Genomic DNA, 144,179 nt, shown 5'->3' with positions numbered 1-144,179 from the left:
TCCTGGAAGTTCATGTACGCTATGCTACAAAAGATGGGGTTTGGAAACGGCTTTCTCCGTAGTATAGGGGTGCTATACTGTCAGCCTACCGCTAGGGTGAAGACCAACAAGATGCTATCTCCAAGCTTCAACCTACAAAGGGGCATCAGACAAGGTTGCCCTCTCTCCCCACTAATCTTTGCACTAACAATTGAAGGAATGGCAGCATACCTACGGTTCAGACATGCATGGAGAGGGATCCGCATCATGGGGGACCCCCAGTTCATATCTCTTTATCCGGATGAAACAATGCTATACCTTAGAAACCTGACATCCATCTGCCACCCATTATGAAAGACATTGAGATCTTCACAAAACACTCTGGATACAAGATAAACCAAGCAAAGTCAGAAATAATACCACTATCTAGTTCTACAACCAGAACCGCAAATATGGAGGGTTTCTGCTGGTCCCCCACCGAAGCACGATATCTGGGCATTATAATGGCGACCAACAAGTGCACCCTGTACAACAATAACTATGCCCCGTTCCTGGTGCAACTCGAAATCAAATTAAAAATATGGGTGAAACTGCCGCTATCCCTCTATTCCTCTACGAACGCATACCTCTCGTCAAAATAGTTATAGTGTTGAAACTGCTATACCTCTTCAGTAGTATCCCAATATGGCCAAGAGGTAAATTTTTTGATATACTACAGAAAATGGCCTCCAACTTTGCCTGGAGAGGGGGCGCGACCAGACTCAGCCGGCAAAAGATGTGTGAAAACTATGACACGGGAGGGCTTGCTGCTCCCGACTTTCTCCTATACTATCACTCTGCACAGGCATACTTTGCCAAATACTGGAATAATACGGCAGAGCAATTTGCAATATACGTGCTGAGGAGTTTGCGGCATCCCCCCTAAACCTGAAGAGTATGATATTTGCCAAGGTACCGGAAGAGAGAGTACTGGCAGACCCCCTAGCCTCAACAGTATGGGCATGGTCATGGATGCTCAAAAGAGTGGGATGTGACATACCATACTGGCCACATCTACCACTATGGCATTATCCTGCACTAGAACCCACAGCCAACCACACCATCCAGAGAAGATGGGACCTAGAAAAGAAAGCAAAAATTGGAGATCTCTTACCTGAAGGAAGATTCCTTACTGCTGCTGAAATCCAAAACAGAACGGGCCTAGGCCTATTCTCAATACTACAATACCACCACCTAAAAGCAATGGACATCTTTCCCAATGGCTCCTCCTACACATAAATTCATATCTGACATCCTGACGGAAGACAGTTTTACCAGCAACGTTTCCACATTATACCAAATGGTACAACGCAATACCCCATCTAAGAATAAGATGAAAGAAAAATGGGAGAGGGACCTGAACATGGTGATTGACAAGCAAAAATGGGTAAATTACTGTAGATTTAACAAGGACATCTCTTTAGACACGAACTTCAGACTCATACAGCAAAAAATACTAAATCACCTGCACATTACCCCAAGTAAGGTCATCAAATTTGATTGCTCTAAACAAACCACAATTCCCAAGTGTGGAGAGGTAGAAGCCAATTCAATTCACATGTACTGGGAATGTCCCCCGATCAAATGATTCTGGGAAGAGATAGCAGTAACCATGAGCGACATACTGAACATGCACGTCCCAGCCATGCCGCAGAAGTATCTACTGGGGGATATTGGGAATGCCTCTATAACAACTTGCAGACTGTTTGCAGTGCGAGGAGCGGTGGCCAAACGCAACATCCTCAGGAAATGGTAATCCAAATTCCCTCCCACACAGGGAAACTTGCTCCGAGACCTTATCAACGTACAAGAAGACAAATAAACATACACACGAGGCATTCAAATGACCTCCAGACCAAAGGATATTTGGGGCCCACTCAGGGAGTACTTACGAACCGAAGACGACCTCTCCGACGAATGAAACGCATAGACTGTATAAGGAACATATGCTTGACCCTTGTCCCCTTCTCCCCCCTCCTGTTCTTCTTTTTTGAAAGCAAGCAAAACAAATGTAGAGTATGATGATTTATTGCTAACTGACCTAGATGAGATATGAATGCCTAATGCCACATATGTTGATCCCTGTACTGTAAGATGCCAGTAATAAAGAACATTTATGAAAATAAAACAAAAAAACAAGATAGGCTGTTTTGGCATAGGCATAGGCAGGTGCAAATCAACAGGATAGGCTAGTTTGGCATATGCATAGGCATGTGCAAATCAACAGGATAGGCTAGTCAACAGTATAGGCTAGTCCAGCATAGGCATAGGCATGTGCAAGTCAGCAAGATAGGCTAGTCAGGCATAGGCATGTGCAAATCAACAGGATAGGCTAGGCAGGCAAAGGCATTTGCAGTTCAACAGGATAGGATTGTTAGGCATAGGCATGTGCAAATCAACAGGATAGGCTAGTCCGGCATAGGCATGTGCAAGTCAGCAAGATAGGCTTGTCAGGCAAAGGCATGTGCAAATCAACAGGATAGGCTAGTCTGGCATAGGCATAGGCATGTGCAAATCAACAGGATAGGCTAGTCAACAGGATAGGCTAGTCCGGCATAGGAATAGGCATGTGCAAGTCAGCAAGATAGGCTAGTCAGGCATAGGCATGTGCAAATCAACAGATTGGCTAGTCAGGCATATGCATTTGCATGTCAACAGGATAGACTTGTCAGGCATAGGCATGTGCAAGTCAACAAGATAGGCTAGTCCGGCATAGGCATGTGCAAATCAACAGGATAGGCTAATCTGGCATAGGCATAGGCATGTGCAAGTCAACAGGGTAGGCTAGTCTGGCATAGGCATAGGCTGGTGTTCAGCAATATGATGCGGGGCAGCCTGAACCAGGGAAAATACTCCTTTAACATGGATTTCTCTGTTGACATAGCTGAACAATCTTTCAGGGGTAGGCCTCCACCCATTTACTAAATGCACAGACCACTACAAGGACATATTTAGTTATGGCATCTTTCCATTTCTATGAAGTCGAAATGAATGACCTCAAATGGCATAGAGGGAGGACCAAAACTTCCTACTGGTGTCACTGTCCCTTTTCCAATGTTATGTTGTAAGCATGTCATACAATTCTGAACCAATCTCTCTGCAGTTTTCTTAAAGTTGTTGTACCATACAGAATCAAGGTGCTGAGACATCTTTCTCGTACATATATGTGTTGGACTATGGGCCATAGTAAACATTGCCATAACATATGCATTTGGCAACATCCATCTATTATTTTCTTTGTCCACCCAACAACCATCGGGATCTAATTCTGCTGGACCCTCCGGACCATTGTTTTATTTCCTCAGGAGTGGCTTCTGCTTGTGTCTCTTTAACTGTCTCAATTCCATCATCTATCATGCAGGACACTCTCTCTGTCATTTCGACATACATTATGTGTGCAAATCAGTGGCAGTTTGTTTCACAACCTGGTCTGCAAATGCTTTTCCCTTTCCTACATTACATATTATTTTGTTTATGTGCGTCGCATTTCATTATTGCTAACCGCTTGGGAAGAGCAAGTGCTGACAACAGTCTCACTATCAAAGTACCATGTTGAATCTTATTTCCATTTGACATCCGAAAGCCCCTTTCAGCCCATAATCGACCAAAATTGTGCACCACCCCAAAGGCATATTGGCTATCAGTGTATATGTTCACACTAAGGTTTTCATAAATTTCACATGCTCTGTTTAACGCTATTATTTCCGCAGCTTGTGCTGAGTTATATGGGATTTGTTTGCTCTCTACAATTGTTTTTAGTGTGGTAATGTAATGGCGTAAGCAGCAGATGATGTGCCATTTGGCAATTTAAAACAAGAGCCATCACAAAACAGTTCTCCATCTGGCTCTTTCAGGGGTGTATCGGTTAAATCAATTCTTCCTTTTGTCTCTTGCTCAGTAATAATTAAGCAATCATGTGATATTCGTTTCTCACTTCCTTTTTCACTGGGAAGGGCAATAACTCAGCCAGATTTAAAGCGCAACATCTCTTAATTTGAATATGCAGTACATATAGAACTATTTCATACCTAGTTAATTTTGCGTATGTGAAATGTTGCATCTGCGTTCTATTTAGAAGAATGTCTACTGAATGGGGTACCATCACGGTTAAAGAGTGACCTAAAACCATCCCTCGGTTTGTTTTACTGACGCGCCAGCTGCAGCAACAGCTCACAAGCAACGTGGAAAAGCACATGCAACAGAATCCAACGTGGAAGAAAAATAACCGCATGGTCTATTTCTGCCCCCGTGTTCCTGAGTCAAAACAGCCAAAGCACATCCATAATTTTCATGTGCAAACAACATAAAACACTTCTCATAATTTAGTGTGCCCAAAACCAGAGCTGAGCATAACACAGCTCGGAGCAGATCAAAAGCTTTTTGACACTCCATGTTCCATGTCAAAAGTAAAGTAACATCCTTCTTTGTCAATGCCACTATGGGTTTCACAATCATAGAAACATTTGCAATCCACTGCCTACAATATGAAGCCATGCCAATTAAAGCCCTGACTTCCTTTTGCGTGTTTGGAATAGGCATATCAGAGATGCTTTCTATGCGTTCTGGTGTCAATCTTCTTTCCTCCTTCGATAGGAGGTAGCCCAAATAGGCCACCTCCTTTCGACAATACTGGAATTTCTTCAATGACGCTTTATAACCGCATGCCACTAAAAGTGTCAATAGTGTGACAGTGCTTTCTTTGCAAATGTCCTCTGAATCTGCTGCTATAAGCAGGTCATCAATATACTGCAATAATATGCACCCTGTTAGTAAATCAAGCATATCTACTTGTTCCTTCAATGCTCTATTGTAAATACTTGGACTTTCAGTGTAACCTTGTGGGATACGCATAAATGTGAATGAGCGCTCTCCTAATGTAAATGCAAACAAATATCTGCTGTCTGGATGGACACATTTTTCAAGTCAATGACGCTGAAGTGTGATGCAGAAGCTGGAATCAGAGTTAAAATCGAGGTCACATCGGGGACTAATGGGAATTGGGGATCTACTACTTTGTTCACCGCACGCAAATCAATTATAAAATCAACAGTAAGAAAATGGCAGTAAAGGTCAAGGGTTTCCACAGCACTTGTACAGTCACTTATGATTAGCAAAGAGGCAGCGGGTGTCAAGGAGGTGTGGGTGTACTGCCAGTACTGCACGTTAATTAAGTACAGACAAAGAGGTCCCTGTCATGATGCCCGCTCCCGGGGAGCCGGTTCAAGCCCTGCGTCCCCGAAAGCGGACATCCAGTCCCCAAGGAAGGACCCAGCAACCCCATCCTGTGGTTTCCAGTAACCCTGTGCAGATTAATCTACCTGGAAACATGCCGCTGGCCCCACCCGAACGCTTTGCTGGGTACCCCAAACGATTCGCCGTATTCATGAATCAGTGTCGTTTGCACTTCCTATGCAGACCTGGGCCTTCCCTAATGATCAGACCAAGGTAGCCTTTGTATTGTCATATCTCAGCGGCTGCGCTGCCGATTGGTCAGTTCCACTGGTTACTCAAGATGACCCGATTCTCCGTGATTTTCAAAGGTTTCAAGCAAGCATGGAAAGGTTATTTGCTCAACACTCTCAGGGGCAGGCTCTGGATGACGAACTTCTATCCCTGCGACAGGGCAATCAGGACTTCCTATCCTATATTGCAACCTTTAATAGACTAATTGTGGAAATGGGATGGCCAGAGGATAAAAGAGTCACGTTGTTTTATCGAGGCCTACGCGGAGAACTTAAAGATGTCTTGGCCCAAGTTGTAAATCCGCCCGAAGAATGCACAGAGTATATAGACTTAGTGGTCCAATTGGATCACAGACTTCAAAACAAAAAAAGCAGATCGGTCCAGGTTTGAGACCCGGGTGTAATCCCAAGGGGGTTGATGTCTCTGAGCCTATGCAAATTGGAGAGGTTAAAGGACCCTTAACTCAAAAGGAACGTGAAAGGAGGTGGCAGTTAAAATTATGTCTTTATTGTGGGAATTCTGGACACTTTCTACGAGATTGCCCGGCAAAACCGCCCCGAAAGCCGGTAGGAGCCGCTGATAAAAACCATGAAGACTCTTTTCGGGAAACGGCTCCGCCCGACAAGTGTAGGGGTCCACTTGCCGAGCTTGAAAACTAACTCTCAGACCTCGCATTTCATTGTGCCAATGGTTCTCGTAGATCCAGAACAGCCTAAGCGGTTGCATGCAATAAAGGCATACATCGATAGTGGGGCTATTGGAAACTATGTAGATCATGAATTGGTCTCTAGGATTAACCTCCCTCTCCGTCCTAAAACCAGCAAAGATGTCATCACCACAGTCGATGGAACTGAAATTGCCTCTGGACCGGTAACACATTCCACTACTGAGGTGACTCTTATTGGTCCCGACGGCCATCGGGAGGGTGTTGTGTTTGATGTAATCAAGGCTCCACAGTTTCAGGTTATTCTTGGAATCCCTTGGTTAGAGACACATAATCCTCGAATTGATTGGTGAGCTAAGAGAATAACCTTCCCGGATTGTACACAAACCTGCTACCCAGAAAACCTGAAGATTAATCTAGCATCTGTAACCTCTGCCTCCAACTACCTCCGGAATACCAAGACTTTCAGGACGTCTTCCAAAAGGAACAGGCCAACACGTTACCTCCTCACAGATCGTACGATTGCCAAATCGATCTGGTGCCCGGTGCACAACCCCCTTGTAGCAGGATTTATGCCCTTACCGAACCTGAGAATCTGCATTTGAGACAATATTTGGATCAATACCTAGCTAATGGTTTTATTCGCCCGTCAAAGTCCCCGGCATCCTCGGCTTTGTTCTTCGTGCCCAAAAAAGAAGGCAACCTTAGAACTTGTATCGATTACCGTGCATTGAACCAGATAACGGTTAAAAACCGTTATCCTCTGCCTCTGATCCCTGAACTCCTTGACCAGGTGAGGGACGCTTGCATATACACCAAGTTAGATCTCCGGGGGGCTTATCATCTGGTACGAGTTAAAGAAGGCGACGAATGTAAAACTGCCTTCCGTACTAAATACGGATTATTCGAGTACCAGGTGATGCCTTTCGGATTGTGTAACGCGCCGGCTGCCTTCCAATACTTCATGAATGATGTCTTCGGGAACTCATCGATGTTTGTGTTGTCATATATATCGATGACATTCTGGTGTACTCCTCTTCGGAATCTGATCACAGAAAATACGTCAGGGCAGTACTTGAAAAACTGCGCCAACACAAACTATTTGCTAAATTGGAGAAATGTGTTTTCCATACCACAGAAGTCGAGTTTCTAGGTTTCATCCTGACACCCAAAGGAGTCCGAATGGACTCAAGAAAAGTGGATGCCATCCTCAAATGGCCATCACCTAGCTCTGTAAAAGGGGTTCAAAGCATGCTCGGCTTTGCCAATTTCTATCGCAGGTTTATCCCGGAATTTTCACGCGTGGTACAACCCATTACTGCACTCTTGAGGAACAATAAACGTTTTGAATGGTCTGAAGAAGCCGAGCAGGCCTTTCAGGATTTAAAAGCTAAGTTTACCTCCGCACCTATATTGAAAGACCCGCGTCCAGATCTCCCTTATGTCGTCGAGACTGACGCATCCAGCCTAGCCATGGGAGCTGTCCTGTCCCAAAGAGATCCCGAAACCAACCAACTGCATCCCGTAGCATTTTGGTCCAGAAAATTCTCGGCACCCGAGGTTAATTATGCAATCACGGACAAAGAACTGTTAGCCATTAAGTCCGCTTTTAAAGCCTGGCGGCATTATCTGCTTGGCGCTCGACATACCATCACAGTGATCACTGATCACCGGAATTTACAGTATTTGAAAACCGCCAAGGCTCAGTCATCACGGCAGCTCCGATGGGCTTTGTTTTTCGCTGAAATTGATTTCGTGATTACCTATCGACCTGGCTGCAAGAATGGCAAAGCAGACGCCTTATCCCGAATTGGAATGGGAGAATCTGATACAAACTCAGAACCAGTACCAATAATTCCCGAACAGAGGATTCTAGGCATGACTTCGTTACAGACGCTTGAAGACATTCAAGCCAGAGTGAAACAACTCCTGGACCCTAAAACCTTACAGGATTGGATACAAAAGGGATCAGACTTTACCATAGATAATGGTTTACCTTATTTTCAAGGACGCTTATTCCTGCCACATAAGGAATTACACGAACTAGTTATTTCCGGTTATCATGATGCATTAATAGAGGAACACCCCGGTATTGCCAAGACAGAGGAAAAGGTGAAACGACAATTTTGGTGGCCCTATTGGCGAAAAGATGTTAAATCTTTTGTAATGTCCTGTGGTGTTTGCGCCCAAAATAAAAGTCAAAAGAAAAGACCAGCCGGTCTCCTTCAACTTCTAGACATACCTCCAGCACCCTGGCACACCCTATCAATGGATTTTATTACGGACCTGCCTCCTTGTTCGGGGTAAAATACTATTCTGGTAATTGTGGATTTGTTTTCCAAAATGGCCCACTTTATTCTATACTAATCTCTGACCGGGGAAGCCAATTAATTTCCCACTTCTGGCGCAAATGTTGTCAAATGGCGCAGATCGACGTAAGATTATCGACCAGTCACCACCAGGACAAATCAGACCCTTGAGCAATACTTACGGTGTATGTTACAGCAATCTGAAAGCAACTGGAAAGACATTCTTTGGATAGCCGAATACGCATATAATAATTCGGTACACTCTGGAACTGGCCACAGTCCTTTTTATACTTTGTTTGGGCATCACCCTCGAACCTCAAACCTTGACTCACCTCAGAACCTCGGAATGCCTGCAGTAGAACATCTGCATTCTACAATTACCCAAGCCTTCAAAGAGGCAACTACGCATTTACAACAAGCCAAGAGAAAATACAAGGAGAATGCTGATCTACATCGGAGTGAAGCACCTCCGTATCAGATTGGGGATCAAGTGTGGTTAGCTACCAGACATTTACCACTCAAAGGGCCTCGAACTTTTAACCCAAAATATCTGGGACCTTATTCTATTACGGCAAAAATTAACCCAGTGGCTGTTAAACTTGATTTACCAGCTAGTATGCGAATTCACCCTGTTTTTCATGTGTCACTTCTGAAACCATTGGTACCCGGAACCCGACTACTCAAACCTCCAGAACCTATTCTAATAGATGGGGAGCCCGAATTCGAAGTGAAGAACATTTTAGACTCAAAAATGTTTAGGTCAAAACTGTTCTACCTAATTGATTGGAAGGGGTACGGACCTCAGGAGAGGTCGTGGGAACCCAGCGACCATGTGCATGCACCTCGATTAGTCAGGAAATTCCACCGACTCTTCCCAGACAAACCAAAACCCCCGGAGGGAACAACCTTGGGAGGGGCCTTGGGGGGGAGTGCTGTCATGATGCCCACTCCCGGGGAGCCGGTTTAAGCCCTGCGTCCCCGAAAGCGGACATCCAGTCCCCAAGGAAGGACCCAGCAACCCCATATAGGGACCCTTTGGACAGTGTCCTGGCGCCTATGGCGCCAGGCTCATAAAAGACATCAGTCCTGGTGCCATAGGCGCCAGGCTCATTATGGATGTGCTTGGGTGCACTTACCTGATGCAGACCATGCTGCAGGATCCCGGCCTCCTTGAGGCCTGAAAGGAACTACTTTACCTGTGGGACTAATTTACCATCCGGGCGTGGTCGGGGAAGGATACATACCTGATTGGAGGAAGGATACATACCTGGAACTTCTTCCAAGGCTATTTAAACCCCACCCGAACAGCCACACGTGCTTTCCGTTGTTCTGCATCTAGCAGCTGGATGCTCACCGTGTTTGCTCCTGCATCCTGACTTCTGCCACGCCTGCCAGCATCCTGGATCACCTGCAAAGGAAGAGAAGAAGAGAACAGAAGAAGGAAAAGTCCTTACCTGCTAAATCCGCATCCCGGAGACATCTCGCTGACAATCCTGAAAAGGAAGACTTTTATTTTAAAGCTCATCGCGTCGATCGCTGCAGCGCCGCATTCCACTCACCTTTACTGGGCGCCTCCATGTTCAGCAGCGATCATCCGGATTCGCAGTCACGCCCCAGCGCCTAGGGAGAAAAAGACCAGAACAAAAGGTGAGAGAGAGAAGGGAATAAGGAAAGCTAAATCTCCATGGTAAGACTTACCTGTTGATTCATTCCCTCTTCATTTCGGGTCCGCGCCGCATCCTGGCATTTCCGGACCCCGGCCCCTAAGGGGAAAAAGAGGCATCAGCGTTAATGAGCGAATGAAAAGACATTACCAAAAAAACGCTCATTAAAGACTTACCTGATTTCTACAAGGATTTCACCTCTCATCTCGGGTCGGTGTCTGTTCCCCGGCATGCCGTACCCCGGCCCCTATGGGGAAAAAGACACTAGCATTAGTGAGTAAAAGCATGGACACAAGGGGAACCTCTTATCAAAAAACTTACCTGGAAGCCAAGCAAGTTTGGTTCTCACCAATCCGAAAATCCAGTGAAGTAACTGGATACCAACGCGCCCCTGCATCAGAAGCAGGATGGAGAGCTCGTCCTTCCAGACCCTAAGGTGAGACCCTACGAGGAATCACAGAAGGGTTTCGAGGAGGGTGAGAGGGGAAAGTGGGAGGCTGATTGCATTACCCCGCAGACAGTTAATCCCCTATTTTCGCCTACAGAAGGATACTTGTGCGAGCCAGACAAGCCAGATTTGGGGGCCCGGTCCAGTCCGTCTTCCAAACCCTGCGCATCACCTTAGAGGAGGTCACAGCAGCGCGAACCAGGCCAGCGCCTCCATGGGAGTCAGGTGAGCGTTACAGTCCCATTCTAGTTGCTTTTCTCTCATTTTCCAGCCTCTGCTGCAATTGCGAAGCTTGAGAGTTTGTACAGGCAGTTTATGCCCCTACCGTTTGCAACTCCAATACCATAAAACAAGCCTCAGATGAAGAGCTGGGTTTGGCTCGAAACACGTGTCAGGCTGACCAATCAACATAAATAAATACATTACTGTATTTAAATTCATGCATTTCTTGGCGCAGTGTGTCTTGGGACCTCTTTGTCTGCAATTATAAAATGATAAGGGATTTCATTAGCACCTTTCTTGTAAACTGGAAGAATTGAGCTATTGCAAGTACTACCATAGTTCTCTTCAAATCTGACACAATGTATTTCAGCGCACTTTCACCATCACTCGAAATTTTGTATTGCAGAATATGCCGTAAAGTAATTCCTGTCTTCAAGATCATTTTTACTGGTTCGACTTTCAAACATCCTACATCATTATCGTTAACTGCCCATATACAAGTTGGCACTTCACTCAATTCAGTCGGTAAGGGCATAGATACAAATTGTGATACGGGAGTTTGTTGTGGAGAAATCCTCAAGTATATCCCATCAGGAGAACAATATATTACAGCATTACATTTCTTCAATAGATTCAATCCCAAAAAAATGTTGCTGCAATTTGTCGTCAAAAGAAACAGACAAGATTCAGTAAATGGACCCAGTGTGATTGGCACTGTTTGTGAAACTGGACTAATTACTGGCGTACCTGAGAACCCTACTGAGACATTTCTATGCCCTGACAGTGATATATTTGGAACCAGGTGATTAACCTGATTATGCTGAAATTGTGGCTGCATCTGGTTTCTATTCTGGCCCGCTATTCCTGGCCGACCTCTAAACCATCTTCTTGACATAGTCGATTCCTATTCTGTAATTGTGGGCATTGTGCTTGCCAATGGCCTTCTTGTCTACAAGAGCCACATTGGTTTGTACCTATTGGACCCCTTGCATGTTGGATGATAATGCAAATTGGACTCTAGGCAGTGTATTTCCACCATCTCTATGATTTTTGGCTACCTGCTGCAGTAACACTCTGGTTTTCAAGTCTCCTTTCTTTCTTATTTCCTTATCCTTTTCTGAATTTACTCAGTTATCATAATATCGGGCCATATGTAATACTTTGCGTTGTGATTTTTCTTGCCATGCACTTTCAGATGTCATTATCAATGTCTGAATTTCTGGTAACAATCCTCGCACAAACCTATCAACAAATAATCTCCTACCAGGTTTGGTACTTAGATCTTGACCACTAAAATCGGCAAATACAGCTTCAAACTGGTTAAAAAAATCTGTTGCGCCTTCTGATTTGCCTGGTAGACAAGAAGTCAATTTGTCCCAAACTATACTCTTCTCAGGCACTAAAGTTTTCAATTTCTCTACTATTCGTGAAGGCAAAATTAGGATGACTTGTGGAGGTTTCTCCCCAGCCTTTCTCTGACTATGAACTCTGATCAAAGTTTCCCAAGTATCACCTAACATCGGTGCATCATTTATCCATATGTCCGCAGGAAGTATCACAGGGAACAATAAACCAATATCACTCAGTGTAAAAACAGATGAATACAAAACAGATTCTATTTCCTTATAGAAACCCGCAGGATTTTTTCTAATGTCAGGGACCGTCTGCTGTATAGTGTTCACTTCTTGCCTAGAAAAGGGAACATGTACAAACTGTGCAATATAATGGGCTTCTATCATTTGCGCTGGAATTGCTCCATCAGCAGCAACCTCTACTTTCGGGACAAACGTGGGAGGCACCTACCTCATAGGTAATTGCAACATAGGGGATTCTACATCTGTTCGTTAATTAAGCAACAAAGCCAAATCAAGGGAAAAATCTGTCATTCCGGTGTCAGAAGAAAATGCTCTTTCATATATTCGTCATCATATCAGCAGGACAACAAACTTTCTTTTTCATGCATTCATCCTGTAAATACTCAATCATAACCTATAGCACCTTTCTTTGCATTTCTGGTGTATATTGACTAAACTTATCATGCACTTCAATCGCGGGAATGGCGGCATCTGTAATCCATCTACGTGCATCTCGCGTACAAATTCGCATCTCTTCACTAACAGGTTTCAATGGCAGAAGAAATAGTTTCTGGACATATGACATATGTGGTTCACGCTTACTCATTATATCTTTATGCAATCAATGAAGTTCTCACTTAAACACAAATATTCGCCCTACATGTTCTCGTATTTTTGCCGCATTATCTTGCAAATTGGAAAGGACAATCAAATCACGCAACTCTTGCGGTACCATTGTATCAGTCAAATCACTCCATATGTTAACAAGATAATCTCCCATAAATTCTAATAATACCTGCTGTTCACCAAGGCCTCTATGATCGGATATGGAACTTTGCACAGCCACTTCATTGCCATCATCAATATACGTCTCAGGCCACTGTTTCAGTTTGTCTTTCTGTGCCTTACTAATTGTACTTTGAGTCAGTCTAATACTTCCTCTTTCGGGCCCCATTGATGCAGAACTGCCAGCTAAAGCGTATAATTCATGCTCTGTAGGTGGTGGAGGGAATGATGTCATGGGCGCAGGTGGAACGACTACTGCAAGCGCAGATGGAATTGTTGGAATAGCAACAGGAGGAGGTACATAAGGAGGCGGTGCAACTGTATCAGTACTTGGATGATAATGTCTTCGATCATTTAGTATCTAATTTATCAGTTCGTCTGATGTATGCAAATCTTGTGAAGGATATATTTTCTGTATGTCTAACTGGAAGGCCCTATCCATGTTCCTAATGGCTTCTGCCTTCTTCTGTTGATCAAGCTCTAGCGCTTTCTCTGCAGTTTATTTATGTCTGCATGAATGTGTCTCTCTACTTTTCAAGCATTGATTTGCTTCCTTTCTCCAGTCCCTTACAAAGTCGAACGCTGCAAGTCTGGCAATTTTTTGAAGCAAAACTGATTCTAAATGTTCTATACGCACTAGTTCGAATCTCCCATCATTTGTCCACTGAAGGTCTGATACACGTCTGGTCTACCTATGCCAAACCGCATTAAACACTATTGCCCCTATTCCGTATTTAATGTATATATCATGTGCCGACGGCCCCTCGGGTGGCGCGGCCTGGCCAGTTACCAAAGACTGTCTACTGCAGTGAAAAAAACTCACTAGACAGGAAGACAATTTCCCAGGAATGGTTAACTCTTACCTCTTCTTACCCTGGGCATTTGTACTTGCAAGTGCAACACTCAACCAATATCAGGATGTTTAAGAATCGGGGCACGTCTCACCTGATCAATCAATTCGTCTCTCAGGACGCAATTCGCCCGGATACAGGCGCAACCAAGAATCGTCACAACCACGTGTCTGGCACAATTTGCCTCGCTTCCAAGACCCTCGCCTCAATGCCCTCTAGCCACTGTTCGTCCATCAGGGATTGGCTGTGTACAGATTTGCAGAGAAGTCTCTAATCACTTCTGCGGGGGCGCCCCAAACACCTTCCCGGTCCGACAGCCTCGTCCTCAAGTCGTCCTTGCCTTCAACGTATGTGATGGAGCATCACAGGGAGGGTCCCTATTTGGGTGCCATCTTTGTTAGACCATATATGGAATAAAGGCACAATAACCATATACTAAATGACACGCCAGTCGTGAGGTTAGAATTCCAAACAAGTCTGGTTTATCCATAACGTATCTCAGTCCACCGACCGGGTCTCAACGCCTCACGACATTTGTTCCCAGACACCGTGAGATGAGAGAGAGCGAGCAGCGCAAAAGCAGTAATATATATACATAATGCATCATCCTTTACAATATCATTCGGCCCGCCCTTATACATGACAAACAAGCTAGGGTTCCATAATTGACAGCTATGCATGTAACTTCAATCAGTCTAAACATTAGTATTCTAGCAAAGGCTGCAGAGACAGTTTTCTGTTATGGGGAACACTGAGCACTGGCGTAGGGGAGGATACCATGTTCTAGCAGGGAGACATTACAACCAACGTTATCTGGTCACTGCGACTCATGAGCTAAGGATCAGACAGTTCTGAGGCAGAGAAAATACCATCCTCCGTGAAGGAGCACCATTAGTTGCATATAATTCACATTTAACTGCCTTTTACAACCGCGTTTGCAAGACAAACCGGCACCTGGGCTACTGATTTTGCGCGGGTCTTTGCACAGCTTCAAGGACTCCATGAGAGGAAAACAATGTATTTCTGTACGGCTCTACATTCCTGTCTACGTTAGCATTTCAGAGTTCAAGCTGTGGCCTCGCACTGTGTGTGGATTTGAAGCATAGAATATATTTGAAAAGCATTACAAAAATGAAAATGGCCGGCATTAACAAAATGGACTCCCAATGGTAAAATTCATGTTTCACGGTTTGCAATGTTTGTCACATGATGCGATTTGTTTCTGGCCAACATACTATTCATTTCATTCGGGGTATGCATTTGCATTTTCAGTATCACAAGGTCAGCACCCCAGCCATTTTATTGTCAAATTTTTAAGATTTCCAACCAGAGAACTGCTATTGAAGAAGTCTAGTAAAATTGGTGATCTGGCATGGGGTTGAAACAAGGTTATGATGTTTGCAGATTTGAGCCGGGATGTCATGGATAAAAGAAAGTGCTTTGCTACAGCAAAGGAGAAAGCGAGGCTCAAGAAACTCAAGTATTTCATGATTTATCAGGCAATTTTTCGTGTAATTGTGGAGGGTCAGCTTCATTCATTTGCTGATCATAGATGTGCTGAGGCTTTCTTATCTGACTTGGATGTGGAGCCAATGGAAGCAGCCTCTGGCCATACCCTACCAATGTCTCTGTTCCTGCCTCTGCCTCTCAAATATTTACCATGAAGAAGAGATGACTGTATTTCTGCAATGTATTCTTTTATTAGTTTGTATTTTTACTGTGTTTATTTGGCTTATATTGTTTTATTTTAATTATCTATCTGTTTCGTGGGCAGTTAAAGAAGCACCGTTATTTTAAATTACATAATTTGATTGTGTTGTTATTGTTCGTATAACTTCACGAGGCTGCGATGACATTGGCTTGGGTATGTGAAAAAAGGACCTGCGTACGTATGATGTGTTACGTTACGTTACGCTTGGTCGCTGTGTTTGTTTGGAGGAGGGACGGAGAACCTGTCTGCCTACGGATGTATGCGAGTAAGAGGCGGCGGCACCTTGAGGTGTTGTAAGCGACGCAGTATGGTATCTGCGGAGGACAGAGTTAAGGAGAAGTCTGAAGATCCTGATAACTTCCCGTTTGACTGTACCCATGTGGCATTAGGCCCTACCGATGCGCGGCTGCTCGGATCACTGGCAATATTCACATGGGATTGTAATACAGTGCTGGAGAGACCGCATTTTAAGCATTGTTTCAGTTGTAAGGACAATTCCATCAGATTGAATAATATTCCGGGCTTTAGGATCTGCTGGGCGAAATCATATGGCAATGCTAGAAACAGATCTGGTCATGCGAGTAGCCTTCAGCGAGTGACATAACTCAAACTGAGTAACGCTTGGAAACCATCTAAGGATAGGGAATGTTAAGGTTCTTTCTGTATGACTCGTACTGTGATACGCTGCCGCCGGTCGAGTTCTGACAGCTTAGGATCAGAGCTGTTGTTGTCGGAATACGATTGCTGCAGCACCTTCTGTTTCAATTGCCCGGATTTGGGTGATTTCTGGGGGCATGATCTTGTGGAGGTCACAAAAGGCATCACGCTCACTAGATGGTGCATGTTGTAACCCTAGAGAAAGAGGATTTGGCTGAATTAACCATTTGTGCACAGTATGTGAGTGCTGTCAGTGCTGTTGTCTCCAAAGCAATCTGTTGTAGAATACAAACAGAGGATTTTACTTTTGGATTGGTACATTCCGCTACATGTCAATGAGGATTTAGTGTCTGTAATGGAGTTTCATTATATGACTTATTATGCTCGCTATTTAAAATCTGTGTTATAACCTTAACATGGATAGTGAGGCCAGACATGCAAATTCTAGTGGAGGCGGGCTTAAAATGATAGGGGAGGTTATGGTGTTTGGAAATGCATTTATAAATTGAATTTTTCACATAGGGCCACTGTAGATTGGGAGATGTTAGTTTTCATTAGTGGGGTAAAGTCCTTGTGCAGTTGAAATATGTTTTCTTCTCCATCCATTAATATGGAGTGCTACATCAACAGACTAATAGAATTTGGGTGGGGTATTATGCTGGGTGTAAAGAAAATAAGTAGTATTATAAATTCTATGTGGTAGGTTTGGGCCAGGCGAGATGATTTCGAGGAGCAGGATTTAGTTGGATGGAACTTGAACAAATCCAGTTAGTTGGACTGGTATTGAATAGGTTATATTTTTTTGATAGTTCAAAGTTTCCCAAGTATCACCTAACATCGGTGCATCATTTATCCATATGTCCGCAGGAAGTATCACAGGGAACAATAAACCAATATCACTCAGTGTAAAAACAGATGAATACAAAACAGATTCTATTTCCTTATAGAAACCCGCAGGATTTTTTCTAATGTCAGGGACCATCTGCTGTATAGTGTTCACTTCTTGCCTAGAAAAGGGAACATGTACAAACTGTGCAATATAATGGGCTTCTATCATTTGCGCTGGAATTGCTCCATCAGCAGCAACCTCTACTTTCGGGACAAACGTGGGAGGCACCTACCTCATAGGTAATTGCAACATAGGGAATTCTACATCTGTTCGTTAATTAAGCAACAAAGCCAAATCAAGGGAAAAATCTGTCATTCCGGTGTCAGAAGAAAATGCTCTTTCATATATTCGTCATCATATCAGCAGGACAACAAACTTTCTTTTTCATGCATTCATCCTGTAAATACTCAATCATAACCTATAGCACCTTTCTTTGCATTTCTGGTGTATATTGACTAAACTTATCATGCACTTCAATCGCGGGAATGGCGGCATCTGTAATCCATCTACGTGCATCTCGCGTACAAATTCGCATCTCTTCACTAACAGGTTTCAATGGCAGAAGAAATAGTTTCTGGACATATGACATATGTGGTTCACGCTTACTCATTATATCTTTATGCAATCAATGAAGTTCTCACTTAAACACAAATATTCGCCCTACATGTTCTCGTATTTTTGCCGCATTATCTTGCAAATTGGAAAGGACAATCAAATCACGCAACTCTTGCGGTACCATTGTATTAGTCAAATCACTCCATATGTTAACAAGATAATCTCCCATAAATTCTAATAATACCTGCTGTTCACCAAGGCCTCTATGATCGGATATGGAACTTTGCACAGCCACTTCATTGCCATCATCAATATACGTCTCAGGCCACTGTTTCAGTTTGTCTTTCTGTGCCTTACTAATTGTACTTTGAGTCAGTCTAATACTTCCTCTTTCGGGCCCCATTGATGCAGAACTGCCAGCTAAAGCGTATAATTCATGCTCTGTAGGTGGTGGAGGGAATGATGTCATGGGCGCAGGTGGAACGACTACTGCAAGCGCAGATGGAATTGTTGGAATAGCAACAGGAGGAGGTACATAAGGAGGCGGTGCAACTGTATCAGTACTTGGATGATAATGTCTTCGATCATTTAGTATCTAATTTATCAGTTCGTCTGATGTATGCAAATCTTGTGAAGGATATATTTTCTGTATGTCTAACTGGAAGGCCCTATCCATGTTCCTAATGGCTTCTGCCTTCTTCTGTTGATCAAGCTCTAGCGCTTTCTCTGCAGTTTATTTATGTCTGCATGAATGTGTCTCTCTACTTTTCAAGCATTGATTCGCTTCCTTTCTCCAGTCCCTTACAAAGTCGAACGCTGCAAGTCTGGCAATTTTTTGAAGCAAAACTGATTCTAAATGTTCTATACGCACTAGTTCGAATCTCCCATCATTCGTCCACTGAAGGTCTGATACACGTCTGGTCTACCTATGCCAAACCGCATTAAACACTATTGCCCCTATTCCGTATTTAATGTATATATCATGTGCCGGCGGCCCCTCGGGTGGCGCGGCCTGGCCAGTTACCAAAGACTGTCTACTGCAGTGAAAAAAACTCACTAGACAGGAAGACAATTTCCCAGGAATGGTTAACTCTTACCTCTTCTTACCCTGGGCATTTGTACTTGCAAGTGCAACACTCAACCAATATCAGGATGTTTAAGAATCGGGGCACGTCTCACCTGATCAATCAATTTGTCTCTCAGGACGCAATTCGCCCGGATACAGGCGCAACCAAGAATCGTCACAACCACGTGTCTGGCACAATTTGCCTCGCTTCCAAGACCCTCGCCTCAATGCCCTCTAGCCACTGTTCGTCCATCAGGGATTGGCTGTGTACAGATTTGCAGAGAAGTCTCTAATCACTTCTGCGGGGGCACCCCAAACACCTTCCCGGTCCGACAGCCTCGTCCTCAAGTCGTCCTTGCCTTCAACGTATGTGATGGAGCATCACAGGGAGGGTCCCTATTTGGGTGCCATCTTTGTTAGACCATATATGGAATAAAGGCACAATAACCATATACTAAATGACACGCCAGTCGTGAGGTTAGAATTCCAAACAAGTCTGGTTTATCCATAACATATCTCAGTCCACCGACCGGGTCTCAACGCCTCACGACATTTGTTCCCAGACACCGTGAGATGAGAGAGAGCGAGCAGCGCAAAAGCAGTAATATATATACATAATGCATCATCCTTTACAATATCATTCGGCCCGCCCTTATACATGACAAACAAGCTAGGGTTCCATAATTGACAGCTATGCATGTAACTTCAATCAGTCTAAACATTAGTATTCTAGCAAAGGCTGCAGAGACAGTTTTCTGTTATGGGGAACACTGAGCACTGGCGTAGGGGAGGATACCATGTTCTAGCAGGGAGACATTCCAACCAACGTTATCTGGTCACTGCGACTCATGAGCTAAGGATCAGACAGTTCTGAGGCAGAGAAAATACCATCCTCCGTGAAGGAGCACCATTAGTTGCATATAATTCACATTTAACTGCCTTTTACAACCGCGTTTGCAAGACAAACCGGCACCTGGGCTACTGATTTTGCGCGGGTCTTTGCACAGCTTCAAGGACTCCATGAGAGGAAAACAATGTATTTCTGTATGGCTCTACATTCCTGTCTACGTTAGCATTTCAGAGTTCAAGCTGTGGCCTCGCACTGTGTGTGGATTTGAAGCATAGAATATATTTGAAAAGCATTACAAAAATGAAAATGGCCGGCATTAACAAAATGGACTCCCAATGGTAAAATTCATGTTTCACGGTTTGCAATGTTTGTCACATGATGCGATTTGTTTCTGGCCAACATACTATTCATTTCATTCGGGGTATGCATTTGCATTTTCAGTATCACAAGGTCAGCACCCCAGCCATTTTATTGTCAAATTTTTAAGATTTCCAACCAGAGAACTGCTATTGAAGAAGTCTACTAAAATTGGTGATCTGGCATGGGGTTGAAACAAGGTTATGATGTTTGCAGATTTGAGCCGGGATGTCATGGATAAAAGAAAGTGCTTTGCTACAGCAAAGGAGAAAGCGAGGCTCAAGAAACTCAAGTATTTCATGATTTATCAGGCACTTTTTCGTGTAATTGTGGAGGGTCAGCTTCATTCATTTGCTGATCATAGATGTGCTGAGGCTTTCTTATCTGACTTGGATGTGGAGCCAATGGAAGCAGCCTCTGGCCATACCCTACCAATGTCTCTGTTCCTGCCTCTGCCTCTCAAATATTTACCATGAAGAAGAGATGACTGTATTTCTGCAATGTATTCTTTTATTAGTTTGTATTTTTACTGTGTTTATTTGGCTTATATTGTTTTATTTTAATTATCTATCTGTTTCGTGGGCAGTTAAAGAAGCACCGTTATTTTAAATTACATAATTTGATTGTGTTGTTATTGTTCGTATAACTTCACGAGGCTGCGATGACATTGGCTTGGGTATGTGAAAAAAGGACCTGCGTACGTATGATGTGTTACGTTACGTTACGCTTGGTCGCTGTGTTTGTTTGGAGGAGGGACGGAGAACCTGTCTGCCTACGGATGTATGCGAGTAAGAGGCGGCGGCACCTTGAGGTGTTGTAAGCGATGCAGTATGGTATCTGCGGAGGACAGAGTTAAGGAGAAGTCTGAAGATCCTGATAACTTCCCGTTTGACTGTACCCATGTGGCATTAGGCCCTACCGATGCGCGGCTGCTCGGATCACTGGCAATATTCACATGGGATTGTAATACAGTGCTGGAGAGACCGCATTTTAAGCATTGTTTCAGTTGTAAGGACAATTCCATCAGATTGAATAATATTCCGGGCTTTAGGATCTGCTGGGCGAAATCATATGGCAATGCTAGAAACAGATCTGGTCATGCGAGTAGCCTTCAGCGAGTGACATAACTCAAACTGAGTAATGCTTGGAAACCATCTAAGGATAGGGAATGTTAAGGTTCTTTCTGTATGACTCGTACTGTGATACGCTGCCGCCGGTCGAGTTCTGACAGCTTAGGATCAGAGCTGTTGTTGTCGGAATACGATTGCTGCAGCCCCTTCTGTTTCAATTGCCCGGATTTGGGTGATTTCTGGGGGCATGATCTTGTGGAGGTCACAAAAGGCATCACGCTCCCTAGATGGTGCATGTTGTAACCCTAGAGAAAGAGGATTTGGCTGAATTAACCATTTGTGCACAGTATGTGAGTGCTGTCAGTGCTGTTGTCTCCAAAGCAATCTGTTGTAGAATACAAACAGAGGATTTTACTTTTGGATTGGTACATTCCGCTACATGTCAATGAGGATTTAGTGTCTGTAATGGAGTTTCATTATATGACTTATTATGCTCGCTATTTAAAATCTGTGTTATAACCTTAACATGGATAGTGAGGCCAGACATGCAAATTCTAGTGGAGGCGGGCTTAAAATGATAGGGGAGGTTATGGTGTTTGGAAATGCATTTATAAATTGAATTTTTCACATAGGGCCACTGTAGATTGGGAGATGTTAGTTTTCATTAGTGGGGTAAAGTCCTTGTGCAGTTGAAATATGTTTTCTTCTCCATCCATTAATATGGAGTGCTACATCAACAGACTAATAGAATTTGGGTGGGGTATTATGCTGGGTGTAAAGAAAATAAGTAGTATTATAAATTCTATGTGGTAGGTTTGGGCCAGGCGAGATGATTTCGAGGAGCAGGATTTAGTTGGATGGAACTTGAACAAATCCAGTTAGTTGGACTGGTATTGAATAGGTTATATTTTTTTGATAGTTATTGCAGGAAGGGTGGTATATCTGATGTCTATGCTGGACTTAACCGGGGGTTACTTATTCATTATCCAGGGGGGTTTTGGAAGGGGGTCACATGACCCACTAACTTGAAGGAAAATAGGAAGATTTGTGATTATATGATTTTGGGTACGGGATTCTGGGTGAATGGTTAGGAGTGATGTATTCTAGGTATATAAAGGTATTCTGATAAAATCCAGTGGTACTGGATTTCGTTCAACCAATGTTCTATTCTATATCTTTGTGTTGTCTTTTGTTGTCTGTGTGAGGGGGCACTAATATGGTATAACCCACTGATTTGGGACCAGGAATTCCATTCAAGTACAAATAGTACAGTATCTATAGTTGATCTATGGATGGATGAAGGGAAAGAATGATGGAGAGTTGGGGTGATCTTGTGTATGTAGGTGAATTTTTTTTATTGTATTTGAGATGGCCCCAATTTCAGTGTGCACCTGGAATGTGAAGGGGTTAAACTGCCCATGTAAGAGAAAGAAGGTACTGTCTAAACTATGGCGAGAGAAGATAGAAGTAGCTTTCCTACAAGAAACACATTTAGAAGATGGTACAGGAGACCTTATGACAAATGCAAGATATGCTAAAGCTCTACTGAATTGCTACTCCTCGAATTCTAGGGGAGTTGGAATTTTGTTGAGGAAGGGTCTTGGTGCAAGCATGGAAAAAGTACATATGGATAAAGAGGGACATATTATACTGCTGACTTTAAATATGAAGACACTTTAATAACAATCGGGTCTGTATATGGTCCATGTGCAGGAGGAGGAAGGTTCTTTGATTCTTTGATGGCAATGATGCATGTTATGGGGGGAGAAAAAAACATCCTAGGAGGTGATTTCCATTGTGTACTAGATCCTAAATTGAATAGATACTTGTCATGTACCTTCACAGGGTGTAAATCGAGTAAAGAATTCAAAGAGTTTACAGAGGTATTTGATTTAGTCGATGTCTGGAGGAATCTGCACTGGGGAGTTAGAGATTTCTCGTATTATTCACTGATGCATAATTCATACTCTAGGCTAGATTACGTCTTATTGCCAGAAACATTGATACAGACCGTACTCGAGGCGAGTATTGGAGAACGACAAATTTCAGACCATTCGTTGGTGCTGACTAGATTGACCTTAACCCCAGAAAGGCGAGGGATTTATAGATGGAGACTGAAACCGTTTGTGTTGCACAATAAAGATGCTTCTGATGCATTAAGAAAGTTTATTCCATATTATTTTAGGGAGAATAATGGAACAGTGGACAGTATGGTGGTGTGGGACTCCTTCATGGCTTCCATAAGAGGGGAATAGATGAATTGGAGTGCTAGGCTGCGTAGATTGTGGGAAAAAAGTTGGAGGAACTTGAGAGAGAACTAGGGGATCTGCAAAAAGAATATGTGTTGTCTAAAGATGAGAGTGTAAGAGCAAAAAAAGTGGATGTTAAAAAAAATTCCTGAAGTTTGAGATGAATTTACAGGTTGAGAGGGGAACATACTATGTGAAACAAAAATATTGGGAAGGAGGGGATCGTGGGGGTAGATTGTTGGCCAATAGATGAGAAAGCTACACTGAGAGGTTATATGTTCAGAACATTCTTAGCTATTCTGAAAGTATGGTTGCCAAGAAGGAGCACTTGCTTCCCTTCATTCTATGTTGAGTTGTATGCTGAAGATCTAGCTCCACGAATAGATGAATTGGATGGTTTCTTTCAGAAAATTGCTCTCCTCTAACTATCTCAAAGCAGAAACTTTTTTGGAAGCTCCTGTTACCATGCAGGAGATTGTCTCTGTAATTGGGAGATTAACAAAAGAAAAATCTCTGGGAATGGATGGTTTAACAGTGGAGTTTTATCAGGAATATGATGAGATGTTAGCGCCGACACTGAGTTGTTTGTATAACCATATTATAAGGGAAGGGAACGTGAGTCCCTCAATGAAGGAAGCTATTATAATAGTGATTCAAAAACTGGGAAAGGATGCAACTAAGTGCTGTAATTTTTGCCCAATCTCTCTTCTCAATGTTGACATAAAAATCATTACCAAGATCTTAAACATTAGATTAGAAAAATACATGGGAGAGTTGATAGAGCGGTTTCAAACTGGATTTATGAAACAGAGATACGGTTATGATAAAATTATAACTTTGTTGGACATTTTGAGTTTACCTGATTCAGAGGTCAAGGATATTTTGTTGATTTTTTTAGATGCCCAGAAGGCTTTTGATAGGGTAAACTGGACATTTTTGATTTACACGTTAACAAAATTTGTTTTTTGTCCTTTGTTTATTAGTGCAATCAAAGCATTACAAACTGATATTACTGCTAAGGTGTGGGTGAATGAGGGGTTTTCAGCATCATTCCCGCTATTTAGAGGAACCCGGCAAGGTTGTCCCTTGTCTCCCTTCTGGTTTTAGAGCCTCTGTTGGCATATATTAGACAGGATAGGGGAGTACGAGGTTTATGTATAAGGGATGGAGAGGTAAAAGCATTAGCATATGCGGATGATGCAGTGGTTATTCTCAATAATCCCGTGGAGGGAGGTCAGTTTTTAAAAGGGATATTTGAAGATGTGGGAAGATTATCAGGTTATCGGATCAATTGGGGTAAAACAGTAGTATTTCCAATGAGGCATTCACCCGAAGGGGAGCAATTATTAGGTTGGAACTGTAAATGGGAAAACACATGTGTAAACTATTTGGGTATTCATTTAGTTTGAGATATTAGAAAAATAGAAAAATAGTCCAGTATAATGTGGATAGAATTATTGAGACCCTTCAAAAGGATATTAGGAAATGGAGGCGTATAACTTTGAACATTTGGACTAAAGTTAATGTGGTTAAAATGCTTTTATTGCCAAATTTTTTGTATGTGATCCAATTGTTGCCCCTCCACTTTATTAAGAAAGCACTTTAGGCATATAGATAAGTTGTTTCAAAATGTCCTGAATGAAGGGAAGGGTGTTAGAATTCCAAGGTATATTATGGTCAGGAGCATTAAAGATAGAGGATTTGGATACCCAATCTTAAAGAATTACAGTAGTGGCTTTTTGTTGAAAATAGTGCCTAGCTTCTCATGTGCGGAGCGTGATCAGATGCCTTGGTGGGTGCAAATTGAATTTCAGAAAAGTTTACCTTATGACATTAAGAATCTGTATTCCTTTGTAAAGCTACCTGGGAAGTTACAGAGTTTAAAGACGATCCTGGCAACTAAGGATGCTTTGACTTCTTTGATAGTTGATAGCGGGAAAGGGTTGTTTATGTTTAAAGAGGCATCCCTTTGGCATACTCCGGGGCTGCAAGTCAATTACAAGGTATTGAATCGGAGGAGTTGGATCAAAAGAGGCGTTTTAATGATTGGTGATGTTTGGGACGATGGCGGAGCGGTCCCATTTCAGAGTTTGGTAGAAAACTTTGGTTTACAATTTAGGGAGATAAGTAGGTATAATGACTCGATACGTTCAAACGCTGAAAGACAGAGGATGATGACTGCCCCACTCTCAAAGAAACCACAAGTTTTTTTCTGTATTGACTAGTGGATCGCAAAAGGTGTCAAACTTTTTGAAATTCATGCAGCCAGAAGTGAAGTGGTTAGATTCTTGGGAAAGATTACGATTGTTATGGTCGCAGGAGTTGGGTAGAAAACTAATGCAGGAGGAGTGGGAAAGGGTGTGGAGAGCACAAATAAAGGCTAAGGTGGATTTACAGTTACGCTATATGCACCAGAGAATATTGGGTAGAATCTATTGGACCCCGGTGCATATGTGTGCCTTGGGAATGATTGATGATGATAAATGTTGGGTTTGTGGGAAGGAGAGGGGTAATTTGGTTCATATGTTGTGGAGCTGTGAAAGGGTAGTACAGTTTTGGAGGGATGTGCTGGACAGAATCGATGAGGTTTGGAAAATTGCTTACCCGCGTAATCCCCTAGCAGTTATTCTACATTTATTAGATGGTAGACAGAATTTTGGTTGGGTAACATCTTGCTGGATTAATAAAGTCGTATTGGTGGTGAATAAAGAGATATTTAAGGTCTGGAAGACAAGGAAGAAACCATCGATAGAGAATTGGATTTTAGATGTGCAAGCTCTGTCGAGATGTTAGAAAACCATGCTTTTTAAGCAGCACAAAGAATAACTTTATGGTGATCTGTGGGGAAGCTTCATTGATCTTTATGGGTGATCCTGGTTTGTACTATTGAAAAATTGGGTTTAATTTAATTTCTGAAAAGGTGTTTTAGGGGGCCAGGGGTTGTGTATGTCATGTGTCTATGTGTTGTTGTCTTCTTTGTCGTGCTTGTCGGATTCTTACTCATAGTTATGTTTTAGGTTAAAATACATTAGGATGTTCATGAGGGGATTAATGTTCCAAGATTATTGTCTATTTTACTGCTTAATTTCTATTTATTGTATTATTGTTGTGATATGGTTCAATTACCATTTATCATGAAGACCTAAAATGTAACATTTATTACAGTCGATGTATATATTTTTGTTCATGGATAATAAGAAATAAAGAGGTTTAAAAAAAAAAAAAAAAAAAAATAAAACACTTTGAAATAACTGAGGTGGGCACAGTGGTGGAATAACTGAAGCTTTACTGTCGACAACCCCAGCACCCTGCAGCTCTCTTCCCCAGCCAAGAACTGATTGGAATGTGGAACCTTGGGCATAGGTAAACATGTCCAAGTTTCCATTGCAACACTTCTCCCTTCCCTTCAAGAACAAAAAGATACACCAAGGGGAAAGGAGAAAAGGAGGACATATTCCAAAGGAAATACTCCAGAAGGAAAGAAAAGGGAAAACATATATACTAATATGCTTTAATAACCTACTATACTAAACTACAATGGATAAGCATGTGAACCGCCACCCCATAAAACCAGTTTCATGCACACATTCATAAGCACTTTCCCAAACATGCCACTCAACCACACTCCACCAACTGCACCACTCCTACCAGAACCCCACTGGACATAGTCCTTGAACCTGTTGGGTGGCAGTCTGATTCTTGTGGAGCGAGACGGACAACGCCCTCCCCACACTGAGCCCCTCATAGACCTGAAACAATGCTCCCCTCAGATTGGGCCCCTTCTTGATCACCATGAAATGGCAGAATGAAACTCAGCTGTATAGGCAGAACAGAACCCAGAACTCTCAGCTCCACCTCTCTAATATCATCTGCTCCACTCCCTCCTTCGCCACCCATACCGAACATCGCAAAACCTCACCTGGAAGCAGAGGGCTGGAATCAGCCCCCCTTAAGTACCACAATCCTCTTTTTACTCCACCTAGTGCCATCAACCAGTACCACATACACTGCACCTACCTTCACAACCACACGGGGATCCATGTATACACAGGCCCCCTTCAGTACAAACCGGGGATTTCTTACCTGCACACAATCACCCACAGACACACTGAGGGACTTCCTTCCTACGTGCCCTTCACTTTTCCTCTCTTGTCGTGCCCACACCCTTTCCAAAACGTCTATCATGTCCACCTCGGAATGAACACCTCCTCCCAACTCTGAGACCCTCAATTCAAAACCAGGTTTCCTACCCTTCATGAGTTCAAAAGGTGAAAAGCATGGTAGTCACCAACGGTGTGTGCCTGTATGCTGACAAAGCTTCCAACAACACCTCAGTCAAGCACAAACCATTACCCACCATGGACTGTATTGCTCCCTTGACAAAACGGTTCATCTTCTGCACTAAACCATTAGTCTATGGATTATATAGTCCAGTCCTGTGGTGCCTAATTCCCACTTGCTCATAAACTCCTGCATCCAACTCTGACAAATGGCACTCCGTTATCTGTAACAAAGCTGGCCAGCACTCCCTCCCTGTCAAAGACCTTGTTGAGAAACAACACGATCTTCCCGGCCGTGACCATTTCCAAAGATGTTGCTTCCACCCAATGTGAGGTATAATCAACTAACAAAACAGCGAACCTTAACTCTCCACCCAAAACATCCATGGGACCAACAATGTCAATCGCCAACTTTGACCACACATCCTCAGGGATCTCAACAGGCTATATAAACTGCACTCTGAGTACCTACTTTTTTCACTTACAGTGCATGCTGTGCAATCCCTTACAATCATTACCACCTCCTCGTCCATCCCAGGCCACCAGTACAAATCCCTTAACCTTCTTTTTGTCAATGACTTCCCAAATGTCCTTCATGCACCAGATTTACTAACCTGGCCCTCAAACTGCAGTGGGAAAATAGCCTCTCTACCCTTGCAATTCCCCAGGGGCCTTCAACAATTTGTGCCATACATGTTCATAATTCTTTCCTATCACCCTGCCATCACATTTGCATGCTATGCCTCTCAAACCCTCTCTGATCTTTATCAAATCAGGATCAACAGTGCATTCCTTGTCCCACTCATTTTTGTCTATGCCTGGAAATACACTGGCCACTTGCGTATTTTCCACAAAATCCTCCTGCAAATCCTTACCCTCGCTAACCGAACTTGGCAACAGCGATAAACAATCTGCCACTGCATTTTCAGCTCTTGGAATATACTCGACCCTGAAATTGAAGTCCTGCAAGTCAGCCATCCATCTGGCAATCCTAGGAGAAAGTGAAGACATCCCCTTTGTCATCAACACGAAAATCAGTGGCTTATGGTCCGTGCAAATCACATAGGGAATGCCCCAGAGGAAAGTCCTAAAATGCTTTGACACCCATACAGCAGCTAACCTCTCCCTCCCAATGATGACATAATGCTTTTCTGCATCTCTCAACACACTGGAGGAAAATGCTTTGGGGCACATGTTCCGTTCTCTCACTGTTCCAGCACTGCACCCAAAACTACATCGCTGGCATCTAATGTCAGCACGGTGTTAATACTGGGATTGAATGAACCCAGAGACCCATTGTCCACATCAAACTTTAGTTCTACAAACTCTTTCTGGCAACTCTCAGTCCACTAAAATCGGGCACTCTTTTTTAACAAGGCTTGCATGTTCATCGTTTGTTCTGCGTACAAGGGAATGAACCTTATGTAATATTCGGTCATTGCTAGAAATTATCTAAGCTGCTCCTTGTTCACAGGAGCAGGCGTCTCTCTCATCAACCTCACTAACTCCTCCTTTGGACTTATTCCCTTCTCATCCATTGTGTGACTCTGGTATGTCACACTTGGTAAGCCCACATGGCACTTCAACCACTTCACAGTCAACCCACTTTTTTCAACACTAGCATCACCTCTAACCCCCTGTCATCATGTTCCTTATCCACACACCAATATGTCATCCTGAAAATATTCCACACCAGGCACGCCACCATATAGGGTTTGCATGAGCCTCTGAAACACAGTGGATGCCGATGCCAACCCAAAGGGCATATGACAGAAACGATATGCCCCGAAAGGTGTGACAAAAGTTGTCAGGGCATGTGACTATTTGTGCAGATCTATCTGGTGGTAAGCAGAAGATAGATCAAATGTAGATTAACATGTTTCTCTTATCACAAGGGTCAGAGGTTTGTTGATATTGGGTAAGGGATAACGGCCAACCCATATGTTTGTATTGAAATCCCTCAAAGCAACACAAATTCTTAGACTTCTGTTAGCTTTGCACGCCAATACCATTGGTGGCAACCACTCAGAGCACTCAATCTACTCTATTATGCCTGCTTCTTTAAGTTTCATGAGCTCACTTTTCAAACCATCTCTGGCCATCACAGGCACCTTCCTTACTTTGTGAGCATTGGGCACATCACCTCTCTTCAAGACAATTTTGTGTTAAAAGCTCTTAAGCCTTCACAACTTTTCAGAAATCATAGTGGGGAAAACCTCTGTCAGATACTCTGCGATTATGATCCCTCTGGTAGATGTTTCTTCCACAGTCTCTTCGCCTAAGAGAGGAATTGGTTTCCCGGGACGTATCTGTATCTCTAATGCCACTTGCTTGTCCCAGCCCAGGACTGTATCTTCCTTGCAGGCAACATAGAGTTTTCCCTTAACTGTGTGCTCCCTGAACTCAATGTTGGCCCATTCTTACCCCAGTACCTTTATGGGTACTCGGCCATAAGCATACAGATTTATGTCAGAAGGGATTAGGGAGGACCATTCCCTACTGTAGCTCTTGACGTACAGTTCTGGAGATATCCTGGTGTATGGTGACCCTGAGTCCACAATAATTTGCAACTGGACACTGTCAGAGTGGCCCATTGCCCTTTTTCTGTGCACTGCCCACATTCACCAACACCCCTTTACGCAAACCGTCACATAACACTCTGCTATGCACCCCTTCACTGACATAACCCATTACACTATCAGAGTTTCCTCACAGTCTGTCCATTCTCAGTGAGTGTCCAGCAGATGCGTGCAAAATGCCCCATTCCCTTGCACCTCCTGCACTCAACACTCCACTTGGGGCAATCTTTAGTTGCTGTGGCGTGCCCCCTCCAACCACACCTCCTGGACGTTTCTCTCAATGAGAACGTCCACTTGCTGTCTCTGGTGGGCAAATTATCTCCTCTATTAGATCTCCATTTTCCTTCACCAACTCCCTTCTTGGCCATCACTGCATGCACAACAGTACCTTGGTTCCCCATTCATTCCTTTCCATCACTTTCTGTACGCCCATTTGTGAATCTTTAATTGCCCTCACTTTGTTTTCATCATCACTTATTCTGTTATGTACTCTTCCAAGATGCCAGCGAACTTACATGTGGAGATGAGTTCATGCAAGGAGGTTATGTACATGTCTATCCCCTCACCGACTCCTTGTGCTCTCGAAAAAAAATGTGTACCTATCTAGTACCACATTTGGCCTTTTTCTAAAATGCGTGCTCTCTTGTAAGCGCTCACCACGCTCTCACCATCACCGGCACCCGGAACTCTCACATCCTATTCCAGGAGGTGTCTAAAAACACATAGTCCCTTTATACCCAGGCAATTTAACAGTGCTGCTTGCCTTTCAGCATCATTGTACCTGGCACCTCCTGCTTCCCTCAGGCACACTTTGAAGGTGTCTATCAAGAGGTTCCATGCTATGGGCGGTACACCCGGGTTGAGCAAAAATTGTGGGTGTGGGACAGGTGTTACTCTGCTGTTTTTTTTTTTTTTTGGTTGTAAGGAATGATCCTCTTTATTTGTGTTGCTGTTTGGATGGTCTGCAGTAGTCCGCTGGGCTTTCACCTTGTAACTCCTCACAATCCACTACTTGGCTGGATTTAGGGTATGATGGATGACCTAGACTCCACCATCTTGCAATCCTTTATTTTATTTTTTTTGCTGCATGTTGAGTGGGTCTGCACTGATTTCGTGTGATTTCACTTTGTAGACTCCTTGGAATACCACCATTGGTGTACTGCACTCTCTCTGTTACATCTGCCAGCACTGAAACCAGCTCCTTTTGGTTTCTCTGGCAACCAACACGCGTGTGCATTATCATCCTATCACTCCAATTCCTCCACTGTCCAACATTTTGGATATTGAGGTTCTGGGGCAAGTATAGGCATATTTAGAGAACCTTAATATCCTACACCCCCCAGAGTCAGGATTCAGACCCTTGCACAGAATAGAGCGTGAGCTGTTGGAGGTGTGAGATAATTGGTTGGACACTAAAAGAATGCAGCCCCTGTTGGTGCTGTTGGCGCTATCCCCACCCATGGTCATGACTGACTTTTTCTGTTTTTTTTCACATTTGTCTGAGGTCGAAGGTGTGGCTCAGGATTTGGTCTAGTAGTTTGTTCTTTTATTGGAGCAACACTGCTCAGTGGGTTTTTGTTGACATCTTTTTCAACTTGCTAAACCAAAATGGTCACATTTGACCCCTATCCAGTTCAATATCTGTATGCACCCTTTAGTGAACCTTATTAGCTCTTTCATCCCGGTGTGTCATTCATATGATCACGATACTCGGATATATCCTGCTGTGGATTACCAGCTGTTTTGATGGAGTGAGTGATAGATGATGGACAAATATCTACAGGTGAAAAAGAAAAAAGATATAGGTTTGTTTTTGGTGGCCCCAGGAGTCTCAAACATCTTCCAGCACAAGGTAGTCTGCCTATCATCTTCCCGAAGAACATCTGCATCAGGAAGACGGTGAAAAATGAGAGTGGTTTTGCTGGACTCTGGAATGGCTAAGTCAACCCAAGTCCAAGCATCAGTCAAATCTGTTTTTTATCAACTTTACAACTTAAGATTGATTCTGAGCTTCATCCTTAGAGCCGACAGGGCTCAAGGAGTAGGATGCCTTACCAAGTTGAAGTTCGACTATTATTTGGGGATTGCTAGGGGCTTAATTGATAGATTTCAAATTGATCAAAATGTAGCAGTAAGAATGGTAGATAGTATCGAAACACCTGGACCTATCATGAGTCGGGCAGAAAGTTTAGAAGTTTACCCCCAGCTTTCTGCTGGAGGTAAAATTGCTTTCTGCACATTTTGGGCTCAATTAGTGCAGCGCTAATAACGCCCCAAACCCCCATTGGGTCAAAAAGGATCCAATGTGGAACTGGAAATTACAGCTAGACCTCTACTTGTGATAGCACCGGACCAAGTAGCGTTAACCCTATTTTTGTTGACGGTATCCTGGCGCACTTACCGCTGGGAGACCACCAGCCTCCTGATGAGGCCCATGCCAATAACCCTGAATAGCTGCATGATAAGTGCTCCCTGAATGACCACTGTTGGATATTCAGATCACAGGGACAGGGTTTACCACCAGTCCCTGATGTCATAAAACCAAACCAGGGAACAATTGTTTTTGTGTACAAGGACTTTTATTTGGGATCAAACTTCAAGTTGACACATGGGGCCTCATTCCAAGTCGGGCGGTAAGGGATACCGGGCACTGGTAAGGAGACCGGTGCTGGTAATTCCTTGCCGCCCAATTCCGAGGTCCCTTAGCGGAAACCGCAAGGGACGTGTGGTTGGAACACACGTCCCTTACGGGTCCCGTTAGGGGACCAGGGCGCTAATTACGGTCCTTCCATTAGCAGGCCCATAATTAGCGCCTTCCCCATTCCTATTGAGCCCTATGGGGGCTCAAATGGGAATGGGGAATGGCATTTGGAATGGGGACTTACCGGGTCCGCCAAGGGCGGAATGTTCCGGTAAATCCCCACTCCACCAGGTCGGACCCGGACATGATTTTGGAGGCAGCCATGGCGCTAATTGCATCATGGCTACCTCCAAAGTCGTAATGAGGCCTTCGATGTTTTACCAGACAGTGCTTTTTATGGGAAAAACAGAGCATTTGTTCTTCTAGGATTTTTCCAGCTGCCTTCACATTTAGATTCATAGAGACTTCATGTGGAAGCAGAGAAGGCAGGAGATTAGAGGAGGGTCCCCAACTAATGAGACTTTGATCAGAGTTAGATGGAACTTTCTTACAGTCTATTTAGCCTGCCAAATCCTAGTGGGAACCCTCTGGCCTAAGCTGTGTGACTCCCGAACTCTTCCCTGTGGTTGCCCAGAGGTGGATGGATGCAATGGGCAACCCATAGAACAGGATACTCTTGAGAAGGTACATACGGATTACCATGACTATCATTCACCTGGAGAGAAGTCTATGGGGAACTTAAACATCCTAGACTGTGAGTGACTGAAAAATACCAAAGATTGCTGGGAGGGAGCCCAGATTATTGGGACTTTAGAACGTCCAGGAACTGTGTTTGGTCTGTTTTGTTGGAACATAAAGTGAACTACTGTTTTTGGTATTCCTTTGTTGAAAACCAAGGAGGAGACTTCTTGTTATGTGTTTGCTTATGTTTTACCTTGTGGATGAAGGGCAAGGATGAGTCCCTTCAAATAAGCTTCCCCCCCTGACCCAGCTATCATTCCGACGAATTCTTCTGCATTCTTCCCTGATCAGATTGTAAAGGAGGAGAATGAGGAGAGAATGGAAGGGGAAGGGAACTTGATAATTATAATGTGTCACTTATTTACATGTATCCTTTGGTTTCTTTCTTTTCATCTATGTGTTTTTATTTCAGTCACCTGTGTGGCAGGTCACACATGAAGTCTCAACCAAGGCACCACAAATACCAATAAGGGCATCTGACCTTGAGCTTGGAATGTTTGTCTCACCGAGAGTTCTTCCTTCAGAAATAGAATCAGCAGGACTTTGCTCAGTATCTCTGCCTGTCTTACAATAGAAAAACTCTTCCATCCGTGGTCCGAAACCTGGCACCCAGATCCAAAAACTGTTTTAGGCAGGACTTCATCCAATTACACAGAAAACCTATGGAGTGCAGTAGCCAACTGTCCTACTGATGTGGGCTGTGACTATCTCTTGTGAAGATGTTCTATGTAGCGAGTCATCTATATAGATAATTGGCGGAATATTTTTCGTATGTAAAGTGGGTAAACTCAGGGCCAGTTTCTTTGTAAAGATTGGAAGTGCAGTTTTTCGTCTGAAAAATAAGGCCAATAATTGACAGGGTTTATCCTTAAACGTAAGTCACTGGAACTTTCTGTGTGCTTTTTTTATGGGTACGTAAATGTAAACAACCTGGAGATGCCAGGAAATCCCCTTGGAATATTAGTGTGATACTTTTCTGTAAAGTTTCCCTCTTGAAATTATAAATTGAAATTCAACATATGAGCTGCTTCAAGTCCAGGTTCAATCAGTGTTGATCGAAGACCTTAGGTACTAAAAACACATTGGTATGGGATGCCGCTCATTCTGTTGACTTATAGATTTAAGCTATAGAGATCTGCAAACCTCTGAAATCAGGCTTGTTTTTTTATAGGTCTCATTAAATGGGATTTAAGTTTGTTCCCATCTGGTGAAAGCTTCCGAAAGACTCTTGCTCGTAACCCATTTTGATGATCTTGTTCAAGCCGGCATCCATCGCCAAATGATTACAGGTCTTCGAGAATTGCAAAGCACTTGCTCTCACTCTGCCCACTGCTCCTGATAGGCAGTATTCCTGATTCTGCCTTCGGGGCACATGTCCTTTTCCTGTTGCCTGGGGAATCTTTCTCTGTCCCGTTTTTGCTGGAAGTTCATAAAATGCAAGATGATGTGTAGGTATCTCTGTGCGCCCGATGGTTTGTACTGTAGGATGTGTTTGTTGATTGGTTTTAAAAGCCTGTAGACACCTTTGAAGGGAAGCTCAAGGCAGCATACTTCTGTGGTCGCTCAAATTGATTTGTCCTCTTCCTTACCCCTGCAAATTAACAAGGGGGGGTCCTGGGAGTCCCTCTGCCAGACATTAGTCCTGGTTACGAGAGACTTACCCAGAGTCTTTAGCTCACTATCTTTCAGAGAGAAGAAATATCCCAAACATATCAGTCTTTGTCCTGCCCTGGGGCAGTCCAGCACCGAAATGCTAGGCAATTCTCCTCTGAACAAGAGTACCAACAGCAACCCCAGACACGTGTTTCAGTCTGGTTGGACCTCATCAGTAGGGAGGAGCTGTGCCTCTCTAAGAATAGTGAGCAAGGGGTCCACGTCTGGATTGCCCTAGTAACTTAGGGTGAGACCCAAAGTTACTTACATATGCAAATTAACAAGGGGGGTCCTGGGAGTCCCTCTGCCAGACATTAGTCCTGGTTATGAGAGACTTACCCATCAGACACTGGATTGGAGAGCAGCTTTACCCGCTGCTGAACAGGTCCAATTATAGTAGCACTAGCAGGGCCATTCCCATTGGCGTTGTGAAGACTCTGGAAGATGCTGTCCAATCCGTATACGAAGCATAGGTACTTGACTGGAGGCAGAGGTAGGCTCCAGCGTTGCTCTTTTGGAGGGCCAAGTCCACTTTCTGGTGCACCTGGTCTTGCACAGTGGCTTCCTCTGCCTTCATAGATAAGCCTCCAGGGAGACTGGCCAGCATGGAGTCTACTTCAATGAAATCTGGCAAAATGACGACTTTGCCCCTCAGTTGATAGAATTTAGATGTACATCTTGCCAGGTGAATTTTAACAGGGTCGTTCCAATAACTTGACCTATTTCTTCAGATGTCTGAGATCCGGGGATTGCCATTTATTTCTGAATTCAAATCCTAGGTTGGCCAGGGGGGCTCGAGTTATCCTGAGAGGCAAATCACATACTATATTTGCTACATGGGGAAAAGAAACAGTAGCCAGTATGGACCTCCTTGTCTGGACATTTTCCTTTGGGAGCATTCCCATCCAGTTAGATCTCAGATTCTGGGTTCATAGTGATAGCATCGAATGCAAAAGCGTTGAATGCAAAAGCATTGAAACAAATGCATACCATTTTTTTTAATGGAGGCCCCCAACCCCTGTTTGTTTACACCTTAAAACCCATTATAATAAAAATAAAACCTTTACCTTTTAAAAAAAATGCATTTTTTCGATGCTTTTGCATTCGATGCTTTTGCATTCAATGCTTTTGCATTCGATGCTTTGTATTCGATGGAATCACTGGATACCCAGATTCTGTGGATGAGGAAGATGTTAAAGATGACAAAGGAATCGTTTTTTTTCTTCCCTTTTTTTTCGTTCTTTAGAGTAATTTTCAAGGCCATTGTACCGACATTCTTTCCCTCCAATTCGAAGAATTTGTGAGGAGGTTTTATAGGCATAGCCCTCTTTTTCTTTTTCTTTCGGGGGCAAGAAGTACATTTAGTTACTGAATGCTGTGTGAAATGGTCAGTTTGTGAAATATCCGCGAGGTGTCAGCATACGCTAAGAATAGCCCTCTCTCAGTCTCTGTCTCCTTTCCCATTTCTTTCCTGCACTATAATGAGTGCTGCTTGCAGTTTCTTTTGAAAGTCGGCATCTCACTGTTGGCTGTGCTTCTGTTATATCATCCAATCTTGTTGGTATTTGCATAGCACCCATCTGCCATTGATGTGGCTTTTTTTGGTCTGTTATACATGAGCGTGAATAACAAAACGGCTCTCCGCTTTGATGAACGCTTCTGTAGGTTGGTAATGAGCTCTAATCCTTGTCAAGGAAAATGAGCCCTTTCCTTGTTTGATGGGTGTCACGACTTGTGGTGCTGCGGTCTGTAATGATGCCCCACTTAGTGAATGCCCCAAGCGTGTAACATTGTTTTCAGTATCAGAACACAATCTTTATTGTAACCCTATGGTAGCTAATTAAACATAATAGACAAAGACCGTTTCATTACAGAATAATCCTATAACCAGCTAATTATGGCATGCCAATGACCCAGATATGTAGATGTATTTTTAATTAAAGAAGAAATGACTTAGAATAGCACATTTAGAGATGGTAGAGGCATTCTTATGAGGGGTGTTTGTGCAATAGCTCAACAATTAGAACAAGTGATGCACTCGTTTTTGAGGGTGTGAACAAAGTGGGACATAGACCCAACACAAAAAAGCAAACAATACGTGTGACTTTCAAAGATGATATTGACCTAAAGCGCCAAGTGAAGCAACCTAAAGAGGCACACAGTAGAGCTATACGGCATGACATTATGAAGCGGGCCTGGGAGAAATGGTGAGGTCATCAGCCAGCTCTGGCATCATCATAGTGCATCTGTTAGACAGTTTCACTGTTCTTTTATCCAGCCAAAGTAAACCTTACCAAACATTCTTCATTGGCCTGTACAGGTACTTTTTCGAGGCGCCATCCCTTCCTTTTGCACAAGGTCTCTCCATTCCCCAAGGCCCGGTCCCGCCTTGAACTACATGGCCACTCAAAACCCATCCTATCCCTATGCCTATCTTTCCTTAAAATCCATCAATGACCAGTGGTCATCCCTGCCGCCACTACAATCCGTACTTCAAGACCCATCTGTACTCTGGGGCCTATCCTGATACCAGTGGCCATACTGCCCCAAGAAAATCCCCGCTACACAGCCCATCTGTACCTCTGTGCCGATTCCTGCCAAATGCCCATTCCCACTCTGTGGTTCATCCCTGCCCTGGTGCCCAATATTCCTGTGAGGTCCACTGTTGCCCAAGGCCCATATGTGCCCCCATTAAGGTCAGAACTAAGGAGCTATGCAAAATGCTGGTCCATCTACACCTTTTTAATGAAATGCAATCCAAACGCATTGCTATTTAAGATGGTCCCAACATAAAATGTGTATGTTTTGTATCCTTTTCTTTTGGTACTATAAATAATAGCATATACACAACACATATATTAATTAGAGTGATATTAAAAGTCACCTTGTAGGTCTGTGCGTGTCTAAATCAGCAGGGCTGTGACCTTGTGTTATATAAATTAAGAACTTCTGGCTTTTAATTCCTTGAAATGCACAGTGAGGTACATGATTCTTTTTATCTTCCGTAACCCAATTGTACTTTACATGAATACCAGCGCGACCTGTTGATGAGGTGAGATTGGTAGCGGTTTTTGTATAGTACTTCCTGTCTCCTTTTATACACTTTGGAAGTTGCAATGTTGTGGTGGAAAAGTGCAAATACTGAAACGAAACCTTTCACAGGCAGGGGTGGACTTTCCTATGCCTTTCATCTGAACCCTGGGCCTCTTTTGTTTGGTAACCTACTTTATTCCCCAGGAGTTCTCACTGCCCGAGGAGCAGAATGCTGGGACTCTTTCACCAGGCGAGGGTGGGTACTTATAGGGCCTGTGATTTGTTTGAATGGCCGGCATTCCAGCTAACCATAGCCGACATGTTCTGTCCCTCTGATTGGCCTAAAGTCTACAAGCTCCTATTGCTCTAAATTGTCACAATCATCAATTCAGCAAAACGTTTTTAATACTAAACGAATTATGCTTTCAGACGGTGTGCTCGTTATCTGGACTTTCTTTCCAACAAAAGGTGTTGGGCTAGAATTATGTTGGACAATCAAATGTCATTAATTATAAATCATCTACTTGCATTAACTTTTATGCGAAACAATATATCAATTATTCAATACGATTTTTTTTGGGAATGTTAAGCCTTCTATTAAAGGACATTGTAGATACAGTATTAGTGATAATTATGAATTTTAATTAAATATAGAGAATACGATCTTAAATTGTGAGTTTTAATGAATGTTGTCTTATTTGATGTGTATGTCAATACAACCGTTATAATTGGTGCCACCAATTTAGGTGATTCTGGAAGGATTTATTTTAAACCGAAACACAAATAATAATACAAATAATAATCATCATCATCATCATCATCATCATCATCATCCTGTTAACAATATAATAATAGTTGCTGTTTGGCCGGCATTCTGCAAAGTCTGCTCTATTTAATCTCTTGTTCGAGGTACCAGTTCCCAAGCCCTGTGTATAACGTGGCATGCTGTCCAGTGGTTGCTAGCCTAATAATATCATCTGCATAGTTTGCCAAAGACTAATCACAGCAAAGATGGTAGCGATTAATGACCAGCTGCAAACCTCATGACATTATGGGGTGGGGGACACTTAATTTATTTGTGTTTGCTGCACATCGGCTCTCGCCTTGCGGAGCTTTGCCACGGCAATGTTTCAGCGCGGCCTGCTTGGGCGACCTCATGGTAACGCCACTCAAGTCCCACACAGCCTTCTCTTTATTCCAGTGATAGATTCCGTGTCTGTCTGAGATGAACACTAGGTGGCAATATCGCCCCAGTAACCGATCCCTTTCCCGTTTCTGTGCTGATGTCGGTAACTCCTGAATAAAGGAGTTTTTCCGCTCTATACTGGGTGCCCGAATGCTTTAGTTTCTACTCGTCAGCACCGGAGCTTAATAGAGCACGTCTGCATTTCTCAGATAAGAGAGTTTTTGCGATCCCTAACAAACCATTGAATGATAACTCCTCCCACACACTCACTCATCTCCCGCACTAACATAGGGAGCAACTTGCATAAGGGTGGGGTTTGGCTGTGCAGCTGAGGACTGGTGAGTCGTAGGGGTGGGGAGGTGAGTTCTCTAATTAAGTTCTTGAGCCTCCTGCTCGTGAACATAGGCTTCGAGTCAGGCGCGTAGACGTTTGGTTTTCCCTGCGGGGGCGGAGGGCGTGCCTCTAGCTCCAACAAAAAAAAGTCTGTTTGTAACGTATAGGACGTTCACACAATGGACACCCCTGCTTCAATGTTGACCCTGTGGATAGAATGTCCTTTTGCAGGATCACACCGGAACATAGGCGGAGCCACCTTTCCTCACGTGTCCCAACCAAGCTCGGGGTCTTAATCCTCTAATCCTAAAAGGACCAATGGCGATCACGTGAGGTCCACATGTGCATCGATGCCAACTTTTCACATTGTGCTAGAGTGTCTCTCAGCACGTTTGCAGATTGTGCATAGCTCCACCAGTTGCAGCTGGTGATGTTTAAACAATGGAGGAATATAAATATTTGCCACACATTTGTGAGTGATTGAGCATCGTGTGGGAGCCCAAACTAACCATGGGGGGTTCTGGAAGGTTCTCCCTGAGAAATGTTTTGGAATAATGGGTTAGCATGCTGCGTTATACGGCAGACTTTCTGTGAAAAATGGGTAAAAAGCCAGCAACTTTGCAATTTGTTTGGCCAGGTAACGCATGGACAAATCCAATAGATGCAGGTCACTAACAGTGATAGGCACATTTCCCAATGCATTTTCCTGGTGGCTTTTCCCATAACATATGTCAGTATGAAACAATGTTCACGCTTTCTGTGCCCATACATTTCTATGCTAGTGGCACCTATACTTGCACACATTCCCATATAAGAACGTACTCATATTTCATTTGTGCATAATGCCAGCAATGAGACTATCAGAAAACATGTACAAGCTGCCAGTACCCACACTTAAGAACATACTCCTGTTGGTGTTGCCATTAAAAATCCCATGCTACAATAAGAAACCATGTTTGAAATGTAATAACACCAAGTTTGTTTCATCATAGAGGCTCAGTAAAAATGCCATGCCACAGTAAGACATTGCTAGACTGGCTGCATCAAAATGCCAATTTAGCCACATAATAAGACATATCATGCTCGCTTTATGATAAATGCCCTGTAAAAAGTGTCATACCACAGTAAGAAATGGCTAGACTGTTGGCACCAAAATGCTAGTCTAGTCACGTAATTACACTTGCCATGCTAGCTTTATCACAGATGCCCAGTAAAATGTCATGCTGCAGTAAGAAATAGCCAGACTTGCTGAACCAAAATGCTAGAATATCCATACAGTAACACTTATCACGCCTGCTTTTTCTAAGATTGTTTCTCATAAAACAAGTATCATATAAAGTGATGTAACTAGATAGACCAGCATTTGGATGTAGTCAGTCTACCCATTTCTTACTGTGGCATGTTGTTTTTTACTAGGCATCTGTGACAGTTGCCTAGTAAGCACCAATTTTCAGTCTAATCATGATACTCTACTTATCCTGCTTGTGTTATCACAGATGCCCAGTATAAAATGTCAAGCCACAGTAAGATATGGTTGGATTGGCTGCCACAAAATACCAGTCTAGCCACATAATAACATTTTACAGGCACAATGAGTCTTATTTTGTGGCTGGACTCCAATGTCCATGCTTTCCAAGCCTCTACTTAAGGACTGTAGGCCAGCTCCAGGCAAACAGCATTGGGAATGCTGCTGGTCACATGGCCAGGCCCTGCCACGCAGGTGCTAAGCCTACCTCCAGTTTTCATGCCTTCCAAGCCTCTACCTAAGAACTGTAGGTTAGCTGCAGGCAGACAGCAAGTGTTCATGCCTTCTAAGCCTCTACTTAAGGATTGTAGGCCGCATCCAGGCAGACAGCATTGAGTAGGCCCTGACACTCAGGTGCTCCGCTGACCTCCAGTTTTCACTCCTTCCAAGCCTCTACTTAAGGACTGTGGGCCAATTTCATGCAGACAACATTGAGTAGGCTGCTGGTCACTTGATCAGTCCCTGCTACTCAGTTGCTCCACTCACCTCCAGTTTTCACACCTTCCAAGCCTCTACATAAGGACTCTAGTCCAGCTTCAGGCAGACAGCATTGAATAGGCTGCTGGTCACGTGACCAGGCGCTGACACTCAGTTGCTGCGCCCACCACCTATGTAATCAGTCCTACTTAGGAGTCCTCATCACCGACATCCTCAGAAAAGGTTTTGTGAAGACAAGGACCTCACCTGTTTGTGTTTGTATGGGCCTGATTGAGCCAAGGGCCTATCCTGCAGCTCACCTACAAACTAAACGCTATGACTGCTACTCATCAAAAGACATCACCACGTGTCTCCTCCCTCTACAGCCCATCCCCACTCTCACTAGGGTTTGACTGATCAAGTGCCCTGGGCAGCCCCGGTGCGCTACCCTAGTGAACCTCATCAATAGTGCCCATGCCCCCACCCAACACCCATGGATCACATGCACACACCCTCTCAGGTTGATCAATGCTCGCTCAGCAGTCGCTTAAGCTGCAGAGATCACTGACCTCATATTGTACAACTGTGATGCCCTGTTCATCACTGAAACATGGTGTATGCCATCCCCCCACATGTTTTCGATGTCCCCCTACCCCAAGGCTACTGCATCTATATGCCGACTGGCCAGGAAGGGCAGGAGGCGGAGTGGCTATCATCCACAGGAGTGATTGGCCATGCTTCATCATCATTATAATTATGTTGTTTAGTGAGCGCAGGCCTAGCTCTACAAAGGTATACAACAATGCAGATACATAATGGAACACTTTACAGAGGTATACAACAGTACAGATGCATAACAGAACACTTTTCAGAGGTAACCACAGAACAGATATACAGTGGGGCTAGTATACATAGGGGCACAGAGGAGGGGTACAGCTGTACTGGGTGACAGGGGAGAGGGGCAGGCGGCATCTAGCATGTTTTGTTGTGGGAGGGGTGACGGGATGGCCTAGGTGTTGAGGAGGGGAGATTCCTTGAATAGGTGGGTCTTCAGTTCTTTTCTGAATTGTAGGAGCATTGGGCCTAGTCTGATTCTGACAGGGAGAAGGTTTCATAGTCTTGGCTCATAGGTAGCCAGGGCTTGTTTTCTGGTCCTTTCCATTTTCAAGTGGTGGAAATCAAGTCTGCATGTGTCCTGGCTTCTGGTGTACGCTGTCTACCAGAGATGCTGTGTTTCTCTGCGAGGTAGCTGCATGACTAAAGAGCCTTATAGATGACGCAACATCCCCTCTCCCAAGACTGACTCTTTCATTGCAGACATCTCCAACTTACTCTCCTATGTCTAATTAGTACATTCAAATAATGTCTTTCTATGTGGTTTTAACGTCCAGAGCCACAGGCTGACCACTACACTTGAAGCACACATTTCACACTGATTGCTTCCATGGCCCTTAAGCAAAGTGTGCTCTCGCCCACGCACAACAAAGGCAACAATCTAGACTTTGTATTCACATTACCTGTGAAACCCTATGCCACTTGACAGGTATGACCACGCCGCCATCCCATTATCAGTCACCCACTCAACTACGGCTCACAAAGGTCAGGCTAAATGCCCCCTCACTCAACGCCACTCATTAAAAACCTTCCCAGTTAATAAGCAAGAAGAAAACTTTGCAGACTTCCCTACCACAGGGAAGACACCTCAGGCCTCCTGGAATTATTCAGAAACCCGGCTATGAAACTGGTGGACACCCTAAAATCCAGCCATGCTGAGACCACACTATCCACCCCATATTACACCTCTGAGCTAGTCTCCCACAAATGCTCAATCAGAGCCCTCGAGAAATGTTGAAGCAAAAACCATACCTCATGAGATCTCACTGACCTCAAATCTCTGTGCGCAAACTGTAGGATTCTGATTACTGAAGCCAAAATTGCTTACTAGTCCACCATTATTGCAGCAGCCTCTGACAGGAGCAACGCCCTCTTTGAAGTAGTAACTCATTGTACCAAACCCTCACCCGACCCTGAAGTACCAGCAACTCAGGAAATAAATATGAAAGAATCAACACATTTTGTGTTGAGGAAATAGACAAAATCCGAGAAACCATTAAAACAACCTCTCACAGCATTAGCATCCCCTGCACCCCGACATGCACACTGCCTCTCTGGACCAAAATCTCTCCTTTGTTTCCCCCAGATCTCCTAAAAATGATTGCCTCCCTCAAACCGACTTCTTACTCTGATGAATTCATTCTGGCTTCCATCATTAAACAATTGACATGCCCAGCACTGAATGTGCTCCTCAGTAGGGCTGTACCGAATAGCATATTTAGTATTCGGCCAAATACCGAATAGTTTGTCAACTATTCGGCTGAATAGTTGCTTTATTTAATAAATCAAGATCCAAACTTCAAAAAGCACACTTATTTTTTTTAAAAAACAACGCACGATTTTAAATGCATCCTATACTTTTATTTTTCTTCATTGTAATTAATGTAGCATCTTTATTTATAGTATAAAAGCCAGAAATAAAGCAGATTCAACCAAAATGAAGGGACCAAATGTACAGAAAATGGTTGCATATTCAGTGCCAGTTAAAGTAGGAGGCTTCACAAATGTAAAAGGACTGCCTTTGTGAATCAGATGCATTGCATTCTCTCTCCAGTTGCAAAGTCGATGCAGTCGTGTTTCGAAACTTCTTTGCAGCTCACATATAAATGTATAAAATGGTTCATGTCGGCTCATGCAGGACACAAGTCCAGAGGAAATCTGAAATGAGTGAACTCCATCTCATAACTATTCACCCCACCCAAACAAATGCTGCTCACTTTTCACTTATCCAAGCCACTCTTTCTCGCCAATACAAAAACATATGCAACTTATAATTCCTGATAAAACATCAGATAACGTTAAACTCAGGACTCAAGTCCTTAAAAAAAGGGGGGGCTATGATGTACGCAAAAGAAGTGACATGACAGGAACTGAAAGTATCTATGCACATTTCTTTCAATTCGTTTTTTCCAACTGAAAAAAGTGCACATTACCTATGAACATTCGCTAAAAGAAAAGATGTTCCTGTATTGTTGCAGGCTACGTATAAAAGATGAGCACCTTTTTGGTCTAAGAATCTGTAACAAAACATGCCCTAAAGAGCAAATTACAATATAAGATATTTTTCAACTGTGTGATAACAATTTCTTTGGTCGAATTCTATTCAGTTTTGCAAACAGAAGTCTATATTTGTCTTTCTAAGTTCATGTTGAATTGTATTTAAATGAGAATGTCAAAGTATTCGGAAAGAGCCGAATAGCAAGAAACTATTTGGCCGGAGCCGAATAGCTTTTTTTCAGCTGGAATTCAGCCGAATACTTACTCGAAGACGAAGTTCGGTACACCCCTACTCCTCAGCATCCTCAGTGTCTCCCTCACAGAAGGATCTTTCCCAGAAAGTCTCAAGACTGGTCTCATACATCCTCTTTTGAAAAAACGAACCCTAGATCCAGATGACCTGACCAACTACAGGCCCATTATGAACCTCACACATCTACTCACCAGAATCGAAAACTTCACCTCCCAAATGACTTCAGTTAGGGGTCCACCTCAAGTGTAGCATTGAGAAAGCCACCATCGAGGTGATAGATGATGCTCTCCAGATCATGGATTTCCCATGCCTCCTCCTCCTCCTTGACCTCTCAGCTGCATTCAATACCGGCTACAACTGCATCCTTCTCTCCCTCCTTGCTGACATGATGGTATTCTATGGCACTGACTAGAATTGGTTTTCCTCCTACCTGTAGGCAGACACCAGTCTGTCCAGATTAACTTGTTTCATTCTAACCGACTACAGATAATCTGCAGAGTCCCCCAAGGCTACATCCTAACATCGCTCCTTTTTAACCTTTAAATGGAGCCTCCGGGCACTCTTGTCATTGAACCCAATATAGCCATTCACCAAGACACAGAGGATACTCAGTTGTACATGAGAGTAAATAGCATGCAGGGCATCATTTGTCTCCGTGATTACCTAGCCATCGACCAGTCCTGGGTGTCGACTGCCTACTGGCTTGAATCACAACTCATCCGCAAAGACAGAACCCACAAAAGTTCTTCTCTTGTCATGCACCCATCCTCTGAAACTCGATTCCGGTGTCAGCTCGGAATGCCCCCACAATTCTCCAATTTTGTAAATCTCTCAAAATATGGCTTTTTGAACAATACCTGACCAAAGAGAGATTTCTATTGATGCACATATGGACACAAACACCTCACAGTACTGCGCTACTGTTAAACGATATCAGCCCAAATGCTGACTATCCACACTCTGTACAGCAGTCTTCTGATCACCAGCTAGGTCCATGCTTTAAACTATAATATAAAATAAATATACTGGACTGGATTGCTGCAGCCAGCCTGGTTACATTTTCTGACCCAGGAATGGTATTATTTAATGGGCACCATGGTTAAAGAAAACATAAGTGTTATTTTATGCTTATGTTTTCTTTAACCATGGTGCCCATTATTTTATGCTTAGAGGGCTTAAATTGATGCAGCCAATCTGTTCATTTTTTTTTCTGACAGGAAAAGATTTTCTAACTGGGCAACAGTGTTCAACATTGTTTGTTTAAAGTTGATGCCCAGTAAAAAAAATGCCATGCCAGATATAAGAAAACATAACCGGATTGGCTTTTGCAACATAGGCTAGTTTAGCCACATTAATCATGTTTGCTTTAACTATAATGTCGAGCAACAAATTCCATTACAGAGACAAACCACATAACCAGATTGGCTGCAGCAATGCCGTCCAGTCTAGCCACGTAGCAACACTTATGTAAACATGATACGCGTTGTTACGTGGCTAGACTGGACTGCATTGCTTCAGCCAGTCTGGTTGCATTTTATTCCTCTGGAATGGCATTATTTTATTGGGCATCATGGTTAAAGTGAAAATGGTACCATCTTTACTTTAACGTCGATGCCCACTAACAAATTCCCCCCTACTCCTGCATCCCAAAATCAGAGGCCCACTCACCAGCGGCGCTCACCGTGTTGGTGAGCAGGCCTCTGTGCTGATTCTAATTGTGCCACAAATTAAAGGCCTGCTCGCAAGCAGGGTGACCAGTGCTTAGTATGCTGGTGAGCAAGACCCTGATTGGGGGGTCTAGTGGGAGGGGATGCATTTTTCACACTTTCATTCACATCTACTCACGCATCCATGCCCATTCACTCTCTCCTTCACACGCACACACGCACACACGCACAGCATACTCTTTCATTCATGTGTGTACCCAACCATACACTCATTCATCACACACAGCCATGCACACATTCACATATTTTTTTTTTCTTGCCTGCAGCCCCGGTCCAGAAGCCTCTCCTCACTGTGTGAGTGGTTGCCATCAATCTGTGCCTCTTTCGCAACATGAACAGGAAGCAAGGAGTGCTTTCTGGTTCCTGCACAAGTGTGCAAGAATTGGGGCGCCCCATGGAGTACAGCCCCATAGATCTATATATGCAGAGGCTGTATGAGCACCCCTTGCACATTCAGAGCTGTAGTACCTCAGATTGTATCCTTAATGGCTCATGCAATGTAGGGGAAGCAAAATACCCATGGCCTTCCTTGGCCCATTAGACAAGCGCTTTGTGGTACAATCAGTCAAAGGGACTTTTGACAGTTCAATCCAGCTCACGAGTGCTTCCTCTGATGCTTGTTGCAGTTGAGGAAGCCCTTAGTATTTACACTGAGCTGGCTTGCCTGCTCCTTCAAAATTGGTCAATCGATGCTTCATCAGCCATTATGGACAACCCACTCCTGGCCTCCCTCCACCTCACTAAAAGGATGAATGTGCTGTGAACCTACCACATAAAACTGAATTAGGACAAGAATTAGAAAAAAAAGCAAATTGTACATGTATTTACCTTTTGTTGTCGTTTTTAATAGTGTAGTATGTGTTTTCCCCAATAATGGTGACAGTTCCTTAGTTGCCTGTGATTTATGATTAGTTCGACAGACAAACAGTTCATCTTTTTCGCATCACTCAGGAGAGTCTACTGCAGTGTTGTCCAACAAACGGCCAACAGGTCAAAATGCAGCCCTCCTAGTCATTTTCTGTGCCCCGCGAAGCAGATTTATTTATTTATGCAATGTTTGTCGGGTACTGATATCCGACAAACATTGCATAAATAAACTGGGTCTTGGCTGACGACAGGTTCATAGCGGAGGACTGTAACTGCCTCTGGTGATGGGTCACCAGGGGCAGTTAAGGTCCTCCACCACGAACCGGTTAATATATTTATTTATGAAAGAATAAATTAACTGTGTCGTGGCATCCGGGAGGGCTGGGGCTAGGTCAATGCCTGTCTTCTCAATTTCGCTCAGCAGGGCTTCCAGAACGGGTCCAACCCCTGCCCTGTTGCTTGCATCTTTCCCCTGATTTATTGGTGAAAGCAAAAGTTAAGTGTGTGTGTCAGGTGGTTTGCACACAGAACCCCTGGTCTTGTAGCAGAGTTTCTTTTGCTGCAGTCAGGAGGGCCAGCTTTGAGCAGCTTGTACTATGTACAAGTACTAAGTACAGACACATCCAAAATCCACCCTGTACACATGCAGCATGCGTACCCTAACTGCTGGCCCCCACATACCACCATGCTACTTCCACACAAAAGGCAGACAACCTGTATGCCCCTGCCTCAAATGTGCTGCATGTATCTACTGATAAGATGTCATTCGTCACAATGCACACACAATGTCCGCAGACCCATCAATAACACTCTCCCTCCTTTGCTCCACCACAGGCTCTGATTCAGACCTCCAGGATGAGGACACCACTGCCTCCACAGCCACCAGGAGGGCCAGGACAACTGTGCCTAGGCCGCAAGCCTCCACCTCTGCCGTCCCGAGGATAACACCCCAGCAGCCACAAACCCTGCCAGGGGAAGAGGACAGGGCACTGACAGCCACCACAACTGTCACCACAGAACCAGCAGCAGCAGCGCACATGACACACATCGTGCCCACCGAAGGGATAGGCTCTGCTGCAAGCAGCACCCTTGGTGAAATTGCTGCCATAGCTTGGGCACCCACAGGCCACATTTATTGGTGAAAGAAAGAAAGGTAAAGTGTGAACTAGGTGTGCTAGGTTGGTTGCACACAGAGCCCCTGGTCTTGTGGCAGAATTTATTTTGCTGCAGCCTCCTGTTCTTCCCTTTGTCCACCTCCTCATTCTGTTCATCAACTGATCTTTTAACCTCACATTTTGCCCCCATTTTCTCCTCCTCTTCTCTTCCTATCTGCTCCACATCACAGCCTCCATCCTCATCTCCTCTACCAGCCTCTCCTTTCTTCAACTAACATTCCTACTCGTTCTCGAAACTCCTGCATCCTCTGCTTTTCCTGTGTCAGGTTTTACACTCCCATGTCCCATTCTCCTGGAAAGGTCATGCAGTGAGGGTCCACGACCCGATAAAATATTTATTCATGCAATGTTTGACGAATACATGGACCCAGCTTATTTATTTACTTATGTAATGTTTGTCGGATACCTGTATCCCACAAACATTGCATGAATAAATAAATACCCCTATTAAAATCAGACACATGCCGCCACCCAATCGCCTTCAGAGGGGAGCTGCAGGAGCTGTGCTTGGTGTGGTTCAAAAGGAAACATAAATCACCTAGTTTGAATAGTACCCAAGAGGGAGTTTTTTTTTAGTAAAATAGGATGCAAATTGTGCAATTTAACAAATATTTACTCAGCAACACTGGTCAAAACCATTAACTGCATAGTGAAGTAACTCAATTAGGTTCACCTCTGGGTGATAGCTTTTCCACATTTTATCTGTTGAATTGGATTATGCTTCTTTCATTACCACAGAAGTAATGAATGTGTATTACAGAGATAAACTGGCATATGTATTGGGCACACTGCACATGCCCAGGCAGCATCAATCATGCTTTGTACAGGACAATGCTGGCCTAAATTGGGAACAGCCAGCATAGAAATGTTGCTACAGAAGCATATTTTGGGCACAACCAGCATGGTAATGTGTTACATCAGAGACAGTGCTGTCTTACACTGTGGACACATTGATCATTAACATGTGTTGTGTTGTAAAATGGAATTTTCATGTTCCCCTTTAGTATTGATTTTAAACTTATGGCTTTTTGGTCACTTTTTCTGCTGTAAAATGCACAATTTCAACCCCATATTTGAAAGAAAATTCTTGGTGGGGAACCCCCGACCCCAAAACCCTCCCCAGATCCTTATAGCTCCCTCGCTACGCTTGGTCGCCCACACCATTTCAGAAAAACCTTAAGACATACAAATTGAAAGAAATCACAAGCAACTTACCTTTGCTCACTGCCCCTGACTCCAAAAGCTATTTTTAGGACTGCATGGCTATCACTGCCTGTGATGCTATTGTGTCAAAGGTCACACACAATTGTTTTGTAACATACTGCTTTGGGTGAGGTTGTTGACTTTTGGCTCGCCGGCCCACTGGGTGACAAAAAGTTAATGCTTCGGCCCCACATTGAAAAAGGTTGGACAAGCCTGGTCTGCTGCATTGTACCTTTGAGTTACCGTTTAGTAGGCATTCCGAAGTGGTGGGATTGCATTGGAGTGCCTTGCGATCTTCGGCAAAACTTGAATGTGTGTTCAATAACTGTGACTTTCTTGACAAATTGAAACCTCAGTAATTAATATATGTAGTGATGGAGCAAACACATTTACTTGGCCTGCAATAAACTGTAACCACTGGTATATCAATATTCCCAGTTCATGATTTGTTGTCAGAAATTTGAATTATTTTCACCACCAGTAACTCGTGTGCCTGACTCCAAGGGACCTAAGTCACTTGTTTTCTGGGAGAGGAAGGAGCAAGACTATTATTATATTTTTTTTATTCTGGACTGCGAAATCTTCACATTTTAAGAGGTCAACGCTCTGTGATTGTTTTGCAGAAGCAGACCTCAGTAAAGACATTGGGCCTCATTCCGACCCAGGCGGTAAGTTACCGCCTGGGTCGTACCTTTACCACCATGGCGTAAACTACGTTTACGCCATGGTGGTTGGCGGACTTACCGCCCCATTCCGAGGTTGGCGGGGCGGTAAGTCCCCAATCCCCATTTACCCTTCCCCATTCCCATTTTTGCCCCATAGGGCATAATGGGAGTGGGGAAGGCGTTAATTACGCCACCGTAAATTACGGTGGCGTAATTAACAACAAGGTCCCTTAGCGCCATGGATTTTAACACCTGCTAAAAGCAGGTGTTAAATCCTCCATGGCACTAAGGGACCTCGGAATCAGGCGGTAAGGGTCGGCGCTGTTTACGCTGCCGTAAACCCCTTACCGCCTGGGTCGGAATGAGGCCCATTGTACGCAGATAACAAGGCTTGTTTCGCATCAAAAAGGATCATCATTTTAGCGACATAATGAACTTGCTGTTGCTGCCTGACCTTCTCTTGGTTTCCTCGAGGGTTTTATGTTTTATTGCAGGCCACACCCACGAGGTTCAGCTCGGGTGCGATTCACTTGGCCAATGAGACCTCGGATACGTCAACACCATCCCCAAGTACACCAGCAAGACGAGGGTGGCTGGGGTATGGTACAGATTCGTTTTGCAAAGCTTGGAGCACGTGTTCACTGCCAAGCAAAGTACACACATGCTGCAGCCCTGTCAATCAACCATCTATGTCTCTTTACAGAAACCGATTTGTTTGCTAGTGTTTGGAAGAAACCAGTTTGACTGTCAGATGTGGCACGTGTCTCAGAGTGCAATCGATGTAACTCTGTGAAGGGAGAATGGTTTAATTTGAAGTTATATATATGAAACTGATTATGAATCCCCCAGTGGTACCAAGTAGGTCCGTGGATAACTGGAGCCATCTTGGTAAGGGGTTCAAATGAATCAGTGAGGAATTCTGATGTGTAGGTCAATTTCAAGAGTGGCAATAGCTTTCATGGATGAGGCATCGTTCGAATGAGACAATCGCATATATATTGCAGCTTACATTTGTGATATCATGTTGCTAGTCACCCCTGACTTCATGACATGTTATCATGGGGAAAATATTATGTAATGTGGTCTTACATAGCACTTCTTCTTCCAGTTTGGTGGCAAAGCTGGAGCAAGCTGCACATCATGAAATTAAACATTTTTAGAAATCAAACAATCCATGCAGGAAATGTATGTGCTACCAGCCAGCACCGAGCCATGACACATGCACATCAAGCACATGACATGTAGCATAGTGGCTACACCTATTTGAATAAAAACTTCAAATACCAAATATAATACATTCTTGAGTGTTGACAAATATTTGAGAGCTACAAACCTGTTTGAGGACCCGTTAAAATGCACATCTTGTGACTCAAGAAATGCAGTGGCATCTCCAGTGGACAGCGCACCACCAGAAGCCTGGACACGCCCAGGCTTGAAATCCGCTGCTGCAAAAGGGAAAGGACCAGAAAACAAGCCTTCTCTGCCTATGCCCCAAGACTATGGAATCTCCTCCCTGTCAGCATCAGACTTGGCCCCACGCTCCTACAATTCAGAAAAGAACGCAAGTCCCACGCCTTTAAGCAATCTCTCCTTCTCAACACCTAGGCCATTATGTATTTATTTTTTATTTTTTATAAAACCCTCCTATATAAGACCCTCATGCCACCTGACTCAGTAGACACCACTTGCCCCTCTCCTTCACACCATACAGTACAGCTGTACCCCTCCTCTTTGACCCTGTGTATCCCACCCCCACTGTATATCTGTTCTGTTGTTAAATCAGTAAAGCGCTCTGTTATGCATCTGTACTGTTGTACACCTCTGTAAAGCACTTTGTTGCTTCTCGAAGCTCGGTTTGCACTCGATAAACACCATAATAATAATAATCATAAAATAATACATTGGGCCTCATTACGACCCAGGCGGTAAGTATTGAACATTACCGGCATGGCGTAATGAACGTTTACGCTGTGGTCCGGTGGTGTAAAGAGCGGCACATTCCGACCCATCGCGCACGAGCATTACGCCATGCCGGTAATGTAAATTACGCCATGGCGTAAATGACCCTAAAACGGCCCCTACCGGCATAGTACGCCGCGCAAGGTGCACTACCGCCACCCATCATAGCGGCGACCGTAGTGAGCGGTCACCGTAATAAGCGGTCACGGCAGTTAGCGGTGACCGTAAATAAGCAGAACCGGAAGTAGCGTCATCGCGGCGGAACGGGAAAGAGCACGGCGGCCATCTTTAAAAACACAATCCATTGCTATCCTCCCCAACCATTCCACATCCGACCCTGAGACCTGTCCAAACCCATAACCCTCCCAATTACCAATCTGAAAATGCCCAAAGTTGTAAAGAAAGCATGCGATCGGCAGCGCCAGGACCGCTTCTCCCGGGAGGAACTAACCATGCTTGCTGAGACCCTCCAGGACAATGCTGCGTTGGTCTTCTCTACGCAAATGTCCAGGCCGGCAATAGCCAAAAAGAAGGCCATATGGTCCCTGGTGGCACAGTGTGTCAGTGCGGTGGGGAGCGTACCCCGCAACGCACAGCAGTGCAGAAAGCGGTGGGACGACCTGAGGCTCCACGTCAGGAGCATCCTCTCTGCGAATAGGAACCTGGGCACGGCAACCGGGGTGGATGTGATTCCCCCATCAAATTGCAAGCATGGGAGGAAATATGTGCATCCACCATTGGGATGGAGAGTATACAAGGAGTCGGAGGGATGGAGAGAGGAGTCCCGACATCAGGAGATGCAGGTAGGTGGCTCCAATCAAGCCTTGCAAAAATCACCAAAGTCCAATCATGTGAAGTACTATGTTGCCCCATAGTGCAAATGCAACACATCAGCAGGAGACTGCCCACAGACACATCCAAAATCCACCCTGTACACATGCAGCATGCGTACCCTAACTGCTGGCCCCCACATACCACCATGCTACTTCCACACAAAAGGCAGACAACCTGTATGCTCCTGCCTCAAATGTGCTGCATGTACCTACTGATAAGATGTCATTCGTCACAATGCACGCGCAATGTCCGCAGACCCATCAATAACACTCTCCCTCCTTTGCTCCACCACAGGCTCTGATTCAGACCTCCAGGATGAGGACACCACTGCCTCCACAGCCACCAGGAGGGCCAGGACAACTGTGCCTAGGCCGCAAGCCTCCACCTCTGCCGTCCCGAGGATAACACCCCAGCAGCCACAAACCCTGCCAGGGGAAGAGGACAGGGCACTGACAGCCACCACAACTGTCACCACAGAACCAGCAGCAGCAGCGCACATGACACACATCGTGCCCACCGAAGGGATAGGCTCTGCTGCAAGCAGCACCCTTGGTGAAATTGCTGCCATAGCAGCATCCTCCGACAGTGAGGCACGGAGCATCGAGGAGATTGATGATGGAAGCCCCACTGCCCACCCACATTCCCCCTACACATCCCTAAGCCCCCTGCAGGCGGATGCCACACAGGGGCAGATGGAGGCTGAGGATTGGCCAGCCACCCCATCCCCGCTGCCGGAGGTGAGCAGCCCAATGGGCATGCCAATGCCATTGGCCATGAGCCAGAGGAACCAGCAGACCCTGGATGATATTGTCACCCGGCAGCAGCAGCTATCCACCCTCCTCAATGAACACATTGCAGAGTGTGTGGGGGCAAGGGATGCCATGGAGAAATGCGCAGACAGAGTCACGGTTGCCATTGAGTCCTCCACGAAGGACATCTGCACAGAACTCGCCGCTGTGTGGCACGTCCTCTCAGAACTAGTGCAGACCATTCGGGACAGCCGTCCAAATGTGCAGCCAGGACCCTCCTCGTCAACCAGCTCGGCACAGAGCAGCCCCATCCGCAGATCAGGGAGGAACCTGCGCAGCACGGGCAGGGGTGCCCAGGGGGCCAGGGGAGGGGACTGTCATTAGTGCCCAGACAGTGGAGAAGAACTACATCACACACTGCTGCACAGACTGAACCACACCTTCGTAGGGATTCCAGGGGGGAGGGGGGAGTGGGTGTGTTGGGGTGTTCAGGGGGAGGGGGGAGTGGGTGTGTTGGGGTGTTCAGGGGAGAGGGGGGAGGGGGGAGTGGGTGTGTTGGGGTGTTCAGGGGGGAAGTGGGAGGGGGGAGTGGGTGTGTTGGGGTGTTCAGGGGGGAGGGGGAGTGGGAGTGTTGGGGTGTTCAGGGGGGAGGGTGGAGGGGGGAGTGGGTGTGTTGGGGTGTTCAGGGGGGAGGGGGGAGGGAGGAGTTGGTGTGTCATACCTTTTCACTATTATAATACACTTTATCGTTTAGCACAAATCCAATGTGTGGACATTGCTCTTTGCGTATGTGTGCTTTATTGTTGTACAGTCCACAGTGTGCATGTCCCAGACACACACAGTGCCCCAAGTGCCGTCTCCATGTTACACACACCCGCCGTGTGTGCTAGAAGCATTGGTCAATGAGATTCTGACGCATTTCACGTCCCTCCTGTGCATCGCTGCCTCCTTGAGGTGCTGCCACATCCCCACCCTCCTCATCCTCATCGTCAGGTGGTTGCAGTTCTGCGTCAGGGGGCAGGGGCACATTTCGTCTGACGCACATATTGTGTAGCATGAGACATGCCATGACGATCTTCGCAACCTTCTCATGGCGGTACTGGAGTGCCCCGCCAGACCTGCTGATGCAGCGGAAACGTGCCTTCAGTAGGCCGAAAACCTGCTCAATCACCACACGGGTACGTGCATGGGCACGGTTGAAGTCCTCCTCATGCTGGTTCTGTGGGTTCCGGACTGGTGTAAGAAGCCACCTCTTCAGGGGATAGCCTGCATCACCTGTATGTGGGCAACAATGTATGTGTCAGGGATGGAATTGATTTCTGAACATGACATGCCACCATGCCTTGCATTCAACTGTAACTTTGCACCACTTTTAGTTGCGCTAATGGATTCACACTATGCAACCGGTATATGTTCATGGCTCTCATGTACTGTTTTGCATGCCAAAACACAATGTATGCAGGGGGGGCAAGTGCCTTGTGAGTGCCCATCCACTGTGTACGTTCAGGCCGTATCTTTAGGTGACCTTGCACGTGTCCTGTGAGGTTAACGCTCACATGATCGCAACATTGCTGTCTGCCTCATTATGACCCCAGTGAACAATACTGCTGTCAATAGGGACAGTTTGTGGGCCTTGCTGTCTGTGTTGTGGTGCATTGATGTTCCAGTCCATCATGTGCCTCCTTTGGGCAGAGTTATGGGGGACAGACCTTTCAGAAGATGGTGTTTGGTGACGTGCATGTAGGTGCATTTTGTTGGAGTCAATGTGGTCACATTTTGTACAATGCACTTGCAGATGGTTGTGTCATGGTTGGGACACACCTTCATTCACATGTTAGGGCTGCTTAGGTCAGGCATCACGTATACAGGTATCAGATGACGTAAGAGCTGCCTCAGTGTATGATCTGGCTACTGCTAGTCGCAGCCAGGTGAAGTATGCATCATCCCCCCCCCTTTCTGCCAGGTGAAGTATGCATCACCCCCCCCCCTTTCTGCCAGGTGAAGTATGCATCATTCCCCCCCCCCTTTCTGCCAGGTGAAGTATGCATCATCCCCCCCACCCTTTCTGCCAGGTGAAGTATGCATCATCCCCCCCCCTTTCTGCCAGGTGAAGTATGCATTGGTACGTCGATCACCTACCCACTTCACATTTCCATGCTCATGACATGAGACTCACCGAGTAGCCAGGATCTTGGCCCTGCATGTCGCTCCATGTAGTGTGGTATTGTGGAGTTACGCAGGACCATTGAATCATGGGTTGATCCGGGAAATCGGGCACAACAATGTGTGAAGATCCTGTTGGAGTCACAGACAATTTGCACGTTGATTGAGTGAAATAGTTTACGGTTGCGGTACGGTACCTCCATGGCACGTGGGACCGACAATTCCACATGGGTGCAGTCGATGGCACCAATGCAACCAGGTATGCCAGCTAGGGCATGGAAACCCACTTTGGTGTTAGCAATCTCCTGGGCAGACCGTGGCAATGAGATGTGGTCATCTGTGTGCTTGAGGAGGGCATCCAGCACTTGGATCAGTGTACGTGAGAATAATGGTTGTGATATGCCATGCAAGTGCCCCACTGTGTGCTGGTAGGTGCCTGTGGCCAGGAAGTGGAGCACGGACACTACCTTCAGTAGGGGGGGGTGGCGGTGGGTGTTTCAATCATGCTGACGATGTTGTTGTGTATCATGTCCACAATGGTGGTGATGGTGTCCCGGTCCAGTCGGTACAGGGTGTGGATCTGCTCAGCGGTGAGGGTGAATGGACTGGCTCTGATGCGTGGGATTGGGGGCTGCCTGCGTGGTGCCACTGGCTGTGCTGGTGGGGCTTGCTGGCCCTGCCTTGCCCTCCTTCTCCTCCTGCGTCTCCTCTGTGCAGCCTCTTGTTGTTGTTGTTGTTGTTGTTGTATTTGAAGTTGTAGCACTTGCATTGCTATCAGGTCCTCCAGCCCCAACATTGCAAGTCCTATTGGTATCATTGTGGAGTGTGACTGGGTGTGGGAAGGGGTTGGGTGTGCTCTTTTTGTACTTCCTGAGTCTGTATTGCCTCCACCTGTGCTGATTCTGTGCACCTGTGGCAGCTGGATTCACTTTACATGGCCCTTTACGGTTGGTTTGCGATGGCGTAATTAGCACCATGGCGGTAAGGTACTTAACGGGCTGGGTGATGGCGTTAGGTGCATGTCCGCTTGGGTCGGCATTCGCGTACCTTTGCGCCATGCCGGTAATTACGGTGTGGGATCTCGCATGCGCGCGTCCTTGGTGCAGTTAGCAGAAGCGTTAACTACGATGCCGCTAATGGCATCGTAGTTAACGGTCACGGCTCATGATCGGACCTAGCGGAAAACGATGGCGGTAATCATTTACCGCCATCTTTTTTCACTTAACGCCTGGGTCGTAATGAGGCCCATTGACACATGCATACGGTGGGTACGAGCACACGGAAGGTGTTCCCTCCCTCACACGTTCGGAATAAGGAAGTGATGCGTTCGGAATGAGGAAGTGATGATACGATAAGCACCATCTAGTAAGAATGCAGACAGTACTTCTGCTGATAGCCTTAGATAAACTCTGTTCAACAAGCAACTTGGAAAGGCTACTGTTGGAATGTAATTTGGCCCCTCTCATCGTCAGTGTTGGAATGCAAAGTGGTTACTATGTATACTTTCATTTGCAGGAAGACAAAGAGAAAACCCACCAGCAATCCTTTGGCAGACCAGCTGCTCTGGTCCAAACTGACACACTCAGAACACTCACACATTATCAACCAACCAATATTCACTGAGCTTCAATAGTTCACCATCACCTAGATTCTGACATCATGCACAGATGACTTACAGGACATTTGCATGAGCCAATTTAGATGTATATCTCACCCAATACAAGGATACAACACCTATGTGAAACTAGTCCTGAAAGAATGCCCTCCTTGCCGGGCTCATAAATTGAGCTGAATGCCTTATTTATGATTTGGTCAACCTGTGAGTTCTTCAAGACTCATTGAAGCTTCCAAAACCTGCTAGAACTCACATGCGACTTTTGTAGGCGAGGGGGCAGGAGTTCCTCAGGTGAATTAGCAAGGTTGAGCATCTTGGACGGATACTGCTGGCCAATCAGAGCCCTAACAGTTCTATAGCATTTTTGCAGCCCCATAACAGGCTAACTTCCGAGTCACAACAAGATGCCATGTGCATTTCACGCTCAACAATACAGTCACTGAATGTAATCTCCTGCCTCCTGCCATCGTTGGGATTTCCCCCTCCATATTAGTCATTGACACAAATGTCATGTGGCATGGCGTGCAACGTGGGTACTGGGATTCAGTCCTCAAATGTTATAGTAACATGCCACATGTGTTACTTGCTCAGTTATAGAAACTGAATGTAATTGCCTTCTTCCAACCCATTCTAAGCTTTCCCCTCTTAATAGTCATTGACAAAATTGCCCCATGTGTGTTTATCGTGTAAGATGGTCACTGAGAGTCTCTCTTTCCTAGCCACTCACAAGTTGGCATATGCATTGCACACTCATTTACAACCACTGAATGTAATTGCATGCCTAATCGCAACATTGCTGTGTGCCTGTATGTTTATGTGTCAATGCATGCATGAAAAAACAAACATTCTTCAAAATGTCTACTTCTCCCTCCTCTACTCTGTAGCAAATCATACTGGTAACCCTTTGCTGTCCACCGACAGTGGCCAAGCTGACCGCAACCTGTTATGTCTGCCTACAAGAAATACAGCCAGACCGGCCTCATCCAATCTTCACGGATGAACTTGGCTGAACAGGGGATGAAGATAGGGGACGCTGTTGAGCAGCCTGGAAAATGGCTGCCTAGCTTTGGGGCTCCGTGCATGCTCGACACGAAATCTGATATCAACAGCGTTTGCTTTCTACATCCCGCTACGAATCCTGGTGCAGCGTGTAGCCGATGTCTTTAGGTGTACATGCCTTCAACCCTGAAGGAAATTGGAGCTCTGGTGCCCAGATACGACCGCCTTCTGCCTCGGCAGAACGTCAGCCTTGTCGGCGGCCAATTCAGGCCATGGGCTGTGTGGCATAGGACGGCTGGCCGCCTGCCACTGGTCGGAGTCTGGACCACATCCGCTGTCTGCAGAAGCCCTGTGCCGCCTGCAATCGTGAGCACTCATAGCACCCGTCTATCACTACCAGCGGTGGCTGCTGGTGCAGTCACTGGCTGCTCCCCCCGGGCCGGTGGCGTGGACGTACCAGGCCTTACCTGACCCCCGACTGCCGTGAGGAGGCCGCACCACTGCGTGGTGCCATACGACTACTGCCCTACTTCCTGGTACCGAACTCTGGGCCTAACCCCTGCCGGCACTCACGTCACCACCAGACCATGTGCTTGGAGAGGAGCAAATGGAGGTTCTGCAGCATTGGCCCCAAAGATCCCCCTGAGCCCCTGTCCCTGTACATGTCCCCCAGTGTGGAACACTGCTGCGGCCCACACGACCTGACCTGACGATCGTGCACTTCTGGCCCCAGCTGATTGAGGTGAGACCACTGACATTTTCTTGGATTCCGAACAGGGCCACCACCCAATGCAGGTGAAGAGTGGGAGGCTGCCTGCACATGGGGGCACTAGATGCCGGGTGGTGCTGGACCTAAAGCAACCCATGCTTTCGTACCCCGCCGCTTCCCTGACCCCCCTGGTGCTCCCCCCACCACACACGCTGTGCCCGCTCCAGGCACCTGAAATTCAGCATATGCCATTGCCAGCCTCTACCACTCATATCACAACAAATACCTGCGAGGTGGTTTGGCACACGTGTGGGATCCTCCACTTGGACTGGGGGCTCCATATCCTTGCCAACATCTCTGCCCCATTACACCAATTGTGCTGGACTGCCTGTGCCCCTATGGACTTGCTGCACATCACCCTTCATGCCCACATTAAGGCGCAGCCTGGTGCCCATCTGCCATAGTGATTGATCATCGTCAGTAGGCTGTACTTAACAGTGTGAACACAAACCCTGTGTGTGCCACCACTACCTGTTCTACTCACACCGTGGTGTACTGCACCATTCCCATCGCCACTTGCTCAACATTTGCTAACTGCCTTGGCCACACTACCACAGCAAAGCTCCTGCGGGCACATCGACTGATGATCCCTAGAAGCCGTGGGACCCTTGTCCAGCTGGGTCTTCATCTCGGCCCTCCCGATCCTCTGCTGTGATACCTGGCGGCCGGTCGACCTAGGCCTTAACTACTGGGCTGTGCTCCATGACCAGGCACTGTATATTCAGACAATAGCGACCCATTGGCTACATAGTGATGTCGAACAGATCTTGTGGTGCCAACAAAGTGGGGGCCATGGACAAATTTGCCAAGGTAGCATCTTGCCCAGAGGCGGGACACACATCCTCCAACCAGGAAGAACCTGATTCATGTCCAGACACACCGACTCCTAACCTTGCTGCGATGATGGAATCCATGGCTAAAAACTTTGCTTCTTTCCACGAAAAGTTGGATGATATCAATGCCAATGTTGCATCACTTATGTCTCAAATTGACCAGGCTGGCACCACGATTACCGACACAGAGTCCAGTATTGGCACCAATGAGGATGGCATGTGCACTCTTCAGGACATGGTTGCATCACTTACTAGCGACATGAAGACCGTCAGGGCAAAATGTGATGACTTGGAGTCCAGATCACGTAGAAACAACGTTCGGATCATATGGGGTCCCGGAAAATGATCTCAAAGGCCACATGGAATTGGCAGTCGAAATTCTGCTTAAACAGCTGCTGGATGGCCCGATTTGTCCCCCCTTTTCGCTGCTGAGCGTGCCCATCACGCCCTTTCACCACATCCTAAACCTGGAGACTTCCCCAGGCCTGTCATCGCCAGGATCCTCAACTACAGGGACAGGGATCTCATCCTTTGCCTGTCACGAGAAAAGGACGAGCTACGCCTCGGCTCCTAAATCATCAGGATCTTCCCCGACTTTTCCGTTGGGGTACAGCAAGAGAGGTGTCAATTTCTGGGAGTGAAAATATTGTTGAGCGATTGAAATATTCCATACGCTATACTGTTCCCAACTCAACTCAAGTTCACCTTCAGGCAGAAACTGTACTTTTTTACGGTCCCTGATGAAGCAGTGAAGTTCATTGAGTTGCAGATACCTCTTCACAACCCAGCTGAAGAACTCATGTACAATGACTGAGCCATGGTCTCATTGTCCCTGCATTGCCTATGCCTTAATAATCGATGTCCGTCAGCCCTTGGGTTAATAGAAGCCTGTCACACTAGCCCCCCACTGCAGGACTGCTTTGCCTGTAATGTTGTGGGGCACTTTGCTATCTTGAGTTGTGATCAACCACCTTTTGGCGAATGTCTATCTGTTTTGCTGTGTCAACAATTGTCGATTCCCCTTTTGGCTAACCATAGGTTATTGGCGGCATCCGTAATTGTTGGGCCACGGTTTCTAACACATTAAGGTTGCTCTCTATCATCGCCTGCACCAGTGAAATTACTCATGTCATAGTGATGCCCACCGATCCACGTGCCAGCTCTGGTACTTCATTGCTCCTGTTTAGTCGAATGCATGGCAACAGCGCACTCCACTGCAGTTGCAATGGTTGTTTCTGAGGGTTCGCTGGGTGCTGGCCCCTGTTGGGCCAACAGTGCGCCTGGTCCATGTTGGGACTGGCCCACTGACACCTTTTCTGGGAGTTCTGTTGGGAATTGGGGGAAGTGGGAGGGGCGGAATACTGCAAACCGTAAGGGGGTGGTGAGGGTGGGGGGAGGTGTAATTTGTGGAAGTTACATTGAAAATGGCAGAGGTGGTTCAGCATTTCACGACATGTCGGAAGGCTACTGTGGTAAGGCTCCTCCCCGTAGATGCACTTTAGGTTACACTAACTGGGATGTGCCCTATGGTGATGGAATATCCATAACTGTAATGTCCTGGAATATCCGGGGGTTGAGCAATTATACCAAAGCCTGCAAAGTCACGGCCTACGCCCAGAGACATGGGGTTAAGATATTACTGCTGCAGGAAATGCACTCACAAGGCCATTTGGTAATGAGCCTTGCACACACATGGGGCCCTCACAGATTCTGTACCACTTACTCCACACAAGCCAGAGGTGTGCTTACACTGATCCATAAATCTATCAAATTCACACTCCATAAAAGCCATATAGATCCCGAAGGTAGATATGTTGTCTTGCACTGCACAATGGTGAATAGGGAATACCTCCTTGTGAACACTTATGTCCCCAAAGTTGATACCCTGGATGATGCCATTGCCTCTATACTACTGGGTTATGTAGGGAACCAGATCATCTGGGGAGGGGATATGAATTTGATACTCAACACCAGCTTGGATAGAACTGGGAATGCACCCAGGGCCCTGTCACACACAGCAAGCAGACTACACATGCACTGCACAGCACTCAGCATTCGAGATGCTCGGAGGACTCTCCATAACCAGCTACGAGAGTATACTTATTACTCGTCAGTTCACAATAGCTCCTCCAGAATTGATCTATCCCTGATATCTAGTGACATGATGGGGAAGGTGGATAGGGCCCAGATACTCACTCGCACATTCTCTGACCACTCCCGATCACTCTATCAGTGGACCACGGAATGCCCATACCTACATGCAGCACGTGGCATTTCAAATGTGCTGCCCTACTTGACATTGTATTCAAAGTTGACATACTGGCAGATATTGAGACCTTCTTGGCATGTAACTCCTTACAGGATACCAGGACTGGTGTTCGCTTGTACGCCTTTAAAGTGCATATCATAGGGATGTCCATCTCGAGGGAGGTGGGAGTGCTGAAAACCATAAGAAACAACGTCCGTCGGTTGGAATCCAAGCTAAAGGTGCTGGAACACGACTGCATGACAGCAGCCGATCCGGCCACACTTGCACAGATCAGTGAAGAACTTAAGGTCTTTGAGACGCATGCTATGAGGGAGGTTCACTTCTTTAGTCTCCCACAAGCTGCACGGAAATATGGGCAGGGTGAGAGACCGGGCAAGACACTGGCAACATACTAACACTAAGCAGAGTAGAATGGGGCCAGGCCCAGATCACGTCCATCAAAGATTTACAAGGTGTCCCACAATGGTCGGACCAACGAATATTGAAAATCTTCCCGGAGTTTTACACAGATCTGTACACTTCACCACCGGAACATAGTGAACAACATATGAGAGACCTCCTAAATCAGATCCCCACAACATGCGTCTCCTCCTTGACTAGGGACCAATTGGATTCCCTGATTCTCCTAGACAAAATTGTCAGAGCCATATCGGACCTTCCGAAGGGTAGGGTACCGGGCCCCGATGGTCTCACCCCTGAATTCTACCAGGAGCATGTCTCCATCCTTGCTCCCAAACTACTGGAGCTCTGGGATGAATCACTCCATAGCTTTGTCCTCCCTCCTTCCCTGCGTGAGGCTGTCATCATGGTGTTGCTTAAGCCCGACAAACCTGGCGATGAATGTGGCTCATACAGGCCCCTCTTCCTCATGAATATTGACACCAAGATTTTTGCCAAGGTGATCGTGAACCAATTCCTCCCATTTATGACACAGCTAGTTCATGAGGACCAAGGGAAATTTGTACCCAGGAGATTCACTTCTCACAATATCCGGCGACTTTTCAATGTGATGGCTAGAATTGACCAGGATGCGAGCGCGGTCACAGTCACACTGGACACTCAAAAGGCGTTTGATACGGTCTTGTGGAAATACATGTGGCTGGTTTTAGAGACAATGGAGATAGGTGCAAACATGATTAGGTACATTAAATTGCTATACACTGCCCCAGTTGCAAGGGCTCGGGTCAACTCCTTAACATCTACACTATTTACGCTCTTTAGAGGTACTCGACAGGGTTGTCCATTCTCACCAATTCTGTTTGCACTGGTAATAGAGCCTATGGCTGACTATGTCAGAGTGTGCCATACCCATAGAGGGATATGCTTGAAAGACACCCCCTAGAATATATCCCTGTATGCCGATGATGTACTATTATACATTAGGGACCCCGCCACCCATCTCGACCCTAACTTGCGGGACATCACGTGGGTGGGCACCTTCTCAGGGTTTACGATTAACTACTCCAAGTCCAAGATTTTTCCACTCATCAATGCCACCCCACAACCTACCTCGGAGTATCCGCTCCACTGGTTCCCTGGCAATATTAGATACTTGGGAGTCCATGTGTCCCTGCCCAAGTGCACCCTGCTAGCTGATAACTACATGGTGGTAGCACAACTCATCGAGTCGAAGATGGCACGGTGGAGTTATCTCCTGTTATCACTCGCTGGGAAGCTCTCCCTCATCAAGATGGTTTTGGTTCCCAAATTGCTCTATGTCCTTAGTAATGTGCCCATCTGGCCTGGGAAGCAATACTTCATGACACTACTTAAAGTATGTGTGCAGTTCTTATGGCATTCTGGGGCAGTTTGCAAGAAATGGTCAGACATGACACTTCCATATGAGAGGGGGGGTTTCACAGCTCCAGACCTCATGCTGTACTGGATGGCTGCACAGGCTCAATATGCCACTCATTGGTACACGAGTTCCCTCAATCGCCCTCATGTCAAGCTGGAAACCTTGGCGATGATGGTAGTCAACATTATGACCTTGATTTTCCATCGTCACTATGTGCCAGACTCCCCCTTTGATCCTGTAGCGACCACACTGATTGCTTGGGGCCACCTCCTTCGCACAGCTCCGGAATCATGGCCCTAGTGTAACTGGCTCCCCATCTGGGAGTTCCCCGGGCTGGAGCCTACACATGATAAAGCCTTGGCTAGACACTGGCGCGCTTTGGGCTATCAGGCATTGACCGATCTCTTTCCCAATGGGAAGTTCATTGATCCAGACATGGAAGCCTGGTCACTCTGGGTCTGCACTTGAGATGCTTCAGTATTATAGGCTTTGCGCTGCCTTCAGCGCCAGGTAGCCCACGTTCCCCGAGGAAGCTCCTGATACCCCAGAGGTCGCCTACATTGCTAACTCGAGTGGCTCCTGGGGTGTTGTGTCCTCTCTATATAAAATGCTATTAGCTGGGACCCCCTCCCCGCCTTCCAAAGCATGTATCGAATGGCGGATGAGCTGGACCTTGAGCTCCCTGATAACCTATGGGAAAAAATGTGCTCACACACCAGCATGGTATCCTTCAATTCCCGTCATCGAGTCATGCAGTTCGAATTACTGAATAGGTTATACTACACTCCCCTCAAAATATCTAAGTTGGCTCACACGGTCACACATACCTGCGCTCGCTGTAAGGCTGAAGGTGCGGATCACCAGATCAACTCTACCTTCTATTTAGAAGGAACGCCATCCAACATTTCATCTCTAATGACCACTAGTCACCCATCTGTACCTGCCCACCCTACTTCTTGGTCTGACCCCCGATACTGGTCGCATTTTCCTTGTTGAATTATGATATGTTATCTGTACCATTTTTATGTTATTCACTGTGCTTTTTTATTACTCCTGTATATTATTGTATCTTGTATAATTTGTAACCTTGTAAGCTTTGCATTATCCTCCTTGCTGCGCCCTGCTACCCACGGGTCTGCAGCGCATTAGAAATTAATTTTAAAAAAACAAACAAACAAACAAACCTGCACATGTTCTGGACATGCCACATGCTGGGAGGGATCTGGGACGGGATTTTGAGGGCCCTCACTGATATCACTGGTACAGTGATGGACCCTGACCCGATGGGAGTCTTGTTCGGGGTGCGGAACACTGACAACACTAGGCGGATTGCTAAATTTCTAAATATTAGCTGCATGATAGCCAAGAAATGTGTGCTCCAGGCTTGGAAGAGATCCCCCCGCCCCCCTTGACTTATCAGAAATGGCTCAGCTCACTCACCTGGTCCCGGACTTGTGAAGAAGAATATCTTACTATGCTCCCTACCTGCTCTCATCCCAAGAACATTTGGTCTGCCTTCAATAGTTACCTTATCAATCTGGCTGACGATACATCTGAGAATGACTCTCCCCGGTCCCACAGAATTTGTTTCTAATGCTGTATTACTATTCTATTGATTTCTTTTCTGCATCCTTGATGTCTCCTCCCTCTTGATGAAGTGTTGTGGCCTATGAGTGTATTGATTGTATACTATGGTCTTACATGTATGTATGTATGTTGTAAACTTCTGCCAACAAAAATTGAAAATAAAAAATAAAAACAAAAATAAATATAGGGGACGTTTCACCCTGCCTTGTTTGAGGCAAATTCAGGTCGTTCGGTGTTTGCCCAAATAGGTTTGCTGGGGCTTAGCTTCCACAGTTGCTTTAGTACCAGTACTGCCCACTCTAATGCCCTGGAAAAAAACAACAGACAAAAGAACGCCTAGTGCAGCCGGGCCCCAAAAGGACACAGGCTCTCACCAAAACTCTAGGTTGTTTTCGCAAATATGTTAAGCCTGGAAGTAAAGCATTCAGACAGACCCTAACTGAAAAATATGACTGATAACAACTATAGCAACTGATTGCCCTATATGCCCTGTGCCATGGAAGGGCTGTACAGTATGGATCTCAACGTTTCTTCCTGTATTAACACCAGGAAGGTGTCTTTCCAATCTTTCTCATTCAGATCACCCGCAGCACCACGTGACCACGAGACCACGTGAATGGCAGCTGACGTGGTATAGCTCCCAGTAACATCGCATTTGACTTGATATAGGCATACATGGCATTACCAAAACAGTCCTGCTTAGAAAAGCATAATGGACCGATCTTTATTGGAAACTGTGATCTACAGGTTAGACACAGGCAGGTTTGCGCCAGCTCTATTACACACTGAGCTATCCAATAGTCAGAAAGGCATTCTGTTTCAGCGTCCGAGGGTTTCCTTTTTGACTCTACACATGGATGTGTTATTTGTGCTCATTGCTCCTATTTAATGTAATGTATAGAAGTTATGGTGAATGCAGGCGCAAGGAGGCGAGTGGGCAGACTGAATGTTGCTGCGTGAGTCAAGATAGATTCCGGAGGCTCAGTCACAAGGAAGGGGCTATTTAAAAAAGCAGAGCTGATCTCCTTTCTCGAAAAAGGCAATTTCTTATGATCTGAGCAGCCGGTGACATTAAAAAAGCTTGATATGAATTATGAGAATGGCAGATGGAAGGCAATTAATCCCTTGGCGCCTTTTCTTCTGCCTTTCCTTCCTTTCTCTCATTGCCACTAATTGGAAACATGTAAACGGGTCAAAGGGGACGATTCAGCTAAATGATCAGTATGTCATCACGACCCACCTCTTCCTCGGAGAGAGCAGCGGAGCCCCGCAGCCATGGGTAGAAATGACATCAACTGGCCTGTCAGGGCCTGGGAGGCGCCAGATTGCCTTTTCGGTTCATGCCTTTGCTTTTTCCGTTAATTCTGGCTTTGGAGAACAGTTATAGCACAGAGAGAGGGAGCTCAATCGACTGACAGAACACGTACAGCTCAGAAAGCATCAGAGCAAGCTAAAGACATACACACGACATCAGCAGTGCAGGCTATACACTCAGAGAAGCACACACAAACAGAAATACAAGCATGCATGCGTGCACACACACACACACACACATACACATGCACACCTATCCGTACCCACAGTGCCGGCCCCAGGTCTGCCTGCGCCCTGTGCGAGATTTGTGTGCCCCCCCCCCGCTCACCACAAATGCAGAACAGCAGGGGGCTCATTTGAGCCCCCCTGCTGTTCTTGTAAAGTGTGTTTAAAGGTGCTTTGACTCCAGCTTAGTGCCATGCAAACAGCGCCTATTAATAGATGCTATTTGCATGACACTGAGCTGGAGGCAAGGCACCCTCTGATGCGCACCTTAAATCGGTGCTGCGCTCACACTCAAACAGACCTGCCCCTCATTGGAAGACTCACCCACACATTACACACAAGCATCTGTTGAACAAGAATCCCTCACAAGAGAAACAGGTTGTAGTGATATACAAAATTGCAAATTTGCCAATCAGGGCTTTAGATGACAGCATTAGCCGCTGAAAGCCAATAGTTTATTCAAAGTATGTGCCAAAAATGCTGACAGTAGTCTGTTGTAGCACTTCCATTACGCAGTAGTGAGCTACAAGGAATATGCAGGCCTAGTAGGGGTGGTAGGTCACATTATGCATTGTAGATAGACAGGCAGGGCGAAGGCCCCAGCTCTGTAGCTAATAGACATTATTGGAGTGTTTGGAACATAATGGCACCTATATAGCGCTTAGATAGCCAGTCTTAAGTGCTATGAACACTAAGCTATGAGTGCATGCCTTTTAGAGCTTGCTCACATAGGCTTAATTCATCTCGACTTTCTAACTGTAGCCCTGCATGGTTTCGTAAACTAATCCTCTTTCTCTGGGAAGGCACTGATAAGACATTCCTGAGCTTTCGCGCAGATGGACTCCAAGCAGGGAGGGGCACAGGAAAGGAGCACAGTGGAAATTCACAGAGTTGGGTTTTTCCATGAGCAAGCCTATATTTTGCACAGGGAAGGTTCTAGAACTGTGCGTCTTGGACTGACAGCACGAGATTATAAAAATGCATGCCCACATGACTCAGGTGGGAGATCGATCTGTGGACTTGGTTCGAGCAAGATCAAGTGTCCGGAACCTGTTGCTCTGTCGGCACCCTGCAGCGCTGTCCTCTGAGCGGGACTTGTTACAGCTAGCTTATGAGGGCCAGGGTCTCCCAGTGCTGATTGAAGGGGCGTAAGACTGTGTTTCTCAATGTTTCTCTAAGTTCTATGTTTCTCTATGTTTTGCATTTCTCTAAGTTTTGTGCTTTGTAATCTTCTCTAACTTGAATCCCAAGATGTTGCTGAAATTCACTGTTTAGAATAAATACTAAAACGTTTTGAAGGTGTCATTTATCCCTAGCATGAGTTCACTGCTCGGCACAATAGAACCTGTATTTTGGGCTGAATTGGGTAATTTTTGCTCCCAAGGGCTGGTCCCGAGGAAGATTTTCCCAATATCAAGACACAGGTATGGCAAGAAGTTGTTATTTAAAATTCCATAACACAAAGAGCAGGTGCACATTTCTCTTTTAGCTTATGTTAAACAGCTTTTATACCCAAAACAGACATACTACAAGCATGCTCCTCTCGCAGCTCATACTTCCCAATATACCCCCTCCAGGAAATCAAGCATTTCTTGGTTGGTTCAACATGCCCTTTGAATTTCCACTAGGTTACCCAAGGGGTCCAATCCTGCCATAGGCCTTGAGTTGGGGCTTGAGGCCCACTATCCAATCACAAGGACCAAAATCAAGTGGAGCAGGACATTTTCGAGAGCGCCAGTTTGGAGTGGACTGATTATGCGCGGGCGTTTCACCACAGGAGCGTGTTTGGTGTGGCCAGTTCGGCGCGGCAGTTTCGCCACCATTTTAAATGACATTGCACTTTTTACGAAAATGAAAAATAAATATACAATTAGGGCCACTGAAAACCCTGGCCTGCAGTGCTAGGTGACTGAATAATTAACCGCAAAGTGCTTTTCTCTGCACCAGTTACTTATATTAAGCTTAACGAGCGTTCTTAATGACTCACGTTAATATAAGTAGCTGGTGCATTCGAGCCCAATAAGATCTCGATAGCCCAGTGGTTAGCTCTTTGGTCTCACATCCATGCATGTCAGAGGTCAAGACGCATCAATACTTTCTTTCTTTATTTTATTAAAAAATGGTGCTGCCACACCGAAACATGCTGGCACCAAAAGATCCGATCGTCGGACTGGTTGAGCCTAACAGGCTGTGCCAAAACGGCCCATGCCGAACTGGCTGCGCTGAATCGGGTGTACCGAAGATCAAGAGGGAGTTTAACCAGCCAATCAGAGGCCCTGCGATGTTGTAATACAGGATTGAAGGACTTTAAAATGCCTTGCTTGCTTCCTGCTTCCTCTGCAGGTGTTGGTTGGCTGAGGAGCTAGAGGACAAGACAGACTCAATAAATGGAGGAACTTTGGAGTGCTTTATTTTATTTTTATTTATTTTTACATTTATAACAATTTATATGATACACAAGCAAATCAAGGCATGAAAGTTCAGACAAGTGTGCTAGAACTGTCCGTTGTAATTAGAATAAAGTAGATATTTGTACACAACCTTGACTGGACAGTGGCTGTTATGCTTGGGTAATAATTGTATTTTTGCTGTGTTGCAACTATCCAACTATCCACGACCTTGCAGAGATAAGCCTGCCATTCCATCCACATTGCCAACATTGGACAAGGAGGTCTTATAATGCACTTGTATTCCAATTTGTTTGGATCTCTTCTGGTGTGCTAGAGGTGTGTGGTTGATTGATGGTTTAGAAACCAATATTCAACCTTGGACCACTGGTGCTCTGGAAGTTTGATTTGTCACAATTGCACCAATTCAGACCTCTGAGGAATCTGTTTAAACTGTATTATAAGGGCAAACAAATATTATATAGGTATAGGGAAACCTCAAATTTGTTAGCGTTACTGACTAATAAAGATATATTTTTTAAGAAATTCGGTTATATTTGTCCATTCGGCTCGTATTGAAGTTTTATCTATAAAATCAGCTGTTACATTATGTTCATATTTTACGGTATTTTATTTCATGTTAGTTTATATTTATGAAGCACATTTCCCATTTCTATGGTTTATCTGGCACTGAAACACACCATAAACACAAAACTCTTTGCAGAGAGTAACTGAGCATAGATGACACTGTGAAAATAAGCATATATTGTTCATCTTTTCTAGATTTTGGTGAGTAGTGAATGTCGGATTCTGTACTCACCTTTCCTGCCCGCGTACACATCTCCCATTGTTACAGTCCAGCTTCCTCTACAGTGCCCCAGAGCTTGCCAGCAAGGTTTATGATAAATGCATCTCAGGGATTCAGACATACATAGAACGTGTGATGGTGCGCTGTGGACCAAGGGTAGGTGGAAACGGAGTTCCATAAGGTTTTTGCTTGCCAAGAGTAAGCTCTGCATAGCATATCTCTCTTGTGGGAGCATAGGCTATGCAAGAACTGAAACACAGTTGGACACCTAGGACCTAGTGTGACAGACACAAACGAACAATTGATGAATGTCAAGTTTGAATGAATCACCGCCACTGGAATTTGTATGTACAACCCTCTTTACTATATTGTTTTAGTCTGCCTGGTGAGTAAAAAGGGGACTAGCCATCTGCACATCAGTGTGGTCTTGACTCCAAGTGGAATAGTGTATCCCAAGCTGCAAAGTCATATCCCTTCTGCATGAGTAGTTAATCAACACAATACATGTTTCAGCCTTGCCGGGCCTCATCAATGAAGTATAGCTTGGTTCCAGGATACCACATCATGCACGGGATACAGGCCTGGGCATAATCTCTCTCATGTAAGGAGCCACATTAAAAGCAAAAAGTAACGGGTGCAAAGTTCTGAATTAATCATAGCCACTCACAATGTTATTGTCATCCATTTATACCATGGACATAGTGTGACAGTTTTTCCAAGGAGATCCATCAGAATTGACCTTTCCTTGAATTAAACTGCAAATGTGGTCATCCCCATTGGGGTCCCGAATAAAGATTGTTTCCATGATGTAGAAGAGATGTGTTGGTGTGGTGCCTTTCTTCTCTAGCACCCTGTTTTGGGGGTGCAGCTTCTTGAAATACAGGGGGTGATGCCTTCCTTTCTTCTGTCTGGCAATTAAATCACTCCATGTGTTCCATTTGACTGATCTGCTGAGATGATGGCCGTGGAACATTTTTCTCTCTAAGAGATAGAGTTGTATGCATGCCATGAGATAATCTGGGAGGATGTAGGCTGACTGACAGGTTTAATGACCCATGAGAATTAGGCATTGTAACTGTTGTAATGGCAGAATTCTGTTCTGAGAAGAAGAGAGAAAGAGGCTGCAGAAGCAGGTAATTTGCTAACGGCTGCCACAGAGACTTCCTTGGATTGAAGGTAATTATTACTAAATGCCAGGAGCTCCCTTCTGATAGTCATGAGATGTGGGCATCAACATATATATACTGCCGAGTGTTGAGCGACACAATTTATGTCTCACTGAATATCCAACTGACATGTCAAGAGGCGGATAGGCCCAATACCTGACTGATCCTATCCCCAGGAGGGCTTTGGATGCAGATGGTCAGTGAGTTCTGATTGATTCTACCTGACTGACAGAGGATAGTTTAGTTATTGTATGGTGGATACAGATTTAGTTCATGATTAGAGAATACTGTGATACTGGGTGGCTTGAGCAACGTCTGCCTGTTAAATGTTTTCCTAGCTTTTTACGGAATGCTGTGTCTTCGTGGGCAATTTTAGGATTTACCATCTTGGTGGAAGTTCACAAATGTCAGAAAAGGTTGGATTTTTATTTAGGATGAATGACCTTGGAATCCCAGCTTTGATAACTCTGATTAGGTTAGATTTGATCAGATCCATGATTGCCTATTGGCTAATTGTGAAAAATAATGCTTGATTTTGATTTGATTTGATTTTTATTTATACAGTGCTATATGGGAAACCACTTTACAGAAATAAAATAAACAGTCCAATTCATGAAAAAAAATGAAAGACACGCATTAGCAGGCAAGTGAGTTTTAAGTTGATAGCGGAAAGCAGGTAAGGAAGATAGTTATCGAAGAGGGAGGGGAAGCATGTTCCAATGTTTGGGGGTTGAGAGAGAAAACAAATGGAAGCAAAAGTTAGCTCAACAGGTGATGAAGAAACAAAGATTTAGAGTGGAGATAACGGGAATGGACATAGAAAGAAATAAAGAGAGGAAAGACAAGAGGGTCTATAATATGAAGACATTTAAAGACCAGACAAAGAAGGTTAAAGAGCAAACATGACTCAAAGGGGAGCCAATTAAGTGAGGCAAGACGAAGGGCAACAGAGCCACAAGAGGATAGAGAAAGAAGGAGATGTAGGGCTGAGTTATAGATAGACTGGAGGGTAGAGAGATGAGTAGAAAGGAGGTCAATGAGAAGAGTAGAACAGTAGAAGAGACGGGAGAAAATAAGAGAAGAGACAAGAATTTTGATGGCAGTTAAAGAAAGAAAAGATCTAGCCTTTCGGATATTAAAAACATGAAACCGAAAGGAGTGGAAAGAGCGTAAGTTTAACAGGAGAAAGAAAGGGAAGTGTCAATAAGAACACAAAGTTTCCGGGCAGAGAGAGAAATAGGGAGAGAGAAAGGGGGGAAAGAGATTGAAGGGGGAGGCAGAGGAGAGGGCAGAGTGATGGCAGGGAAGAGTTATAAATGTCCAATCTGAAAGTGGCACTTTGTATTATTCTTTTACAATGCTAAAAATCTAATATACAGATTTCCAGTAATCAATTATGCATCAACTATTTAGCACACAAATCAAATTTTAACAAAAACGACATAAATGGTACCATTTATTTTTGGGAAACATGTTGTAATGTAAGTCTTGTATCGTCACTGGCCAGGAGGGCATGCTGTTGGAATGTTGATGTGTACATGATAGCCAGCTCAGGAGAATGTTGAATGTGTCTGTGAGTGAGTCTTCCATGGATGTCAGTTGGGGGCCTGAGCTGGGTGTGTAAGGAAGGCTGGGGGGTCTCTGTCTTAGTCTCTACCTGTCTGCACCTGTCTGTGTACCTACAATGTCTAAAGTGACTACCTGAACTGTTATTGTATATGGTGAGAGAAACTGGATCATGTACAGATGTGAATATGTTCAACAAAGCATTCCTGGATAAAACTACATGGCTCCACAGCTGGTCTGTGTATTGTAAGTGATTTCAATCCAGCACTCCAACTAAGTCAATGCCTAGTATGGGATGCCCAATGGAAACCCTTATGTATATATTTTTATGTCAAAGTTCTTTTAATTCTGGATGGTGTACCCTTATATAACGCCCCTCTCTTTGAATCTCCCCAACCTCACTGAGCCAAGAAGTAGGTTTGTTTGGCAAATTAAAAGATTTATTTGAAGAATTGAACAATATATAGATTACACTTTTAGGAATATGATTAATGTCTGAATATCACACTTATGAATATGAACAATGATCAGCAATGGGTAATATTACAATATCAACAATCGCTTTAATCAATTAGGAGTAGGAATAGGAAGAATAATCTAGCAAAGAATAATTTGTATGGTTCAAGGAAATGCAATAATAGGAAAGAATGCAACACAGAAATAAAACTTGGTATGACTTCAATCAAAAGACAATATAATCACTCTTTCCCCCTGTGATTACTCACTCCCCCCAGTATGCAATATGAAGAGGTGGAAGAGAGCACACAGGTATCAGGAATAACAATCCACAATGCAGTTCAATCCCAGTTCCACCAGTAAGCTTAGAGAGAACAGTAATGATTTTAAAAACAGGTCAAAATGCTTTTAAATGTGATTTGCACTGAATGGGAAAAATGCTAAAATTGATTTTAATTCGCTAAATGAGATTCAGAACTAGGGAGAGTGGCTTGGGATAGGTTCAGGTCAACACTAGCAATGATTGTAGAATGATTAGCAGATGGAAAACGAAATTCAGAAGTTGAAATCAAGAAATAGCAATTTTTACATGTGGTGAAATTGAGCCAAATACGAAATCGCAGCAACTTTTCCGCGTGCGGGAAACGCGATTGCGGAAACACTATAAGGAATTGGAATGTCGTTTTGGGTTCATTTGAAAGCTGAGGATGTTAGCTTCAACATGATATTTAAATTTCGTCTCTAGGATGTACGTACAGAGGTTTTTGTGAAGGTAGATTTTTCTCAGAAAAGAATCAAGATTTCAAAATGAAAGATTGCGCTTTAAAGATTAGGAATCAAGATGGACTTATACTAAGGAGCTATGAAAGTACAAGATACCCAACGGGACAACCACCAGAACAGGGTGCCTTCCACTCTGATTGTTGTGCACCAGGACACTTGACTTTCTTCAGAAATATCAGCGCACAGATGATTATCGCTACAATTATCACAGACTATATAATGAGAAGAATTCAGGATGTACACAAGATTCTATAATGCAGTTCTGGATCGGTTGAGATGGATTGAAAAGGATTACTTTAAACTAAGAGATGACTATGGACAGTTCTAGACTAAATACTCACTCCTATGGCTTTATAATGGAATGGGCCCGTCACAGATCTGGTCATGGGTTTGGCTGGGATTCTCTCGCCACCGGACAGGTCTCAGGCACTGGGTTCTGCTGTCAGCAAGGCCCTCTGGTTTGCACGGCCTCTTGGACTGGGTATGATGGTTCTGGGTTACAGCTCTGCTCTGCAGGTCTGGATCTTGGTTCTAGCACGGGGCTCTTAGCTAGAACAGCAAAACAGCTCAGCCAGGCTGTTGGATTTTGTGGTGCCCCTTGAAAGTTTAGGGGTTAAAATCAGGTTGCTTAAGATTCTGAAGGCCAGCTGAGATGAGTTCAGCTTTGGGTTGGGCCTTTCTGCTTCAAAGTTCTAGAGTCTGGATTCTGGATCTATGTCTGGAGCCTGGATCTTCCTGCAGGGTGCTTTGCCAAGGAATCAGTTGATGAGTGGAAAGTGTCTTGTCTGTCCTCAGCAGTCCCTATTTATCCATTTCCAAAGGGGTTGGGGAGGGTGATCATGTATGCCCAACCCTCTAAGGATAATATAGGTCAGAGAATTTCCCCTCCTCTGATTTGAGAAAGGAGCAGTGTGTCATATGTGTCAGAGTGGCACTGGCCCTCGTAACGACCCTGGCGTTGGACCATGGTGCTATTAGCACCATGGTCCATGCCGGTCTCCGCCATGGTGGATGGCGGAATTACCACCCCCATCACAAGGTTGGCGGGGGCAGTAATTCCCCATTCACCGTTTGCCCTTCCCCATTCCCATTTTGCCCCATAGGGCATAATGGGAATGGGGAAGGCGATAATTACGGCACCGCTAATAGCGGTTGCTGTAATTATCGCCAAGGTCCCTTTGCGGCACCCACTTTAACGGCTGGTCTACACCAGCCGTTAAGTACGGGTCCCGCAAAGGGAACTTGTAATCAGGCGGTAATGGTTTAACGGCACCGTTAAACCATTACCACCTGGGTCATAATGAGGGCCACTGTGTTTATGGCCCAAAGGAAATCCCTTCCCTTTGCATTTACCTAGGAAATCTATTTTCCCCAAAAAACATATTTCCAAGATGCACAACTTGTTAATGATACATAATTACATGACAGATTGCCTAAGGTACATTTCTGTTCAACTCTCATGTTCCCACGAGCTATGGTTCATAAATGACAACTTTTTCACGCTTTTGGTGGGTTTCTCAATGTTAGTTCTGCACCAATTTTTATACATGCATGCACATCCCATCCGGGCACATTCCTGTAATTTTTCATGTTCCTAACATAAACACCATGGCTACAATATGAATAATTTCCGTGGTTCAGTCTCAGAACATCACACAGACTCCAGCTTAGTCTTAAACTGTGAATGAATTTTCCATTTTAACAATCTCTAAGTTTCAGATTTTTGTCAGTTCAGTTCACTTTGCTATAAGCATTTTTATAAAACATACATTTACTTCCACTTCAATCCACATTTTCAGTTTGGCCCGCCTCCAAAGCTGGGCTGAGTCAGAGGGTCACATGGCTTGCCTTCCTGCCAGAGCAGCTGTGGTCATTCACACCCGAATTTGCATGTTCTATTCAGCTCAAGGAACCCATTGTTTCTTGCTCAGGGCAGCAGAGGAAATCTCCTCCCCTTCTGATTAACATGCCAATGCGAAATGCTCTCCTTTTGGTGGGAAGGAACCTGGTGTGAGTTTCTCAGGGGAAGAAGTCCTCTTGGAAGTTGTAACTGAATCAGGTTACCTTCTGGTCAATTGTAACATAGTTCCTTGTGAAAAAAATACATTTATAAATTTAAAATAAGAAAACCCATCTTTAGTTCCAGTCCTTTTTCAACATGAAAGTCAACGTGTGGCACTCTTATATGGCATTTTGTTGGAAATCTCTTCTTTGGCATAGTTTGAGTTCAATGTTCAACTTTACACATTATAGGTTTTAAATCACCGGCTTCTGACAGAGGTGAGTAACGGTACTACACCCATTTCTGACAGATTTCTTTTAGCAAGCAATCTTCAATGCTGATTTTCCTCTGATAAGTGTACTTCTGTGGACATTGTATTTATGTGGCTTCTTGGAGTAGAATGATGTTGAACACCCAACAAGGAGGTTGGATCTTTTTGGGTGGTTTGTGAGCCATGATTTTTGCAATTTTGACAACCAATAAAAACAGATTTTTAAAACAGCTCTGTGTTTCTCTTGCAATGATTTTGCTCTGTGGGTAGCAAAGTGATGGGTTTTGGCAGTGGTCTCCTGTGTTACCACTGACATAGGCAAAAGTGGATGGCGGCCTATTTTTCAGATTTTTACTGCACACTTTCTGGTGATTTTTAGCGAGCAGCATGCTTTCTGGCGGCCATTATGATGTTTGTGCTGCAAGTAATGCACAGTAATGTTGTAGGGCTTGGACTAGTGGGTTGAGACATCCCACAAGCCCCCCCTTGCGATTGGCGTTGTACGTCCATCAATGGAAACTCGCAAGACTGGGATGTCAGCCTCATCTCTTCTGATTCCACCAATGGCAGAGTTCAGCATCTTTTCCTCCATCAGGGGTTGATCGATCGGTTCTCCTCGCCCATCCTGATGTGAGAATTGAGCGATACTTTGGGCCCCTCAGATCTTTCCTCCCAGTCCCTGGGTAGTCCTCCTTGGTTAGTCTCCATGGTTTCCTCTCCTAGGATGACAAAACAAAAACATATTTGTAGACATTTTCCCACCACTATTAATGTAGTGGGGCGGACATAATCATTTTGAGAAATCAGGACACATTTTTATTATTGTATAATTATAGACTACATGTGGAATATTTTACAGTTGGAATTTTATGGATCTGGAGTGGCCCCCTCAGGGGTTTCAGAAGACTCCTACAGTTGCTGCAGAGTGTGCCTAGGATGGCAACACTTTAGTTGATTAATATGGACCCACTTATCTTCCCCTTCTGCCAAACTGCCTTTGGGGATGCGGATCTTGTAGGCGACTTGTGAGATTTTGTCTACAATTTCAAAGGGATCCCTCCAGGTAGACAGAAATGTTCGCTGTTTGGCCTGGTTCCTTTGGAAATTGTATAAGTAGACCCAGTCTCCTACATTGTATTCCTTTCTGGTAGTCTTTAAGTTATAGTGGGTCTTCATGCTGTTGGCTGATCTTTCTAGATTTCGCTTATCATAGGCAAAAGCATGTTGAAGGTTTTTTCTTACGTTTTCAACATACTCATGGGTTGTGGAGGCATTGATCAATGTCTGCTCTTGGGTTCTGTAGAGCAGATGCTGGGGAAGCACCATCCTGCACCCAGTCCTCAGCTCAAATGGTGACATTTTAGTTGCAGATGAAGGGGTAGATTTGATGGCCATTAGGACAAGAGGTAATCGGATATCCCAACTTGGCCCAGAATCTGCCACAAACTTTTTTAATATGCTCACAATTGTTCGATTATATCTCTCTACTGCACCGCTAGAGGCTAGTCGGTAAGCAATATGTAGCTTCCTTTTAACCCCAAGTATCTCCCACATCTTTGTCATTACTTCGCTGGTGAAATGGCTACCTCTGTCTAACTTGATCCTTTGGGGTAGTCCAAAACGCGAAAAGATGTGGTTGATCATCAGGACAGCTGCTGTTTCTGCCTTGCAATTTGAGGCCGGGAGACATTCCACACATTTAGTAAACAAGCATGTCACGGTCAACATGTACTTGTTCCGCCTAGAGGAGCGAATCACGGGCCCGATAAAGTTGACTTGCAAATCTGAACATGCAATGTCATCCCCCTCTTTTGGAGAGGCGCACGGTGTGTGAGGATGTTGGCTGAAATTGTGCACACACAAGACACCCCTTCAGGTATTGGTCGAGGTCCTACCCCATGTGTGGCCAGTATGCAACCTCTCTTAAGATTTCAAGTGTTGTATGAAACCCCCTATGACCGGTTGTGGCTGCATCATGGGCGTGACTTAACATCAGGCTTCGGAAAGAGGTAGGAACCACCCACTGATCATGGCCAGCTAGGGATTTCCTCACCAACAAACCGTTTTGGATTTGGAACATTTTTTGGACATTTCATCAACAATATGAGGTCCTCTTTCCCTATGTAATCGGTATCCGTCAGGGGAAAGTTCTCAGGGTCCTCAATGTGTTGATAAAACTTACCAATTATAGGATCCCCCTTCTGAGCCGTAATCAAATCAGCATCTGCGATCTCCTTACTCCATTTTGCAGTTGAAGATCATTGTGAGCATTTGTCTGGGACCTAGTGATAGCAGTGACCTGGATTTCCCACAACAGGGACTCAATCTCAATTATATCCCCTTGGATGGCCCCGGTTTTGGCCAGCTGATCAGCTAAGTCATTTCCAGTTTTGTTAGGTCCCTCTACTTTGGAATGACCCTTGATCTTTTTCCAGTAGATGGTCATCCCATTCGTGGTGACCAGATCATCAATATTTTGAATGGACTTCCCATGTTTCAAGGGTTTGTGATTAGCACATAACATGCCTCTGGATTTCCAATTAACCAGGTGCTCCACAAACCCGTTCCGTACATAATCTGAATCAGTGATTATGACCAGTTTGTGGAGTTGATGTTGGACAGCAGTGAGGATGGCTTGCTGTATAGCCATCAACTCTGCCACTTGACTACTTCGGGGACCAATCTTGTACCCAGCGGAGGGTTCTGGGGACTCATTCACCCATGCATTCCCTACACCGGCCACAAGTTCTTTTTCCCCATTGTTGTCAACATGGTAAGAGCATCCATCCACATAGACAGTGGGCATTCCCTCACACTTGTCTTCTTCAAAGACTTTGTGTGGGGAATTAAGGTATGCCTACATGTTGTCCGTGATTTTTAGGCTCTCGTCCTCGAAACAGTTTTCTCTGGCACAATCATGCAAGTCAGCCAGACATTGCGTGAGGGTACTCTTCTTTTTTTGGCCATATCTGACCTCCACAGGAAAGCCTTGCATTGAAAGAATCCAGGAAGTAATTAGGCAATTACTCAAATTTCCGGCCCGGATTCTGTCACTTTGGAGATATTGCAGAGGCTGGTGTGGATTCTCCACTATGATGTGTTCCCCGTGGATAAACGGGAGGTAATTCTTCAATGCCCACACCACTGTCAGGAGTGTCTTCTCACAATCGTTGAATTTTTCCTCCACAGAGGATAAAGTTTTACTCGCATAGGAGATTATTTATTGACCTTGTCATGCTTTTGGTATAATACTGCAGTCAAGCATGTATTTCAAAACCCTGTCTCCAAGAAGAACTCCTTGTTTCTGACACGGTAAGCTAGGCAAGGCGCTTGTGAGAGGCTTCTTTTGAATTGTCTTCCTGCCTCGGCTTGTTCTGGACCCCATTCCCACTTGACCTTCCCCCTTCAAAAGATGAATCAGGGGTCTGGTGATCTCTGCGCAGCCCTCAATGAACTTTCTACTGTAATTAGTCAGTCCAAGGAGGCTCCTTAGTTCCCGCAGAGTCGTGGGGTCTTTCAATTTCTGTCGTGCTTCCGCTTTCTTTTTCTGGGACAGAGACCCTGAGCAGTAATCTCATGACCCAAGAAATTGACACGGGTTCTACACCACTATGCCTTTTGAAAGGAAAGTTTTGCTCCGGCAGCCCTCAACTGTGTCAGAACATAACGGATCTCCACTAGGTGTTCCTCCACAGTTGAGCTTTTGATGAGGACATCATCTACATAAGCCAGGTTACCCCTTTCACCCCTGTCGGGCATGGCCTTATGTAGGAAAATGTTGAATTCATTGCCGGAGTTGAGGTATCTGAAGGGAGTCCGGGTCCATGTGTACTGCTGGCCCCCAAAGGTAAAAGCCAGCTTGTATTGGTGCTCCCTACTTACAGGTACAGTACAGTATCCATTGGTCAGGTCTATTGCAGTGAATACCTGTGACCCCTGGATCTGGGCCAGCCCTTGGTCAATGTAGGGAAGAGGCCATCGGGGGAAGTATGGACCCGCTTGTTGAGCTCCCTAAATTCAGCGCAGAGTCTCCACTGGCCGTTTGGCTTCAATATCCCCTGCACCGGATTATTGAAGGTGCTGTGGACTGGAAGGATTATCCCACAGAACTCAAGGTTCTTAATTATTTCAGTAAGGGACTCCATTGATGCGAGAGTCGAGCAATATTGCTTCACAAACACTGGAGTCATGCCAGGATCCGTGGGAATTGTTGTTGTGTGGATGTCGGTGCGACCACAGTCATATGAGTTCATCACAAAGAGATCTTGAAAATCCAAGAAAACTTGTTTCAACTTTTGCTTCTGCTCCAGAGTCTCACAGGCATCAGCTAGGTTGACTCTCTCTTCAACCATCTGCCTGAAGCCTGGAAATACTTCTGGTTTTGCTTTCTCAGCGGCCTCCTCCAGCTGGGTGGAGAAGTCCCTGGTCAGAGTGCTGATTTGGACTGGTGGCTTTTGGTGGGAAAGGCAGCCCTCATGGACCTGGAAAATCACCTCATCCCTCCTGAAGTCACAAGTCACATCTTCCTTACCATAAGGGCAGGAAGTGTACACCAGGAAGTTCCCCCCATGCCGGGTGAAGATCCTGTCTGGTGTTGTGTTGTCATCACTGTCACTGTCGCAACAGTCCTTGGGGATTGGTCCTAAATCAATGGAAAAATGTCGGTCATCAACCGCCATTCCAATAAGGGTGCCTGCTGCTAGAGTAATACTCTTTAAGTCGCTGTTATCCACCTCTATTGGAATGGTGTCATGTTCTACATTGACTAGTGGTGTTGGGTTTACCCCCAACCCTTGCTTTTGGAGAGAAGCATTTAGATGAATATAAGCATCAGGGTTTTTCAATTTCTGTCCTCCTTTAACTTTCACTTCCAGGGAGAATTGTTGGGTCCTTTCTGGGATGGTGACTTCCTCTCCATCTGAATTTCAACTGCATAAGGCAGCAGTTGAGCTGACCTAAATGCTTTCTCTGGATCATCAAAGCCCTTTGGATTATCCACTAATCGGGACCAAGCTTTGAAGTTTATTAGGTCCAAACTAATGGCAAAGCGATTGAGAATGTCACTGCCTAAGTACAAGGCAGCAGTGACGTCTCGCACGACCCAACAATTATGAACCATGCTCTTGTTGCCTATGGAGATTTTGAGCATACACCTGCTTGGCAGGAGATGTTTGGAATTGGGTGTACCCAGATCAATTTCCCATTTGTCTATCAGTTTGAATGTGGGAATGGCTGGATCTTTTGGGATTTGGTGGAACATGGCTTCGCTGATGAAGCTCTTACCGTTGTTCACACACACTCGGGCGAGAACAGAGTCCTTCCCTTCATTTAACTGAACTTGGATGAACAACCGCTCTCCAATTTGTTGAATATCAGCCAGGCTCTGAGCTGATTTCTCATCTTTCTGGACTATAGGAATAGGAATGTCTGATTGTGGATTGGTAAAGAATTTCAGAGTGTTTCCTTCCAGTGTGGAATGCCACGTTAGACTGGAAGGAAGGTTGATTTTCAGAAATAGAGAGGACCCCCATCACCAGTCTGTTGTCCTACTGCTATTACTGTCACGTCTGGAATTTGGTTGTTCTGAAAGTGAAATTCTACTTGGTCAGATTTTTGTTCAACCATGTGGCATTTGCCGTTTAAAGTAATATGGCTAACTCTCTTTTTTAACTTTATTGGTCGGCTAATCTGGGTCCAGAGGACCTTGTTTACGCAATCTATTAGGGGTGACAACCTTCTCAGGAGGTCATTCCCTAGTAAACAAGGGGTGCCCTCTGGAGTCACAACTATGACTGTGTGCTTCACCTTGTGTCGACCAATTTTAATGTCCAAATCCACAGTCCCCTCGATGGGAATTTCCTTCCCATCAAAGTTCTGAAGTTGTCCAGGAAGAGAGGTGAGAGGAATTTGGTAATTCTCCCCCCTTCCTGAATTTAGTTTATCAAAGGCCTTTTTGGACAGGAGGGTAGCTTGGGATCCAGTGTCCAGCAGTGCCAAAATTGTACCCTGCCCCTATACTTGAACCGGGCATAGTATCTTTCCTCCTTCTCTGCAAGGGGGCACAGATAGTGCACATTTTTGGACATCTGGTGGATGAGTTTTTTAGTTTTGGACATTGAGAGAGAAGAGATTTGGGCAGAATTCTGTGGGGAGTCTTGGGAATCTGAAAGAAAAAGGTGGCAACTAGAGATTGGAGGAGTTTTGAGTTCCCCTGGTTCCGGTTCTGGGCTGCCCCCCTCCCTTTTTGGATGCAGTCACCAGGATGGGTTTGAACCAGGGGATTTTGATGCTGTTGGTTCTGGGATGGGCTGATGGGTGTCGCTAACTCAGCAGGATGGGTTTGAACCAGGGGATTTTGATGCTGTTGGTTCTGGGATGGGCTGATGGGTGTCGCTAACTCAGTCCCCACATCTACCCAGTCTGGATTTGAATCCTATGGGACCCATTTTTCCTTGGGAGGAGTTCCCCCATCACTGAAGGAGAAAATCATTTTCCCAGGATGCTCTGAGGATCCCTATCCCTCAAATTGGAAGATCTGTACCTCCTCCTCAAAATGGGTCTGTTTGGGTCCTTTGTTTCTCCTACCCCCCTCTGCTCCTTGGGGGGCAGACTTTCAGGGGCAGGAGAATTTGTTTCCAGTTCCTGGGTTTCCAGGGACTGTTTACAAGTGGGGAAGGAAGATTCCTCCAAGGCTTTACACCCCCCTTCCCCTTGTGCCTCCTCCCTGGGAACCGGTGGGTTTTCGGGGTGCTGCCCCTGTCATTGTTCTGTAGCACCAGGTCCCGAGTTGGAGGTATTCTGTGCCGGCATGCCCATCTGAGGGTTCTGTTGAGCCCTCAGCATGCGACCCAGATCCTGTGCCATGTTTTGGACCTGGCGCTCAAGCTGTGAAACCCGCTCAGGCTGATACGTTGTTCTGTTTTCTCGCCTGGGCTGATCCCGGGAGGGGTAGCTATCCCTTCTCTGGTAATACCCCGGGTTGGGTAGATCTGGCCTTCCCTCTCCCGGATTAGGTTGTCCGGGCTGAGGAAGTTGGGGAAAGAATGATGGATGATTTTGGGGTTGGAAGTTTTGAGGATACCTGGGGAAGAAGTTCTGTCCAGGATTTGGGGCGTTTCTGCCCTCCTGGGAGAAGTTAGGAGGGAAGTCCCTTGGGTTAGGTACCTGGTTGGACCCCCCCTTGGGCTGGAGGGGTCCACACATAACCCAGGATGGGTCTGTTCCCCTTGTAGCGGGGACGTACATAGTCAGGGGAGTGAGGGACCCCATTTGTGGGACTACCTCCTTGGCTCCCTGTCTGTGACTGGCCCGAGGGCCTTCTGGGCTTGGATTATTCTGCTGTGCAGGTGGGTTTTTAGGCCCCCCATCTCCAAATCCAAAATGGGGGCAACCTTTACCTCTGCCACCTTAGCAGCAGCAGGGATGTTGGTTGGTTTGGGGCTTTTAGCATTATTTTTGTTTTCTATGGGCTTTTGCACCTCATAGATCTGGGTGGCCTGTTCAATGAGCCTGTCTAGTGATCTTTTCTCATGAAAATCTCTCACTATCTGGGTCATGATGTATTTTGGTAAAGCATGGAAAAAAGTATTCACAAATTCTTTGCTGTCTGTGCGCACCCTTCTGGTAGTCTGCTGAAAGGCACGCTTTAACTCCGGCACAAATTCTTGTGGGGCCTGATCCTACCCACATTGTAAATTGTAGGCTGCCTTGCGAGCTTCTTGGGGATTTCTGTGAACGGAAAAATGCTTTAGGATGGCCGCCCTATATGTGGACCATCTTGAATGATGTTGGTCCTCCAGCCCCACAAAGAAACTGGAGTATTCTGGGGAGAATGTCCATTTCACATGCTGAATGCAGCTACTGCTGTCTTTTAAATGGAAAGTCTCCATCATTTGCTCAAAGAGCTCTAAGTGTTCCCAAACAGAATACTTAGCGTTTTATGACAAGGAGTGATGACGCTCCTTATTGCCTTGATCTGTTTTAAGGGGTCCTTAAGCAAGGCCCTTTTTGCCTTATTGGCCTTCTTGGTTCGGGTAACCCTGGTCCATTTATCCTCTGACTCAGAGGCACTGCTCCCAGTGGTGCCCGTCTGTTCTTCTAGGTTCTCCAGGATTCTGTGAGCCTGGGAATGGCTGGCAGAATGTGGGGACCTAGTCTCCTGTGTCCTGGGGTACTCAGAGGAGTCTTCTGATTCCTCCTTGCTCCCACTGTCCTAGCTGGACAGAGGTTTTTAGGATGCCCTTAGTGGGCCTATTCTCCTGGAGTTCCCCACTAAACTTCACAGTACTTGGGTGCCCACACCCAGATGCCCGCCCATCGATGCCTGGGAGGTACTGGCCTATGAGTCCCATACTTCTGATTGGATTGAATTCTGCAATCCCCGTGGCCCTGGGCTCATGTGCGCCAGTGGACATGGTGGTGGCAGAGTCCAGGGACTGGGAGAGAGGAAGGCCTCTGGTACTAGGATTCCTGAGGTTATGCTCAGGTGTTTCCCTTTCCCAGTGAACCTCATCTCTATCAGCCCCTGCTCCCTGTTGCCATGCAAGAACCTGAGCTTTCTGTTCCTCAATCAAGGCCTTACTAGTCTCTATCAGTCTCTCTTGCATGGCTACCTGCCTGTGGACCTTGTCATTATTCTCACAGAGAGCCTCATTTCTCTCTGTGCTTCCTGGGTTGCTTTTGAGTACTGGGTCAGTCTTTGCTGCAAGAGGATTACCTCCTGAGTCCCATCCCTACTGGCCTTCTCCTTTCTTGCCAGAACATCTTCCACCCTCCTGGTGTGCTCTAACAATCTATCATGCTCTTTTTGGAGGTCACCCAGTCCCTGGAGGGCGAGGTGATTTTCTTCCAGTTTCCCTTTTAAGTGACAGACTTTCTGACCTAAGGTGTCCCTTTCCTGAATAAGAGCCTGCCTCTGTGCCGCCAGGTCATCCCTCTGCCTTTGAAGGGCACCAGCTTTCTGGCGCTCTTCATCAAACTCTGCCTGGGTATCCAGGTCTTTCAAAATCAATGTATTTCTCTCTGCCTTCTCTCTATCTAGGTGGCTTTGCAGGGTGACTATCTGCTCTGTGCATGCCCTGTTGAAATCCAGTTGTTGCTCCAGCTTTTTCTGGCTCTGCAGTAGGGAGTCCAAACCTTCTTGGTACTCCTTCTGCAAGGTGAGAATTCTGGTATCCTGGTTCGCCTTTTCCTGTTGCAGGATACCCATATCCACTTTCTTTGTAATTATATACTGCCTGCTTTCATTTTCTGACTCCTGGCTACTCTGCAGCCTCTGCTCAGAAGAGTCCAGATCAGATTGGGCCTTTTCTAATGCCATCAGTTGCCTACTTGCCAGATCTTGGCCTTCAGCATATTGATCCTGTATGGCTCCAATAGACAAATATAGATATGCCGCTATCCTGGCAATCTTGTTGTGCTCATCCTTGGCCTTAGGAGCCAGATATAGTTCGCTCAGGGCCACATGTAAGGGACCCTGGTCTCTCCATGTGTCTGACCCTGTTGTAGTGATCTGTTGTGTGATTGCCTGCAACCACACATTCTGGTCCTACTCAGTCCACTCACCTCTCACAAATAACTTATGTAAAAGGTGCTCTCTAGCAATCTTGATGTCTACCAATGTCGCCATTCTGGAAATTGATTTCCTTCCGACTTACAGAAGTTTATTATCTTATGTTTGCAAAACAGAATGTTTCCTTAGAGCGTTCCCTTTTGAGGGGTGCCTTTACAGCATAACACAGCATAGTAGCCCAACAGGACTTATGTATCCTGTCAGTTAGCACACTGTATTAAGCTGCACAAGTGGTAGTTCTAATCCAGAAGCCCCGCTATGAGCCCCCAATCTGTAAGTGATTTCAATCCAGCACTCCAACTAAGTCAATGCCTAGTATGGGATGCCCATGGAAACTCTTATTTATATATTTTTATGTCAAAGTTCTTTTAATTCTGGATGATGTACCCTTATATAACGCCCCTCTCTTTGAATCTCCCCGACCTCACTGAGCCAAGAATTAGGTTTGTTTTGCAAATTAAAAGATGTATTTGAAGAATTGAACAATATATAGATTACACTTTTATGAATATGAATAATATCTGAATATCACACTTATGAATATGAACGATGATCAGCAATGGGTAATATCACAATATTAACAATCTCTTTAATCAATTAGGAGTAGGAATAGGAAGAATAATCTAGCAAAGAATACTTTGTATGGTTCAAGGAAATGCAATAATAGGAAAGAATGCAACACAGAAATAAAACTTGATATGACTTCAATCAAAAGACAATATAATAACTCTTTCCCCATGTGATTACTCACTCCCCCCAATATGCAATATGAAGAGGCGGAAGAGAGCACACAGGTATCAGGAATAACAATCCACAATGCAGTTCAATCCCAGTTCCCCCAGTAAGCTTAGAGAGAACAGTAATGATTTTAAAAACAGGTCAAAATGCTTTCAAATGTGATTTGCACTGAATGGAAAAAATGCTAAAATGGATTTTAATTCGCTAAATGAGATTCAGAACTAGGGAGAGTGGCTTGGGATAAGTTCAGGTCAACACTAGCAATGATTGTAGAATGATTAGCAGATGGAAAACGAAATTCAGAAGTTGAAATCAAGAAATAGCAATTTTTACATCTGGTGAAATTGAGCCAAATACGAAATCGCAGCAACTTTTCTGCGTGCGAGAAACCCAATTGCGGAACAACTATAAGGAATTGGAATGTCATTTTGGGTTCATTTGAAAGCTGAGGGTGTTAGCTTCAAAATGACATTTAAATTATGTCTCTAGGACGTACGTACAGAGGTTTTTGTGAAGGTAGATTTTTCTCAGAAAAGGATCAAGATTTCAAAATGAAAGATTGCACTTTAAAGATTAGGAATCAAGATGGACTTATACTAAGGAGCTATGAAAGTACAAGATACCCAACGGGACAACCACCAGAACAGGGTGCCTTGCACTCTGATTGTTGTGCGCCAGGACACTTGACTTTCTTCAGAAATATCAGCGCACAGATGATTATCGCTACAATTATCACAGACTGTATAATGAGAAGAATTCAGGATGGATACAAGATTCTATAATGCAGTTCTGCATAGGTTGAGATGGATTAAAAAGGATTACTTTAAACTAAGAGATGACTATGGACAGTTCTAGACTAGATACTCACTCCTATGGCTTTAGAATGGAATGGGCCCATCACAGATCTGGTCAAGGGTTTGGCTGGGATTCTCTCGCCACCGGACAGGTCTCAGGCACTGGGTTCTGCTCTCAGAAAGGCCCTCTGGTCTGCACGGCCTCTTGGACTGGGTCTGATGGTTCTGGGTTACAGCTCTGCTCTGCGGGTCTGGATCTTGGTTCTAGCACGGGGCTCTTAGCTAGAACAGCAAAACAGCTCAGCCAGGCTGTTGGATTTTGTGGTGCCCCTTGAATGTTTAGGGGTTAAAATCAGGTTGCTTAAGATTCTGAAGGCCAGCTGAGAAGAGTTCAGCTTTGGGTTGGGCCTTTCTGCTTCAAAGTTCTAGAGTCTGGATTCTGGATCTATGTCTGGAGCCTGGATCTCCCTGCAGGGTGCTTCACCAAGGAATCAGTTGATAAGTGGAAAGTGTCTTGTCTGTCCTCAGCAGTCCCTATTTATCCATTTCCAAAGGGGTTGGGGAGGCTGATTATCTATGCCCAACCCTCTAAGGATAAGATAGGTCAGAGAATTTCCCCTCTCCTGATTTGATAAAGGAGCAGTGTGTCATATGTGTCAGAGTGACACTGTGTTTATGGCCTAAAGGAAATCCCTCCCCTTTGTGTTTACTTAGGAAATCTATTTTCCCCAAAAAACATATTTCCAAGATGCACAACTTATTAATGATACATAATTACATGACAGATTGCCTAAGGTACATTTCTGTTCAACTCTCATCTTCCCACGAGCTATGGTTCATAAATGACAACTTTTTTGCGCTTTTGGTGGGTTTCTCAATGTTAGTTCTGCACCAATTTTTATACATGCATGCACATCCCATCCGGGCACATTCCTGTAATTTTTCATGTTCCTAACATAAACACCATGGCTACAATATGAATAATTTCTGGGGTTCAGTCTCAGAACATCACACTGACTCCAGCTTAGTCTTAAACTGTGGCTGAACTTTCCATATTAACAATCTCTAAGTTTCAGATTTTTGTCAGTTCAGTACACTTTGCTATAAGCATTTTTATAAAACATACATTTACTTCCACTTCAATCCACATTTTCAGTCTGGCCTGCCTCCAAAGCTGGGCTGAGTCAGAGGGTCACATGACCTGCCTTCCTGCCATAGCAGCTGTGGTCATTCACACCCGAATTAGCATTTTCTATGATAGGTTTTAAATCGCCGGTTTCTGACAGAGGTGAGTAACGGTACTACACCCAATTTTGACAGATTTCTTTCAGCAAGCAATCCTCAATGTTGATTTTCCTCTGATAAGTGTACTTCTGTGGACACTGTATTTATGTGGATTCTTGGAGTAGAATGAGGTTCAACACCCAACAAGGAGGTTGGATCTTTTTGGGTGGTTTGTGAACCATGATTTTTGCAATTTTGGCAACCAATAAAAACTTTAAAACAGCTCTTTGTTTCTCTTTGAATGATTTTGCTCTGTCGGTAGCCAAGTGATGGGTTTTGACAGTGGTCTCCTGTGTTACCACTGACATAGGCAAAAGTGGATGGCGGCCTATTTTTCAGATTTTTACTGCGCACTTTCTGGTGATTTTTAACGAGCAGCTTGCTTTCCGGTGGCCATTATGATGGTTCTGCTCATGCAATGCACAGTAATGTTGCAGGCTTGGACTAGTGTGTTGAGACATCCCACAGTATGTGATGTTAGAGCCCTTCATCAATACATAACAATTGTCAATCAAAATCTCAAGCAGCCTAAGGAAACAGATAACAGCATCATAGTAATTATCTGTGAACAAGCACAATAATAGAGATTATTGTCTGTTTACGTGTTTTTTATTTTAGTTTTTTGTATAAAGAAGTATTTCAAATAGAGGAAAATAAATGGAAATTTAAGTGCAGCAATTCACGTTTAATCAACATAATGCACAAGATAAATTAAAAGCAATACATAAGCTATAGGATGACTATGTTAATGTCCACCACTAATTCCTTATTGGGTTTTTATTTTGCAAACTATGGCATGGTGGGAGTTGTAACCACAAAAGTGATGGGAGGAACATTTTGAATGAATCTGAACCACTGGCACTGCTCTGGGCAACCTTCCACAACACCGTTATTTAGCGTGTCTGTGCCATTGGAAAAGGGATCCATCCATATGCAAATCACTCAGGTACTGCCACCAGTGGTAGCAGCCAGCCCCAACTGCTGGGCCAGGTCCCCTCTGCACGGAAACCAAAGCAACCCCAGATATGTGTCGGCTTTGTTGAGCCTCATCAGTGAGGTGCAGCTTGGTTCCCTATGGCGCAGCGAGCAAGGGACCCACGCCTGGGCATACCCTCTCTCACATAGTGAGACAAACCATAACCACAAAAGTGGTGGGTGGAAGGTTTTGAATGAATCTGAACCACTGGCATCGCTCTGGGCAAACTTCCACACCACTAGTCTTGGGTAACTTAAATATGTCGGTGTTCCTTTGCTTCTTTCTGAAATCCAATAGAGAACAATATGAACAGGGTTTTTCCAAAATTATCTCTATAGTGAATTCATTAAACGCTGATATGTCCTTGGTTATCCATGCGTTTCAATGTCTGTCATTTAATGAACACACCCAGTGTGTTTTGGTACGTGGCTCTGAGCAGGAGGTGACCTTTCAGTGCATGTTTCAATGATCAGTTTGGTTGACCACAAAGCTCTCTCGTGAGAAGCACTATCCCTTCGGAGGTGTGCGAGGAGTGGATACTACACAGCAACATTATATAGAGTGTCATTGTGTTCCCTCGTTTTCTGCGAAAGGTTTTCAACAGCCTGGCTGGGTGCTTTCCTGTCACAGCAATATAGCTCATGATACATTTAGTAGCTTGTGTAACCCCCTGATTTGGAGCCATTGTACATCTTTTGGGTGCACCAGGCACATATTTATACATGTATTGGTGTCCTACTGTACAGAGCTCTACATACATGAAATTAAACAGCACTGGCAAATCTAATAATAGGCTGGTGATTTTTAATACATGGCATATATGACATAAGTGTGAATGAGTTAATAGGTTGATAAACGTTTGCAAAATGGTGTGGTACGTTTGAGGTACTCATCTGCCTCATTATGCATCAGCAGGAGGTTGCAACATCTCACGTTAACATATATGTGCCCGAGTTTCATTCGGCAGTTTTGCGCACACGAATGACTTATGCATCAATTTCCCTCTTATTACCACCAAACGTTGCACTGTGTGCCGCCGCCCCCCCCCCCCCCCCGCAGTTGCACAGATTTGTGCCATTATTAGGCTGCCCAAGTTTAACGAGGGAGGCATTTACTTTGAGGGCATAGCGAGAGAAAAATAAAGTGATTCCTCTTCCCTTCAGAAAAAAGAAAACTTAAAAAACTTTGTTGGCGTCAGCGCCTGCTATTTTACCTCCACATTCTAGGTGGAGGCAAGCATTTGGAGGATTTCTGTGGGGTATGTGGGGCCTGATTTTTATAATGACGCAATCCCATTCGAAAACGCTCTGTGAATCTTAGTATGAAGGTGTTTGCTTGATGCGGTATTTCTTAGAATACCGCGCGCGGTAAATACATTATGCCTTATAGTTTGGCTTGAGATAAAAATGGGCAGTGTTTGCAAACGCAACCTTTTCCCATTAGCACTGTGATATGAACGGAGATAGGCAGATCCAAGTAAGTTTATAGTTCAGCTTTATTGTTCGGTGCTTGGCTAACACCCCTAGCCGACAAGAGCATCAAGATGGTAAATGATGGAAACACCGTGCTCCCCACACCAAAGGTCACTCACCTCAGCTAATCACCAACTGAAATGCCCAACCGTCGCTCTCAACATTCCACTCACAAACACGACACGCCCCCAAGAACTCAGCTCAAGCCCGCCAGTGCAAAACATAACACGCACAGCCAACACACACGCGCCAAATGCTACCCCACGTTATGACACACTGGTCTCATAATCAGGATCTTAGTGACACGATATTGTGCAGTACCACTCACCATCGAAGTTCTTTATTTCCTATTTTCAACAGTGTTTTTGTATGTGTCATTGTAAAGGTAAATATGCACTCTAAACAGTTTTTAAAGATACATATTGTGCTTCTTTTTGATGTATACATATGTAAACCGATGCCTCTTGGTGCCAGAGATGTCAGCTTAGGTTGGACATATGCTAATAACGGCTGTCTTGTGACATCAGAGAGGGCATCCAGCACTGCTTATGAGTTAATAAGTGATGTGAGTGATGTCTGTGATGGTGTCAGAGGTGTCCGCTTGTGCTAGTTTCCGATAATAGGCACCGTGAGCGATGTCTCTGCTGGTGGGAGAGATGCCATCTTGCACTTGCCGTACTTTAATAGGCCCTATGAGTGATGTCTCTGGAGGTTTCAGATGCGGCATCTCACGCTGGCTATAAGGTAAATGGTGCAGTCAGGAATGGCGAATGGTTTGAGAGTTCATGTCATACCGGATGTAACTTAATGGTGTATCTTTAGGTGTAACATGTCATCTCAAAGTGGCCATATGCTAATTAAGCATGTTGCAGGTTATGTTTCCTTGAAAGACGGGCCGTCTCGTGCTCATTACTAGTTAATGGTGCTGTGGCAGGAGGTTCTTATGGTGTAAAACGCACCCTTTAAAGCTGATGTATCCCACAGAGGAATCAATCTGTGAAAGAGTTTGTAATGGTCCTGCTAAAAATGCTGAAATACAAATACGTGTTATACTTTTTTTTTTTTCAAAGCGATTTTAATACTGCGAAAATTGAACCTTTTAATTGAAATTCAAGGTGAAATGGGAAGGTTGGTGCATTGGACCTCATTGCGAGTTTGGCATTGCGCTAATTAGCAACAGTAAACTGGTGGTAATTCTGTTGCACTCACTTTACCACCAATATTTGGCACATCCAAAATACAGGTGTAGAAATGGAATGGTGGAGAAATTGCCAGCCCAATGCTTAAGGCATTGCCTCCACAATATTGAACAATTCTGGAGGTAGGACTGTGGGCGGTATTTCCACCAACAGTTTTAACTGGAAATCCTGCATGGTGTCTCTTTACTCCAGGTATGGGGATACACTCTGCTGTTGCCCCACTCAAAATCTGCAAATAAATGTGCCAGATCGCATGACAGTAATGGTAGGTTTATTACATCAGGGCGCTGTTAACACACAACAATACCGGACATACATGCGACACGCTTTAAATATCCGGATGGACTCTCTAATTACTGAATGGGTATCACCACTTGAAGAGGCAAGTCTTCAGGCATTTCCTAAACATTTGTTAATTGTCTTCCAACCACAAGGAGGGCGGTAGTTTGTTCCACTGTTGCACGGCACGCACTGAGAAGGATCTGCCCATACCTGCCTTAAGATTGTATCTTGACACGTTAAGCAATCCTTTGTCCGCTGAGCGTAGCTGTCTCAAGGGAGTGTATCTTACAAAGGGATTTTTGAAATAATGGGGTGCATCTCCAAAGAGGTACCAGTGTATAATGGTCATTGACTTAAAGTTCACTCTGTCCTCAACTCTTAACCAGTGCAGTGATTTTCTTGCCACTGTTATGTGATCCCTGGTTTTTATTTGCTTGACCATGCGTACCGCATCGTTTTCCTTGACACTTTTTGGTTGCTCTTAGTAATAATGCATTACCATAATCTAATCCCAACAGACCTATTGCTCTAGCAATAGTTGCTGTGTTTTCCTCATTCAGATATGGTCTGATAGCTCTCATGAGGCGTAGGTAGTATGCATTATTTTTATGCAAATAATTAACCTGGGCCTCTGAGCTCATCGAGGCATGCATCATCATCCTCAATGTCTTAACCTTGCTAATGACCTGTATTTTGGCCTCTTTAATATAGAAGGTTTTGTACTACTCTCCTAATTTAGCTCTGGCTATGCTGGTTCTGAAGATCATTTCCGTGTTGTTTAAACACATCCAGTTTTGCTGCATCCATGGGTCTATTATGCAGTACACTTCAGCTATTTTAGCACTATACTTGGTATATTCTCCCTCCAATTCGATGATAAGTTGTGTATCGTGGGCGTAATTTGTAAAGAAAACGCCAACGTCTTCCAACATGTCACAGAGGCTTCTCATCTATATATTAAAAAGCAACAGGGATAGACTTGCTCCCTGAGGGACTCAAAAGACGATTGATATGGCCTCTGAAAATGTTTCCCCCCAGTGCACTCTAGCCTGCCGCTCCGTAAGAAAGGATGTGAGCCAGTCCAAGGCAACCTTGGGAGCACCCAGCAATTCTCTTAAGCACTTTTACTATGAGCTGGTGATCATCCAGATCAAAGGAAGCGCTGAGATCAAGCAACATCAGCATCCCTGTTTTGCCTCTGTCAAGTAGCTTTAACATGTGGCTTTGCAGGTCCAACATGGTTGTTTCCGTGCTATGGATGGCCCTGAAGCCTGATTGTTGTTGATGAAGTGATTCCTGGTCTTCTATGTGTTTCTGTAATTGATTAGTCACTATTTTGTCTAATATCTTGAGAATGAAGTTAGAGTTTGGGATCGGTCGAAGGTTACCTGGGTCCTTGGAGTCGAGACCTGCCTTTTAAACCAATGCTGCGATTGTTACTTTCTTGATTTGTTTAGGCACTGATCCTTCTTTGAAGGCTGCATTAATTATTTTGTCAAACACTGGAGCAAATATTGATTTATTGTTGATATTTTCACAGCATATGCCATCAAATCAGGCACATTTTAATTGAGGTTGTGAATGGATAAAGATGTAAAGTGTTGACTTTCTTTTTTAGCAAGCTTTGGCCAGCAAAGGTTAGAGTTAATTCCAGACTACAGATCTTGCTTGATTTGTCTTTGCGGGTGGAAGCTGAGATTGGGTAAAGTGATGACTTGACCGATGCCTGTCCATCGCTATATCCATTATTCTGCATATGAAGATGCTCAAGCTACTTGTGCTCTTAGGGCAAGGGACAATGCAATCTTCACAATTGCTGCATTTCCAAAATCTTGCTCCATCAATGTCCAGTTAAATTTCCTCAACTGTGTCCTCATCATGAGGCTCCTGAGTGTTTGCCTGGCTTGTTTATGAACTCTTTTTCCTTGATTAGTCCTCGTAAAATTCTTCATCAGTTTTGTCGATTCATCAAGGAAGAAAAAGGTCCTCTGAGCGTTACATAGCACGAAACGTATCCTGATTGAGTTCACAGACCCATCTGGCTGTCTGGGCTCCACTAGCTGACAGAAAGCTATGGGAATCATAGTGGACTAATTCCGCTGCTTCTCCCTGTCGATTTCCCTACAAGAATCCCCTGTGTTAATCCACTGTTGATTTCAAGGGATCTATGTCATAATGACGGCCCTACAATTCCAGCTCCAATCTGTTCTTTTTTTGTACAGGGGACACCCCCCATACATCCCTTACCATTCCTTTCACTCACACTCTATAACTTTACCAATTTGCACATTGAGATAAATGGGAACTTGACCACCAGTGTTTGTACTGATGATATTCTAAAGCAAGCATGGAGACACTGATAGGCATTACTTCCAAGGGAATAATGTTTGGGATATAGATATTTCGATAACAGACACTGGACTTCGTCAAGTGTCCATAGGAACCAGCAATCTCTTCCCTTGACCTGGTGGACGCAGCCAAGTCACTAACCCTCAATACTCTTCTGCTTTCCAGAAGACTTGCTGTGCTCTGTGACTGTGTGAATGGGGCCTGAAGAGATGGAAGAAGTAAACACCATGAGCAGAGCGAGAAGCCTGCATCTACCATTACACCTGCATTAACGTAGGGAGCACCTGCAGTATGCTGTGGCCGGAATGTGGTGTGATTTAGGCAAAGGGAACTCATCACCCGGTAGTTATGCGCCATGAACTAGTTGTCATTGCCATACAGAGTGGCATTTAAATCCCTCTATAGAAATCTATGAGCTTTTCATCAACCCCCTTCTAAAATGACAATTTTAGCACAGTGCCATTTAAGAACAGCTGGGTTGGAGGAAGCCAACCTCAGACGTTTAGGTGGCCAACTTTCTCTCATGAAACCTTTAGAGACTTCCTGTTTATCAGATGAGGACTCTACAGTAGGTTTAGATGACTGATCCCTAGGATGCCCGCTGCTTTTCAGTGCTGGGAAACCAAGTCTACTGGAAGCTGCTGCATTCTATAAATTGCTAATTGCATAACATATGTTCATCTCATTCGAGAGCCTGGGGACAGTAGCCATTCTATCACTGTCCTTTCTTGTCACAGCAGAATCATCCTGGTACCATTGTGAAAGGGATAGGTGGTCAACGTGCAGCGAGAATTGATTCAACTGCATTTTATTTTAATGTTATTAAGCACCTTAAGTCAAAGCGCTGAACATAAAAATGAAACACAGTACAATAAAATTGAATAAGCAGTTAAGTCCAGGAAACGATCACTCAGGAATGTTGAAACAATGAGAATTTACCGAACCACGGAAGAGAGAGTAGACAGTGACAGAATGAAGAGAAAGTGGAAGGGCATTCCAGTGAAGGGTGGCAAGAAGTTCAAAAGATGGAAAACGGGACTGAGTACAGGGGGGGGCGAGGAGCTAAAAGTCTGAATTGAGAGGAAGACCGAAGAGAGCGAGAGGGAATGTAAAAGGATATTAGTGCAGCAAGGTAGCTAGGGGCAAAACCATGGAGAGACTTGAAGACAAAACAGAGAACATTTAATTTAATTTGAGAATGAAAGGGCAGCCAACTAAGTGCTGCTAGTGAGGAGGAAATAGAATCCTGATAATTGAGAAGATACAATAGACAAATAGAAGAATTAAAGACTGGTCTAAGAGGAGCAAGATGAGAATTGTAGAGTCCAAACAGAGCAGTAGAATAATAGAAAAGTCAAGAAAAGATTAAACAGGAGATTAAGAGTTTATATGCTTGAAATGTGAGAAACGGGCAGGCCTTACGGATGTTGTGAAGATGAAAATTACAAGAACGAGAGGTTAGAGAAATGTGATGAGAGAAACAGAGATTTAAATCAAAGTAGAGACCAAGATTATGAGCCGTAGATGAGATTGGGAGCTTAGAAGGAGGAAAGGATATAAAAGTAGGTGGAAGATGGGGAGGAAGAGTGTTAGCAGGGAAAACAGTACTTCAGTCTTCCCAACATTAAGAGTAAGAAAGTGGGAAGATATCCAAGATTTAATAGCGAATAAGCAAGCCAAAAGATTGTGATGAATTTCAGGAGAAAAGGAAGAAAAGGATAGAAAGAGTTGAGTGTCTTCTGGGTAAAAGTGATGACATAAGCCACAGGAGGAAATAATAGCTGTGAGATGTGATGTTTACAAAGAAAAGAGAAAGGGGCCTAAGAACGACCCTTGAGGTACTGCATGGTCAAGAGAAAGGGATGCAGAGGACTTGCCAACCCAGGAGACGGAAAACATTTGATTAGACAAATAGGAGTTAAACCAAAACAGAAAAAAAGCTGTAAGACCGAAAGAAGAAAGTGACGCCAGAAGTAAAGAGTTGTTCACAGTGTCAAAGGCAGCTGATAGATCTAGAAGAATAAGAAACGACGAGTGCTTAGAATAGCAAGCAGGGAGAAAAAAATTTAGTACAGAGACAAGAATTTAGTACAGAGATAAGATCAGTTTCTGTAGATTGAAAGGGGCGAAAGCCAGATTGAAATTGGAGAAGAAGAGAAGAGTCAGAAACAAATGAAGAAATCTAGGAGTAAACAATGCTTTCTAACAGTTGGAAACAATCAAAGGATCGGTGGTGGGTTTCTTTAGGATGGGGATAGGGATAATAGATGCGTGTTTAAAAGATCTTTAAAAGATGTAGGAAAAATATAGGTAGAAATGTATGAGAAGAGGATAGACCTTGGGGATTAATGCAGAAGGAATGCGGTCAGTCAGAAAATCAGTGGGGTCGGCTTTAGCTAGTAAGAGAAGAACATGCAAAATGAGCAAGTTAAGCATGAGGGATGGCCATGGGAGGAGGTGATTTATCAGGTGGAAGAGAAGCCTCAATGTCACGACAAAGAGAGAGGGCTTTAGTAGAGAATCAATAAGCAAAATCAGAGGCAGATAGAGTTGAATTAACAGAATGATTAAGTGTAGGAGGAGATAGAAATCGTGCAAGGGTTTGGAAGTGACGCCTAGGTTGGGTAGACTAAGTGCGCAAGAGATCAGAAAAATAAAGACGTTTTGCAGAAAATAAACATTTGTCAAAGAGGGCATGATAAAAAAAAAAGTAGGAAGAATGATCAGGCGTTGATTTAGACTTAAGCCAGCTGCTTTCAAGACGATGAAGAAAGCGATGCATAGAACGAAGATGAGGAGATAGCCAGGGTTGGGATGGTTTCTGAGTAGGTTGAGAGGAGGACAGAGGTTAGAGTTGGTCTAGAGAGAAATAAAAAAGATGAGGAAATGGCAGAGACAGCCTCATCAACATTGAGAGCCGAGAAGGAAAGAGGAGAAGGGAGAGCGGAGATACAAGTGGTGTTAAAAAGCGTGGGGTTAAAGTTATGTAGGTCATGTCTAAAAAAAATGTGGATGTGGGTGAGAAAACCAGGGGCTTAGAGAAGTTGGGAGAAGCAGTGATACTGAAAGTGATAGTGATCCAGGAGATAGACAGGTAGGGCTAACACAGGAGAGGCAGTGAAAGATAAGATGAAAATTAGATCGAGAAATGCACCAGACATGTGAGATGGAGGGGTTGCAAGAAGCAGAAGAAAATGGGAGTCAAGACTGAGAGAAATGGAGTGGTAGAGTGTATTGAGGTTAGATGGAGAATAAAGTCTCCTAATAGTACAACGGTAGTAGGAGTAGACACGATGTGAGACAAAATATGATCAATGTCTTCACAAAAGGAGCCAACAGAACCATGTGGTGAATCCACCACATACCTTGTAACATGGTCCTCTTAGGTATAAACAACAATAATACATACATAAGGGCAACCCCTACTGTAGAGTACTTGGGGTTGAACAGAACATTCTTATTCAAATGTACCTGACATGTTTATTTTGGGTATTTAGTGGTGCTCACATCACAAGTTGGTATAGGAACTTGATTGTATTCATTAGTAATGTTATCACGTTGAGGATGTATGGAATTTTGTAATTGTTCAACCCAGTTCTGATGTTCAAGAAGCAATGAACATCGGTGTGGTATATGAAGGAGAAACCATGTTGATGAAAAGGAACATGGAAAACATTTAATTGCACTAAATAATAGATGCAAATAGTAAAAGAGATAAACAAAAAGGAACAACCAGTACATTTGAATAAGATTGGTCAGCAACAAAGAGTCCTGAAAATGTATTTGGCATTGTTTGCAGCAGGAACGGATACAAATTGAGAATTGGTAAACATGTCGGGCACATTTGTGTAAGAACCTCTTAGGTTTAAAGCTTGATTTTATCCCAAGATTTGTCTTAAATGTTGGATGTGTGTGTTTGTGTGGGCTACATAATGCACACCGTTGCACCAATAGAGTGGGCCAAGTGCACCAGAGATACAATAAGCTACATTCTTAAAAGGCACATTCAATGGAAAATGTTTGATGGGAATTCCTTAAAATGACTGATTCCAGGAAGTGGCAGTGAAGTTCATTGAGGCATGTTAGAAGATGCCTCATCGTATGGATATGAGAAGGCTGCCCTGAAGAAGTTAGAAACCATCAAAGAGAAGGCGGTTTATTAATGAAAACCTTTCTTTGAAACATAGTTTGGGAATTTACTGGAGAGAACACCTAGGTCTTGTTCCTAGCAGTCATGGTGGACAATCTAGATAGTCTCAAATTTGTATAGCTAGGGGCACATTTTGGGTCCATAGTGCACGGAAAAGGTACCATTATTCTCTGCTGCCAGCAGCGGTTTTCACGTTGTACATTAGGATGTTGCTGTCACTCAGAAAATCCTAGCTAACCCATTGTGCATATTTTCCTCTCCCATATATATTTCTAGTTTTTTGTTTTTGTTTCGGAGAGTAGATGTGTGAATACATAACTGAATAATGCATTGGTAAATATTCAACAAAAACAGGTAGAATTGGAGATCCCTAAGAGAAACCACAGATCACTCTTGCGGCGTTAGAATGGAAGGCACCTATTTGCATCAGTTTTTTTCTAACTTAAAGGAATGATTTGAAATAATTGATAGATAAGCACATCATCTGGATGCCATAATGGCAGCACACATAGCAGAGGTATTGGAAGCTGTGTAATGAAGCAACATGAAGATCAAGACACCTGTGTCTTTGTCCACCGCAGCCAGCTCCTCAACCACAAAATCAAAGAAGAGGTGTTTCCGACCTGTGGTTGTGAAGACCCTGAATGCAGAGGAGAGGTGCCTTAATTGTGCTTGTGGGAAGCCTAAAATAAGTTCACACCACCTCTCACTTGATTAAGAGATGGTGTGTTAGTGATGGGTTTCAAATTGTTGAGGATAGCTCAGGCTTCTTCAAGAAATTAAAACTAACACCTGCTTTGCAAGTGGTAGAGGTGAAAATACCTGTTAAAAGAAGGGTATACAGGTAGATTAAGAGCCGAACAAATGTACAAAAGGCAATGGAGCTGGAGCCAGCCTGGGTCTGGATCAGCTGCTGTATCAGTAGGTGCAAGCTTGGAAGCACACTTGGCAATGGGTGTGGAAGGCGCCTCTTGGAATGCAGGTTGAGGATGAGGAACCTGGTGTACGCAGTCCCACCCTGATTGCTTGTAATGCAGTTGATTCTGTCCTGCAAGAAATAGTTCAGGCTTTCTCTAACTAGGGGCTGGAAATAGAAAGGGGACTAGATGCTGTGTTTGATTTCCCAGTTTTCAGTCAGTCTTCTGCTGGTGAAAGCAGGTCTGTATAAATATGTCACAGAAAGAAGAAGAATACCAAGCGCTCTAAAAGTGTTGAGAATTAATTTTGGCCTGGGCGGCCCAGCTGTGCACATAATCAGCCACCTTGACTTGCCTACTCTGCTAACAGTCTATCACTGCACCCATCCACTATCCACTTCTCCATGGATCGCTATCAGTGACTTTGCCACACCTACCTACATTTGTGCTGACTAAAAATGCTCACACGCATTCTAGACTTCTTCACATCTCAAATCTCGGCCTGGGCGAATGATCAATTAATTAATCTTAGGATCATTTTGGGACAAACATGGAATGGGAATTTAAGTTGTTCCCATTTCATCTCTCTCCGCAGATCCTTAAAGTAAACGGTCTTGCTATCCTTTAGGATCACTGGATGCCCATGTTTGCCCAGGTGATCTCCATGGTTAGCAGCTTCTTCCATCAACATAAGATCGTAAATAACTGGGTCCCTTCATTAGCCTTTAATCGTGAAGCCTTCAATGTGGGTGATGCACTGGGCTTGAGGTTGGACTATGCTAGCATGGTTTATTCGGGACTCACTTCTAATGCAATTGTTGAACTGCAAAGAGCTCACAATGCAAGAAAATGGCATCTCTGACACAAACCTATTTCTTCATTGGTTGAATATCACCAAACAAAATCGATTCATGTGGGCATACTGTCCATCAAATGTTTGAACTTTTTGGTTGACATATGATATGTTATATGGCATTTGTATAGCACCTACTGACATTGATATGGCCTCGAAGCACTGTGTGGTGAACTCCCTTGCAGGACCGAAAACCGAGATTTGAGATGTGAAGAAGTCTAGAATGCGTGTGAGCATTTTTAGTCAGCACAAATGTAGGTAGGTGTGGCAAAGTCACTGATAGCGATCCATGGAGAAGTGGATAGTGGATGGGTGCAGTGATAGACTGTTAGCAGAGTAGGCAAGTCAAGGTGGCTGATTATATGCACAGCTGGGCCGACTTTTTTGTGGGAATCAGTTGCATTCTGTTGGCAATAGTGATGTGTGTTGTGAAGTCAAGTAGTGATTATTGCTGATCTATGTGGGTAGGTGGCTCTGCCTCGGGAGGCATACAACTATCCTCTATTGGAATGGAGGGCTATACGTACAGGGAATCAAGGCTGATATCTAGTTACCCTGAGTTTATCCAGATCAGATCATAAGATTTGACTGGAATCCCTACCATGTGGGTGATGTACCATCTTGTTGTCCCCTAATGTGACTCATCAGGTGCCCCAGCCTTTGTGTCTGGGGGTGGTAGTTTACTCTGGAGTTTGATTAGGTCAGTCATTATACGGAAAGTGAGGTGATCATCGATGCGGCAGATGCTAAATGGAATCGAGTTCCAGATAGTGGAAGCTAGGACCGATAAAGTTGGGCACCTTTGAATTCCAGGTATGTTTCGTAGCAGGTTGAAGAGAGATTTGACTGGGTTGGGTGGCTTTGTGAAGCCGTGAGGGTATATGTGCGGCGGGATCTGGGTCTGGAAGAGAGATAGGGTGAGGTGTGTAGTATAGAGTACACCCAGGTAGTGCAGTGCCTGTTTATTCTTAGGAGAATCTGGTGAGGCAAGGGGGGTGTGTGTGTGACAGTTGGAGGGAATGTTGAATGCATGGCAGGGGATAGGATTGCACGGACAGAGCTTAGGGATGCAAAGGGAGGGTCATGGTGGCTTGGATGGGAGGATGGATTATATGAGTTGGTGGTGGGACAAAGGTCCAGACAGGAGGGTTCTGGTTGATGGACAGGAGTTGGGAAGGTGGCCTTGATGAGCCAGGCGGGAGGCAAGAGTGAGTGATGCGGGAGGGTGTTGTGGGATGTCTCGGAAGATGGGTTATGTCCTCTTGAGGGGGCTAGGATGAGTAAGGTGAGGGGGCATGTAGGGGTGGTGTCTGCACATGGGAGCAGATGGATTTCTAGTGCACCACAGAGAGCCTCTGATTTTGCAGTTGCTAGATACAACAGGGGAACTGCCGCCTGGGCCCTACGGGAGTGAAGTGTAATAATGCAGAAGCAGTGCAGCAAATGCAGTCAAGCGTGGGATCCACACTTCTGGGAATTGGGAGTGAAACAGACCCCTTATAGGAAGTACTGTGGGAAGTACTGTGTAGACCAAATGCAGTGAGGTGGAATAGATCTGGAATGTGGGATGAAAGACCAACACATAATTCTCTGCGGGATAAAATTCAAAGTGGTAGAATGGAATAACAGTAAGACAAAATGCAGGGCGGTGGCCAAAACATCAGCAAGACAATGGAAACCACCAACAAATGTTATGTGCAAAAAATGAAAAACGACAGCGGAACCCAAAAATGCAAGCTCACAATAACATCTTTGTTGGAAAAAGCAGAGTGATTGCACAAAACAATAGCAAAATTCATAATTGAAAGCTCACAACAATAACCCTGTGGAGACAAATGCAGACTAGTGGCACAAAACAACAGTGAAACTCATCAATGCAAGCTCAAAACAATATCCCTGTGGATAATAATTCAGAGTGGTGGCCCAGAGCAAAAGCAAAATTCTACTAAATTCAAGGATGTAGTCTCCTACCTGATTGTAGCTGCAGACAGAGGCTAGGCAGGCTGGGGAGCCCGGGCGGACATGTGAGCAGGTTTGGAAGGTGTCCAAGGAAGGAGCCCTTTTCCTAAGTCCTTAGCCGGCTACCCTGGCCAGGTTGCCCTAGGCAGAGGGTTTAAGCAAGGTGTACCCGGTCTCGTGACCTGGAACACCAATCGGAGGCCGCAAGGGTGGGCAGTGGGAAAGGGGAAGAGTGGCTGGGGCTCTGACACAGGGGAAGTGGGTGGAAGCGCTGTGGTGCTACGAGCACCAAGAATTAATGGTAACAAATGCCCAAGATGCGGGCAGTACTTGATAATGGCGGCAGGCCCCGGGATCCTCAGCCTCCAACCCAGGGGAAGTGGGATGGATTGCTGCAGAGCTATGATCACCAAGAGTTAATGGCAAACATGCCCGAGAGGTGGCCAGTACCTGATAACGGCTGCAGGCCCTGAGATCCTCCTTTTTGGCTGCGTGAGGGTAAAAGAGATCCCTTTCCCTGCCTTCATCAAGTCTTTTTGGTGTTCCGGGTCTCGTGTCCAGTTATTTCGGTCAAAGTGGCCCATTTTTTTGGGCCAATGTGGCCCAGTTTGATGAGTTACTTTCCCATGCAGCTAGTAGCTTTGATCGGTGTTAACTGAATAAATATTCTTTAAAATGCACAATTTGCATCAAATTCTGTCACAAAACAGCCCCCTGGTACTACTTAAACAGTCTACTGCAAAAGGAATGAATTGCCATTTGCAACTGTGGGCCACTATTTTATTAGTGCCCGAGACAATTTTATGACCCAGTCCGACCCTGGCCCAGGGCTAGAAGCTCAGCGCAGTCCTTGTTGAGCCTCTCCAATTCTTACACTTACTGAAGTGGGAGCCTGACATCAACCCAAGCACAGTTAAACAATGTTGCGGTAGCCATAAGCAACAGCTGGGCATTAACCGCCATTCTTCGCCTTCCGGTCCGCTCTTGTTAGCTCCTAACAGAAGAAAATCAATGCGCTTCATCAGTCTGACAGGCAGCAATTGCAAACGGGGACTTGAGAAGGAAAACGTCCCGCAGATGAATCAATGCTTTCCATATCTTCAGCTGGCCCTGCTCAGCTGTTGCCTGCGCCGCCACGCTGCTCGCGGGATTATTTATAGCCTATTAGGATCTGACGCTTATAAATATTGAGGGGAGGTGGGTGCATGGAACAGTGAGTGGCGGAGAGGGCAGCGAGGTGAAGAACGAGTCGGGGACATGTTTCTTTCTTCACTATCCGCGAACAGTGCTGAAATCCTGGGAACTTCACTCCCCCTAATGACCGAAAATCAATAGCTGGTGACCTTCTCCAGCTAAGTATATTCCTTGCCTTTCTGTTTTTAGTGGCAAAGTAGGCTTGGGAAAATAAGTGGGTGATTTTCACAAATGTGGCCGTGTCATCACCAGTTATAAGGGTGGGGGCAACGGCATACAATTAAGTGATGCAGTGATCGCTCTAGAAAAGAGTCTGACCCTCCTGGAGTCACTTGTGGCATTTTAGACAAAAGTAGCTGTACCCAGGGGTGTACTGGGAACCAAAAGAGGCCCTGGAAAAAAAAGAAAAAAATCAAAATGGCCCCATAGTACACATTTTCAGAAAGCCCAACCCTTTTCCCACGAGAACATTTGAAAATAAAAATGATTACCACACAAAAGAGGCCCAGGGTGCAGAGGCCTAATGGGAAATCTCCAGAATGTCCTATAGGACACTTCACTCGGGCTGTACCCGGTGTGTCACAGGCCGATCTAGGCCACACATTCTCTCTCTCATTCACCCTCTGTGCTTTCTTTCTATGTCTTTGGCCCTCATTACGACCCTGGCGGAGATCGTGGTGCAAAATGCACCATGGAGCACGGCGGAAAGCTGCCGATACCGCCATGGGGGTTGGCGGATTTACCGCCCCATTCCGACCTTGGCGGGGCGGTAAATCCCCAATCCCCATTTTACCCTTCCCCATTCCCATTTTTGCCCCATAGGGTATAATGGGAGTGGGGAAGGAGTTAATTACGCCACCGTTAATTACGGTGGCGTAATTAACGACGAGGTCCCGTAGCGCCATGGATTTTTCCGTCCGGAAAAAACGGGCGGAAAACTCACCATGGCGCTACGGGATCTCGTAGTAGGGCGGACGGGTCCGCCGCGAATAACGCTGGCGTAGACCCACTCCGCCAGGGTCGTAATGAGGGCCTTTGTCTCTGTCTCTTATGGATAAGATTCATTATTTTTCAAAATCAGCTATAAAAACAACGAGCACTGCCAATGCCAAAAGTGTTGGCTTTTGTGTAGGCATGGGCAAGGCATTTGCAAGACACCGCCTTAGTGGTATTAACTGGCCATCGATGGAAGCAGCTGCAAAATGATGTGAGTACCTGGTCATTTAATAGCAGCGTGTTGGAAATGTCCAATACTTATACACAAGCCAAAACTGTTGGCCTTGCCAATACTAGTTTTTAAGAGGACTTCAGTGAATGGCACACATTGTGATCTTTAAATCGAGTGGCTGAAGGCAGATGCAGTTAAGACAGTTTTATTACAGCAGCAGCATGTTCATAACTCCACTTGTCATTAACTCTCAGTAGACTGTTTTGAAAGAAAACACTTACAGGCCCTTTCAGCATAACGTTTGGTGGTAAGGCATGATAAAGCTAGCTCAATGAGATTACAAGAGGATATATTTTGGGTGGGCAGGGGCAGTAAGTGGGTGGGAATGCCCACAGGCATTACCATGGCCATGGGCAGTCAATTGGTGGGTAAATAACAAAATAACACCTGCAAGCTTTCTGTCCCTCCTCATATGTAATTTCCCCCTAGCGGTACTCTAATGCAACAGTTTTGGCTTATATGATACGATTAGTTATTTATAACACACTTAATAAATACCCAGAGGTTTCTTAGTGCAGACCCATGGATCGAACCTGTGTTGCTCAGTGTTGACTTGCTTCCAAGGTGAGCACAGTGCCCCTGGGCTATCCTCCCGAACGGGTGACGCTTTAGCAGAGCAAAGAGCAGTAGTTTCCTTTTACTCCTGGCTGACATTCAACAGCAATGAGCGCATGCTAGTTAGTGCCCTCTTCAAATACAACTGATTCCAGGTCTGGGAGTGTGATCCCATTAATAACTATTTCATTGCATTGCTGCCAGAGCAGGAAGGTGATGTCGGCACTCTCTCGGGTGTCATTCCATGGCTCTAAGCGCAGATCAGTAATGTCCCCACACCCCAGGGTCCAGGGTATGTTTCCATTGTTTTGAGTGTAGGTAGGAAATCCTGCCCTGCCCTCTGGTGTCTGTCTGTGGCTGTGAGTGCAGGTTGATGAATCTCACCCGCATAGTGACATCAGTCAGGGAATGAATCCCAGAACACGGGGGGCACCACCTTGGCTCAGACCGCGAAAGTCCACCCTATGGGTGGTAATAGTCGGTGACTCTGATGTCAGGTATGAAAGTATCATATACCCTCTAGTCATTGTTCACTACAATAAAGTGTCCGGCAGCAATCTGGCCGCAACCCAACTGCACACAACCAAACCCAATAGTTTCAGAACTCTAACGTTTCAGCTAAAGTAATAACTACATGCAGTACCCCCAAAGGTCCAGTAGAAGATAGACGTTAGGGGTGCTGTCCACACATACATCCGACAGCTGCCGAAAACATGGGGAAAACATAACGCTGTCAAAATGCAATTCAAAACCTGTCTAGTTAAACTCCAACAAACATAGACTTCAAAGCCTTTATCGCAGACATAGTTATATCACATGTGGTGAGCCCCTAGCAAAGAAAACACTCACATGAGGGCAAAGCAACGCCATAGACGTTGCGGCAAAATAACCCACATTCAGGGGGAAACCCTCATAACATATGTGCTAAAGGCAGGCCATTAATTCGATAACGTAAATATAGACTCAAACCCTCATCTCATGGTATAATCGAACACATCTCTAACCTGATACAAGCAGGATCTGTGGAGTTCAGACAACCTCCGAACCTGTCACCAGCAGCAGTCACAAGCACGCAGCCAGGCAGCGGATTGGTCACCCACGATGCTGCACACAAGGACACCGAAAAAAGCACTTAATATCATTCACAAGTCAGTTATCATATCGATGTTGGAAGGGCGCAGAATTCGTTATTGGTTTAATTTACAGTGCAGTCCTGGGCAGGGTGGGACTGGGGCATACATTTGTCTCAGGCACTAATGGAAAAGTGGTCCACAGTCGCAAATGGTAGTTCGCTCGTTTTGTGACAGACTATGTGTGTGGTACCCACAGGGGAGTTTTTTTTTGGTAAAATATGTTACAATTAGAGAATTTAAAGAATATTTTACCAAATTTGCCAACAACGCTGTTCAGTAAATCCTCAAGCTGGCCCACTTTGGGCAAAAACGGGCCCATTTCGACCACACAAAAAACTGTCCCACACTTGCATTTTGTGCCTGCAATTCGGCATTGACTATTGCCCTAGTGGACAGTTCGAGCCTGGTCCTGGGCAGGCACTCCCGAAAGATACAGGTGTTCTGGTGTCTCCTGTTGAACCAGTAGCTGCCATTCAATTATATTAAAGAGAGGTACATAAGTTGTGCATTATGGCTAGTTGTGGTTATACTTTGGTTGTTGACATAGCATGTCGATTAATAGGTATAAGTTATATATATAAATGTCTTTACATGATTTTGAAACGTTTACATCTTTTAATGAAAGACTGTGTTTGTCTATGCTGCTGGTGACTTTGGTTGGGAGGTTGTTTGAACTCCGTAGAAGTGATAACCCAGAGTATTCGTCCCAAACCCCCTCATGGCAATAACAGAGGGGCATGTGTGAATAATTTAACCATGCACAGGGCGGGTGTGTGCTCGCCTGGGTTTTTTGAAATTTTAAAAGAATTTGAATGATGGCAGATGAACCTCTGGAAAATGTGTGGGGCTAATCCACACACATTTTCCTATGCTCACTGCACAACATACACATAGACCCATAGACACAGCCTACAGGTGCCATCTCCGCTGTCATATTTAGTTGGAAAATTTCAGCCAAGAGTACATCAAGGCATCTTAAAAGCAGGAAGGCCAAACCTTCCTCCTGCCATGGTCAGCCTAATTAACTAACAAAGGCTCCATGGATACAACCCATCCTTTTGTTGTGTCTACTGGTGACAGCTTCACATACAAATCAGATTTAATTCAAACAGGCCCATGGGGACCTGGTCGCAGTTCTAACAAAAGAGACAGGAAACCCCAAAACCCCAACATCTTTGATATGCACTGTGTCAACCTGAAGCCAGCTCCCGCCCTAAAGTGTCAATGACAGTGAGTTGGCATGTCTGTGACTAGGTGTTTACAGTAGGCAACCCCTGCAGGGGGACCCCATTCATAAGATACGAGAATGTGGTTTGCAGGAGACAGAAAGCCTGTTCTCACTGCAGCTTCAAGAGAGACCTGTCACTTTAATCAGGAACCACAGAGAGCTTAATTAACCAGAGAGACCCTTTGATCCACACCAATCAGGAAGATGGGTGGGGCTTAGTATTATACGTTTTCACCCCTTTACCTTCTCTGTTGCAAAGCACTCTGGTTATGACCTCATGCATACAGGAAATTGTTGTTGGGGACCCAGGATTGGTTCATTAGGGTAGGTTTAGCCTACACCAATCACTGTGGCCCATTTGGCTTTAAAAGAGGACTGAACCCTCTTTTGGCCAGATTATCTGAAGACTTTCCAAGGAGTACCAAAAAGTACACATTTGGACCCTGGCTGAAGATACAGTCTGCCTTACAGCTTCCGTCAGAGAAGGAAGGTCAGGATTTCCAAAGAGGGAAGCAAGAACCCTCCCCTAAACATCTCCCAGGGAACAGAGGGAGATACTAATTTCAGAGGACCCCCCAGGAGCTCCAGTACAGGTACACATCCAGCACACAGTGTTCCCTGCTGGCCTCTGCAAGTAACCTCCCTATGTGGGAAGTGCCAGAGAGTCTCTGACTCAAACCCAGGACAAGGCTGCTGCCTCAACGCTCTCCTGAGCTTTGGGCTGTCCACCTTAATGGAGGACACAAGCCCAGTGAGGAAGCTAGGATGAGTGCACCGACAAGCATCAGCCAGTGTCCCCTTTAAAGGTCATTTTTTTGCTAGTCGAGCCCCTCGAGCGGCAACCGACTGCACTGCTTTCTGTTGTCACTACGCTGTCGTTCACGCTGTCCAAGATGCCTTGACTAGTGCTTAAGACCCAGCGACCAGAACTGAGACAACGATTCCTAACTGCAATCTGCTGTGTAGGCCAGCCTGCAGCCATCCGTCCAGCCTCGGTCACCGAACGGCTGCGCCTGATTCACACAGCTGTCTCCCATCTTGAACTTTGTCGCAGGATCTGCAAGTTGCCCTGAAGCGACTCAACCCTGTTGAGCACCAATCACTTCTAAAAACACAACCTTCATTGTGATTCTGTCCCTCTGGTCCTTCTCTGAAGGCCCCTAATAACATTTTGTGACCCATCGCTCCCTTTGTGTTGAAACCAGTATCCTTGAACTTTTGCAATTAATTACTTTACCGACTACCCTCCTGTCAGTATCCACTCTCCCTTTTCCTTCTTTCAAACTGTCTGTCCTCTGCATTCCTTTACAGGGTGGGTTGTATTGTGTAGTGTGCTAGAATTGACTGTTGTGATAATTGTAAAGACTGGAGGGGGGTGTTTGTACTTCTGTTCTCTATATAGTAGAGGAGAGGCACAGAGGACCCCAGCCAAGATTCTCCATTGTTGGTAGCAATGGATGAGCAATCAGGGCCTAGCTTCTCAGGAGGTGATGCAGGCTGGTTCTTAAGTACAGTGTAGTCCCCAAGCCCCCACAAAGGAATGTCCACACGCTGTATTAGTTAAAACACACTCTTTATATAATTAAGTTCAAGGTTATGTACACAATCACAATAACTCATTTTGTGCTCAGTGAATCTACAATGGCAAATATATACAGTTCTAAGTGGTACCACCATTATTATTAGATTCCTTTAAAGTGCATCCACTGTACTCTGGTTAAATGTCACACAAATCAATTAATAGAGGTAACCAACAATAGGCATAGTAGGAAAGCAGTTGGTTAGAATAATTGGCAGAATAGTGACCCTGTTACCTAGACACAGTTCTGTGTGGAGATCCCCCACCTGGGCAACCTGCAAATAAAGATATCATACAAGCACAGTCCATATATTGTTCACAAGAGTCTTATTTCCTTCTAAATTAGTTCTACCACCCCAATGTCCCTGGAATAGCAGAGTTCATTGTTGGGTCATCGACAGATCCTTCTTGAGCTGCTCCCTTTAAGGCAGGAGCCACGGATCGTCGAGATCCCACGAGGAAAAAGGTTGAACGATGATGGTGAGGTGGCAGCTTCATTCCTAGCGGTGCTCATCGACGTCGGAGCTTTGGCATCCTGCCAGGAAGAGGCGTGCGCGGCACCTCGGTGACGATAGTTCATGACCACAAAGAGTTTGAAGAACTGTGGCCCAGCAAGGGTGTTGAGTCATTGGCATCTCTGTGGTCTTTATGTGGCAGGACACCCACCGGCGGATGCTCCTCGGTGCGTTGGCAGCCTCAGCTTTCTCCGGCGGAACAAATCGGTCAACGGTGCAGGCGAGAGTGTCGTTGGATCAAATATTACTTAGGCAAAGGGAGCACGGCAGATCCGGTCAGCGACGGCGGTCGTCGATGGTGATGGACAACAGTGCCCGGGTGCTTCTCCTTGTGATTCCGTGGCGGTCCCCGTCTCTGGTATGCAGCCTGTCATAGGTCTGGCTACCAGCGAGCACTGGCAAAGATTAGCAGTGCATGATATTCCCTCATAGCTCGGGGAGAGGGTGCCTAACCAGGTCCTCTCTGGGTCAGTCCTTGGAGACACAGCAGTATTCAGATTGGGGCAGTAGAGCAGCAGCAAGACTTCTCTTCCAGCAGGGCTTCAAGGTTAAGCTTCAGTTTCAACTCCAGTTTCTCTTCAGCTTCTGAACACGAATTCTAGCAGTGAGAGGTCCCCAGATATACTAGTTGATCTCCCATTCATTTTGCTTGGTAACACTCAGGCAACCAATCGGTGAAAAGGGCATTCATGCAGGCAGGCAGCCAATCAGGTGCATACTGCATTCGGGCCATTCACTTCTCTCCAGCCACTCACAACAAGTTATGTGTATTGGGACAAGTACCCAGCCATTCAACACTCCACACTGAATTCATACCAGTTTCAGGCAGGGCTGTCTCAGTCATTGTGTCAAACACCAGAAACCAGACATCCACAACAAGAAGTGCATATTGATCACACACTCCATTCACCCAGGTCCAACCCACAGGGTGTACCCACAACATAAAGCCACTGGGAAGGCTCCAGCCAGTCTGGCCTGGACTTCACAACAACACCTTATATGGAACTTCCACCCAACAGCCAGCCAGGGTGAAGGGACAGAGTCATGGCTTCCCAGGACTTTGGGAAAACAATGTAACAGGTGATAGAAAGCAAGAGGCCACAGGGGCCATCTTGTTTCCTATCAGGAATACATTGATTCAAATGGCAGGCCTGGGTATCCCAAAATGGAGGATACTCAGAGCACCTGTCAAATTCAGCATGGAGCTGCCACCAGCCCATACCCTGCTCTGTGGGCCACACACAGGTGCCCAAATACATACACTAGGGGTGCAGGGTTGTACCCCCACCCCTGGGTGCCATAAAGGTATCCCATGGGCCTGTACACCAAACCAAAAGAGAGCTGCACCACCAGAAGTCCCACATGAACTCCTGCACGGAAAACATGACAGAACACATGATAAACACCAGTAAAGGACATGGATACGGAGGCCCTGTCCCTCCGAGGCATTTCCAGTATCACAGTCGCCCCCCCCAAGACTGAGGTTAGGGTGCCTAATCTCCCATGAGCTAGACACCCTCATCCAGATGGTCAACATACCTTCTGGAAAGGCCATCTGCATTATTGTGACTCTTCCTTGGTCTTTGCTCTATGGTGAAGTCTAGCCCTTGCAGGCTAATGGACCACCTGAGCAGTTTCGGGTTTTCACCCTTCATCTGCATAAGCCACTTCAGGTCTTATGATCTGTTTGGACCATGAAGGTGGACCCTGAAAGGTAGGGCCTAAAACATCCAAGGCTCCAAACTATGCTAAAATAATCCTTTTCAACAGTAGCCCACCTAAGTTCTCTACCCTTGAGTTGTCTACTGATGAATATGATAGGATGTTCCCTCCCTTTGTCATCTAACTGGGACAGGACAGCTCCAATTCCAGTGTCACAGGCACCATCTGGACGATAAAGGGTCTGCTATAGTCAGGCACACACAACACAGGTGCCCTACACAGATTTTCTTTCAAGCCATCAAAGGCCCTCTGACAGTCTTCAGTCCAATTAACCTTCCTAGGTTTTTTGGGTGAAATCAGAGCTGCCAGAGGGGCAGATATGGTTCAATAGTCCGCCATGAAATTGCAATAATAGCCAGTGAGGCCCAAAAAGGCTCTCACCTGGGTTTGAGTAGTGGGAGTCTCCCAGTCATGTACATCCTGTACTTTACTGGTGAGAGGTTGGATTTGACCCCCTCCTACCTCATGACCAAGATATCTGACTTTAGCCTGAGCTATCTGGCACTTGGTGGCCTTGATAGTGAGGTTAGCCCTTTTCAAGGCCTGCAAAACCTTATCCAGATGTGTCAAATGCTCTTCCCAGGTCGAACTGTAGACGACAATGTTGTCTAAGTAAGACACACAAAAAGCCTCCAGCCCACTGAGCGCATGATTGACTAATCTCTGGAAGGTGGCAGGGGCATTCTTCAACCCAAAAGGCATGACCCTAAACTGGTAGAGTCCCTCAGGTGTTGAGAATGCCGTCTTTTCCTTGGCATGGTCTGTCAGAGCTATTTGCCAATAGCCTGAGGTAAGGACAAAGGTGCTCACAAATTTGGCAGCACCTATGGTGTCCACGAGCTCATCAGCCCGGGGCAATAGGTGCGTGTCAGATTTGGTGACAGCATTGACTCCTCTGTAGTCCACACAGAACCTCCAATCCCTGGTACCTGCCTGGGAACTTGACTTGGGGACAAGGACCACAGGACTGGACCAGGGACTGGTTGAGGGTTGGCAACCTCAGCCTGGATGTGGTTCTTAACTGTATCGGACATACGGTAGCATCTGCTTTTGACAGGCACACTGTCACCAGTGTCAATTATGTGCCTACGCCATGGTGTAAGGCCTGGTGTCAGTGAAAACAGAGAGGCATACTGCCAGAGCAAAGCCCTGCAGGCCCTCTGCTGCTCTGTCATCAGATTGGGAGAGAGATGCACTCCCTCCACTGAGCCATCCTGAGGGTTGCCATGCAGCAAATCAGGAAGGGGCTCCTCCTCTTCTTGCACTGAAGCTAGCAAGAGACATGAGACTTCTGCTTGCCTGTGGAAAGGCTTGAGCCTGTTAACATGGAATACCTGAGGGGCTACCCCCTGGACTCCCATGTCAAAAATATAATTGACTTCGCCCATCTTGGAGATGATCCTGAAGGGTCCAGTCCACTTGTCTGACAAAGCTCTAGGCTTGGTAGGCTCCATCACAAGGATTTCCCGTCCCAGAGTCCAATCCACTTGTGAGGCTTTAAGGTCATGCCAGTACTTTTTCAATTCCTTGCTGGCCTTGAGATTTGCTATCGCCTGACCCATCGTCTGTGTCATCCTCCGTCTGAGGCCTAACACATAGTCCCCCAATTGCTTGGTGGGACCTGGAGGGGTGGCCTCCAAACCTTCTCTGATCAAGTCAAGGGGCCCCCTCACGGGATGTCCAAAGAGTAACTCAAAGGGGCTGAAAACAAAATCCTCTTGAGGTACCTCTCTGCAAGCAAACAGCAGCCATGGCAGGAGGAGATCCTATTTCCTCATTAGGGGCTCTTCCAAAGTGCCTAGCATCCCTTTGAGAGTTTTATTAAACCTCTCAGCCAGACCATTTTTCTGGGGATGGTAACAGGTGGAGAACTTGTAGGTTACCCCGCACTCTTTCCACATGGTTTTCATGTAACTAGACATGAAGTTGGTGTTGCGCTCACCAGGTGCCACGGGGGCGCCACCCAGCAGTTGGGGTTCAGATGTCCCTCCTTGTGATGCCCAGATGCGACCAGCGGAAGAGTTCTGCCTTGTTTTAGATGTTGGCGGGTTCTCAGTCCTGCTGTCTTGGCAGGGGCGCGTTGAGCTTGGTGGGCAATGGCGATCGAGTTGCTTCACTGATGCCAGCCCCGTCTTGAGTCTTTCAGGTAGGTCTTATTGCTGTGAATATTGCTGTTCTTGCATGCCTTTTAAACAATGTCTTTTTCTTCCTAGGTACGCGGAAGTCCAATATGTGGCAAGGCAGAATCTGTGTTTCGCCGGTAAGTATGGCGTTTTTGGAGCGCCTTCAAGCGGTGAGTAGGGCTATGCACTGCGCTTAAGATGCCTTGCCTTTGCTAACCTGTTATCTTTTCCTCTCCACAGGTCGCGGTACTCGGCTGAAGTATGGAATTTCTCTTGTGATGCTGATTGAGGAGCGGCCGGCGAGGTAAGACTTTCGGTACAGTTTGTTAATTGTACAATGTCTAATGCCTTGTTTCTTCTCTTTTACAGGTCCGTCAATCCGGAGGAGCGCTGGTTCCAGGATGATGGTCGGAAGAGCTGCAGACCGCTGGCGATGAAGTTCAGGTAAGCTGCTGCCTTTTTCTCACAATGTCTTCTCTTTTCCTTTGCAGGTACTGTCCTTACGAGGTTTGTGGCTGAAGCTGAACACGGTGAGCATTACGTTGCAGTACTGCAAACTAACACGAAGCGTGTCGGTCTATTCGGGTGTGTTTTAAATAGCTTCAAGAAAGAAGTCCAGGTAAAATAGTCCCCATGGTACCACACCCAAAAACACTACACTGCAAGCCTGGTTTCAAGGATCCAGGTTATGAGGATGCCTCCACATGACTGGCATTAATGAAAAGTAGTTCCCAAGCACAAGTCCATATTCAAACATGAGCCTGGCGCCAAAGGCGCCAGGACTGGTCCCAACAAGGCCTATGCTGTAATTTCATGGGTTTAGTGGGGACTGGAATCAAGACTCTCCCTGGCCCATAGGTTGGCCAGAGGGTCTTCAGAGTGTGGGTCGTGACAGCACTCCCCTCCAAGCTCCCTCTCAAGGTGTTCCTTCTCTCCGTCCCAGGCTTAGTTGGGAAGTTTCGATGGTAGCTTTTGATCAGACGCGGTGCGTGTACATTTTCACAGGGTTCCCAGGATCTGTCTTGGGGTCCAAAACCTTTCCAATCTATTAGATAGTATAGTCTCCCCCTTGAGTACTAAGAATCCAGTATGCCTTTAACTTCAAATTCAAGTTCTCCGTCGACAAGAATGGGTTTCGGAGCTGCCTCAATCCGTGTACCAGGTTTGATTGGTTTTAAAAGGGACACATGAAATTCCAGATGGATGCGTAAATTGGATGGTAAATCTAACTTGACGGCCGCTGGACTGATAATCGTCTTGATTGTGTAGGGTCCCAAATACCTGGGTTGAAAGGTCCGGGTTCCTTTGATGGGTATAAACTTGGTGGCTAGCCAAACCTTGTCTCCTACTTGATAATCGGGGGCCTTCGTCCTGTGTTGGCCGGCGAATTGTTTTTGCTTGGCTTTGGCGTGAATCAGATGTTCTCTGGCCTTTTTGAAAGGCTGAGTGATGCTGGTGTGAAGGGTTTTAACCGCAGGCATTTCCAATTTGGTTGGGAGATCCAATTCTGAGGTACGTGGGTGTCTACCATATAAGGTATAAAAAGATGTTTGACCAGTACTTGAATGTAAGGAGTTGTTATATGCGTACTCAGCTATCCATAGCAAGTCCTTCCAGTCTCTCAGCTCATGATGCAACATACACCGTAGGTATTGCTCAAGGGTCTGGTTGGTCCTTTCGATCGGACCGTCCGTTTGTGGGTGGTGGCTAGTGGATAACCAGACGTCAATTTGCGCCATTGCACAACACTTTCTCCAAAAGTTGGAAATTAACTGACTACCTCGATCAGAGATCAGGACTGATGGGAATCCATGTAATTTGACAATATTGTCCAGAAATACCTTGGCTAGAGTGGATGCATCTGGAAGGCCTTTGAGTGGAATAAAGTGGGCCATCTTCGAGAATAGGTCTACGACTACAAGAATGGTGTTAAACCCTTGGTAGGCAGATCCGTGATGAAGTGGAGGGAAAGGGTGTGCCATGTCGCTGGAGGAATGTCCAAAGGTCTCAAAAGACCAGATGGTTTATGTTTTTGCAATTTGTTTTGTGCGCAGACTCCAGAAGATTGAATGTATTGGATTATATCTCTCCGCCAGGTAGGCCACCAAATGTTCTGTTTAACCTTGGCTAAGGTCTTGGTGATTCCAGGGTGCCCTTCGATTAGGGAATCATGGTAACCTGAAATGACTAGCTGTTGTAGGTTCTTGGTGGGTATGTATAGGCGGCCCTTAAAAAGGGGTAATCGGTCTTGGATGGAATATTGTTCTCCTTGCGCTTGCCATGCAAGGAGGGCATCCGGATTCATGATTTGTTGAATTTCCTTTTTCAGCTCCATGTGTGTTAAGGCTGTAGTCAGGCCTAAAATTTTGTATTCAGGTATGATGGGGACTGGATCTGGGACTGTAAAAACCAAGTCATCTGTTCCAGTACGAGAAAGTGTGTCAGCCTTTCCATTCTTGACGCCTGGTCGGAAAGTTATGACAAAATCGTATTCAGCGAAGAAGAGAGCCCATCGCTGGTGTGAAGATTGGGCCTTTGCTGTTTTAGGATACTGCTTTTTTCGGTGGTCAGTAATAACTGTAATGGTGTGTCTGGCTCCCAGAAGGTAGTGTCGCCAGGCTTTGAAGGCAGATTTGATTGCCAAGAGTTCGTTGTCGATGATGGCGTAGTTAATTTTTTGGAGGTGAAAACTTCTTTGACCAGAAGGCGACTGGATGTATCTGGCCAGTTTCGGGATCTCTTTGTGAGAGGACAGCTCTCATTGCTATACTGGAAGTGTCCGTCTCTGCGATGTATGCGAGGTCAGGACGTGGATGTCGTAAGATCGGTGCTGAGGTGAATCTTTTCTTTAGTTCCTGAAAGGCTTTTTCTGCGTCTTCGGTCCAGGTGAATTTCTTGTTATTTTTTCGTAACAACACAGTGATTGGATGTACGATTTGGGAGAAGTCTGGTATGAACCGACGACAAAAGTTTGCAAAGCCTAACAAACTTTGTACTCCCTTTATTGACATCGGTGATGGCCATTTCAGAATGGCGTTGACCTTGTGCAGGTCCATCCTGATGCCTCCGGGAGTAAGGATGAAGCCTACGAACTTGTCATGATCACTGCTTCCAAGGAGCCAGGACCAGCCCATCGTCCTTGGAAGCAGGCCCCTAATCCTAAGCCTAGGCACCAGCCGGTCCTTACTGGGACCTTTTGGACCTTGTCCTGGCGCCGGTGGCACCAGGCACATCAAAGCCATCAGTCCCGGCACAGGAAGCGCCCGGCTCATAATATGTGTGGAGATGCTTGGGTGGACTTACCTGCAGCAGGGCATGCTGCTTACTTACCAGCTACATAGGAATCCTCTGTAAACCGGAACTATTTTCTTACCTGGGTGGGGCAAGATCCACGCCCTGGATACAACACTGGAACTCTTCTGGAACAGGAACTCTTTTCTTACCTAGGCGGGGCCGTGGAGGAAGACGCCTCATCACTCCTCGGCTATTTAAACCACACCCGATTGATGAAGCGTGCTTCGCGTTATTCTGCATCTGCAGCAGAACGCTCACCGAGTCTGTTCCAGCTTTTCTTCTTCCGATCCTGTACCTGCAAGAACAATACTTACCATTCCAGTATCCAGTCTTCAGCAGCGCCTGTAAAAGACAAGAAACAACAGGTTAGCACGACGACTTCACATGCAACGCATTCCTTACCTGGTCCATCGGCAGCGACCATTTCTTCACGCCGCACCTCCGCCTGTTGAGACAAAAGCATAGTTATTACTTACCGGCAATCCGCGAATTCCGGATGTTTTCAACACTGCAACCCAGCATCTGAAAGAGAAAAGAAGAGACATTAAACAGGTATTTACTTACGCCCATCGCGCTCTCCACAATAGAGCGCGTGCAACTACTCCGGCGTTTTCCAGCACCTCTTCAGCACAAACTCACAGCTGTGAAGGAAAGAGACAGTTAAAGCGCTTGCATTTACTCACGCGTTTCCAAGCGCTTCTTTCCAAGGTTCTGGCTCCAGTTTTGGCTCTCTTCATTCCATCTTCTAACGCTAGAGCCCTGCAAAACAAATAGAAGAAAGCATTATTCCGAGCCCTGTTCAATACTTACGTGTCCACATACCTAAAGACTATATGGACTAAAAGGTGTCCGGAAACTCACCGCTCGTGCTGTTAACGGTGGTTTCGATCCTCTGATGTTAAGAGGCCTACGTTTCACCCAGTGAAGGAACTGGCAACGGCACCCTGCACCAGACGCAGATGGAGAGCCCAGCATTCACCTATCTAAGGTTAGCACGTTGACCTGGGGGCTCTACGGAGAAGCTTAGACGAGAGAGAGAGAGAGAGAGAGAGAGAGAAGGACACTCAATTGCCCAGATCTTTAACCCCATATATTCTTTCATCTGCAGAAATCTCACCCTTCGAGTTCGACACACAGTGCGAAGAGGCTCAGCCCCAGAAGCCAATCGAGTCCTGCACATCACTTTTCGAGTCACAGACTCCTTCCTGCCTAGACCAGCGCCTCCGTGGGAATCAGGTGAGCGTTACAGAACTCCACTTTGGTTACATGAAAAAAGCACTTTTCCAGTTTAGCAAATAAACAATGTTCACGGAGCTTGGCAAGGACTGAACAGATGTGCTTGATATGGCCTTGTTTAGAAGTTGAGTACACCAGGATATCATCTATGTACACTAGGGCACAGACATCAATTAACTCTCTCAGGATGTCATTCATGAAGTATTGGAATGCTGCCAGTGCGTTGCATAACCCAAAGGGCATGACTTGATATTCGAATAACCGATATTTAGTACGGAAAGCGGTTTTCCGTACGTCACCGCTTCTGAGCTGAACCAGGTGATACGCTCCCCAAAAATCCAATTTGGTGTAAATTTGAGCATCCTTCATCTGGTCCTGCATTTCTGGAATAAGTGGCAAAGGGTAACGGTTCTTCACTGTGATCTGGTTTAATGCGCGGTAATCAATACAGGTCCTTAAGTCCCCTTCTTTTTTTGGCAAGAAGAACAAAGGACTGGCTGCCGGGGACTTCGATGGACGGATAAATCAGTTTGCGAGGTACTGGTCTAGATAGGACTTCAGGTGAAGATTTTCAGGTTCAGTCAGAGCATAGATCCTCCCACAGGGGACTTAGGCACCAGGAACAAGGTCGATTTGACAGTCGTAGGGCCTGTGGGGTGGCAGGGTATTGGCTTGGTCCTTCTGGAATACATCCTGGAAATTGCGGTATTCCTCAGGTAAAGTACTGGTTACACCTAAGATAGATGTTGTGGTTCCGGGAGTCGTTGAATTACTGAAAGCAGTCTTCTGTTCTTGATAGTAACAGGCTGGAGAGCAGTCACTGGGGAAGGTTAATTTCCTGGCTCACCAATTAATCGAAGGATTATGAGCGACTAACCATGGCATCCCTAGTATAAGCCGAAATTGAGGTGCCTTGATGAGGTCGAACAAAATGAGCTCCCTGTGCCCGTCCTGGCACAGCATTGTTATCTCAGCTGTGCATTGGGTTACGGGTCCGGAAGCGATTTCAGTCCCATCCACTGTAGTCACCTTATCTGTAATCGGCTTGGAACATAAGGGAAGTCCCATCTCTGCAGCCAGATCTCGATCAATATAATTCCCGACTGCCCCACTGTCAATGTAAGCTTCTATGGCATGCATTCTGGATGACCGTTGGTTATTGATCAAAATCACTGGTATTTCAAAGTGTGACGTCGGTGGCTCTTTTCCCTCATTCGACAAACTGACCTCTATGTTTGCCGAGCTGGGTAGTTTTCCGATTGATGTTCTTTCTCTTGGTCTTTTTCCGTGGCCCCAATGACCTTCCTAGGGGGTTTCACCGGGCAGTGCTTCAGGAAGTGCCCGGATTTTACACACTACAGACACAGTTGTTGTTGCCTTATTTTATCTCGCTCTTGTTTTGTTAATGGGGGTCGCACTCCTCCAAGTTGCATAGGCTCAGCAGGGTTTTCTTGTGCATGAGTTACATTGTCTCTAAACCGAACATACACCGCCCCTGGATCCATTTTGGAGCTATCTGTTTTTCGGTCTTGAGGCCGATGGTCTAATTGTACAACCAAATTTATGAACTCTGAACAGTCTCGAGGAGGGTCCACTACTTGAGCTAGAACATCTTTTAATTTGCCTGGTAAACCCTGATGAAACAATGTGGTTCTTTTGTTTTCAGGCCGCCTAGATTCAGCGACCAATCTGTTGAAAGGAGCAATGTACGTTAACAGGTCCTGATTTCCCTGTTGGAGGGAAAGGAGTTCATTGTCCACTGCTTGTTCTCGGGTATGACGAGCAAAAAGTTTCTCCATTTCTCTCCGAAATCCCCCAAAGTCATGTAGCAGAGGATCATCATGTGTCACCAATGGAACTGACTAGTCTGCTGCGCTACCGCTCAGGTATGACAAGACAAAGGCCACCCGAGCCTGGTCGTTTGGAAATGCTCCAGGCCTGCAAAGAAAGTGAAGGCGGCATTGATTCATGAATGTGGCGTATTTCGGTGGATCACCTGTAAATCGCTCCGGTGGGGCCAAATGAAATGTTCCTGGTAGCACGACTTGCACCGGAGTAGAAGAAGTGGATGGCAGGGTAGGATTCTGCATCGTTGGGTTGCTTCCCGGTAGGGGGGTCTGGCCCGCTTCTGATTGCAAGTATTGTCTGCTAATGTCTTCAGTGCGCTCCTTAGTCACCATTAAATCTCTTCGGAGAGCATTAGTCTCCTGAAGGGCAGAATGAACCTCGGCGTGCAGTTCTCCATTTAGTTGGGCCAATTGGTGTAATTCTGAGGTTTCCATGGCGCCCAGGTGGATTTAGTTTTGGAGGCTTTGCGTTCTGTTACGCTCACCGGGGGCGCCACCCAGCAGTTGGTGTTCAGATGTGCCTCCTTGCGATGCCCAGATGCGACCAGAGGAAGAGTTCTGCCTTGTTTTAGATGTTGGCGGGTTCTCCGTCCTTCTGTCTTGGCAGGGGCGGGTTGAGCTTGGTGGGCAATGGCGATCGAGTTGCTTCACTGATGCCAGCCTGTCTTGAGTCTTTCAGGTAGGTCTTATTGCTGTGAATATTGCTGTTCTTGCATGCCTTTTAAACAATGTCTTTTTCTTCCTAGGTATGCAGAAGTCCAATATGTGGCAAGGCAGAATCTGTGTTTCGCCAGTAAGTATGGGTGTTTTTGGAGCGCCTTGATGTGTTGAGTAGGTGCTATGCGCTGCGCTTCAGATGCCTTGCCTTTGCTAACCTGTTATCTTTTCCTCTCCACAGGTCGCGGTACTCGGCCGGAGTATGGAATTTCCGTTGTGATGCTGATTGAGGAGCGGCAGGCGAGGTAAGCCTTTCGGCACAGTTTGTTAATTGTACAATGTCTAAGGTCTTGTTTCTTCTGTTTTACAGGTCCGTCGATCCGGAGGAGCGCTGGTTCAGGGAAGATGATCGGAAGAGCTGCAGGCCGCTGCCGATGAGGTTCAGGTAAACTGCTGCCTTTTTCTCACAATGTCTTCTCCTTTCCTTTGCAGGTGCTGCTCTTACGAGGTTCGTGGCTGAAGCTGAACACGGTGAGTGTTACGTTGCAGTAAGGCAAACTAACGCGAAACGTATCAGTCTATTCGGGTGTGGTTTAAATAGCTTCAAGAAAGAAGTCCAGGTAAAATTGTCCCCATGGTACCACACCCCATAAACACTACACTGCAAGCCTGGTTTCAAGGAGCCAGGTTATGAGGATGCCTCCACATGACTGGCATTAATGAAAAGTAGTTCCCAAGCATAAGTCCATATTCAAACGTGAGCCTGGTGCCAAAGGCGCCAGGACTGGCCCCAAGAAGGCCTATGCTGCAATTTCTTGGGTTTAGTGGGGACTGAAATTAAGACTCTTCCTGGCCCATAGGTTGGCCAGGGGGTCTTCAGTGTGTGGGTCTTGACAGCGGGATCCTCTTTCTGAGACAACTTTCTTAGGGAATCCAACACGGTTAAAAATGCCCAGGAGAGCCCTGACAGCCACCTTGGCAGTAACAGTCCGAAGGGGTATAGCCTCAGGGTACCTGGTGGAATGATCAACCAAGACCAGGATGAACCGATGTCTATCTGAAGTGGGAGGGTCAAGAGGACCGACAATGTCAATGCCCACCCTCTCAAACGGTATGCCAACCACTGGCAATGGCTGCAGTGGGGCAATGACACTGCCTCAAGTCTTGCCAGACAACTGACAAGTTGGCCACGTCCTGCAGTGGGACTCCATTTCTACTCCCATTCTTGGGCCAGTATAAATGGGCAGAGAGCCTCTGCTAGTCTTCTTGGTACCAAGATGAGCAGCTAAGGGCACCTCATGCGCCAACTGCAGCAGGAAGGGCCTATAAACCTGGGGTACCACCAACCTCTTGAGGGCACCAGGTTCAGGTATAGTGGGCTAACTAACAAGGAGCTCACTCCCAATATATCCGGAATGTCCTAGGCACTTCTCCTTGTGCCTGGGACAGGGCCTGTTTCCTCAGACCCTCGAGAGAGTGTCACTCTCTCTGTCCCTTACAGAAGTCCGCCCGGGAGTGTCCCCCTTTAGCCAACAGGCATTGAAGGTTCGGGTGATCTTCTGGGTTGGGCATCTCTCCCACAGGAGAGTCTTCTGTCTCTTCTCCCTCAGGAGTTGAGTTTGGGTTTTCCACTGGACCCAGCCTTTCCAGAGCATGGATCCCAATGGGTGCTGTATGAACAGCAGGAATTGAAGGAGCCCCCCTCTCAGAGGTGGCTATCTTGTTCTTCCTTCTTCTTGCCTTAGACCTCACCTTTGGCTAGGTACTTGACTCACACCCAGACCCGGTGTCTCCTGTGACCTAGTGACTGCAGCAGCAGTCAGGGCTAGACCATCCGAGATCAACCCGAACTCTACTAGATCATTACCTAACAGAATGTTAGCAGCAACATTGTCCTGAACCAGGACGGGAAGCTTTGATGTCTTGTCTCCAATCATGAGTTTGACTAAGGCTACAGGTGATAATTTGGGAGGTCCACCAGCTAACCTGGTGGTTCTCAGAGGAGCACCTACATAGTCATCTGGCTTGAGCAGGGTCCTGTCCACCACTGTCATGCTCTCCCCAGTGTCTCTCAAGCCAGTAGAAGGCTGGCCATTCAAGAGGACACTTCTCAAGAACCTACAGGTGTTCTGTGGGACAGTCGCCAGTGCTTCTATGTACTGGTCCCAGGCCCCAAGGGACACTAAGGAAATCTCTACAGGAGCACCAAAGGTGATCCCTGTAGAGGAGGGGAGGACAGTGGCCTCCACCACAGACATGGGGTAAGGGTAGCTCAGGCTGACAGCCTGTACTCCAAGTGCCTTACCTTTACACTTGGAGTCACCCTTCTTGTGATCCAGAGCCCCACATTCAAAACAGGTGCCAGGAATGCGGGGTACAGCACTGAAACCACTGGGAGCCTGATTTGCAGCAGATGTACCACTACTCTTATTCCCACCCACAGATTACTTATCCCCACTAGATTTTTGGGTCTTAGTAGAGGAAGGTTTTGGTTTACCCGACTGTGATTGCTTCTGGGACTCCTCAGCTTTCTGAGAGGTGCCATTTATCTTTGTCCTTGTCCTTCCCACTGGAGTCCTTAAGGGACACCCAGTGGGAGACCCACTTGTCAGCTAGCCTGGTCGGCTTAAAGGGATCTAAATTGTTCTGGTCAGCAACATACTGATGCAGCTCTGGTGAACAGGCTTCAGAAAAATGCTCAAAAGACAACAGGTGGGACAATTCAACAAACGTTTTCACTTTGTAACCATCAATCCACCCCATCATGTTCATGTGCACAGCACTCGCCCAGTCAACCCAAGACACATTCCCTCTCTTCTTAAAATCTCTGAACATTTTAAGGTATTCAGTAGGTGTCTTGCTAAACTTGGCAATCAAAGCAGACTTCATGCACTCAAACTGACCCCTTTCTTCCACACTCAGTTTCAGAATACAGTCATATCCAGTCTGAGGCACTCTGCCTAACAAACACATAGCCCAATCTCTTTTATCAACGTCATGAATTGCACAAGCCATTTCAAATGCTTCAATCTATTGGAGGATATCTGAACCCTCCACAAACAACTGGATTATTTGGTGTTCAGCGTCACTATCTTTCAGGATCACTTACTGTGCCAACTCCTCTTTCTTCAACTCAGCTTCTGTTGCCAATGTTTTGTATTGAAAGGCTAACTGTATCCATTGTAGCTCCAATTTTAAAAGTTCAATCTTCAGGGCTTCCCCCTGAGGAGCAGTGCTGGGGTTTGGAACAGAGGCAGCAGGATGGTGGTATTCCCATAATCCGATTCATCAACAACCCCAGGGGCAGAGTCATCATTGGTTGCATCCCCCTTTCAAGATTTTCACCATCAGTCTGGTAGTCCACCAGGGCAGCTATCAGCTCAGCCCTAGACTTATCCAGAAAGTCTAACTCCCTGGCTTCACAAGCACTTTGGAGAGCCTCTAAGCTCATCCTAGTCAATTTACCATTTGCGATAGACTCCATTGCTTGTAAAGCAGTTATCTTGTACACAACTAAACCTCAATTTAACAAAGTGCAGATATTTTGTAAGTGGCATGGTCATACACTGATCCTAAAAACCATAAGCATCCCACCGCTGCCACAAGTGTAAAGACTGAGAGAGGGAGGGCATGTGTATTTCTGCTCTCTATATGGTAGAGGAGAGGCACAGAGAACCCCAGCCAAGATTCTCTATTGCTGGTAGCAATGGACGAGCAATCAGGGCCTAGCTTCTCAGGAGGTGATGTAGGCTCGTTCTTAAGTACAGTATAGTCCCCAAGCCCCCACAAAGGAATGTACACACACGGTATTAGTTAAAACACAGTCTTTATATAATTAAGTTCAAGGTTATGTACACAATCACAATAACTCACTTTGTGCTCAGTGAATCTACATGGCAAATATATACAGTTCTAAGTTGGACCACAATTGTTATTAGATTCCTTTAAAGTGCATCAACTGTACTCTGGTTAAATGTCACACAAATCAATTAATAGAGGTAACCAACAATAGACATAGGAGGAATGCTGTTGGTTGGAACAATTGGCAGAGTACTGGCCCCGTTACTTAGGAACAAGAGTTGTTCACAAAAGTCTTATTTCCTTCTAAAATAGTTCTACCGCCCCAATGTACCTGAATAGCAGAGTTCGTCGTCGATTTGTCCACGGATCCTTCTTGAGCGCCTCCCTTTAAGGCAGGAGCCACGGATCATCGAGTTCCCATGAGGAAAAGGGTTGGATGACGACAGTGAGGTGGCAGCTTCGTTCCTAGCAGTGCTCGTTGACGATGGAGCGTTGGCGTCCTGCAAGGAAGAGGCGTGCGGGGCACCTTGGTGACGATAATTCAGGACCACAAAGAGTTTGAAGCACTGCGACCCAGCAAGGGCATCGAGTCGTCGGTGTCTCTGTGGTCTTTAGGTGGAGGGAAACACACCGGCGGATGCTCCTCTGTGCGTCAGCGGCCTCAGCTTTCTCCGGCAGGGCAAAGCGGTCGACGGTGCAGGCGAGAAAGTCCTTGGATCAAATATTACTTAGGCAAGGGAGTACGGCGGCTCCGGTCAGCGACGGCGGTTGTCGACAGTGATGGACAACAGTGTCCAGGCGCTTCTCCTTGTGATTGCGCGCGGGCCCCGTCTCCGGTGGGCAGCCTGTCATAGGTCTGTCTACCAGGGAGCGCTGGCAAAGATTAGCAGTGCACGATAGTTAGTCCCTCGAGCTCTGGAAGAGGGCGCCTAACCAGGTCCTCTCTGGGTCCATCCTTGAAGTAGAGCAGAAGCAAGACTTCTCTTCCAGCAGGGCTTCTAGGTTAAGCTTCAGTTTCAACTCCAGCTTCTCTTCAGGTTCTGAACTAAAATTCTAGCAGTGAGAGGCCCCCAGATGTACTAGATGATCTCCCATTCATTCTGCTGGGTCACACTCAGGCAACCAATCGGTCAGAAGGGCATTCATGTAGGCAGGCAGCCAATCAGGTGCATAGTGCATTCAGACCATTCACTTCTCTCCAGACACTCACAACAAGTTATGTGTATTGAGACAAGTACCCAGCCATTCAACACTCCACACTGCATTCATACCAGTTTCGGGCAGGGCTGTCTCAGTCATTGTGTCAAACACCAGAAACCAGACATCCACAACAAGAAGTGCATATTGGTCACACACTCCATTCACCCAGGTCCCACCCACAGGGTTTAACCACAAAATACAGTGACTGGAAAGGCTTCACAACAACATCATATATGTAACTTCCACCCAACAGCCAGTCAGGGGTGAGGGACATAGTCAGGGCTTCCCAGGACTTTGGGAAAACAATATAACAGCTACTAGAAAGCAAGAGGCCACAGGGGCCATCTTGTTTTCTATCAGGAATCAGCTGATTCCAATGGCAGGGCCTAGGTATCCCAAAATGGAGGATACTCAGAGCACCTGTCAAATTCAGCATGGAACTGCCACCAGCCCATACACTGCTCTGTGGGCCACACACAGGTGCACAAAAACATACACTAGGGCACAGGGATGTACCCCCACCCATGGGTGCCATAAGGGTATCCCATAGGTCTGTACACCAAACCAAAAGAGAGCCGTACCACCAGGAGTCCCACATGAACTCCTGTGTGGAAAACACGACAGAACACACGATAAAAAAACAGTAAATTACAAGGTTACGGAGGCCCCATCCCTCCGATGCATTTCCAGCATTACAGTAATAATAAAGTAGATATTTTATTAACAACCTTGACTGGACTGTCCATTTTATCACTGGGTAATTGTATTTTTGCTGTGTTGCAACTAACAATGATCCACAGCCTTGCAGAGATAAGCCTGCCGTTCCATCCATGTTACCAAAGTTGTACAAGGAGGTTTATAATTTGCTTGTGTTTCTAATATGTTCGGATCCTTTCTGTTGTACTAGAGGTGTGGGGCTGATTGATGATTAGAAACCAATATTCTTCCCTGGACCAATGGTGCCCCAGAGTTGTTTTCTCACAACATGACAACAGTTGATGGGATAAAAAGTCTGCAGGTTTTATTAACTTACTCAGAGTTAGTTTGCAGGTGATCAATATACAAACAGCAAAAATGATTCGGATTATAATGATTCTTGACCATCAGCACTGACACTTAGGGCCTGATTCATGGAATTATTTGAGCATAGAATTTGGAACTTGTGCCTCAAACTGCGTGCAAAACACTAGTCGATTCATGGACCCGACTGCGCAGGACTTCTCGAGGACGTGCTTGGAGTCTGAGCAGGCTCGGCACAGCTCTGCGAGTAGCAGAGTGCCATGCGTGAGTGGGAGTGACATGGATAGGGGCCGGAATATGGGGCGTAACACACCAAATGGGGAAGAACAATCCAGAAAGTGGGCTTTACGAGGGAGGAACCACAGGCAGTCCATAGCACTCCCACAAATGCGCATGACAAAGCGTATTCATGGATATGACAGCGCAACCTCTCGCATGCAAAATCCTCACGCAGTGCCCTCGAGATCCCTGCCACCCGGAAGCAGGCGTATGGACTTGAACAGAGGAATCGCCACTCTGGAGGTGAGTTTGTGTGTCGGATTTACGGGTGCGTGCACGCAGACAGGGTTTTGTTTATACTTAGGGGTGGGAGTACACAGCATAGCAGGGTGCAGTGACTGTTTATGGGGGTTTGTACACAGTTTGGCCGGGAATATAAATGCTTTCTGTGAAACTGTATGCTTGTCCTTGGTGTGCTGGTTACGGTTACAGGAGACCCCGCTCAGGGTCCCAGAGCTGCAGGCCCTCTTGTGGGGAATCCCAAACACTGTTTGAAGAGTGTGTATATTCGTAACCGGGGGTGCGCGCAAAGGTAGCTGTTCTGGCTGTTTTTGCTTTACATGGGGTCGTATTGGGGGCATTCCGGGCACGACTTGTATATACGGTTACTTTGCACAGTCAATTCCGTGAAAACGCAGGCGTGCATTTTTTATTCTGTGCACAGGCTCACACAGTGTCGATCTCGGCGCACATCAATTGCAGGAGATATGCACACTTTTCCATGAATCAGCCCTTAATTAACGACTTCCGGGTCAAAGTTTCACTTCCGGGCAAATTTGTTCTGGCAGAATGGGTCACTTCCGCATTAATCCTGAGGCCCGCTGTCATGGCTCTGCCCCAGAGTATTGAGGTGCAGCCCCTCGTATTTTGTTGTGGTGGCTGCTTCTTGCACAGAGATTACCCTCTTGCTCCCCGTTGGCCTTCCCCAGCCGCAGAATAGGGGGAAACAACACATTAGTCATGAATTATATCATAATATCACTCCATATGAAGGGACTGGGTGTAAGGTTCCCAAAGTTCTGGCCTGTGAAAGAGGTCAGATGCAGCTTCCCCCCCCCCCTTTAAAGGGGACCCCCTTTGCCCACCCTCTTCCTGTGACCTGACGGGTAGGGGAGTGCTTTTAGGGGTGAGGGAAAGTGAGGAGGGGCGGCTGCTTGGGGATCTCTGCTAAGGTGCCCATCCCTCTAGTGTTCCCCCTTCTGGAGAATGGGGATATCTGCATAGCAGTGACAACTAAGTGTATTCGTCCCCAAGCCCCTCATGACAATACCAGAGAGACATGACAACAGGTGATGGGCTAAAAATGCTGCAGGTTTTATTAACTTACTCAGAGTTGATTAAAATGATTCCTGATTATCAGCACTGTCACTTAATTTAATACTCCGGGTAAAAGGTTCAATCCCGGCAAATTTGTTCCGGAAGAACAGGTCACTTCCAAATTGATTACTTCTGGTGTAAATACATTTTTTAGGACCTGGTCTGCCACATTTTCAGTCAGTGCTTTTGACTGCCCTATCTTCTGTCTGCTGATCTGGTGCTGTCATATTCATTCTGAGGCCAGGCATCATGGCTCTGCCCCGGGGCATGTGGGTGCAGGCCCTCTTATTTTGTTGTGGTGTCTGCTTCTTATGCAGAGATCACCCTATATCTCAATTCAAAGGCTCTGCCAAGGTTCTTAGGAAGCTAATCGTTGACTGAGAGCCCCCCACCCTGCCCGTTTTCCCTTACCTAATAACAACCAAAGTTCATCAAAGTGCCTCGTATGGTGAACAGAAACAATGTGTAAGGCAAGTCACTGGCACTGTTCATACCGTCCCGCCTCATTACAAGTTCTGCTTGCGGGTTCCTGACAGTCATACCTGGTGGGCTGAACAGCGCCTGCGAGCAGAACTTGTGATTGCACCGGCACCGCTATCACCAGTGCGGGTGCAACAATCCTCCCTACCCACTTTCTACCCTATGGGGCAGAATGTGGATTGGGAGCCCGGCAATACCGCCACACCGAGAATGAGGCGATGCCGGTAGCGAGCATGGCGGTCGCTGTGCCTGCCATACCGGAACGGCTAACGCCATGCTCGTAATGAGGCTCATTGTCTTTGTGCTCGTTGGCAGATCTGGAATGCTGGTCGAGGCTCTCAGGTGGCTCTTGTGACTGTGGCGTGACAACACTCAGCAATGCAGCCGGAGGCGGTTCAGGGTACGCCTGTCTCAAAAATGTCCTTAAACGATGGACGCTGGATGATAATTTTGTGGCACTCCTCCTAGCTTCTGCACAGGGATTGTGTCCTTTCAAGGCATACAGCCCAAAGCTCAGGAGAGTGATTGCAGGCAATAGCCTTGTCCTTTGTCCAGAGACTCTCCAGAACCTCCCATCTAGGAAGATTGCTGGCAGAATCTACCAGGGCACGCTGTGTGCTGGCTGGGTACCGGTTCTGGAGCTGCAGGACAGATCCTTTGAGTCGATATCTCCCTATGTTCCCTGGGAGATGTTTATGGGAGGGATCTTGCTTCCCTCTTGGAACTCCTGGCCTTTCCTCACTGGCAGAAGATGTAAGGTAGACTGTATCTTGAGCTTGGGTCCAAATGAGTCCTTCTTCTTACTCCTTTCGAAGTCTTCAGATGATCTGATAAGTGAGGGGTTCAACTCTCTTTTCAAGCCAAATGGGCCCCAGTGATTGGTTCAGGCTAAGCCCAAATGAATGAACCGTCCTGGGTCCCCACCAACAATCTCCTGTTAAGCATGAGGTCAGGACCAGAGTTCTCTGCAACAGGACAGACAAGGGGGTGAAAACATCTCCCTGACTGTTGTAGATCAACGTGTCTCTCTTTTTAACTGAGATCTCTGTTACTCTTGATTAAAGCAGAGAGTTCCCTTGAAGTTTGTGCTGGGAGCAGACTTCTTGTCTCCCTCAAACCACACACTTCTGCCCTCTGAAAGGGGTCTGCTCTGCAGGAACACCTGCGGTAACTGCTGGACCCAGACAGGCCATTTACTGCCTTTCATAAAGAGAGGCGGGGACTTGCTTCAAGTTCACACATTGCATACCAAATGGTGTCAGTCCCAAAATCCTATTTTCTCTCTGGCAACCAAGCCCACTCAGCAGACTTGCCTCAATTATCTCATTAGTATGCACTGCCACCAGCCAGAGCACAAAAGGAATGCAGATCCATGGAGCCTTTGATATTTAAATTAGTCTGCCAATGCTGGAGGAAGGTGTGCCTTGCCCCTCCTTGAGATGCTTTGATTTGCTGAATATGGCAGGGGAAGACAGCGCCTGTAAGCTGTGTCTTACCGGAGTACTTGTCACTATGTGTTTTTTGTGGGAAGCAGATGAAATGTGCTTGGAATGGTCTCTGGGGGTTGGTCTCCCATCATTCATTTTCATTATTAAAAAAATCGAATAAACCCAGGCGAGTGCACTCTCCCCGTGTGGATGGTTGTATTCCTGACATACCCCACAGCCTCAACATGTGAGCCACCACCCTACTGAGGGTCTGATTCGTCATCAAGGCTGAGGCCAACTGCATTATCATGCTGGGAGCCTTGCTTGTGCTGGATGTCCATATCTAATCCCTGTAGGAATATGGCCCAACGCAAAAGCTTAGGGTTCGCCCCTTGAATGGCCATTAACCATTCTGGTCTGTCTGGATTGTAAAGTGAGACCCACATCACATCAAGGGAGATAATTCACCTCACTGACCTTTTCCAGCACACGGTAAGACCCAGTCCACTTGTCCTGCGGGGCACTGGGTTTGACAGGCTCCTTACCCCACACCCACAGGCCTGGAGAATAGACTGTCACTGTGGCCTTCTGGTATTGCCAGTGCTTCATCTGCTCCTGACTGGCCTTTAGATTCTTGGTTGACTGTTGCATGTATTTTGCAATTCCAGACCAAAGGCAGAGTAGATAATCCACCACTTCTCATGGTGGAGATGAGGGTTTGCTTTCCCATCCCTCCTTCCCTATACTTAAGGGACTTCGTACAGGGTGTCCAAAAAAAAACTCAAAGGGACTAAACCCTACTCCATTCTGTGGCACCTCCCTGTTGGTGAACAGAAGGCATGGCAGGAGAATATCCCATTTCCTCCTCTGGTGCTCTTCCAAGCCACCTATCATGCCACTCAGAGTCTTGTTATCCGCTCAACAAGCCCATTGGTTTGTGGACGGAAGGAGGTAGAGAACCAGTAGGTGACTCCCCACTCTTCCCACATAGCCTTCATATATGCTGATATGAAGTTTAACCCCCTGTCAGAAACAACTTCCTTGTGGAGTCCAACATGGGACTGATGTCTTAGTCACTCACAAGTGACCCGCTAAAGGAATTTGGTGTGCCAAATCCAAAACTAACTATCTCTGGCATTGGAGAACCACCAACCTTCTGATATCCTCACCCTCAAAATCCTTTGGCTCACTGTACAGGAGTCCATCCTCCCAGTACACTTTGAACAGTCCAGGGGCCTCACCCTGAAAGGGGCCCCTCGGGGTCCCTCATGCTATGGAAACAAGGCAATAACCATACACAAAAAGATGCGCCAGACACGAGGTTCAAATTCCCAATGCTAGGGTTTATTGCAAGCAAAAATAGTATCAATTGGCCAATTCTGATCTCACGCCCCGCGACGTTAGTTTCCTAGACCTCGAGGGACGCAAGAGAGCGAATTACGTACATCAGTTACATATATACAAAATGCATATCATACAATCAGCAATGTCATGATTAACACCCCTCTTTATTAAGTTCCTTTGAACTCGGGATGACGATGGACATATCCGACGAGTATGACGATTATGACACTTTCGATATCTATTCTAGTAACAATGTGCAATTAGAAAGTGCAGAGGCATCTTTTAGTTGTTGAACAGAACATGGTGGTTCTGTTCTTGGAAGCAAGCTGCACACGGGGGAAGAGCCACATTCCAAGCTTTGCTATCTATGAGGTACTATTCGTGTCCTGGGAGCCGACACGTTCTAAAGGGTTTTGCAAAGGGGGGCCGTAGGAAGAGCATAATTCAAGCCTTTAGCTGTTTTATCCTAACATATTCTACCATCGTACAAGACTGGCTGGCAGCTGTGAAGTGATTAAATGCCCTGCAGCTCTCTCCCAAGGCTACAGAGAGGGAGCGTGGGCATTCCTCTCTGGGCTACTCGTGAGGAGTTTCAACGAATTCTTCAGTCCCGCGATCTTGTCCTTTCATATTCAGACAACAATGTTAACAGTTTGAGCAGAGTAAGCAGAATTCGCAAGCTGCAAAGCAGTTTTAGACAGAAAGCAATGAGCAGTGGTTAACAAGCAAAATGGTGATTCTTGCTATGTTTAAAATGGCCGCTTGTTGGTCAAGCATAGCAGTTTACATTTCTATAATTCGGTGCATAAGACGGTTGGCCTACGGCCATCAAGTTACGTAAGTCATTCAAATGAAGGGTATTCATTTTTCCAGATTGACAACCCTTAGGCGGTTCCTCCACCTGCTTCTGCAGTCCCACCCCAGTGGGACACTCTTTCTGCACTGTGTAGAAGACAGTATGATCTGGTTCCCCAGCTGATGCAAACTCATCCAGCTTGGGCAGATCCTTCAGATCTGCACCCACCTGGTCCTCCACCTCAGATTCCTGCACTGCACCAGGTAAATCTGAAGTCACAGGGTCCCCTGCTACCAAAGAAGGATCTTCTGTGGCTACTACCCCCTCTTCCGCAGGAGTAGGTGACTAAGTAGTCAGTGGATCTGGACTAGGGCCTAACAGCCATGCCGGTCCTTCCAACAAGCCCTCCGGAAGCACTCCATTCCCTAAGGCTTTCAGAGCATTCAATCTGGCATTCTCTTTTGCCCTCAATCGTGTAGCAGGTGCAACTATTTCAGGATCAGGAAGATCATTATCCAACAGACATGGGACAGGGATGGAGTCTTTCACCACTACACAGCGCTGGGTTGTTTCACCTCACCAGCTGAACTCTACTATCGCCATGGGGCACTTTCTCTTACCATCAAATTCACTTACGCACAAATAAGGCCCTGCAATATACTGGCCTGGCTGTACCCACTGCTGAGTGAACGAGGTTACACTAGCCACAGTGTCTCGGACCGCAGCTGTTTTGTGTACATTGATGTACACATGCTCTAGATAGAGTTCAGTATTATTGGGAACTGGGGTATCTCCTGGAAATTCATTACAGTTCCCACTCAGTGCAACCAATCCACATTTGGTCACTCCCTGGCCTAATGGGAAATCCTCCTCTGAGAGGCCCACACTAATGATGGCCTCCTCCATGAGTCCAACATTAACTATGGCTTGCTTGAGTAAACCCTTGCAAGCAGGATCCTCTTTCCTATGGCTAGCTCCTAAGATGTGAAACACCCTTTGGGTGGTGAGAACGCAGGTGTCCCAGTGTTATGGGTGCCTGTGCTCTTATTGCTGGTATGTACAGCTGTATTAGAGTTTGGGGGTTTCCCTTCATTCTTTTTGGGAACTGACTTTGAAGAGGATTGGGTTGGACCTTTGTCCTTCCCATTCTTGTTTACCTTTTTATCTGCTGATTTCTCTTCAGGTTTGGGTGTGCTCGCCTGAGTCTTTTTCTGGACTCGAGTACTCAGAAACCTGTCGGCAGCCTTCACAAGCTCCCTAGGGTCTGTGATAGTCTTGTCCACAAGATGCTGGTGTAGGTCAACCTCACATTTGTTTAACACATGCTCACACGCAATCAAATTGTACTGTGTCAACTTTGTTACCAGTAACCCACCCGCTCAGATATTTCAGCGATAAGTCTGTGAACGCTTCAAATTTCACCTTTGCCCATCTTTCTTTCCGAGCTCTATGAAGCTCTTGAGATACTGTTCTGGGGTTTTACAGAACTTCCTGAGGATGGCTGCCTTCATGCTCTAACAAATGGGCCTTTCCTCAAGAGTTAACTGAAGAATTGCATCCGTCCCTGGTGTCTGTAAGTAACTCAATAGGGCTGGACCCCACATTTCCTCATCCACCCCTTGTAGCTGGAAGGCCAGCTTGAGTGCTTCAAACCAGTTGAAAATATCCTTCCCCACCTCATAAGCCTGTACTAAATCTTTGTGGCTGTGCCGTAAGGGCTTATCCGGGCACTATGGTTTGATCCCCTAACGCTGTTCTCTGTAGAGCCGGACCTGTTGACCTCGTTCTGCTCTTCAAGTGCATCTCTATGGTGATCTTGTCCCACTGTTTCTGTTCCTCTAGCGCTAGTCTCCTCTCCTCAAGCAGGAGCTTTTTAGCTGCTACCGCATTTACAGCCGGATCAATTACTGGGCCACTTAGAGACTGTGCTGAGGCCTGGGACCTGTGGGATGCCGCACTAGCCTCTGTCCTCACCGACACCCTTCAGTGTAGAGAAATCACACTTTCCCCTGGTGGGATGAATGGTGACAGACACTTTTAATGCAGTTGTCCTCGTCATTTACCTCCTCCGGAAGGTCTTGTCCGTTCAGGTACACAGGGCCCACCCCGTCCCCTGCAGTGTTCTCCCCAACCGCCCTTACTTCTACCCAAGATTGGAGGCTGGTCAGAAACTCAGTTTTATTAACCTTAGTGCTGTGGGGAAGTACCCTATCTTGACATAAGACATGCACAACGTCCTTGTTCATGCCTTTTATAGTCTCCATGTCAAGCTCTATGACTATTACTATTACCTAGCTGTGACTAAACAATGCCTGCAACAGTACTTTTATTATTTGGTGACTAAGCTGTGGGCAAGGCTCCAACCGATCCAATCACTTGCGACCAATGTGATGAATCAACTTGCGGGGCACCAGTTGTCCAGGGATGAATATCGGTCTCCAAACCATCAATCAACCCCACACCTACACCAGAAGGGATCCCAACAGATTGGAATACAAGTGAATTATAAGACCTCCTTGTCCAATTTTGCTAACATGGATGGAACGACAGGCTTATCTTCGCAAGATCTTGGATTGTTGGTTAGTTGCAACAAAGCAAAAATACAATTATTACCCAATGATAAAAGGGACTATCCAGTCAAGGTTGTATGCAAATATCTACTTTATTATTACTACAACAGACAGTTCTAGCACACTACAACATATTTTCACAAAGCAAAGAGGTGCACTCTGGGTACTGACAGGAGGGTAGTTGGTAAAGTAATCAGTCTTACAGTTCAAGGTTATCTGATTCCAGCACAAAGGGGGCAAAGGATCATAACTGTCTCTAGGGGGCCTCAGAGAAGGACCAGGGGGGCAGAAACACAATGTACCTGGTGCTGAAGAAGATCTTGGTGCTTGACAGTGGTTCCAGGGCGCTATGCAGTGCTTGAGATGGAGTGAGTGGCGGGAGGCAGCTGAAGGTACCAGGCGCAGACAGTTCGGCAAGTGAGGCTGGGCAGACGTCTGCAGGCTGTCCGGCGTGGCAGCATGGGGCCAATAATCTTTGTCTCTGTGCTGGTTGGCAGATCTGGTTTGCTGGTCGAGGAACGGCTCTTGTGATTGCAGCGTGACGAACAGTCAGCGGTGCAGCCAGAGCCAGATCGAGGGATCAACTGTCTTGAAAATGTCCTTAAACGATGGATGCTGGATGATGCTTGTGTGGTACTCCTCCTGGCTTCTTCACAGTGCTCGTGTCCTTTCAAGGCAGACGGCCCAAAGCTCCGGAGAGTGATTGGCCAAAGACTCTCCGGCACTTCCCAATGAGGAAGATTGCTGGAAGAATCTAGCAGGGTACACTGTGTACTGGCTGGGTACCGGTTCTGGAGCTGCTGGACGGGTCCTCTGGTCCCTGGGAGATGTTTAGGGGAGGGATCTTGCCTCCCTCTTGGAACTCCTGGCCTTTCTTCAATGCCGGAAGATGTAAGGTAGACTGTATCTTCAGCTCAGGTAAATATGAGTCCTTCTTATTACTCCTTTCAAAGTCTTCAGATGATCTGCTAATTGAGGGGTTCAGCCCTCTTTTCAAGCAAAATGGGCCCCATTGATAGGTGTCGGGTAAGCCCTTAATGAACCAATCCTGGGTCCCCACCAACAGTCTTCTGTTATGCATGAGGTCAGGCCCAGAGTGCTCTGCAACAGGACAGACAAGGGGGAGACAACATATACATAAGTCCCACCCATCTCTCTGTCTGTTGTAGATCAAAGTTTCTCTCTGGTTAACTGAGCCCTCTGTGACTCTTGATTAAAGTTCATTAAAGTTCAGGGTTTCCTTGAAGTATATTCTGGGAGCAGACTTCCTCTCTGCCCCAAAACCACATACTTCTCCCCTCTGAAAGGGGTCTGCTATGCACTGACACCTGTGGTAACTGCTGGTCCCATACATGCCATTCACTGCCTTTCATACAAAGAGGTGGGGACTAGCTTCAAGTTGATACATTGCATACCAAAGGGGTGTCAGTCCCGCCTTCCTGTTGTCTCTCCGGCAACCAAGCCCACTCAGCAGGCTTGCCTCAATTATCTTGTTACTATGCACTGCCACCAGCCAGAGGACTAAAGGAATGCAGATCCATGGAGCCTATGATATAAATAAATTAGGCTGCCCATGCTGGAGTAAGGTGTGCCTTCCCCCTCCCTGAGATGCTTTGGTGTACCTGGGGCTGTCACATTCCAGCTGAATATAACAGGGGCATCGCCTATGACCTCCTATGGGACCCACATGCAGAGGTTTACTCTTCCTCTGCCAGTCCTTCTTGGACCACATTGTGGTGATGCTGGCATCAGTGCCGCTGACACCTACGTTGCCCCACAGGAGACCCCTCTGGCTGTTGTCCCATTTGGATTTAGCACAAAGCTTGCTAACCCTTAGAGTGGCCTAAAGGGCACATGTGAAGGCTGCAGAGAACAGCAATGTTTCAAAAGCAGAGATGCAAACCCCTAGAGGCTGTCCAATAACAATCTCAATGTGCAAACGTTTTTGGGGGCTCTGAGATCACTTGGCTGTTGTTCAGACCTGGCCCAACCTTTCAGTGCCACCCTGATGAATAAGTCCCTTGTGTGGTCCACACCCCCTGCACAGCCTTTGCCGCTGCCTGTTGTGGGTGCGCGTGCACGGAATGTACCATAGTATATTTGGCAGCGGATTCTCTTCTCTTGAGTGAGAGATAGCTCTGCCAATGTCCAGATTCTAAAGTCCACTGCACCAGGCTCCACAGCTTGCTCATGAACGGAGTCATCACCGGGTCCTCTTGCAGCCATTCAGTGTGAAACCTCAATAACTGGAGCCGAGAAAGGGCATTGACTGCTATATTTTTGATCCCTGCAATATTTCTTGCTCTAAAGGCCACATAGTTGTAAAGACAGAACTTCACTAACTCCCTCAGGAGGCCTAACACTGGGTGGCAAATAAATGACTGTTAGTTTATGGCCTGCACAATGGACATGTTACCAGACCAGAATACTGTTCTCTTTGAGAACGACTTAGGCCACAGTTGTAAGGTCGCTACAGTAGGGAACACCTCCATAACCATTATGTTGCTGGTTCGTCCCTGCCTGTGCCATGCTTCCAGCCACGATGCAGCACACCATGCTGGCCCAAGAATCATGCCAAAACGGATGGCGTGAGCGGCATCAGTGAAAAGTTGCAGGTCATTGTTGGTGACCCATAGTGATTGACAAAGTAGTGTTCTGTTGAACTGGGCGAAGAAGTTCAACTAGACACGCAGGTCTTTCTTTAGATCAGCCCTCAGGCAGATAAAGTGGTGTTTGTCTGTTACATCAGAGGTGGCCCTGGCCACCTCCGGGCAAACATGCGGCCTTTTGGGTATAATGCGGGATGCTAAATTAAGTTTCACTAGGAGTCCCCAGCATGGCCTTTTCTATCTTCAGGACTAAACCTATGTCCTAGCCTTGACCCTCTACTTGGTCAGATGGTAGCCTGCATACCCATGGGAAATGTCTATTTCAATGCCTAAGAAAGTAACGCATTCAGTAGGGCCTTGGGTTTTGTCAGACGCAAGGGGTAAACCCAGTGTCGCCACTGCTGAAAAATACACCGCCAAAGCTGTGTGACACTCGTCAGTGTTGATTCTACCCACAAAGAAGAAATCATCCAGGTAATGGATTGTACTCCTGGCTGGTTCGGTCTCTCCTACCATCCATTCCAGGAAACAGCTGAACGTTTCAAAGTATGAGCATGATACGGAACAGCCCATGGTCATGATGGATGATGCCATTGAACTGTAAACCTAAAAGGTCGACACTGTCCGGGTGTACCAGCAGGAGTCTGAATGCAGATGCAATGTCTGCTTTGGCGAGGAGTGCACCCTTCCCAGCTCTCCTCACCAGTTCTATTGCTTCATCAAATGAGGTATAAGACACTGAGCATTGCCCCTTGTCCAATCAGTCATTCACTGAGTCGCCCTTGGGATAAGATAGGTGATGAATCAACTTGTACTTTCTCTTTTCTTTTTTGGGTACCACCCCAAGGGGGATATAATGAAATGGTCGAGGGGCAGGGTGTTCAAGAGGCCACAAATGCGGCCCAATAGTCTTGATTTCTCTATTTTCTCAGCTTCCACCTCGGACAAGTCTGTTGCATACTTCAAGTTTGGGTGGTCTTTTGTAATACGGGGCCTGTGTAGGGTATTCTAAAACCTTCACTGAAGCCATGGAGTAACAACTCCCCAACATTTTTATAGGGGATGGACATTTACGATGTGTATGCTGTCTATTGCTGCTTGTGCACAGCACCACTGTGTTTTGGCTTGCCTTGTCCTTTGGTCCATGTTGCTGCAGAGTGCCCGGTGCTGCAAGTGAAACAGACTTGACTATACTTGCATGACTGACCGCAGTAGCATGGTGCATAATTGTGGAAATGGCAAGCCATTGTGGCAAGCCATTGTGGTGCTTTTGTCTGGTGTGAAACCCCTGCTGTAGTCTCTCGTGGCATTCACCCGCCCCCACCCCTCCCCGAAATGGCTGCAGGAGTTCCCTGTGAAATCCACTCAACTGTTCTGTTCCACAATTTGAATTTCCCCACTGGTATTTGTTATATTTCCGCTTAGGCTTGTCAACCCTGCTCAGGGGATGAGGATTCATGTGGGCTTCTGTTGGTTGCTAGTCCCCATGATTCGCAATCCCTCGGATCACATGATATGTCCGGTTGGAATTCCATTTTCTGTCTAAATTCTTGGTCATGGGATCACCAGCATATTCCCCCGTGTCTCTTAAATTCCTTATGTACGGTCTCCCTGTATTGAAATAAAGCTGGGCCCTGGTCTGGGTGTTTTTCAATGACTATGGTGGAAGGATTGCAAAGGCTTCCAACCAGTTGTCTATATTGTGTTCTGGTCTGACTCTGCTTCCTTCTTTCCTAACATCGTCTTTAGCAGACATCTTCATTGTGTCTGGACATACTTTGTCAGGCTTTAGCAAAGAAAACATTTCAATAAACTCTCTTTTCCAGATCCTAACTTTTGCCACTAATGGTATTTGCCACGTTAGCAAGGACCTACGGGAGATCAATGGATTGGCAGGGCGATCAGATTGAGATGCAGCCCTATATGGCAGTTTGGGGGGTGATCTGGTGGTGGGGGTGTGGCACCCGGTGGGTTGGGTGAGACCTTTTTGTTTGCCAACGTTTTGAAGGCAACCCTAGCCATGAGCCTGTGCTACCACTTGCCTTGCTACAGGGTGCTTCGGTGAGACGACCCATAACATCCAGCAAGGATGGTTCATTGGGTGCTGTAGTGGTCGTAGTGGTCGTAGTCTGAACCCCCGGTTGTCCCGACTGTGCTGCCTACCTGTGGCTGTTGTTACCCACCAACTTAGAAATTCTAGTCATGTTGCTCAGTATAGCACTAATTTTCTCACCAAGCTCTGAGTTGCTGCACCCCTCCACAGGTGTTCACCCTGCCGTGGAGTTTGCAGCTCTACTGGCAAGGGCATCCTGTAAGAGTTGAGAGTCACTGCTGCACACCACGGTGAGGGTTGCAGGTGCAATGGTCTTGGTGGCTGGGTTGGGGAATGCCCTTTGTGCAGGGCTGTGTGCATCAGGTCCGTTGTAGTTGCTGCCACACTGGCCTTCCCTTTACCCTGTGCTCTCCAGTTCATTGCAGAGATATATGTCATGTGGATTTCCTCAGTGACACCACTTTTTCCACTCTTCGGTTCTCTGCCACCTATAGTGTTCACTGTCAATTTCCTGCAGCTGCGCTGGTCTGGCACTGGGACAGGTGTTGTGGGTACTGTTATGGTCGCAGATGATGCCGGCGGCTCGAGGCAATGCGGCCGGCCAATGCTGCTGTTTGTGCTACCGGTAGGGCCATCATCGATGCAGCCCACACCTTCCCTCTCTCGCGTGCTAGTACTGCAAATTCATCCCAAAACGGGGCCGTGTGTTGGGTCGGTGCTGGTGATCCTGCCATCATGCTGAGACCTGAAAAAAGAGTCACAGTAAGTACAGCCGTTTGCATCCATTGCACTGCCTAGCCACTTGTGTTTCAATGCCCACACTAATGCATTTGTTATTGCACATAGCAGGGACAGCCCACACGTGCACCCCCCACAGACACATGCTCTGTCCCCTAAGCAGTCATACCATACACCAAACTTGTATCACATTCCACCCCTCCCCAAACACCCCAGCCCCTGGCAGATCACCCAGAAATAAGGAGGCAGCACCAGTTGCCAAGGTGGAAGTGCAGCAACACGCTTTACTAAGCATCAAGCCAGAAGTTAGCCTACAGGTGACCCGTTTCTCCACCACACCTCAGGATTCTGTGCTGGGTGTGGATTCTTATGTCCCTCACCCTGTCAGTGTCCCAGAGAACCCTGTCAGGTAGACCCCTTCACTACCTAGCCATTCCCTCTCTACCCATGGGCATATTATTTCCATCTTTATTTTTCTATCTTCGTTTTTCCACTGTGTTTCATTTTCCCAATTTCATTAATTCCACAATTCTTGAACCCCCCCCCCTTTCCTATCCCCGATTCTGTCCATTCCCAAGTCTTTCATTTACCCAGGCCTTCTCAATCCCCCAGTGCTTTCTTACCTCCTTCTGTCCATTTTCCCCCTAGTACTCCCTTCCCCAATTATTTCCATGCCCCACTTCTTTTGTGCCCAATGCTTTGTCTTTGGTCACTAATTAATCCCTAATACCTTAATTCCCCAATTCTTTCAATACCCCAATACCTCTAATCTAATCAACCCCCCAATTCATCCCAGTCCTAAATGCATTAACCCCCAATTCCTGTCAATCCCTAATTCTTCCATTCCCCAAATCTTCCCATTCCCCAAATCTCCCCATTCCCCCTTCAATTTTCATAGTTCCTAGTTCTTCCCATTCCCCACTACTTCTCGTTCCCCAATACGTCCCCGCGCTTCCCCATTAGTTTTCATTCCCCATTAGTTTACCTTCCACATTTGCTTTCATTCCCCTTCTTATAATCTTCCCACCCACCCCCGCGTTGTTGGAGTTGGAAGGACTTCCAAGCCCCCTACACCTCCCCTTTTCCTGGGCTTCCCATGAGTCTAGTACTCCTGGATGCCATTCTTTCTAAGCTAGTGGCTGTGCAGTCCCCTTGTGGTATCTGGCACGGCTTTCTATAGGGATCGACCTGTGACTATGCCATGACTCTCTGATGGTTACCGCCAGCAGTGAGTTCAACCCAGTCACCTGGTCATGGCTCGCCCTAGGACTAGGGACTTTGTTAATAAAACAACCAACTTTCAACATACATACACATAAACGTTCACCACAAGCATTGATGCCATCAGAATGCCACGTGGACGGTATCCAGACAGTGGCGTCACAAAGTCTGTTCAAAGCCTACACCAATTCGGCTCCATGCACGGAGGGCCCACCGTCCGACGGCACATTAAATTAGGAGGAGCAAATTAAACCACAGTACTTCCCCACTGTGAGCCCCTCTGTTGCAGTTAACCACCTGCTGGCTGACCCATCACACACAGCCTTGTGCCCCATTTACAGCCCACGCCACCCAAAGAGTCCCTCAGCTCCATGATCATTAAGGTCACACCTACATCCGACAGGTGTAGTCTATCACCCCCAAAGTAGCCAGGTGTGTTCATAGTGATTAGAGGATGCTTGATCCAGTCCATGACCATGTTTTTTTAAAAAAATCTTTCCCATTTGGTGTTCAATCCCAATTTCTTTAATTCCCCAATTCTTGACCCATCGCTAATTAATTCCATCCCCAGCTCCTTCATTCCCAAATCTTTCAATACCCCAGTTCCTCAAATCTATTCAACCCCCCAATTCATTCAAGTCCCAAACTCCTTACTCCCCCCCGCCTACTCTATGCCAAAAACCATCAAGTAAGGCCCTGCGTCACCCCAGACCAGTACCATCCTAACGCCCTATACATTGCTCAACATCTCATTGATGTCCCTTAATACACGACCCGTATAAGTGCCTCTGCAGTACAAAATTACATCCCTGTTCTTCCAATACAATGCAAATACATTTCTACACAATGAAAAACCCCTGTGCCTATGTACCCCTGTGTTCCCATCCACTTTCCCTTGCTAATAGGCAATAACTTGGCCCACTGAACTGCTTAAGGTCCCATTGTTACTGTTAGTCACCTTCCCAGTTCTACCCTAGCTCTAAAGCAGCGGCCCTTTAAAGTTCATTGATCAGATAAGAGACCGTGTTAAGAAAAGCAAAGGGTCATTTTCATTCTAAAAGCCCACAGAAAGCACCAGTTACCTGCCCAAATCTACCCCCTCCTCCAGGCCACTTAAAAACTCA

Source organism: Ambystoma mexicanum, chromosome 3q, assembly GCF_040938575.1.
Source record: "Ambystoma mexicanum isolate Mex_15411 chromosome 3q, UKY_AmexF1_1, whole genome shotgun sequence".
NCBI lineage: Eukaryota > Metazoa > Chordata > Amphibia > Caudata > Ambystomatidae > Ambystoma > Ambystoma mexicanum.
Note: the sequence above shows the minus strand (reverse complement) of the source record.